Below are 144,179 nucleotides of genomic sequence, written 5' to 3' on the forward strand. Positions count from 1 at the left end.
TGTGAAAAGATTCAGAAAGAGCCCTGGCTGGTGTGCCTCAGTGGTTAAGTGCAGGCCTGCAAGCCAAAGGGTCACCAGTCCAATTCCCAGTCAGGGCACATGCCTGGGTTGTGGGCCAGGTCCCCAGTAGGGGGCGTGCAAGAGGCAACCACACATTGATGTTTCTCTCCCTCTCTTTCTCTTTCCCTTCTCCTCTCTAAAAATAAATAACTTCTAAAAAAATGAATAACACCACTGAGTTGTGGTACAGTTTCAAGCACTGTAATACATATGCAAGTGGAATCTCTGAACACAGAGGGGATGATGGTACAGGAAAATACTGAAAGAAATAACGGCAGACAAATTTCCAGATTTGATGAAAACTATAAAATCTATAGTACTGAAACTGGAGGGTAACTGAGTCTAGGGCTCGTGCTGCTTGTCACTGCTCAGCCAAAAAGCAGAGACAAGGGATTGGGTTATAACTGTGCTTTTATTCACATGAGAGGCCAGCAGTCTGAAAAGGTGGTGGGTTAAAACTTGAACATTCAGAAGCAAGTTTACATAGGGGAAATGCAGGAATCCGGGACAGAGAAATTCCGGGGGGAGCTCAGCTTTGCTGTTTCTCTTGGGAGGCAGAGCTGAATGGGAATGCACAGCTTCTTCCCAAGCGGGCTCCTGTGTCCCCACCACATTGGCTTTCCTCTCCCTCTCTCTCCCAAGGCCCCCGGTTTGTGGCCAGGGACACCGAGTGCTCTCTGTTAGGGAGGAGAGGGTAAGCCGTTTGCTCTCAAGTGTCCTTGGTTAGGGGAGATACGGTCTTGCAACTCCCTAGCTGGCTGTAAGTTGCTCAAACGGTTTGTCCTTGTTAAATTTTCCTGTCTGTTTCCCCATTTCATTTGCCCAAGAATTTTCCTAGCTTCTTATTATCCTGCCTCAGTACAGGTCCAAGAAGCTCAATGAATCCCAAACGTAATAGACAAGGAAAATGACACCAAAGCACATCATAATTAAATTACTAAGAAAAGAAAAAAAGAATAGCAATAAAGAGAAAATCTTAAAAGAACCAAAGAAAGCCCTGACTGTTGTGGCTCAGTGGATGGAGGGCCGGCCTGTGAACCAAAGGGTCTGTGGTTCCATTCTCAGTCTGGGCACACGCCTGGGTTGCAGGCCAGGTCCTTGATTAGCGGTGCGTGAGAGGCAACCACACACTGATGTTTCTCTCCCTCCCTTCCCCTCTCTCTATAAATAATAAATAAATAAATAAATAGAATCTTAAAAAAAAAAGAACCAAAGAAAATATGTTACAGAGGAACAAAAATAAGACTGCTAAGGATGATAATGGATTTTTCTTTCAAAACAAAACAAGTGACACAATGGGAACAAGTCTTTAAATCACTAAAAGAACAAACACCCAGAGTCAGTCCCCAGCATGGGGGCAGAGGGTGTTCAAACATCTGAAGCGTCTCCCGCATCCATGGAAAATGTTAAAGCAAGTCCTTCAGGCCCAAGGAAAAGCATCCCAGGTGCAAACACAGATCTGCCCTGACGAACGAACACCAGAAGCAGTAACTACACGGGTGAACTCTGATCTGGAATTGCAGAGCAGGCAAATAACTCCCAGAGGTCACACGATTTGAGATTCCTTTATGACAGTAAATGTCATGGCTGTTCTAGGCGTGGCCACAAGGCAGGAAAACCGCTTCTGTGCAGAGAATGAAAGGCAGGAGACCTTCAGCAATGCATCTGTGCGAGAAACTTTCTCAAACACCAAACTGGAGTTTTCTCAGGGGCGCATGCTATGGTGCCACCCACCTCGAAATTGCCTATGTCGTGGGACAGCCAGCCCTGTGTGCGGTAGCTGCCCCACACCGAACCCTGCACTTGGCTATGTGGAGAAAGTAAAGATGAGCCAGAAAACCACCCAGGCGTTAAGGATTTCACCATCTGGGGCAAATCGCTGTGATGGAAGGCAATGCATACAACTACCTTAAGGAAGGAAGACACTGACGGGGAGGAGATTTCTCTCAGCCAGAGGTCAGAGGGCCATTCTTTGGTCACCCTCCAAAGCATGAGAAGTTAGAAATATTCACTGAAGAAAGGCTCCATCTGGTTACTCACTGGCAACTTCCAATTAAAGGATTAAACTTCTGGTTATCATATTAAATATTCCGCTTCCCTCCCCGCCGTCTGTTACCAGGCTGTGAGTCTGAAATGAGAGAAGGGGAGAGGAAGAGGGAAGACACAGAACACAGGTAACAGGAAGCAAAGGGCAGGGCGGGGGAAGGCTGTTTTCGCCACTAAAATGTCTCAGATGAGCTGTCTCCAGGGCGGCTGGTGAGAGGTTGGGCTTGCATGCAGATTTCTCAGATGAGAACAGAAAGACAACAGTTTTGGTTTGGGAGGCTTGGGAACCTATAAAAAGCCTGATTCATTTTATGTCAAGTACTCTAGGAGTTTATTTCCTTCCTTTGTTTGCTCTTGGTTTAGTAAACCCTTTGTGAGAATTTTGGCCTGTCTTAACTTGGCTAAAGAAAGCCACAGAAAGGTGGTGTTTGGGGCCTGGGACGCATGGAGCTGTCCCACTCTGCCTCAGCCAGGCATGGGAAGTCCCTGGCCCGGTGGCCGTGAATTAGGGCTGGTTCATCTTTGGGTTCCTCTGTGCACAGGAAAAGTGCAGTGAAGAGTATTTCATAAAATACTGCCTGGAGAAGGAGAAAGAAATTTCTCTCCCTGTAAAAGCAAAAATGAAAGTCTTTTCGGGCATAGTTGGGCCTAAATGATGAATTTAGCCTTCAAGCCACATCATCTTGAGATGGGTTAGTAAGCCGTGGGTGAGGGGGCAGGGAAACTGAGGCAGAGGGCTACAGGGCTAAGCAGTTAACAGCCATGTAGTAAATCTCAAAATCCTATCATCCCTAACCAAGGACACCTGAGAGGAAATGGTAACGTTGTGCCCAACCTCAGGGTAGATTGTTTAAATCGCCACCCTCAGGAGAGGGCGGATTCCCCTAGCGCCATTTGGCCAACTGCACCCAAGGACAGGTGAAGTCAAAGGGAATAAACCTCATTTTGATGTATCAGCATAAAGCTGAAGGAATATTCTATTCAGATCCTCCCCTAAACTTCCCAGCTTTAGAAAATAGAAAGGATCCTCAAGACAAAGACCCAGTGCGGGCCCTCTCTGGAGCACTCCCACGCCTTCCTTCCCTCTCAGGCGTGCACCTCTACTTTTCTCTCCTAAACTCCAAGGATCTCCACAAGACTGGCAACCAGGGGAGCAATGGGCAGCTGGTCCCTGAACCCGCCTCCAAGGCCCCCTTTTCTCTCGCCCTCCAATGAGCTAACTGCTGCCCCGCCTTGGCTCACTCCTTTCCTGTAACGTTTCTATAGAGCCAAAGCAGATAACCGCCTAGGCTCTCCTGTGGCTTCACCGCCTGCCCACCCCCACCTCCTGCCCCACTTTAATAAACATGCTCTCAACATCACCTGGAGTCAGGTGGCGACATCTTTCCTGTATGAAGTCAAGAACCCACACACTTTCGGCCGGAAGCAGACTGTTCCTGGCCTGGTCCATTTCCGGTGACAATCCTATCCCCTATGGGTGCCCTCTAGTCAAACCAGATGTGTACTGTGGCCCAAATCGGCTGCGCCCTCCAGCTGGAGGCCCTTGCCCACTGCGCATGCTCATGCAGGCTACTCGCAGGCAAAGCTCAGTCTATGCCCAAGGCTTGGCCTGGAGGCCCGCCCCTCCCAGAGTCTCTTCTGATCCCCTCCCCCACTGCCACCTCGGAGCTCTCTCTTCCTTCTGGTCGGTCCCGTTTTCTTCTTATTGCCAAACTGACTTGTGTTTTCCTCTGCCCTAGGAGTTCAAGCACCAGCCCAGACCGGAGGGACAGGAGGCAGAAGAGGAAGTGGGAGAGACCATGGTGGAACTGAGAGAAACTGGCTCGAGGCCTTTAGAACAAAAGAGAGACGTTTGAGGTGAGGCTGGAGGGGCCATGAGGAGGCCATTCAAGGACTTGCCTGAGGTCGGGCTTAAACCCGTGGTGGGGTGGGCACGGGGCAAGGAATGTGTTTGAACAGGAGAGTGCTTGTGTGGCTTCTGCAGCGTTCTCTTGGGCTGCTGTGTAGGGAATACACCGGGGGGCGGGGCAGAGGTCAAGAGGCAGCTGCTCTGTGCTGGGAGGGGTGATAGGGGTCTGGTCCAGGAAAGGGCAGAAGGTGACACATTTGGGATGGTTTAGGAAGCAAAATCTACAGGACATGAAGTTATTGGGAGAGAGCCCTGTCCTGCCTCTCAAGGGTAATAGCCTGGAAGCTTCCTCTTTGTCCCAGTTTGCATCTTTCAGTTTTGATGCTGTGTAACTGCAGCCAGGGTCTCTGGTCCATGAGTCCACCTGTCCCTGGTCCTACAGGTAGGGGTGCAGATTCCTCCTCCACATGGGCCACTGTGTCCTGCACAGTGATGCAGCTAGGTCCTCGGAGGGTGATGGTGAGCGACTGTTGAGCCTGTGCCCCTGAGAGCAGGTGAAATGAAATTTTTGGTGGGGTATAAACTTATACTGTACACTTATATATATAACAGGTGAGTTATATCTCAGTAAAGCTGTTAAAAAACAATAGCTGTGAGACCGCATCCTGAGCTGCTGCAGTTTGAGTCCCGTGACCCCTAAGTATTGTAGTCATATGGAGGCCTGGGCTGAACGTCACCAACCCCACCAGGTGCCTTGCCTATGACTTGTTAGGTGTTGCCACTGTGTTCAGAGCCCTCATCTCCCTAGCACTGTGCTAGCAACATCACTGCGTCCCTCATTTAATTCTCGAAGCTGCTTTATGAGGTGCCTCTCATTTTCACTTAACGGGAGGAAACTGAGGCTTGGAGAGGTAACCCCCCCAACGGCACAGAGCAGAGAACAGTGAAGGCGGGAGGAGCAGATGGGTCTGCGGAGCTCTGTGAGGTGTCCCAGCCCTGCTTGTCTCCCTTGCTGCCCCTTGTCAGGCTCAGCTGGCTGCAGCCTCACACGCGTGGCCTGGGGACTGTGAAAAATGACCAGGGCACCTACACACCCACGGCCTCCATTGCCTCATGTACAGCTGTGTGGCCATGTGAAGAAAAGGAGTCTCTGGCCTCCCCTCTCTGCCAGCTGGCCTGGGAGGGCTGTTCTTCCATACCAGAAAAGTTTGTTCTGAGGCTGTCGTGGTGCCCAGCTGACCTCCTCAGGCCACGCCGACCAGCCAGGCCTTCCTGGCTGAGAGGCCGGGCCATGAAGAGCCTCAGGCCCTCTGTCCTGGCTCCTCATCCTCCCCGGCCTGGGGCTGAGGGAGAAATGAGAGGCTCCTGGAACTCTCAGGAGGGTCCAGCTGACTGTCTTTGGGCACATCCTGCACCAAGCGTATCCTGTGCTGTCTTCTCAGCAAAAGAGAGGAGGTAGTTTCAGGAGCTCCTCATAGCCCCTGGACCCATAAAGGTCCCAGGCTCCTGTGTACTTGCTGGGCAAGGACTGTGGAGGACTGGCTCAGGGACCTTGGGAGTATGACCATGCCCCACTAGCCTGCCCAAGCCCCAGGCGCCTGCCCACCCAGGCCTTCTCTTCTCCTCAAGCTCTGTGGGCCCAAGAGGCCAGCAGGCTGGAGCTAGGACAGCTGCATCTCCTCCCCGGGTCCTGGGGGCCACTGCTCCCAGGGGACACAGGCCCAGCAGGCCCAGACTAGCCTCCCTGCAGGCCCAGGCCTGTGGCTCAGGTGCCCTTGTCCCCCCACTTGCTTCTAGAAACTTCCCTATGAGGGCCTATAGATTCTGGGGACTCCAGGCAACTCTACTGACAGATGTACAGGGTCTGAGCTCCTTCCACACTCCCCATGGCCATTGTCCTGTAGGACCCAAGGCCCTTCTCCAGGGGGTCTGCTGCACAACCCTTCTAGTGGGCCCCAAGGGCAAGTGGGGCTGGGATCTCCGAGTAACAGAGTTTCAATCCGAGCTCTGCCCATGCTGGGGCAACTGGCATATCCTCTGGGCCTCAGTTCTACCTCACCTGTAAACTGGGAACAGTCCTGTTGTGAGGACTAAGAAGATGCATTCACAGAAAGCATTGGCTTGCAGGAGGTGTTCAGTCTTGTCACCTTCAACTCCCACTCCTGATGCTCACTCTTCCCTGCGGGCTGCAGCCATCAACACAGTAGCCCCTCCCCAACTGCTCCCGTAGCGCCACCTGGGGGCTGTTCCAGGCATTGCAGTACCAGGGAAGACCACCAGGTGGCACACCTGCCTGCGTCCCCTTCCAGGACTGTAGACTCCCAGGAAATGCAGAAGAGCATTTCCTTACTCTTCTATGGTTTACTGTTGTTTTTAACCCTCACCAAGGATGTTTTTATTGATTTTAGAGGAAGTGGGGAGAGAGGGAGAAACACTGATGTGAGAGAGAAACGCCAATCGGTTGCCTCCTGCACTCGTCCTGACCGAGGATCAAACCCGCAACCTAGTTATGTGCCCTGCTGGGAAAGAGAACCCACGACCTTTTTGATGTGTCCAATCAACTAAGCCCCGGGGTCAGGGCTACTACTGTTTTGATTATGGTAACATGCCAGTTAACAAAGCGGTGCCTTCTGAGAAATGCGTCCTTGGGTGCAAACATCAATGCGTACTTACAAAACCTAAATGGTATGACATACTACTGTAACTGTAGGTGCTAGACACTTCTATACTTCTGCATGTTTGCTCACACCAGTATCACCACATGTGTGTCGATAATTCCTGTGCTATGAATGTCACTAGGTGATATAAACTTTCCAGCTCCATTAACCTGAGGGGACCACTGATATGTGTGCATTCCATTGCCGGCCAGTGTTGTTTTACAGCATATGGCTGTGGAAGGGGGCATGATAGCTCTGGACACAGAGCTCCGGCTGAAAACTGTCCCCACCCCACCCCCATTGGCCCATGCGGGAGAGGGCTTGCCTACTCCCTTCCTCCTCCCCATGTGGGCTCCTACAAAGCTTGTGCCCACAGGTTCCCTGGAGCTTACTCAACCCCAAGCCTAGCCAAGTCGCTTTCAGCTAGTGCTTGTATGCCGAGAAGCCCCGACCCAGAGGTGGAGAACGGGCACACCAACTCAGGCCTCCTCTCCATCCCAGCTCTTCCTCTCCTTCTGGCATGGGTGAGTTGAGTGCAGACACGTAGCCCCTGGTACAGCCAAACCTGGACCAATAGCTAAGTGGGAGGCAGTTTGCTGTCTGGGGTTTGGGCTGGTTAGTTCTGTTCAGATTATCCATGGACAAGTGGTTGTATCTACAATGTGTCTCTTCTTCCCCACCAGCTCTGAGGATTTCCTGAGGAGCCCCACCCATGGCCAGGGGCATCCAGCCCTCTTTCCCTGGCATCAGTTTGTCCTAGGCTAGTGCAAAGATCTGTACAGTTGGCCACAAGCAGAGCTGACTCAGCCCAGGTAGCAGGGGGGTAAATAAGCTGTGGTCACAGGAGTGAGGGAACCAGTGGTGGGTAGGGTCCGGAGTGGAGACCTGCAGGACTCTAAGTGACATCAGATGCTCTTGGGCCAGCAGTCAAATGCAGAATCCCAGGGTCATTTTAACAAGTTGAGTGGAGGCAGTCCTGAAGACTTCCGGTCTGTGAATGTGACTCCGGGTGGGATTTGGACCTTCTTGTTACCTGCCATCTGCAGCTCCAATGCCAACCCGAGGGTCACCTCCTTCCCAGGACACTTCTCGGAGATTGCTGGTTAAGATATGGCAAGGAGTAGGGACAATACTGAGGGAGCTGAGGTGGCCCTAAGGTACCCCGGACAGCTCCTGGCCTGAGGCAGCTCCCACGCTCCCTGGGGCTGGCAGCTGGGGGTGAGGCGAGGGACTGGGGCTGCTGCGTCTGGGCCGGAAGGCGGACTGCAGTCCCCGGCCACCTGGCGGTGTCTGTGAGGCAGCAGCGGTTATGGCGGTGGAGGTGGAGGCCAGGGCAGGTGATTGCAGAAGGCCCTGGGACCCCGAGTTCTGGCCCAGAGCCAAGGTCGACACGGCCCCCTCGGTCCCCCTCCAGCTTTCTTCCTCAGAACCAGCACTGGCTGCGTCCACAAGGAAAAAACATTTCAGAGGCTGGTTTTTCTCAAAACATATATTGACCCCTCCTCTCAGCGTATCTTTGAGCACCTCTGCCAGAACCCCAGGAAAGTTGTGCTGCCCTCCCTAGGCCTTGGCGACCAGGCTCCTCACGGCTTGTGCGATGGCCTCCTTGTCGATGCCAAACATCTTCAGCAGTTCGGCCGGCTTCCCGCTTCTCGGGACCTGGCTGACAGCCAGGCGGGTGACCGTGACGCCAGGCTCGCCCACTACTGCCGAGGACACGGCCTCACCTATGCCACCTGGGCAAAGGAAAAGAGGTGATTCAGGTGATGTGGCCGCAAGCAGAACAGTGGGTGGGGCCCCTGGCCCCCTGCCTGTCCCCGAGTTTATTCCCCACCCCAAGGATGACAGCGGTGGCACGCACAACACCCCTTCCCCACAAGGGCCACCGGGGCAGACACAACTTCCTTCATCAGTCGCGGTACTGCTTTTCCTGTCAGCCCAGATGTGGCCTCTGAATTATTTTAACTACATCCTCTGGGCAGCTGTCATCAATAGACCAGCATTTGCACTTGACCCCAGAGTCTAGGCCATTTCCTCGCCTGTTGGGGAGAAGGTGGTGTGTGGTTATCAAGGACAGCTTTGAGGATTCACAAAACAAATCTGTGTGGCTTTCCCAGTTTCATTCGACGCAACAGCTACTTCTGGACTTGAGCTACCTTTTCCCTGCTCGTAGCAGTGAGAGCGGGATCCACACTGGCTTCCTCGGTGGCAGGGGCTCCATGGAGCAGTCCCCACAGCTGAGAGTTTGCTGGGTTCCCAGGCCCAGCCTGAGGCCAGAGAGGCCAAGTCCCAGCTGCTCTGAGGCCAGCTTTGGGGTGGTCCCTAGGAGGGCCGAAGTTTCCCTCCTAGGGCTAGGATACAGGAGGGTTGTCCAGCCCTGTGTCCCCGGGCCCTCCCGTGACCCAGGCTCTCTGGCCCAGGCCCTTTTACCTTCATAGTAGTGGTCCTCCACTGTGAGGATCCTGCCCTTGGTAGCACGGGCACTGTCAAGGATGAGTTTCCGGTCCAGGGGCTTGATGGTGAAAGGGTCCAACACACGAATGTTGATCTTTTCTGGGGGGGTGGAAGAGGAGGGGACGTGGCTGAGGGGAACTGGCCTGGATGCTGTGGGTCTGTCCTTGGATGAGCGCCCCTGGGAAGGGGACTGGCTGGGGTGTCCTGAGAGCTGTCACCTAGCTATATGCTCGGCCTGTGTCCTGCCCCTGTCCTGGGGAGGGCCAACTGCCCCCTGTTCCCACCATGGAGCTTGTGCTTGCCAGCCACTGGGGGCTGGCCCCTTCCCTCTGCCGCCATGTGGTGCCCACGTGCCCTGGCATTCTGCACCCGCCCACCTCCTGGGAGCCTTTCCCGGCCTGTTTTAGGAGCGTCTGGTCTGTTTTCCCTCGCGCCTCAGGCCAGGGGACCTTGGCCTTTGGACTGTCCAAGAATACCAAGTGGCACGGGTGGGGCCTGCAGAGCTTCCCTTCAACCTCGCAGATGCCTTTGGAGGTTGAGAGGAAGCCAGAGACGGGTCCAAGGGTCTAGGCTGAGATGAGTCAGGTGCTCACGGAATGATGGGGAGGGAAGCTACGGCCATGGGCAGGCGTGAGGGCATAAGTCAGGCGACAGCCAGCTGAACAACCTCCGAAGGACAAGTCTAGCTCTGCCAGTGCCTCCTTCACACTCTCCTCCGGATCCCATCCCCGCTGGGGCCAGGCCCCCCTTCCCCAGTCCATCTTGCTCCTGCCCCCATCTTCCTCCAGCTCCTCAGAGCTCTAGACATGCCGTTCCTTCTGCCTGGGCCTCTTCACTCCCCTCTTTGCTTATCAGTCCTACACACATCTGAGGTCACTGCCCCAAGAACACCCATGTCTACCCTCTCCTGTGTGCTCAGCGTGGCTGAGATGTGACATCTGTGATTCTATTGTTTGGAGGCTAATGCCTGTCTCCCCTACATTCCCAGCAGCCAACACTTTCAAGCTGGCAATGGTAATGATAATGCCAGGTTATTGTTTACTGAATCCTCAGGACAGCCCCATGGGGAAGGTGACAGTATCTCCATTTTATGGATGAGAAAAATAAGGTACAGTGATGCTCACTAACTTAACTCGTGCTCAGCTAAGTGGCAATTCACTCACACTGGCAGGCTCTGATCCGACTGCTGTGCTGGGCACCTCAACCCCCGGGTAGGGACTGTGGCCACTACGGCCCCGGAATTCAGCATCACACCAGGCACGCAGTAAGTGCTCAGAGGGAAGCTATTATGATCACGTAATTGGATGAAGTTACTTCCCGCCCCTGAGACCAGCATGCATCTAGGACCTTGTCAGCGTCTGACCTAAGACTGGGTCCTTCCCTCCTCACCTTTCTTCAGCAGGTCCGCAGCAGCCAGGGCCTCGTGCAGGGTCACCCCAGCTCCAACCACAGTCACCTGGTCATCCTTGCTCTTCAGGACCACCTGGGGGTGACACGGGGGAGGGGCGTCCAGTGAGACTCAGGGACAGGTGACCTGAGGAGGGCCCTGACTTCGGGCGCATTCTTTGGGTTCTCGCAAGGGCATCAGCCGCACTGACCTTGGCTTGTCCGATCTGGAAATCCTCGTTGTTGTTATAGATGATGGCGTTTTCCGGGCGGCTGGTCCGGATGAAACAGATGCCCTGGAAGGAAATGGAATAACTGAGGGTTGCAGGACATAGCACACCCAACCTGGACTAGCAAGGTCTCTCCAGAGAGGCCTCCCACTTGCAAACATCTTCCATGCTACTGTCCCTATGGAGGTGTCTGTCAGTCCCCTCAGGCTGGCTGCTCTGGGAGGAAAAAGGACCCTCTTGTCCTCTGCAGCGCGTACCTCTCCAAACATTCCTCCTGAGTGACACTGGCCCATTGGCTCTGCCAGCCCCCAGCCCCAGATGGAAAATGAGTTTTCCATCAGGTAGCGTGGCCTTCAAGCGGGGTCGCTGGGCCAGAATGCATCCAGCACGCCGACCTCAGGGCGCTCTGGTCGGGGGCAGCCCAGCTCGTGGTCAGGCCCGCGCTGCTCACTACGCCGCAATGAATCCAACTCGGAGCCCAGGGAGGCATCAACTGACCCAACTGGCGGGGCTGCCAGGACTCTCAGTGGAGAAAGAGCATGACCATCACCAAGTAATGCCGGCCCTGTGGCAGGAGGATGGCATGTGTCTTGTTTTTTCCTAGTCTAACTCCTGTAAGCTACAAATAGCAGGGGCAAGGCCAAGAGACGCCACCGTGGGGCAGCGAATGAGCAGCCCTATGCCTGCGTGCTGGCCTCCTTGCCTGCCCCTCTAAGGAAGAGCTGGCTGCCAGCTGAAGAAATTATAGCCGCGGTGTGACCAACCTTTGTATTGGCTGCTAATTCCACCGCCTTCTCTGTAGACACTCCATCACTTGGGTAGAAGACAGTTGACATGGGGACTGATCGAAACATGGCCAGATCTTCCAGGGCCATCTGAGAGGGCCCATCTTCCCCTGGGATTTGGGAAAGGATATGCTGAAGTAAGACCCCCATCCATGAGCCCACCGCCCCGCTTACTGCCTGGTGCAGAAGTCCAGGGAAGCTATAGGTGTAAGTGTCCCGGCCCCAGCGCAGCTCACCAATGGACACGCCGCAGTGCGAGCCGCAGAGGTTGATGTTGCTCTCGGAGATGGCTGCCATGCGAATCTGGTCGAAGGCCCGCGTGAAGAAGGCTGCGAACGTGCTGCAGAAGGGTATGGTCCTGTTGCGAGTGGCACAGCCCACGGCGATGCTCACCTGGGGGCAAAGGAGGGGGAGGGCGGTCGCGGGGCTGTCAGCCCAGGGACTGTGAATTCTCCTCCTTCCCGGATGCAGCCGACTTCTGCTCATCCGTGGACTCCCCAGTCTGTTTCCAAACACCAAACTCCTTCGACTTGAAATAACCATTTTAGAAGTACTCTGAGAATTAGTGCCCTGGGGAATACTTACCCCCCTAGCAACAAGCAAAGCCTTCCATAGGGCAGGCTGCTTAAGTCTGGGCACAGAACAGTCTATCCTTCCCAACCTGCACAAACCCCGACCCCTCCCTGCTAACCCCAAGGCCTCTGCAGAAACCAGTCCTCCCAGCCCCTCTGTGTGTCCGTGGAGGCTCTAGCCCAGCAGCACTGAGTATGGGCACTGGTTCCAGACCAGCTGCCCCCTCCACAGCTCTGAAGCCGACACGAGCCCTCCTTCTCTAGATCCAAGGCCTCCCTACCCTCCACACCCACCAGTCTAGTCTGGACCCTCCAGCTGCCAAGGCTTGAAGCCATGGAGTGAGAACCTCAGGTTCAGCTGGAAAAAGTTTGGATGTGGTAGAGCCATCCCAGGGAGGAAGCTCTTGGTCCCTAAAGGCCTGCAGTCCAACTGGGCTCCTCAGCCAGGAGAAGCAGATATTTTGAAAAACAGGACAAAACATCCTCTCTATTTCACCAGCTCATTTCCTGACAAGGGGCTGCTAGCCCAACTGTGTGCATGGCAGAGGCCCAGAGGCTTGTGCATAAAAGGGCTTAGCAGACTTGACTTGTGGCCCGTCATGTCTCAGCCCCGCCTTCTGCTGGAAAGGCCCTTCGGCTCCAGAGAGCCCATTCGCCACCACACCTGGCTTTCGTGCAGCTCCTCCAGTGTGCACCTGCAGCCCCACTCAGCTCCTCTGTTTGCACACTCACCCAGTGCATTTACACCTAGATGTGGCACCCTGCCCCACAAACAATGGCTACTGAGGTCATGCTGGTCCCAGCTGTTATGGGGTCTCCCTAGACACCTGGGAGCCACCTGGCATAACCAGTGTAGCTGCCCCAAACAGCAGAGAGGGGCTCTGGTCCTGCCCCCGCACACCTTGGACCTCTCCCTCGAGATATGGCTGGCCCTGTGCCACCTGCCTGCCCCTGGCACCTACCATGTTCTGCTCGGCAATGTAGCACTCAATGAAGCGATTTGGGTGCTCCTTCCTGAAGAGGTCTGAGAAGGTGGAATTCTTGGTGTCTCCGTCCAGAGCGATGACTCGGTCGTGGGCGTGGCCCAGCTTGGCCAGGGCCTGCCCATAGGCCTTGCGGGTAGCTATCTGTGGAGAGGACAGTGAGAAGGCTGAGTACCACTGTGGGCACGTGTGAGGTGCAGCCTACAGCCTACCGCCCTGCACAGCCTCTGGGGGGACTACACCTTTTAGGAAGGAAAAGAGCAAAAATTAGGGCAGAAAATCAGAGAGCAAAACACACAGCCCTGTGGAAAGTTAACTTTTGTAAGGTTCCCAACAAGCACTTCTCCCTGCAGTCCCTCGTCCCAGCCCAGCTGTGAGCTGTTCGAGCTGCAGAAGATGTCCTAACACCCTCACGCCCCCTTCCCAGGAGGGAGAGCTGTGAGCTAGCCCAGTCTGCACAGGAATATGCCGAGAGCCTGGCGGTCAAAAGGCCCAATGCCAGCTGCACGGAGGGATTCACATGGGGGCGTGGGGGCGTGGAGCAGGGCAGGCCTCCGGAGCCTTTGCAATGCCAGACAAGGGCGAGCCCTGAGCTCAGGCCAAGGCCCTGATGGGGGGGCGGGGGGAGATGACACAGGAGCAGTGTTGCTTTGATCCCAGTGCTGCCAGTAGCTTGCTGTGTGACTGTGGGCAAGTTCCTTGCCCTCTCTGAGCTTCTGCAGGTAAATGATTCTAGGGCTGGCTGTTTCCATGAAGGAACTGGCAGGAGCAGCTCCTCAGGGTTCCTTCTCACTCTGAAATGACCCCTCTCCTCGCGTTGCCAACCCTCTAGAGACATATCTTGGCCCCAACTGTGGGGGGTCAGAGACCATGGCCCCCTACCCAGCTAGACCAGAAGAGTGAGGCCCACTCTACCTTGTCCCCAACTTTGTAGCTGGGTGGAGTGGGCATGCGGATGTTGGCGATGTCCACTGAGGGGGCATCCTCCTGAGGGGGCGTGGCCAGGATCTTCTTTTTGCTCTGGATCTGGCTGTGGATCTCCTGGATGATCTGATCAGCCATGTTCTGGGGGAGCGGCTTCCCATGCCAAGAGTCCTTATCTTCTACCCCTGCAGGTCCAACGTAGGAGGGCAGAGGGCCAGGTGAGACAGCCACTCCCAGGGGGCCAGGAAGCTAGCTCCTCCACGGGGCCTCTGCCCGTCGAAGGAAGGTCGGGGTAGGGTGGGGGGAAGAGTGTCATCACAGCCAAGGGCAGCCCTGTGCTAGGCACCTTGGGGGTCAGAAAAGGGGAGTCATGGTGACCAGAACTCCCCACTGACTAGACACCTAGGCTTCCAGAGCTCCCCCTGTCCCAGGCCTTCCAGTGCCAAAGACTCCTTGTGTCCCTATTCAAGTTCCCGACCACCTCCAGCCCCTTCTCCCAGCTGGCTGCTGGGGAGCAGCCTGTGGGCATCGCTCTCCCGCCGGCCGCAGGGCCCACTTCCAGATCCCCTCTAAGCCCTGTTCTGCTGGGGGAGGGCTGTCCTGCCCACTAGCCTCCGGGAGGACCCAGGTCTTTCCAGGTTCTCCCAGGACTCTCTGTCCGCTCAGCTGGGGTGACAGCTGGGGCTGTCAAGGACACTGCAAATGTCAGCCAGGGAAGGGATGTGAGGCATATCTCATACCAGTGTCCCTTCTCCTTGCCCACAGGCCCCACCCAGGTCCCGCCTCTCCTCCTGCTTGCATGTGCTCCTCAGCCAAGGCCACCCTGCCCTGGGTTTGAGTCCTAGCTCAGCCACGCAGACCACTGAGTCACCAGCTGGGGTGCACTTGAGAGGGCAGCAAAGGGCTGGTGCCTCTGCAGACACATGATCTTCGAGACACTCCCCTTTTTGTCGAACCCCCAGCCCCTCAGCTAGCCACAGGGCCCAGTCCCAGGGGTGGGGAGGAGGCCTGTGCCTACGGACCCGTGATCCCTCGGCCCTTGAACGTCTTGGCGATGATGGCTGTCGGCTGGTGCTTGGCCTGGCCAAAGGCCTTGCAGAGCTCCTCCACGCTGTGTCCGTCCACAATGATGGTGTGCCAGCTGGGGACAGAGAGGGGGCAGTGAGGGGCAAGGCCTGCCCTCGCTCTACCACACGACTACAGTCTGGAGAAGAGCGGCGGGTCGGGGCGTGTAAAATATTCCTGTTTCCAGTCTGGGTTTTCTTTTCTCTTTTCACATTATTCACCTCCTGTTTGCTTTGAACAGATTTTCCTCCCTTCTCCAAGGTAATTCAAAGCTTAGTTCATTTATTGCCTCTTTCGTTCCTGATCTATTCATTTCCTACTGAAAGCTACTTTAGGGACAATGCACTGGTTTGGATTCTTGATGAATTTTTTGGCCCAATTTTTATTTATCTGATCACTCCACAGATGCTGGATGTGGTGGGACACACTTTTTTAATCGGGCCATGCTATCAAACATCTAGGGAAAAGCCGGGAGGGGCAACCTTTCCCTTTAGAGCAATGCCTTCTGGGATGCTTTATGGCAGGTTAGTAATAATGAGCCCTGGCCAGCTAGTTCATCGTGCCAGTGCAAGGTTGGGGGTTCAATCCCTGGTCAGGGTGCATACAAGAATCAATAGAAGCATAACTAAGTGGAACATAAAATCAATGTCTGTCTCTCTCTCTCCCCCCATTCCTCTCTATTGTTAAAATCAACAAACAAAATAATGATGAAAATAGTCGCTAACATGTACCAAGTGCACACTCTGTGAAGGCGGTGGCCAAGCACCACACACATTAACCCGTGCAAGTCTCCGCACAGCCTGGGGGGGGCGGGGCACCGCCGCCCCCATTCTACAGGCAAGTAAACCAAGACACTGAAGGTGGAGTAACTTGCTAGCAGTCGGAAAGTAGCTTAGTGATGGAGCCAGGACTTAAGGAGTCTGGCTTCAGAGCCACAGGTTAGACACAGGCCTGTGCTGGGGTTACTCCACGTCCCCAGCCCCAAGTGGCCTGACGGAGGCCCTTGAAGCGCCCTGCGCCTCAGTCTCCTTTTCTGTCCAGCAGAAAGAGTACTTGCTCTCTTCACTTTCTCTGTCAGAGCAGTCATCAGAGATGACAAACCACGTCTCCTGTGTAATCAGTACAACTCCACCTAGACCTTCCTCAGCCACTGACACATCCACAGGGGCCCTCAGGCCTCAGAGCCCTGCGCAGCCTGGCCCAGAGTCCTCCCCAGTCTCCTCGGCCGGGCCTGGGGCCCTCGGGGTCCTAACTGCAGAGCGGCTTGTCGTGGAGGGAAAGCCCTGCTGGCGGGCGCCCACCCAGAAGGACCTCCCTGCCTTATAACTCGGGACTCTGAATACACAACCTTTCAAGGCTCACGGGGGAATCTGCAAACGCTTTCTCCCATTCCACTAGAAGAGGGGGCCTGTTCTCCTCTGCAGGTTGGCGGAAGCCGGGCACATTGGCAGCCAGCTGACTCAGGTTCAAACCTCTACTTGTCCCTTAGCTTCACTGAGCAAGCACGTAGTTCACACCACGTGCCCCCACCTCACCCCCAAGAATAAAGTAAGGACGTTTGAGGGAACGTTATGGAGTCTCAGAACTTTCGTGTCATGCGACCACACGAAGGAACTCATTTAAAACTGGGCTTTGGCCCACAAACCCTTGACAAGGCCTGGGCTGCCACTTTAAGTCCAAATGCCCAAAGCTGAAATTGTGAGTCCAAACCTGAGGAAGGGAGACTCACTAGCCTATGGCCACGGCCCCGTACATACCCGAAGGCTTCACAGCGCTTCTGATAGACGTCCAGCTGGTGCTGCAGCGGAGTGGGCTCGCTCTGGCCCAGGCGGTTGATGTCCAGAATGGCAACGAGGTTGTCCAGCTTGTAGATGCCGGCAAAGGCCATGGCCTCCCACACGGAGCCCTCCGACAGCTCCCCGTCTCCCAGCAGGCAATAGACACGGTAGCTGCAGATGGGGAGGAGCATGGGACTGGCACTTCTCACCTGGGCCCCTGTGCTCTTGACCTGTCCCTGCCAAGGAGCCTGTGCGCTGGGTAGAGGGGCCACCACCCATGACGTGTAACAGTGCTGGGAGCTCCCTGATGCCCACCCCAAGGAAATGGCGGTGAAGGGGGCCGTCAGGAGCTCCAGAAAGTGCTCCAGCTCCAAGATGCAGCAGTCTGGTCGGTAAGATTCAGAGAATCGAGGGTTGCGCCCGGTTTCCTTCCACCTTCCCACGAACCAGGAGTGCTGGGCGAGCCCTGGGACTCAGGGTGAGTGGGCCACTCGAGCTGGGTGGGCCAGTGGGAAGGGGGCCTTTCTGCTCAAAGGAGCTGGTCTGGGGAGGCTGGGAGGTGTGCAAGCAGCACCTCGAGGGAGAGGCCTCAGGTGAGGAACGAGCGTCAGTGCAGGAGGGACTCATGATGGGATGGATGCCTCACAGGACGGACTCTCCCAAGGGTCCGAGGCTAGTTGATGCCCAAGACAAGAAGATCTAGGCCTGGGCTTTCTCCACCCGAAGGGCCTTTTCCTGCCCTCAACACAGGCAACCACAGTCTTTGCAAAGGCAGTGTGCTCAGTTAGAGGAGCACTGAACTTGGGATGCCACCCAGTGAACAGAAGCCCCCTTGGACCTGAGGAAGAGTGGAGCCAAGAGGGTGAGGTCAGAGGGCAGGGTGACCAGCAGGGACTCTCACCCTGGGACTCCCATTCCCAATATCCCCCAGACATGAGGCACGGCTGAGGGACAGCAGCCACAGACACAGAAACCAGAACCCCACTCACAGGCTGGCATGTGGCATTTGGGGTCGCGGGGGCCCCAGCAAGGTGCTGGGCCCTATGCTGAGGAACCCTCCGGGGAAGGTAAATGCAGGTGTTATTCTCAAACTATACAGATAAGGAAGTAGGCTCAAATGTTAAGGGACTTGTCTGAAGGTCACGCCGTTGGGAGGAGCTGAACAGGGATTCAAACGCAGGGCTGGCTGCCCGAACCAGACTCCCCGCTCTTTGCTGTCTAGGAAGGCACGCAGGGGGAGGAGCAGCAGAATGTGGGAGACCCCCCCCCATTCCCTCTCCCCAGGGCCCAGGTGCATGGCCCAGGGAGTGAGGCTGGTGCCTGGATGGGCGCAGAGGGGACAGGTTGCCTGCCCTGGCAGCAGGAGGCAGCCCTGGATGGGGAAAGGAGCGGGGATAACCGTGGCCCTGTCAGCATGACTCAGCACCACCACAGGCCAGCAGGTCAAGGAAGAGTGCCCCATTCTTCCCGTCTGTGGCCTCCAACAGACCAGGCCACCAGTTCCCTGGCCAGGAGCAGCAGGCCCACGGCCCCCACAGGCTTATCCAAAGCTGAGCTCTGCCGGGGGTCAGGTCTGGCACAGAAGCTCCTGGAAGTCACCGGCCAGATGGGGCTGAGCCAGAGGCCTAGAGATAACTCAGCTTCTCCAGAAAGGGATTCCCAGGAAGCAGATTGGCTGCCTTCCCAACCCCACACCCACTTCCAAGGAAGTGGGATCAGCCCTTTGTGGCCTCCAGCCTCAGGTCAGGAAGCCACCCTGGGGTCCCCACAGAAGCCAAACCTCACCCTGAGGCTCTGGGTTACCACCACAAAGGGAAGGGCTCCGAACAGAGGACCAGCGCCTGCTGCAGAGGTGTTTCAGAACTGCCTCACACGTCCGGAGAGGTCAGCCCCACAGGCCGCAGCAGGCCCGAGGCACAGAGCATCTCACAGCCATTAAGATGAGTCCCTGACAGCTACAATGTGAGAAAACGTTCACGGTGCTTAGATTTTTCTAGAAAGCGGAATGGCAAATTGTACAAATACTAGGATTACATATTTGTATGTTTCTTCTCATGACAATATGGGGGAACTATGATACATTAAGTGAGACTTAAGTGGGGGAGTGGTTAAGAATAAAGAAAGCATTAATTTTTTTTAATGCTTTTTTGTATTTTTCAAATGAGTAGGTATTTTATAATCCAAACACAAAAATTAGTTAAAAAAGAAAAAGAGTCAACTGGATGTATGCTAGCTGTTGGTGACTGGGTTACACACCCCGAGGCTAGGTCTGGTCTATCAGGACACTACCCCTGGGAGCCTGGCGTGGCCTGATTAATTCCTGACACCCTCACTGCCCCACCCCCCAAGTACAGGCCCAGGCCGGAGCCTCAGCCAGCCCTGCTGCTGGGAACCCAGCTCAACCTTCTCCCTACATTGGCTCCTTCCAGTGCACTAAGGTCAGGAAACGGCCCTTCCCAGAGAATCATTTCAAGCAGCGGTAGGGACTAATGAACTCACACCTCTGGTTCTGTGCCAAATAAAATGCTCCTGAACATACAGGCCATTCTTCGTGACTTCCTTCACTTCACAGTGAATCACTTCTGGGGACTGAAGTCGAATGAAGTGCTGCCAGGTGACAGTGGCCTGAGGGGGCCTGGGGCGCCTCACAGTCCCCCACACCCCCGAAGAGCTGTCTGGAGCCCCTTCCCCTGCACACAGTAGGTGCTCACTGTGGTATAGCATCCAATCAGGCTCCCTGCAGCCACATGTCCTTGGTGGGCCTGTAGTAACCACCACAACCCCATGACAAGCCACCTGACTGTGGCCCTCCTGCCGGGGGTGGACTGTAGACACGTGGGGAAGCCACTGCTGCACAGCTGCACCCCTCCTGCCACCCGTGGGCCAGGCTCCAGCAGGCCCTCTTCTCGGAAATTTCCTACCCACAGGGCTCCCTGAACCCCCTGTGGTTCCCTCGGGCCCCTCAGAACAGTCTGGGGACTCTGAATATGGACTCGGGATACACGCCCTGGGTTCAAATCCTGCCTCCATCACATCTTACCTCAGTTTCTTGATCAGTGTGTGGAGGGGTTAATTGTACACCTGTCACCACTCGGCCCATAGGGGGCTTATGAAGGTGAAAGCCTCTGAAGCTCTGAGCACTGAGTACAGGTAACGGCGTGAGAGACCATCTGACAAGTGATGTCCTTAAAGCCTACAGCCCACACTCCACCTCTCCCCCCGTGGAGACGGGTCTGCAGGTCAAAGGGGCTGCAGTAGGCAGCCCTGTGGCTGAAATGTGCCCCCGACCACCTGGTGCTGGAACAGCACATCTCTAAGATCACGTCACTCTCTCCAGTGTCTATTTCTCCCCCGGCTGATAGGTGGGGCTCAGAGGTGCCCAGAACCCTCCAGAATACACAATCTTCTCATTTCCCAAGACAAAGGCAAGCTCGGCCTGGGCTTGTGGCACTTAATCAGCCACTAGAGGGTGGGGCCTACTGAGACTTTCTGGGGTCCAAGAAACAGGGTTGGAGGTGGGGCACAGGAATTCATTGGCCAGAGCACTCTGGACAAAGAGCACGAGGTCAGGAGCATGTGCTCTGGGCCCAAACCTGGCCCCAGTGGTCACTGTCAGGGGCCCGTGGGCTGGTCCCTTCATTCCCCTGAGCCTGTTTCCTCGTCTGAAAAGGGAGCTGGTCATGGAACCAGCCTCAGGCCACATGTGCACCGTTGTTCCTTGGCTCCGACTCAGGCAAGAGGCGGTGCCTGGTGGCAGCAGTTAAATCCAAACCCCTCCCCCCAAGCTATTGAGGGACAGGGTGGGGAACAGGAGTGTTACCTGGCTTTGTCGAAGTACTTGCCCGTGTAGGCCATCCCGCAAGCGGCCCCAAGACCCTGGCCCAGGGAGCCAGTGGCCACATCAGTGAAAGCTTGTTTCTGTCGTAACAGAGGGCCACAGTTACTCACAGGGGAGAGAAGGAAGTAGCTCACCTTGCAGGGTCCTGGCCTCATCCCCGCCGCTCGGCTGTGCAGGCTGGGACTGCAGAAGGCTCGGCCCCAGGGCAGCCTCCACCCACGTGTGAGTTCTCAGTCACACACAGCAGTAACTGGGTGCAGTTCAGGTACCATCTCTGCCCACCATGCAGGAGTGTGACCTCAGGCCGGGAACTGAACCTCTGTGGGTGCCCTCATTTGTGAGGGGGGTCCACACCATTCACCCCACGCTGTGGCTGGGAGAATGAAAAACTGCCAAAACACATGGCCTCAGTGGGTGCCCAGATGGGGGGGGCGGGTGATATTTTCCATGGTAACCTTCAGGGATTAGCACCCTGAGGAGCACACTGGGTCCCTTCCCTGGGGCACCATCCTGCAAACCCCTATGAACTTCTCCCGAGCTCATCTACATGGCCGGGGAGGCCCGTGGGGGAGGAGAGCTGGGTGCTCAGTGCTTGCGGAGAAGTTGTCTCTACAGTCGACCCAGAGCCCCCTGGGTCAGGGCCTGGAAAGGCCTCACCCTTCAGCCCCGGCTTTTTCAAATGCAGCGAGCCCCGAAAACACTCAGTTCTTTCCTTCCTTATGTCAGTGTCCTTCTCCGCCTTTCAATACCCTGGCTCCTCATTGGGCGCCGCTGCCCCACTTCTGACATGACCTGGCAAACAGGAAGTGGAGACAGAGGCTTGTGCGGCTCCCGCACACTTACCGGGACCGGGTGCCCATCCAAGTCGGAGCTGATCTTCCTCAGGTGCAGCAACTCTGCCTCGGGTAGGAAGCCGGCTTCAGCCCAGACAGCGTACAGGATGGGAGCCGCGTGACCCTGCCAGGGACGGTGGAGGGCGTGGTCAGATGGCGAGCTAACGCTGCGGGGCTGTTGGCACCGCGCACTGACCCCCGGGGCCTGGCCAGGGTATCCATTTCAAGGGAGGAGCCCAGTGAAGGCTACTTCCCCTCCTTTTATCCTCTCCAGCCCAAAGTTCCACAGCCAAGGCCCAGCGAGCCCCGGGACAGGTGCAGAGGGAGCACAGCTGTGAGGCCGCGGGAGCCAAAACCCCAGCAGGCAGCCGGCTGCCCTAATCCCTGGTTTCTGGCATGTGAGCAGACTTGGACAGACTTCTAAGCTCTAATGCCCCGAGAGATGAGAGGCCACAGAACTAGGGCTGCATGCAGGTGAATTTCAGGGGTTTGTGCCGTGGCTGTGATTCTCCCGAGGGAGGGGCAGGTCAGGGTGCCCCATCCCAAACCCTGCTGCGGTTGAGGGGACAAGCCATGGCCCCTAGCACAGCACAGAAAAATTTGTGCAGAAAGCCATAAAGCTGTGCCCAGACCTGGACTCAAGTCCTGCATGTGCCAACAGGCACAACACCCGGCAGACCATTTCCGTTGTCCCGTTAATCTATTCCTTAACTTGGGTTAAGTTTATCAGCTGGCTCAGCATGGAGCAGGACACTGAGGGAGGGGCCTCGGGGAAGAAGCTTGGGCCAGGGCTGGGATTACACTGGGGACCAAGGGTCCCCTTGGAGATGGCCCATTGCCAGCATCTTCTCAGGGGTCCAGGGCCCACAACCCGCAGCCCCAGGTGAAGGGGAGCTCCTACCTTGGAGAGCACAAAGCGGTCGTTGTGGGGGTTCCGGGGGTCCTGGGACTTGTAGCGCATGGTGTGGAAAAAGAGGACAGCCATGATCTCCGCGGAGCTGCAGCATGATGTGGGGTGGCTGTGGCCCAGAAGAGACGGACAGGTGCATTATGGCCCTGGATCCCTGGCCTGCAGGGCTCACTCTAGCCCATGTACCTGGGCCTGGGGATGCACGTCCCAAGGAGTCCCAGAGTGCCATGTGCTCCTGCTCCCTGGGAAGGTCACGCAGGGTCTCAAGGAAGCCACTGCTGGCAGCATGGGGGTTGCGCCCTCCTAGGGGCCAACAGTTTACACCCTCAGAGTCACACAACTAAAAAATTCTGGGGCTGTACTGTAGTGAGAAAGGAGGGCCCAGGACACTGTGCAGGTTAGCACAGACCCAGTGCAAGGCAGTGCTGTGGCTGGGGTGTGGCTGGTGCCGGGCGGAGCCCAGTTCCCAGCAGGAGTTAGGACTTGGCAGCTGAGGACTTGTGGCCCCTCTGTGATGAACCAGCGAGCTACATCCCACTGGGACTGCCCACAACTCTGCCTACTTGTGAGGGTCACGCTGCCCTCCCAGGTCCCAGGGGTGCTGGTCCTGAGGCCACGGGCAAGGGGTAAGGAACTGAGGCTCATGGAATTACCACAAACCTCCCAGAAGCCTCATGGGGCTGGTAGTCTGAAAACTTGGGCTTTAGGCTCTCTAATAGCATCATTGGGCCACTTGGCACCTTTTAAAACGGGCCTTTTGAGGGCATCAGGAATCATGCTTTTGTGTAGAATTTAAAAGGTAAAACACACAACCTCATCTGGAAAGGCTGCCATCATGAAAAGATAAAAATCCCTTCTGCCTGTGACAAGAGCCGAGGTGGGGCTGACAAAAGCCAGAGCCTGACCCCCCAGCCCTAGAACGGGGTTGAGGTCAGGGTTCCTGCCAGGACACGCTAATTCCTGGCTAACTCTGCTGAAGCACGCTGGCCCACGGTTTCGTTGAGGGAACGGGCCTCCACGCCGCCCTGCCATGCAGCTCAACGCAGCCCTGACGACACTCTTTGAGGCCCTTCACACTAAGTCATGCCCAATGCCAAACCAAAGGGCACATGCACATCTGGGTTCACAAAGGCCCCCCTCCTCCCCTGCCAGGTGCCACCCCGCACGGGGTTAGGGGTGAGTCTCTCCCAGTGCAGACACATTAGTAGGAAATCCAGAACTGTCCATGCTGGTTTAGTGCACGCATTCCCAGCACACCACAGTCTTTCTTATACTTCACCATTTCTACGAGCTCCTTGGTCATGGGGAAAAGACACTAGACCTGAAAGAGGGAGGCGAGGAAATGTAAACGAGAGACTTTTCTCTGCCTACCGGGGACCCAGATTCCTTGTCCCCAGCGGCAAACGTCAGCGGGAGGACAGCAGAGTCAACGCCGACCTCCTATCCTTCCTGCCTCAACGAGCAGCCCCATCCCTGAGGAATCCTGTTTCAAGCGTCTTGACCCTGATATGAGAGGAGCAGGGGAAGGATGTGGGTGGAGAGTGGGCCGAACAGCTCCCTCGAGAAAGAAGAAAAGCAGGTGAGGGACTCTGCCCGCCCCTCCACAGGGTAATCCCAGGGTGATGTTCCTGCCTGACTGTCACAGAGGGTGCGAGACACGACCACGTTCTGCACGGGGCAGGGGCGCGCCCAGGCCTGGGCAGAGTGGACGTGGAGGAGCAGGAGAGACATCAGAAGACAGAAATTCGTTGATTTTTAACCCTTGCTAGGCAGACCCATGGCGGGTGAGCGGGCATTATTTTATCTCTTCTAAAGCCTGCCTCTGGCCACACTAGTGGTCCCAGACCACTAAGTAAAAACATACAGAATAAGGGTGCTTATTCTTTCAGATGTCTGCCCCACTCTTTCAGGGGTCTCCCTCTGCAGAGTCCCAGGTGGAGATACCAGCAAGCACTCCCCCTCCCTGAGACTCAGCTTCTTCACTTGTAAATGGGGCTGCTATGTGGGGGCCAGGGGTCCAGGAGTCCCAGTAGGTCATGCATTCAAAATGCCTCAGCCGCGCCCCTGCTGGAGGACCCTCCGCCTCTTCATCTGTGGGACTGTGAGCCCCGCCCCCAACCACTGACCACAGGGCAGTTGGGAGGGAAGAAATGAGCCAAGAATTGAGACAGGGCTCTGTAAGCTGTACAGTGCTGAGCCTACGGGAGACATGGTCACTTTTAAACTCAACCTATTGGAAGACCTTCAGGTCTGAAAATGTACCGAGTCCCTTGACTCAGGGCCTGACCTTTTCCTGTAACCCTGTCCCCCACGGTGGGGACAACCACAGGTGGAGGCCCCGTTCCACGGTATTGCGTCGGTCACACCCAGGGACACACACTGGCTGCATGTAGGTAGGGGTGGGGGCACTGCAGGGGGCTTTACCCACGCGCACAGGAGTCAATGAGTTAGCTCAAAACCCCTGCCGTGGCCTGAACAGTCCACTGACAGTGCCGGGTCGTGCAGTGTACGAAGGCGATGCTGAGAGCTCAGAGCTGGGCCGAAAGAGGTTCAGCCTCTCAGAGACGTCCCCACCTGGAGGAGGACAAACATTCTTCCTGATGTGCCCTGGCCTTTAGCATACACTCTGCCCGCTCACAGTTTCCGGAAGGAAGAGTGGAGAGAAAAACCCCTCACTCCTCTGGCTGGGCTCCCTCCATTATCAAGATACAAGGCCTGTCAGCTTCCATTAAGAAATGGCCTGTCTCCCACCGTACTGACGCCTCCCACCACACCAACGCCGCACACACGCTGGCCTGAGTCACAGGGTGCAGTCACATGGCCCCTCGGCGAATGAACAAACCGAGGAGGCTGAGCACCTCAAACAGCCCTGTCGGAGCAATCCTCCATGCTTAAAAATCAAGAAGGAAATAAAATCTGCTACAGAGAATAAGTAAGTACCCTACGAAGAAAGTAAATAAAAAATGGAAGAGTGCAAAACCATTACTTTTAAGATCCAACTCAAAAAGTTAGAATTAAAGCCGAGAGTTAAGTCTTAAAAAAAAAAAAGAAAAACTAAACTAAAACTTTAAAAATTTAAGCAAGCTTCTGATAAGGCAGGATTCAGGGAAAGTAAAGGGCAATATGAGAAGTGGAAGCAGGGGCACAAGAACAGATAAAATACTCTGAACAACCCGATACAAAACAATTTGAAAAAGGAAAATGTCTAGGAAAAAATAACTTACCAAAACTGATTCGAGAAACAGAAGACCCAAGTAATCCTTTAACCAGTAAATAGAAAGCAAATCAGGAGCCGCAGATGCACCCAAGGCCCAGCATCTCCGCTCGTAGGAACACGCCCAGAACAAAATGCACACACGTTGGTCACGCAGCTGCCGGAGACACACAGGGGGGGTCCCTGCACTGTGGGCGAGGGCCAGGCCTGGGGACCACCCATGTGTCCACCAGTGACAGGTTAGTCACAATATACGAGCGTTCCTCTAGAAAGCACTTTGCAGCAGTGCGAACAGGGGAACGACACAGACAACATCAACACTGCCACACAAATGCATGTGACTAGAGCGTAATGCAGGAGGGTCTGAACAGCAGAAAAGACCGCTGTTTATGAACGTATACCAATGCTATGAAACTGTAAGGAAAACAATGGAATGACAAGGAAAACTTCGGGGTGCAGTTCTTTCTGAGGGAGGAGGGTGTCCACCCAGGAGTTCCTTAAGTACTGTAACATGCCAGTGCTTAAGGCTGGTGGTGGGTACATAAAGGTTCATTATTTATAATATACATAGAGTATTTACATTATTATTATTTTAATCCTTATCTGAGGACATTTTCCCCCACTGCTTTTAAAGACAAATAAGGGAAAGAGAGAAACACCAATGCAGGAAAGAAGAATCAATTGTTTGCCTCCCGTTCACACCCAGACTGGGGATTGGCCCCCACACCAGGGATCAAACCCCCAGCCTAGGTATGTGCCCTAGCTGGGAATCCAACCTGCAACCTTTTGGTTATAGGACAATGCTATAACCAACTGAGCCACACTGGTCAGGGCTACAGCATTTATATTATAGTTGTTGTTTTTTTAAAGGATGTCTGTTGATTTTCTTGAGAGGAAGGGAGAGAGAGAGAAAGATTGATGTGAGACAGAAACATCAATTGGTTGCCTCCCGTACATGCCTGACTGGGGATTGGACCCTCAACCTAGCTATGTGCCCTGACCGGGGATCAAACCTGCAACCTTTTGGTGTATAGGATGATGCTCCAACCAGCTAAGCCACCTGGTCAGGGCTACATTACATTCTTTTTTAAAGAGTATATATTTATTTAAAAAAATACTCAGGTGGTCCCAGGATGCTGGGGCAGACGTGAACCTCAGAAGCTGTCCCTGTTCTCCAAAATGCCCTAGCTGACTCCTGCCTGGAGAGCTGCTGCCTCCGTACCTCCGGACGCTCCTTCACAGCTCTCCCCCGAGTCATCTGGTTACAGAAGCCCTCCTTGCCCACACTGCCTCTCCTTCCCCTCACTCGCGCTTGCCGCCACTGATATATGTCTATTCACTGGCTGTCAATCCTACTGCAACTCAGGTTCCAAGAGGGCAGGGACTGTGGACCTTTCCACTTGTATCCTTGGGCCATAACAGCACCTGGCACGAAGTGCACAAATGAATAAATGATACATCCTGGCTCCCAGGCCCTTGGGACATGACCTCTCTGAGCCTTGGTTTCCTCACTGTCCAATGGAGACGTTAATAGAATCTGAATGAACGAGGTTGTGTGTGGGTAGAGAGTCTGGCACAGCACACAGGCAAATGGCAATTGCTCAGTACCGGCTCTTAACATACCAAAGATTAAGTCCAACCTCTTCCTCATTCTGAGGGTGGGACCTCTAAGGTCCACGGAAGGGAACTAACTTGCCAAGGTCACACTGTCTGCCGGCAGAAGAGCCAGGACGAAAGCAAACGCTGTGAGAAACTGAGGGACGAATAAACTAAACGTGGTATTATCTGCAAGATGGAATATTCAGCAATTAAAGAAATGAAGTGCTGATTCATGCTGTGGCATGACTGAGCATTCAAACACTACACTAAACAAAACCGGGACCCCAAAGACTACATTCTGCCTGATCTCATTTATAGGAAATGTCCAGAAGAGTTAAACTACAGAGACAGAAAGGCGATCAGCGGTTGCCTGGCCGCTGGGCGTGGAGGTGGGACTGGGAGTGGCAGAAAGCACGAGGGTCTTTCAGGGAGGAGGCGTCCTAAAATTAGAGGAGGTAAGTTCATTAACACTCAGGGTAAATCACTGCTAATTTACTAAAGCCACTGAACGATAAACTTAAAATATTATGATCCGCAAATTAGACTTAACAGAGCTGTTAAAGATTTGTTTTTTAAAAAGAAAAAGGTGCTGAGAGCCCAGTAGAGGAAGTTCTCAAGTGTCCACGTCCTTCTCTCTGCCCAGTTGCACAGCCTTCAGAGGTCACATCCAGCCCATGAGTGCAACTGACTTCGGGGCAGGACACCCAAACAGCGTGCCACCCGGCTCCTGCAAGTCCACCCCTCTGAGGGGACTCCTCACCGTCAGGATAAGACCAGAGTTTGCCTAGACCTGGCTCTTGGCAGTCCTGCCCTCAGAGAACACTCCGGCATCCAGGACAAAAGCTCTGCCCTGTGGTGATGAGGGAGTTCCCGGTCCTGTGGGACCAGGCCTGGCTGAAGGGGCCAAGTCTCGGAGTCAGAGCTGCAACAGGGCCACCGTACGGTCAGCTCACGAGAACCTCTCAGCAAGGCCCTAACCAGGGGGCTGCACCTGGTTTCCAGCTTCAAGAAACACTGGCTATCAGCCTTGCTGAGTCAGAGTCTCTTGAGCAGACCAAGTCCTTATGGGGCAACCAGGTGTCTTCATAGCAGGTTGGGAAATGCTGCTGCTGGGGCAATCTCAGCGGGCTTTGCTCTTGCCTCAGGCGCGGTCGGGCAGGGGCAAGGCAGCCAGAATGGAGAAGCGGTATACACAGTTTTCTGCCCAGAGAAGCCAGAGACCTGAAGGGGCCTGAGCCATGAAGGGGGCCTCTGGGTATTCAGCCAAAGCATCCCTAAATGCCAGAGCTGGGAACAGGGATATACTCCCAGCCACTGAAAAGTCACATGGATCACCAGGACGTGAAACCCACAACAGCAGGGGGTGGGGTCCCAGAGCTTGCTCCCTCTGCCCCCTGCCACACTCCTGAGGGACCCAGTTTGAAAACCACCTATCTATGAACCTCTCCTGTAAAGACGGGGAAATCAAGGCCCTGGATGGAAGGGCCTTCCTGACAAGGGCACAGCCACTCTGAACGGAGCCAGAGCCAGGATTGGGTTCCCGTCTCCCAGTGCCCACTAGCCAGGTCCTGCCAGATAGTAGCTTCCACGTATCCTCCCCAACGCTGTGGGTCAGAGCCCTGGGGACACGTTAAAAGCACAGCCTATGCCTCCCCAATTCAGGGCTGCTTCTGTCCTCAGGTGACACTCAGCACTGTTTGGACAATGCCACAGTCTAGCCGTGGGTCAGTGAGGACCACAAAACCATAACTGCCAGTGTGGGCAGCCAGCCCCTTCTGATAAACCCAGTGGGTTTCGTTTTTTTAAAGCCTGGGTGAGCTGGACCCTTGCCACAGTTCCCTGAGCACGTGGAGGGACATGACCCCTGAGAAGCTCTGGCCACTGTGGGTGCTGCAACCACAAAGAGTCCTCTGTCCCTCAGCTCCCCTGACACAGAAGCCAGTGTCCTCACTTGCTGGGGCCTGGTGATGGCACAGGAACTGAAAAGCCACTGAGAAACCAAGACCTCACTGAACTCTGAACCCTCCAGCCAAGGTCCTCACGGACAGAATGTCCGAGTCCAGCCTGTGTGGGTGACTGTGAAAAGACCTAACCAAGATGCTGCTTCACCCCCAGAATGGATGTAAGCTCCCCCAGAAAGGGGGCATCCTGACAGGTGATCACTTCGGCTCTGCCTGCCTGCCTCACCAGGCCAAGTCTCAGGGCATCCATCCTTCACTTGATGGCGCTTGGTCACTGCACTGAGGAAACAGCAAGCCTCAAAACAAACATCTGGTGACCAGAACACCCCTCTGACCTCAAATCTTTCAAAACCGTTCTGTGCACACATAGAGGTCTTGTTAAACACCTTTCGAAATATCTCTGTGATAGGGATTGCATAGCAGTGTTACTTCCTTCTACAAAGTAAGTTTTCTCTATGTATTTCTTTCCTGCACCTTTTACACACTCACAGCCTTTTGCATGTTTTTTCTCTTTGCATACGGACACTTGCAGTTCAGTGAGTTCCTCCCTATGACTACAATGTAAACCCTGGCATAAAGCCTCAGCTGCCACACAGTATCTTTTCCTGCTCACAGAAATCAGTTTAACCACCTAACAACGATCCAGCAGACCTACTCTACAGCCCCTCCCTTTGGGAGTCCCCAACAACTGTAAATGTTTCATTTCCCTCAAGTGCCTTCAAACTGATTGATATCTGCCATTAACACACCTGACTGCCCCATTTCCAATTTCTTTCCATTCTCCCACCTGCCCAAGAAGTTAAGATGCATGTCCTTCACTGGACAGGATGGAACAGCCACCAATGACCAGCTAGGCAAGTCACGTAACACACTAGCCTCAGTTTCCTCATCTATAAAATCTGAATGTAGAATCATCTGTCTCCCAGGGTCATTCTCAGAATGCATGAGACAATATTAGCCATAAAGTTGCTCTGTGTCACATCAGACGCTGGCTGGCTTTAGTAGCCCTATAATTGTCTGCAGGTCTCATCTGACCCTGTAGGATGCTCAGATGTGTAACACTATTTAGTTGGGTAACTGCTATGTCTCTCCAGCTGGACCACCAAGGGTCCAGCACACAGTAAGGTTCAACAAGGCCTTACCCCCTGCAGGACAAACCACCCCCTGAAATGGCCAAGGGAAGGGACCCTTAGTACCCAGTAAGCAATACAGTGTGCAGACCTACTGTGTTCCAGGCTGGGGTAGGAGGCCTGGAGAGCAAGCTGGGCCCCTGTCTGGGCAGGGACTCCCACACCATGGGTAGGACTGATCTAAACCCAGTGGATATAACAGGTTCAAAGTATGCATGGGGGTGGGGTGGAAGGAAAAGGGCCTGCCAAGACAGGTCTAATCCCTTCTGAAAACTGGTTGTCTTAAAGGTACAAGGCATTGTGCATACCCAACCTTAAGGTCAAAAAGATGTACTTATTAATTAATAATATGGCTTGTATGAAATTGGCCAGACGCTAGAATCTTGTCCTTGTTCTAGACACACAGCTTGGTTGGGAAAGTTCTTGGAAATCATCCCCGCCCAGCCCCCAGATTTATTTCATGAACCCAGCACATTGCTTTCTCTGCAGCCTCTGCCCCAGACCCCAAGGGAGGGGCTTGAGTCCTCAAAACCACCCAGAGTGTAGGAGCTACTATTGTTCTCATTTCAGAGTAGGAGACATACCCTGAACTACCCCACCCAGTGCCTCTGCAGTGGCCCCTGTTGGAAGTACTGTCCCTGCTTCTAGCCACTTTCAGTAGAGGTTTCTTGGGACGAGCAACTGCCCTTGGTCACCTCCGGAAGGACTGGCCCTGAAAAAATACTGGGCGATAGGTACCCCCGCCTCTGCCCCGGAGAAAGTATACCTGGTTGCTGGCCCTGGGACTAGGTCCTCCGTTCTCTTGGCTTTGAAGTCTCCCCCCGCCCCCGCCCCGCCAAGCCCTACAGCTCCCCAGTCTACCAAGTCAGATCTAAGACTTCCCCTTCACAGCGGGTGCCAGGGTTCTGCATCCACGTGGCTGCCTTCCTCCCCACCCCATTCTACTTCCTAGTCTGGGGTCCCAGCAATCCCCTGCTGCAGAGCTGGACCCCAACCCAAGGTGGCAGTAATGTTAGGTGAGGGGCACTCTGAGGTGAAGTGGAGGCCAGGCCCGAGTGTCTCTGCAACACGAGGGTTAACACAGGCGTTCTCAAGTTCGGGAGCGTGGGTTCAAATTCCAGCTCTCGCCGTGTGTGACACTGAGCAACTGACTTAAACTCTGAGCCTCGGTTTCCCCACACAGGGTGTGGAAAGGGTCCAGAGATCCGCACGTGTATGGCGCACGGCGCAGGGCCTGGCTCTCCGCGACAGGGCAATAATGGTGGCCTTCCCGTCAGGGCCGCAGAGGGGCCGCAGAGGGGCCGCAGAGGGGCCGCGCGGTTCACAAGTCGCATTCCCCGCGCCACAGTGCAGACCGGTAGCCGGAGTCCTGCAAGGGCAGAGCCAGCCGGAGGCGCATAGGGAGTGGAGGCCCACCCGGCGGAAGCCCGGCGGAGAGACGCAGCGAAAGGGGCCTCCGGCCCAGGCTCAACGAGGCGAGGGTCTCCGCCACCTGACCTGGCCCTGGCCGCCTCCCTCGAGGTGGCTCCATGCAGCGCCACACTGAGCCGGGGTGCCTGCGGCCTCCGAAAACGGCTCCCCCACCCAGGCCTGAGCCCCGCCGCGCCCCAAGCGCTCACCCAGAGCCGGCCGCCGTGGTGGCCTGGATAGAACTGATGCGCAGACGATTGGCCGTGTCCTTCAGGGCCTGCAGCTTCTGCTGGTCAGGCTTATGGTAGCCCTCCATGGCGCGGCCGGGTGAGCAGAAGACGGCGTTATGACTCAGGGGGAGACAGGCAGCGGCAGAGACCCGGAGCCGCACGGGGGCGCGTTAAGACTCCCGGGCCCGCCCGTAGGGCGGAGCGCCGGCATCACCCGAGGTCGCCAGGCGGCCGACAGCCCCGCCCCTCGGTCTCCGCCCCCGGGAGCAACCGATGACCCAGCCCACCTGCACGGAGCGGGAAACTGAAGCTGCAGCTACCCCGGGCGCCTGGAGACCCGGCCCGATCCTCTCCATCCGCCTAATCTCCCCACACCTCCTACCCCGACATTTACTGGGCAGTTATGGGCTGCCAGACTCCTGCGAGTCAGAAGGCACAGCTCTGCGGTATTAACCAAACACAAGTAGAAGTAACCCCAGATTCTAGGCTTGACTCAGACTTTGTCTGCTGACTTGCATTTTCACTGCAGAGCGCTCGGTCTCTCCATCCTCCCCATGGCCTTGGCAGTAGACAGAGGGGAGGCTTTCTTGGACTTCCATTTTACAGATGAGCAAACTGAGACTGGAAAAGTCAACAAGGTCACAGGTCTGGTGAGTGTGGGACTCTGCCATAGCAGACCAGACCCATCCTCAAGCACTGGCCTGGAGAGAGTGAGCCCAGTGTTTTAAGGGCCTGTAAGGGGGGTGAGGGTTATGAAAATGAGAGTAATAATAGTTGTAATGATGATACCAGCTAATGTTAGCTGAGAAAGTACTAGAGGCAGGCCCTTCAAAATTGTTAGGGCCTAACAGCATTGCTGAGCCTTAGGGAGATTATTGGGTCTGGTCCCAAGCACCCACCTCTGCTGTTACCAGACTTCCTTGCCCCCAGGGGGATGGGAGTCCCCAGAGTGGGGAAAGGCCGGGGAACGTCATCACAAACACTGTCTGGGGAATCCACTCACCCCACATGCTCCATGAGGTTAATACTATTTACCTTGTCTTCCACAGGAGGGAGCTCCATTTTACAAAAGGGAGATTAAGGTGGGCTCCTCAAACCGGTGGCTGAGCAGGGCCTGCACCAGACCTGTTTTATGCTGATCCCCTGAGAGCCACGGGGGGCACCAGCGTCCAGGCCCTGTTGTGTCCCCTTTGTATCCTCTGCACAGTGCACATTCTGAGCTCTGTGTCATGTGGGACAACAGACTGGATGTCAGTGAGTCCCCTATCCACCCCTAGGCCCTCCTCAACTTCTCTGCTGGCTTGGCTCCCAGAGGCCCAGCCAGAGCCCAGGTGTGGCATCCCCTAGCATGGGGCTCCAGCTGGAGGCAGGCCCCCAGGCCAGCCAGTGCTTCAGACTGGGTCCGAGTGAGACAGCCTGGGGTACGCCACTGCTCCCCGCAAGCTGCTCACAGGCGAATAAGAGGACACACCTTCGAAACTATTTGGAAGCTCTGTGCCTCCCAACTCTACAGCCCTTAGAGCGGTGGTTTTCTATTTCGAGCCTCAATTTCCCCATCTGCCCCATGGGACTAATCCTTGCCACTTTGCACCCACCCCGGTCTCTGAGGGTGTCATGGGATTCACTGTGGCTCCGGGGATCCACTGTGACGAAAAGAAAATGCTCCTCCGTTTGCCATACCATGGAGGCCTCGGGCCCCCCGGGGTAGCTTGTTCTCATCTGAGGGCTCCAGGTGAGTGAGACGCACTTCACCCTGGGCTTCAGCCACATGTCAGGAGTTCCTGGTCTTCCTCAAGCTTAGCTTCAGAACCAGCATCCTGGACTCGGTGGAGGTCTCGCCACCACCGTGTGTGTCCAAGGAGGTACTGTCGTCCCCAGGTACTGGTCTTTTATTCAACGGCATGCATCTCATAAATCACATGGCACTTGGGAGGAAGACTTTGGGATCTGCTGGCCACAGCTTTCTGCCTAAATTCAAGCTGCCATCTGAGTCCTTTATTCCCCACCCCACTCCCTTTCTTCAGGCCTCTCCTTCACATTCCCCGTGGCTGCCAGAGAGAGTCCCTATTCCTTCCCAGCGAAATCCTCACTGATCTCCCTCCACCCTTAGAATATCAGTATCCTCCACGGCGGCATGCTCTGTCCCCCACACTCCACAGCCTCTTTCCTATTTCTCTCCACTCACGTTCCCTCCCCGCACCTTATTTCAGCCACCCTTGACTTGGTTTCCTTAAAAAAACGCTAAGTTCGCTCCACCAAGACACAGGGGTGTCCAACCTGCAGCCCAGGGTGGCTATGAATGCAGCCCAACACAAAATCTGAAATTTACTTAAAAACTTTTCTTGCTCGGCAGTTTTTGTTAGTGTTTGTGTGTTTGACATGTGGCCCAAGACAACTCTTCTTCCTCCCGCTGAGGCCCAGACATGCAAAGGTTGGACACCTCTACAGGCTTTGCACGAGCTGTTTCCTGCACCAGTAATGTCCTTCTTGAACTCCTCACGTTGCCTGGATCTTGTGAACGAGAAAGGGCTGCTGTAATAAATCATGAGTTTCTAATTGGGCAGGTCATGGTGAGTAGTCACCCCACAGGCGTGTAACTTCTTTATGAGAGGTATTTAAGCCGGCACTACCCATTGTTCGTGTGCATCCAGGTTAACACGCCTGTGAAATGCCAGAAGTAATGCCTCCTGAAGTCATTAGCACCCTTAAGAGAGCACATGATCTTAATTATCCTGTAATCCAATCCCTACCTTGCTTTCTCCCATCTTATGTAATATTCCTTTTTTAAAAAAAGATTTTATTTATTTTTAGAGAGAGGGGAAGGGAGGGAGAAAGAGATGGAGAGAAACATTGGGGTGATAGAGATACATCTATTGGTTGCCTCTTGTATGCTCCCAACCAGGGACCTGGTCTGCAACCCAGGCATGTGCCCTGGCTGGGAATCGAACTGGCAGCCTTTGGTTCACAGGCTGGCACTGAATCCACCGAAGCACACCAGCCAGGGCCCCTTCTTAGTTACAAATGGGTAGAGGAAATTGCATCTTGGCCAGGTAGCTCAGTTGGTTAGAGTGTCGCCCCAATACACCAAAGTGGTGGTTTGATCCCTGGTCAGGGAGCATGCAAGAATTAACCAATGAAAATGTATAAATAAGTGGAACAACAACAAATTAATGTTTCTCTCTGTATGTCTCTCCCTTCCCCTGACTCCAAAAATCAATAAATAAAAAATTAAAAAAGAAGAAAAAATAAATTGCAAACTGTTAGTCTCTGAAACACCTAAGATCCTGCTTCCTGTTGATTGTCATCAGTTTCGGCTCTAATAAAGTCTCATTAAAATTCTCTACAAGTTTGAACATCTCTTAAATCGACAATCTGGAGCAGCCCCTCCTTCCCATTGCACCTTCTTCCTGAGTTTCTGCAGCGTTCTCCAATCTGCACGTACCTTATGTCAGCTTCAGGAGAGGAATATGCTCTCTTGCTCCAGCTGGCTCTGCCCTTAGGGACTACAACTGTGTCTTATACGCAGCAGGCCTGTGGAATGATGTTACATAAGGTCACACAGTCCGCCACTGGCAGAGCTGTGTGGAAGAGGAAAGGGCATTGGGGGCCCCCCGGGGAGGACACCTGGCTGCTTAGGCCCATGTTCTCCACATCAGCTGGGCATGAAAACAGAAGGGGGAATCTATGGAAAATAACCTCACAGGGCGACCTGGTCATAAAAGTCCTAACTGGGCTGTCATGGTGGGTAGTCACACCCCAGGCATGCAACTTCTTTTAGTGAAAGGGTTTAAACAAGCCCTGTCCATTTAAGTTAACACACCTTTAGAATGTCAGAAGTAATAGCTCATCAAATGGGATATTACCCTTAGGAAAGCATACAATTTTTAATTAAGGTTTTATTTATATTTTAGACAGAGGATAAGGAAGGGAGAAAGAGAGGGAGAGAAATACTGATGTGTGAGGGAAATATCTGTCGGTTACCTCTCCCGTGCAGGTCCCACTGGGGACCTGTCCCACAACCCAGGCCTGTGCCCTGGCTAGGAATTGAACCTGCAACCTTTTGGGTTGCAGGCTGGTGCTCAATCTACTGAGCCACACCAGCCAGGGCAAGAAAGCACATAATTGTGTTCTATAACCTGTATCTCAACCCCTGCTTTGCTTTGTCTAGTCTTCCTTAATTTCGAATGCATAAAAGAAGCTACAAGACTGTTACTCTGTGGGATATTTGAAACCTTGCTCCCCAGCACATGCTGACAGTTTGGCTCAAATACTCTCATAAAAATTCTCCCCATGTTTGGATGTTTTTTACATTGACGCAGCCTTTCCAGGAGCTGGGACACAAAGGTGCTCTGTTGGGCGACAGGAGTGGCACACCTGTCGTGCTGCCAGCATCAGGTTCCATCCAGCAAAGGCCACAGAAATCTGAGAGCAGAGCCACATGCCAGGGCCCGAGTTGTCCCCCAAGACTCATGCTGCACCTGGGGAGAAGGACTCCTTGGAGAAACAGGACAGTGCAAGTCCCCATAGGACAGTCCTCAAAGCCAGCTCCCTAGGGACCTCCAGGATCACCTGGAGGGACTTGAGAGGGAAATGGGGTGACGTACAGCCTAGTTACTGGGATGCTTATCAGGGTTAGCTTCTGGTCACTCCGATGGTGCTGATGGATTGTAATGGCTGCCAGGGGCAGAATGCCTCCACAGAAACATTCTGAAGGCAGCAGAATTCTGAGTCGCATTTTGGAAGGAAACACTGGGACCAGTCAGCAACGCTGGCAGAGGTGATGGGTGTGGGAGACGGGCAGTGGGCCAAGCATCTTCTGGCTCGGACTCGGGATCCAGAGGTGGTTGCACTTGGGTCAGGCGTGAGGAAGCCTAGGTTGCTGGAAACATCGCACGCTCACACACACTCCCACACACAGGCCCCTCATGCTGCGTCCTATGAGTCTTGCTGTGCCCCGGAGAGTGCAGGGTGGCATGACCACAGCCCCTCCTGGGCCTCCAGGAAAGTCTGTGTGCCTTAGCCTCAGCACAGGGCAGCACCGAAGTCCCCTTCCTCCTGCGGCTCCGCCCTGGACACCCCCAGCCAGACCCTTGGACACATAGGCCCCCACAACACTCATGCCCCTAGACTGGGAACTCTGTGCCTGGGAGATGATCCCGAGGGCAGCTCCACCTGCAAACACGTCTACGATGGCTGAGGACAGGGGCTGGTGGAGTCCTAAGCAGTCATGTTATTTGAATAGTGTGAAAATCAAAACTCCTGAGAAACAGGCTTACTCTTGGGGACAGAAGTTGGACTGGCCTGTGAGGAAATGCAGTTCCTTAATGGTTCCAACGACCACAGAAGTACCTGAGCACTTGTTAAATACACATATCCTTGGCACCATATCCAACCTCTGAATCAGGATCTCTGGGGCAGAGCCTAGGACTCTGCATCTCTAAGAAGACACGCAGGGAATTCTGATCCAGGTCCCGAGAACTCCCCAGAGGAAACACCAGGGAGGCCCTGAGGACCCGAGTTCAGCACCTTGCTGGGTGCCGCCCAGGGCTGAGTGCAGCGTGGCAGGCAAAGCACTGGAAGTCCGGTGCGTGGTGGGAAGATGCGATCTGCTGTTAACAGAGTTTTAAAAACGAGGCATAAAACTTCGTTCAAACAAAATAAATAAAAGCAGGTGTGTGATGTGTGCATGCCTCTGTGTGTGCCTGTTTCTGGTTTGCATGGGCAAAGCAGAGAGGCTGCAAGGACAGGCTCTGAGCTGTGGGGGTCTTTGGAGGCTGAGTCCGAGGGCGACTTGCAGCTTCTGTTCTACACATTTCTCTTGCAGTTTAGTGCTAGTGAATATAATCTGAAAAAAAGTGAAGCCCAAATTGCATCTTGAAAATACACTGCTGAGACTCGGGAGAGGGGTTCATTTTTGTCAATGCACTTCCTCTCTCGACTTCTTGTGGTTATATAAAGCTGCCCTGTGTTTCATAAGCCAGGTTGCTGCCCTGGATATTTTTGGGGTGGGAGCAAAACCCCAGGTGGTGGGCGCTCATGGGTGGGGGCTCCTTTGTCCTTGTTTTGCCAACCGCATCAAACCTGGGGCAGAGCTATCCTGATGTGCTCCAGCACGTCCATGGAGTGGGCACCGATGAGGCGTGAACGGCCGGCGCAGCTGTGTTCTGAGTGACAGCGCTGGGCACCCCTTTGGCAGCGCCAGCCCCTGTGTATGCTCCTGGGGCACGCTCAGGCTAAGCCGGGGCGCCGCCAGCCAGCCTGGGGTTTGCAGTGGAGCCAGCACCCCAGCTGGGGTTCTCAGGGCGCTTCCCTTGACTCACATCCAGGGCTACAGCCTGTGGGCCGGGCGGCGGCTGTGCAAGGCTTCGTTCAGTCTTACTCGCACCAGTGAGCACAGGTGGCCACTCATGGCCACTCTTCATGGGCTTACAGGCCGAGTGCTGGAGCTGGAGCAGATCCATCCTTCCGCTCCATGCCGGAGACTTCCTTTAGGAGGCTTTCTCTGGAAATGCTTCTTTTGGTAATTTGCATGCAGGAAGATAGGATCACACACAGTTTAAGTCACAGAAACGGATTTTTCTTGAGTTGATTATTGTTGTTTAAAATACACTCTCTTTTTTTTGCCCTAAATATAAAAGTAAAATGTGCTCATTGCAAAAACCTGGAAGGTATAGAAAATTTTAAAGTAAATTAAAATCATGCAATAGTCCACCCAAAGAGGATCGCCATTTAAATTGTTTATTGGTTTGACACATATTGAGTCATTAGAATTGTTACGAAGAAAATGAAACAGGGTCAAGGGTCAGGGACCAGAGAGTGGGAGTGTGGATACATCTGGACGTCAGGTGGTCAGGCAAGACAGAAAAAAGGTAGAGACTTTGCTCAATATGTGTTTGAGTTCTTTTTCCTTTTTTCACACATTGTCAGGGTCATATAAAATTTGCCATTTTTCTGACATTTTCACATTAGCGTATCAAAACCCGTGACATCGTTTTCACTGGGTGTGCACTGTCCTGTCACAGAGCCATGTCCTCACTTACTCAGCATCTCTTAGTGATGGGTCCCGGGACTGTTTCCTGTTTTTCACCACTGTTACCTTACAGTTAACATTTTGGCCCCGAACCCTGGTCCTCATGGGGGCGTTATCTCCCAAACCTGAGATCTGAGTGGGAAACTACTGGGTTGGATGGTGGCTACCCTTCTAAAGCTCTTGAAACACACTTGGCAAAGAGCTCTTCCAAAAGTCTGGTTCTGCAGCTCGGCCACCTTGGCCCCTTGCTGGAGAGGCCCCAGTGTGTGCTCAGGGCAGAGAGTGGAGAAAGGGAATCTGAGATGCCCGCCCTTTTCTCGGCCTCAGTTTCCTCACCCCTGTAGAACGGGCTTGCTCTCACAACGCACAGATAGCTTTCTCCCTCTGTGCCAGGCCCTGTGTGCCAGGTCAGAACCCTGTGAGGCCACTCTCTGTCCGCAAGTCCTGGGTGGGCCTGATTCAGTGGCTTAAAAGGCTGAAGAAGAAAAGGGATTTGCAGGAGCAGCTGCTAGCCTGTGCGGAGCCCAGCCTGACCTTCCCGACGGGCTGCCCTGCTGGTGCGTGGCTCATGCAGCAGCCCCCACAGTGGAGCGAACCAATTCCTTGCACAGACCTCTTAACATAGAGGTCTATCCAGAAGGTCTCCAGACATGTAATACGAAAGAGAGACCTTTTTTTAAGAAGATACAAGATACAAGAAACATTGCACACAGGATAGTGATGCCTCAGTCCCTTCAAAGTAGGCACCTTGGGGCCCCACACAGTTCTCCCACTTGCCATCAGCTGCCCTGTTGTGTTTTCCTGAATCTCACTGATGGTCTGAAATCTCTTCCCTTTCAAAGGTGATTTTAGTTTTGGGAAAATCCAGAACTCGCAGGGCACCAAATCTGGGCTAAAGTGGGGCTGAGTCACCTCAGTGATTTGATGTTTCACCAAAAAACTCTGCATGACACGTGATGGGTGAGCAGGCGCATTGTCATGACGAAGCTGCCAATCACCAGTTGCCCGTAGCTGTGGCCTTCTGAATTTTCAGTATACTTTCCTCGGAGGACTGTTTAAGGTTAATGCAAAATTTGATGCAGATTCATTGCTCTACTTGCTAAGTCATTTTGAAGGCAATGCCCACACAGTACACATGCTCACTCAACAGTGTCTACAGCCCCACTGACTAGTACAGTGAAGTCGTCATTGTTCACGCATGCATGTTCCAGTCCACTCTCCTTGGCTGCCAGGTTACATCAATGTCACACAAACCATTATCGTTATGTTAACAATGGCCAGACTTTTTCTAGACAGCCCACAGTGTGTATCTGCGGGGTTCTGCTTGTCTGGTTGGGCCCTGGCTGATACACACACAAAAGAGAAAACTTCAATGCCTCAAAGCCCCACCATCCAGAGATCACCAGGAACAACTCTCTGGCATTTCCTTCCAGTCTTTTTCTTCCTTTCTTTCTATCCATGAACACAAATATCCTAAATAAAGTTATGAACTCTGCACATGTCTTGCTTTTGTTTACATTGCTATGCATCTTAAATCCTTTCTTGTAGAGTCTACGTGCTTTTTTCTCCCCCAGAACTACTATTGCCGCAGAGGGAGGTTGGTCACTGTCCCCGGACATTCGCATTGTTTCTGGGTTTACCCTGTAACAAATCATGCTTGTGCTTCCACTCCAGCCAGCCCATGTTTCTGGCAGGGAGGGCTTTCTTCCCCCTCAGCACTGTGTGTCCTTCGCCAGTTCCAGGACCAGCCTGGGTCGTTGACTCTCCGAATCAACCCGGAAGGCCTGGAGCTGGGTACATTGGTATTCCTGAAAGATGAGCACCAGCATTTAGCCCAGCCAAGCCCTGCTGGGCTTGCTTTCCTTGTGCATAAAGAAAAGGTGCTTAGTCACTGTAGCTTGCAACTTGAGCAATGGAGCCTGGGCACCTCCCTGGGCGGGGAGTGTGGAGCCGCCTTGACCGCCTCTGTCGGCTCCTCCCCGGGGCGCTGTGCCAGGCTGTGCGAGGGCAGTGCTGTTTACACTCAGGGCACTTTTACAGCAGTTAGGCCCCAGCTCGGATGGACTGCAGCATAGGGGTGGGGACAGATCATCACCCTTGTCCCCTTTTCTCCTAGTGCCTGGGTTTCCCTCAGCCAGCCAGGGTGGTGGAGGAGGCTACTTTATTCTCCTGGATAATAAAGAGGCATGTGCTTATTTTATTGTGGGGAGATGAAGTGGATTCTCTCCTGGGCAGACTAAAGCACTCTGGAGAAAGTCACTAGAGGGGCTGTTTCACTGTCCCCAGCCATAGCTCCTCTCGGGAAATCTGAAGCCATTGACGGGCTGGAGGACTGGGAGAAACAAAGTCCCAAACCCAGGCAGTTGCTTTCCAGACACAGTGGCTTTTACTGTCTCCCTCCCCACCTGCACTTCCCAGGATGAGCAAGGGCATGCAGCCAGCCTCCGGTTCTGGTGACTTAGATGAGTCAAGCCCCCAGTAAAGCACTGGTCTGCGCTACTGTGCACAGCAGAGGTGCTGCTGCTGCTGCTCGTCACCCAGTCAGGACAGGAAGATGGTTTTGCCAGCACTGACCCTTTGATCCACTCGTCCACTCATTCTTTCGCTCCATTTACCCAGGCTCCTGAACCAGCACTATGCTTAGAGGCTCAGGAAGGAGAACACTTCTGTTACAGTTGCTTCTGAGGAGGTCACAGGTCACAGGCTGGCAAGGGCTGTGTGTACAGAAGACTTGCCTGCTGTGATCTGGGCAAAAAAAAAAATACTGTTTGCTGAGGCTACTGTAGATCAGGGAAGTCTTTAAGGAGGAGGTGACCACTGACAGCAAGTTTTGAAATAACAGTATTTCCTGCAACAAAACCATACCGGTGTAAGGCTGGCATGAGTGTGGGAGACTAAGACAATAAACTCATTTCAAATTTTACAACACTGAATTGGAGAGCAGCAGCAGCTAGAGAGGGGAAAAGCTCGACACTCACCTTCTGCCCAGGGCCTCAGTTTCTCTGCTTGGCCAGTGTCCTGGCAGTGTGCCTCTGAGCCTCTGTTTCCTCCCTCTTCTGGCCTAGGGCTGAGGAAGCACTCTGAGAGCCATGCTTGCCAGGGGTAACGGAGAATAATCACAATGGGCAAAGCAATCCCTCACCAGTCATTTGCCCCATCCTAGGGAGCAATGCTGCTGTCATTCCAAAAAACTCTTCAGAATTCTCCAGGGACCTAGAGGCTTTCTCCATGCTCCACAGCCCCAGAGGGAGGTGGAGGTTCAGTTCAACTCTTGCCTCTGCTGTGCTCTTGCTGTGAACTTTGACAGGCTGCCTTTGGCAAATTACTCAATCACCAGCTCCCTCATGTGAAGGAGGTAACAGCCTATGCCTCTCAGCTGGTTGTGGTGGTGAAATTCACTCTGTTCCACAAGTAGTGACACACACCTCTCTGTTCCACTCTGGATACAAAGGGCTCAAACAGTCCCAGTTCTTCACGGAGTCACCGAGTGACAGAGGCGGCCTGTGTGCGGAGGGGGGGTTGTGCATGTGTGCACGGCCATGCAGGTATGGTGTTAAGCACAATGTCTGGGACAGCACAGCTGGCACCTCCAGCCCCAAGGGTCAGATGGGGACAGACAAGTAGCACCTGCATGTGTCTCCTCCCACCTGCCAGCGAGCCCTGTTCGGCCTCTCCCCAGGATACAGCACAGGGAGATGCTGGGAGGTCACAGGGGCTGACTCCCAGTCACTGAGCTGCACCATCGTTTGAGGTCTCCAAAGTCCTCGGGAGCATTCATTAATAACCCCGCTGTCTTGGGCCGGGGTGCAAACAGCTCTTCAGTCTCCTTTTGGGTGGGAGCCCAGGAGAGTCAGGGCAGTGAGCGCTGAGCTGGGGCTGTGGCCGTGGAGGGATGGGGGAGCTGACTCCCAGGGGCCCTGGGCTCTGGACAGGCCCTTTGAGGGACTGCAGCCGTCTCCTGGGTGTGGTGGGAACAAGTGTCAGAAGGAAGACCGGGGCTTTTCTACTGGGGCATGTGGTGAATTTCTGTAGCTGTGCCAAGCTTTTGTATAGTTAGTATGGAGCATTTTATTATAAATTCCTTTTCGATGTCTTTTTATTACATTTAGGGTATTCTTTTAGAAGTGTTCATGTAGGTATAGGTTGCTATGAATTTCAGGTCAGGTTGATAAAGGTGGAATTACAAAATATTTTTTAAAAGGGGGTGAGGTGCCTGCTGGAGTGGAGGCCCCTGGTGCAGACCACATGGTAAATTGTGGGGGCAGCTTTGCCCCCAAGTCCCTCGTCCACCATGGATGAAAGTAACACTACCAAGACATGATCTGCTAGGGGAGGAGAGGTGGCCAGTTTCTCAGAGGAAAAAGGCCAGGAGCCCCTTCTTCTAGGGGCTTTTATTGGGTTGTAATACACAGGAGTACAGGCGGCAAGGATCAAACAGTAGATAACATTTCAAAGAAATCTGAGGGCTCTAGTGTCTGTCAGGAAAGGGATTTCAGAAACTTTGGGAGACATATTTTCTGCTTGGACCCTTTATCATATGAATAAAAGCACTCTTAGCAAAGCAGGTTTCACGGGACTTTTAGGAATTCTTTCTTATGCCTGATCACCCCAGATCCTGCTCTAGGCGGGCAAGGGGCTGCACCGCCTCCCCCACCACAGGTTTTCAGGCTTAAGTGGATTAGAGCCAGGAAGCACTTCTCCCAGAGGACTTGGGGACTCAGGCTATGTCAGAATAGCTGGGGGGGTGGGGGGGGCAGTGAGGGTCCATCACTGCCTCTTTGTTGCAGCCCCCCTGAGTCCTACCATGATGCCCTCCCAGGTTTTCCCGTCTGGCTTAGGTTGCCCCTCCTCTGAGGGGTCTTACCTGTCTCTGACCCGTCTCTGACTGGTCTCTGACTATTCGACCATGCATTGGGGCAGGGGAGGAAGCAGAAGCAGCGTTTGCTACCAGAGACAAGCTTTGTCTCCTTAGTGGCTCGCATTCCGGAGGTTGCTCCTTCATCCTTAGCCGGGGGGCGGGGGGGGGCAGTTACAACTCCTGAAACCAGGCAGGTTGGTTCCCAACAGCAAATGGGGCCACCGCTTGCATCCCATTGCTAGAGTCCACTTCCCTGTCTGGAGGGCCTGGTGGGAGAGGGCGGAGGTCAAACAGAACAGGGAGTCTCCCAGTGCCAGCAGGACGGGAGAGGACTTTGGCCAGCTCTGTTAGTTGGGGGAAGAACCCTGCCTGGGAGAGGCCTAGGGGCTATCTCTATCTCTATCCCTGGGGGCTACATCAGGGATAGAAACAATGAAATCGGGCTTGGGCAGCAAATGTGTTTTGTGCTTGCTTCAGAAGCCAGGCCACCACTGCCAACACTCTGAAGACTCCATAGAGATGAGGGGTTGGTTTGCTGAGGGTGCTGCCTAGAGCCTTGCAGGGACTCAGGTCCACCCAACCCGTCTTTCTGGAGTGGCAGGGACCTGGCAAGAAGGCAGTCCCTGTGGGCCGCGGCTGCCTTCCCGGCCCCATACACTGGGGCCTGTTCTGGCTGAGGCGCTGACAGCAGCCTAAGCACAGCCAGTGCCCCTGCGCATGGAGGGGTAACAGGAAGTTGGTGTTGGGTGTTGGGGTCCCCCAGGGTCCTCGCTCTCCACCTCTCAGGGGTGTGGAGAGGGTCAAATAAGAATCCATACAAAGCATGCAGCACATGACACGTGTCAGTTCTGATTCCCTGTGGAATTACACTTCCAGTTTATTTAAACTCACCTGAAAGAAATGTTTGTCAAACATGGTATGACTACCACATTCACTTTGTATGCTCTCCTTTCAAGCTATTCTGCTTCTGTTGGTGGAATCTCTTACCAGTCACCTTCACTTTTAGTGAAGTTACCTGGAGAAGCCGAAGAGGGGTAAGGCGCCCGTGGGGCTCGGAGCCCTCTCCTCCCGCCAGTGTGGGGACAGCACGGGTTCACTGCGGGTTCTGTGTGTGGCAGCTGCTGTCTGCTGGCCTAACTCCACTCAGCAGACTCAAAGAAGTTTAGAATCTTGACTTGGTCTCAGCTCTCGAGAGGCCTGTTAGGCCCCTTCACACCGCACATACGAGGTCACCCAACAGACGCCGTCTGAGACGCAGATGTAGACTGAGTCTCAGGCTTTGTGTCAGTGACAGTTTCTGCGCTCTTCCCTTCAGCCTCCCAAGGACCTGGCTTTGTCTGAAGGTGGGCTTCCCTCAGGGACCACCTGGCGGTCCAATTTCTAGCTTCTCATTTACAACGGTAGGCGAGACAGGCTGTTCCTGGGATAAACATTTGTTTCCCAGAAGCCTCAATAATCTCTTACTGTTTCCTTACTTAAACATCAGGTTGTTAGCAAGACTTAATCTACGAATCAGGATCCACTGATGGAGTGAAAACATCAGTGGAAACAACCCAGAAACCTACAACCCCATCCTCTACAGCTTATTCAGTACCCACTGCCTTGAGTTTTTTCACAAAATTCCAATGGATTAGTTACCTGGTTTCCCAGGTCACGACAGATAAAAAGCAGCAGGTGAGTAAATCATTCTAGATTTTTTTTTTTTTTTAGAGAGAGGGGAAGGGAAGGAGAAAGAGTGGGAGACAAACATCAATGTGTGGCTGCCTCACATATGTCCCCTACTGGGGACCTGGCCTGCAACCCAGGCATGTGCCCTGACTGGGAATCGAACCAGAGACCCTTTGCTTCACAGGCCCATGCTCAATCCACTGAGCTACACCAGCCAGGGCTCATTCTAGCTTTTGATAAGTTGTGGTAATGAGTGACCTAAGAAACTATACACAGCAACCCAGAACACTCAATCATGGAGGCCACGGAGTCAAGCAAGGACTTCTAGCAGCTCTTTGGTTGGTGTGGCTTCAGGTCCTCGGGCCACCATGGGCTTAATAAGTAGCCTTTGGCACATAACCTCAATCATTCTCAGCTTCAGCTTCCTTCTCCCTAAAATGGGTTATTGTGCAGATGGAGAAGATAACGAGACAGCAATCCGTAAGGGTTGAATGAGCACACAACATGAACGATGGCTGCTGTGTGTGTGTGAATAAAAACGGTCATCAAGCAAGAGTTAGCATACGCTCTGCTCTAAGAAAGCAGGCAGGTATGGCGAACATTTGGGGGAGAATCCTGTTTGGAAACATTAAAAAGTTAACAATTATTAGGGAGATACATGATTAACCCATTTTTCTTTAAACTTTTCTCTATTTCCCATAATAACCACATTCCACTTCCCTCACCTCTTTCCTTATTGTCCTAGATGCCTGGCACACAACGGAAAGTCAATACAAACTGCGTGAATTTGGGAAATGACCCAAACTGTAAAGTCTCCTGTAAAACGGTGGTTTTGGCCGTGACTAGAACTGTATGTACCCTCCACCTGGGGAAACCTCTGGGGAAGAGATTCTTCAGATGTCCACTCATCTAAGGCTTCCGCGTGCCGTGACCGGCAGGCCGGGACAGCTTGGACACAGGCAGGCAAAGGTTTTGCCTCAGTTCTCTCACCCGACCCCACCTCCCCAGTATTAGGCTCTGGCAAAGGAGAACAAGTCATTCGGAAGATTCCACTCTTATAAATTAAATAAAAACACAACTAAAATTTATTAGGTGCTAAAACTTGGTTTTGAACTTTTATTAAAAAAATATATTTGCAAACATATAAAATTTAGGATGAAAAATGCTCATTTGAAAACATGTAATAACTTAATATTTGCAAACATACACAGATGGTACAAAATTCATACCATTAAAAATGTTGATGATGCAGTTCTGAGCTCATGGAACAAAAACCTTGCTGCAAGTCCAGAGCTTCTGGCCCCCGCCTCCCCGGGGAGCTGAGACTGATACACTGAAAGTCATGAGAGCCACGTGGCCAAAGCAGTAATACAGAATAAAAAACCATTTAGAACACGTACTTTAAAAACACATTTAAGGAATCGCAGATAAAAGGAACACAACTTTGCATTTTCCTCACTCTAAGTGAAGGACATTGCATCTTAGCATTTAATGAAAGTATCAGATCAAATACAAAACCAAGTGAAACATTGCACACATTTTCTTGCTGAAAAACAGGCTCCTCAAGGCCCCAGTGAACTCAGGGAAACGTTCTCAAGGACAGCCTTTCAAAAGCCCAGTGTTGGTTGTTTTAACTTGGTGCAGATCTTAACATTTTAGACACCTGAACTCAGGGCACAAGCTACTCTGAATACAAGCGAAGAAAACCAAAGATGGTTAAGAAACACATGCTCAGCAGCAAATGTGCAACAAGAACGCAGGACACATGTCCCTTTGATTCCTTGTCTTTACTCACAGGGACTGGGTCCACTCATGCCTGTGCCACCTCCTATTCCTCTGTGTTTCTACATTTTGCCCAGAGTTACAGTATGATGGCTGATTTCATTTTTTGTAAGCAGTTAGGCACCTTCAATTTCATGTTGCATTATTAGTAATACAGTGGCAGTTATGGCCTCTATTACCAAAATGAGAAAATTTCAAACTACATTCTTTGGGGAGGAGAGTGATAAAGCTGCATTGTTTAAAAATACCTAGTACAGGATTTGATGGGGGTTATAGTTTTTACAAGAAAACATAGGCAGAAAAAGAACAAATGTCTGACATGCAAAATTGGGTCCGACACACCCTAAACTAAGCCTGTGGCATCCTCGGGCAGAGAAGGACCCAGGTCAACTTAGGCTCTTAACAAAACAGCTCTCTGTGATGGTGACCCAAAAGCCTCAGAAGGAAAGCTGTGGACATTCACATGCAGGCAGAACGAAATGCTTCTCCTGACACTGACAGTCATCTGAAAACTCAGGGTTCAAACTCACACCTTACAAATCTCAGGAGTTCCTGCCTTAAAGGAACAACAAGGTCATTTGGGAGGTGCAGGAGTCCATTCAAAGACATCACAGGAACTGCAACAGAAGAGCAGTAACACCCCCGCCCCCGGGGTGGAGGTGGGCACACAGATACACAGGGTGGCCTAAATGCGCGTCACCTGGAGTTCTGCAAAGCCTAGCAATAAGCATCTCTGTTTTGGTGTCCCTTATGATTCAACTAGGGTCCCAGTAAAGACACTGTAGCAATGTAAACATGCAACCCAAGCTAGCACGAGGTTCTGGAGAGTGCGCCTGAAAGAGGAATAAGGCAACTGAACTGGGACTTTTGAGCCAGAGGTATCCAAGTGCAATTATCCAGGCTTGGCCTGACTTTTCTAGGAACTCATTCTGGCCTTAACTTCCTGGTAATCATGATGGTGAACTTCTGGCTTCTGAACTTTATATACATGCTTTGAATATATAAATTTGGAAGTTGAAACAGGCATACCCTTTTCAAGTCTCCATGACTTGGGCACTTAAAAGTTTACTTTCACATTATGAAAACCTTATCACAAATTCTCTTGATCATCTACCATATTTATTCCCTTAAAGGATGAAAATTAAGATTTGATTACAAACCCTCCTTAGGATAGTCTCTCTTAACTCCCCTAATGTTCTACCTACTTGAGTCATCATTTCAATTCAAATGTCTATTATAACAAGAATCCCTTGATGCGTCTGTACACCAGAGCCCACTACGACTAAACTTGGGGTGTGATCAAACCTACGGTGCAGCTGTTACTGGAGAACAATCACGTGGCTCCGTCTCCTGGTGTGACTCTCCGTACCTTACTCTTCTCTTTCCCTGTGATACACGAGCAATTCATTTTTGGTTGCTGAATTTACACACTACCTTTGTAAACAAGCTATTCCTAACTGAGTATGAGAACTTACAAGGCTTCCCGACCTCTGCACAATCCACACACAACTAGGCGGATGCACTAAATCGAGAAGAAAAGCTGCCCAGGAAGCATGTGCAGACTAACAAGAGCCAATCACACGAAGCACTCTTGCTACAAAACTAAGACTGAACTAAAACAAGTGTGTAATTCACAAGTAATTTTCTAAAATCTCAGCTAGGAAAAAAAATCTATGGACTTAATGATTGAGTTACCATTAAAGCTTAAACGGTTGTTCCCGAGGAACCGCCCCACCCGTCCGCGTCATTCACAGCCAGTGCTCACGCCAGCTGGTGGAGCCACTGGGTTTCACCCAATCACTAAATGGTGCTCAGAAAAGTAAGCAGTGCATCTTAATTGGTTAAATACTACAAAATGACCTGTATCATAGAAACGAAGACACTTTCATTCAAAGAATATCTTAAAATTACGATTGCTGAAATAAACCAAAGTCTACATTAAAATATTACTAATCACCATTACATGCCATAAAAGAATAAATATAAATCATGGCAGATTAATAGCAGCATAACAAAGCATCTTTACATATTTTCACACTTTGGGCTGCAAAAGTAGTCACAGCCTAGGAATACATTGGTAAAGTTCTAAATTCCACTTTGTTTTAACTCCACATACTACAGTAAAGTAAGGGCAGTGTGAGTAACAGCTCCCTTTTCTGCATAGCTTCAAAATTATTCTCAGTAGACTCGAGGAATGGAACCAGAAATGGCTTTGTCAGATTGGTCCACTGGTCCTTTGTCAAAGTGTTAAGGAAAACAATCAACAATGACTTCTGTGTTTACACAGAAAAGGAAAATAAGGCTATGCTTCACACACAAATGTAACATTTTCGAAACCACTGGAGAGTTTAACTTAAAGTGAAGATTTCTGATAGAAATTTGAGCTTTACTAGCCCCAGCCTTTGCTTCGAAGGTGCAGCATGCCTGCTCTATGCCACCGCAGGGCCGACAGGACCCTGGGAGCCTGCTGCATGTCAGCACCAAGGACACCTAAAAACAAAACACAACTTTCAGAACTTCAAAGGCCCAACTGAGGCATTCATAGGAAATATACACTTCATTTGAACAAATCAGTCTTCACCTGTCAATTTCAACACTGATCTTTTACGACTAGAAGCTACACTGCACAGAGCTGCCTTCTGCTCTGTTCAGAACCTGATTATCGGCCTAATGCTCAAGTTTCCAGGGGGACAGAAGAGGAAAGGGATGCGGCATGGGCTGAACTCTGCTGCAAGGCTGGTGATACTTCCTTCCTAAGACCTTGAAAGTGAAAGCAGCTGAAAATCAGATTCCTTATTTCACATACTTGCTTACAGCTGATGAAAACACCCACACAACTTAACACAATGGTCATTTCTTTTCTTTTTTTCTTTGTCAAAACAAAGGTCTGCTGGTGATGCTTCACAGTGAAACCTCCACTACCACTGAGCACGTGACTTGGAAAACATTCTTAAGAAAGGAGTCTCTTTCTCATAGGCTCAGTCTCAGGATTCTCAAAACTCAACGTTTTGTTTAGAAGTTTCCACGACGAGGCCCATTAGTTTCTGAGGTTGAGATTCTGTCTTCAGACTGATCTCTGCTCCAGTCATAGGTTGTGGTTATCTTTGTTCTTGGTCAGAACCTGCAGGTAGACCTCATGCAGTGTACTGAGGAAGCTGGAGTCATTCTGCAAGAGAAGGTAATGTCCCAGTGACCTCATCAGAACTGCACCCTTGATAACAGCTTAGAAAAATAAGCTGTATAAATGATATGTATAACCAGTCACCCAAAGAGTCACCCAAAGGATCACCCCACCGCCCAGGAAAAACCATGATTAATATTTTGGAATTTGCTCAGATATTCTTCCACCAGGAATATAGGCTCAGAAAGAGAGAAATATTACTCCCAGCTAGACCTTAATGTACTTTATGACCTAATTTCTAAGAACTTATGTTTTTAAATTAAAAAAAAAAGAAAATTCAAAGACTAAATTAATATCCTACATACCTTGATTAGATGTATTAATGTATCCTGAAGCTGAGACTTGCTGAGAATAATGGAAGGCTTTCTCTGATTTTCTGATGTTGCAACAGTTAGAGGAGAAGGGGAGCTTGCTTTCCTCTCTAGGTCTGTGGCCCTTGCAGCTGTCTGCTGGAAAACACTTGGGGACAGCAGGACTGAAGACACTGCAGTGGTCGTTGCAGTAACCAGTGGAGGGCCTGCAACCTGTAGGGAAACAGTGGTCGTTTTGTACCAAACTGCAGAAGCCAGCAGCCAGGCCCAGAGTAGGAAATCCCTGATAACCTGATAAGCAGTGGAGACTGGAGCAGAGTCCAATGTGACTATGTAGAGTTCAGATGAGCATTCAGCAGAAGCATCTGAGCATTTTCTATCTGGTCGGGAAGCCCATTTATGTGATAAGAATGCTGTAGAGCTATTATGGGAAGCCAAGTCCGATCACCACAGAAGGGAAATATGATAGTCAGCATGGTACGCACAACATGAACAATGCTATTATAAATTAAAATGTAAAGTTTTTACATGGGGGGCAGGGAAATGACTGGAAGAGGGCACAGAACTTTCTGGGGTGATGGAAATGTTACTCCAGGGGTATACGTTTGTCAAAATTCATAAAAATCTGCATTTTATTACATGTAAATTTTACTTCAATTAGAAGATTATTAAAAAATCCAGTTACATAAATATTAGTTTCTTTGAAGTGTTTGATTAATTTACTATACCATTGCAGATATCAAAGATACAATTTCTTTAAAATTAACATCCACCTCCTTCCCCACATCTGGATGTGCTAATCATCAAAACACACCAATAATTTTTTTTAAGTTCTTTTTTTTTTTTAGATTTTATTTATTTATGTATCTTTAGAGGGGAAGGAGAGAGGGAGAGAAACATCAATGTATGGTTGCTTTTCGTGCATCCCCTGCTGGGAGTTGGCCTGCAGGGAAATGGCCTGCAACCCAGGAATGTGCCCTGACTGGGAATCGAACTGCGATCCTCTGGTTCGCAGGCCTGTGCTCAATCCACTGAGTTACACCAGCCAGGGCTCAATAATTTTTAGTAATTCTCACATCTGATAAAACAAACAAGAGATCTACATTTCCCTTTCCCCTGTCACCTTTCTTATGTATGAACAGCACAGAGCCTGCCACAGTTTTAAGGGTTATAGTTTCGGTGTCTGAGCCATTTAGCCTGTTTTTGGTGCAGCACTGGGCTGAGAGCTCCTGCTGATCACCATGCAGCAGGACAGGATACAGAAATGACCAGTTGGCAAGCCCAGCCAGAAGCCGTCTTTAGTTTAAAATCTGAGGCTTGAGGAGAGGTATGAGGGTTCAAAGGCAAATGGGAATGCAAAATTTTAGGAACGGAAAGAAATAAGTGTGCATTTCAAGGCTGGTAGGTGATGGAGGGTGGGAACAAATTTCAAAACATGGGGCCAGGAGGACAAGAGAGGGACAGAACACACAGACCTGGGAGGCTCTGTCATCAGAGCAGTGGGAGGCCAGTGACAGCAGTGCAGCAGGTAGTGACACTGCCCTCTGTTACCTGGGAGGGACATCACGGCTCTTCCAGGGAAAGGACTGTCCCACTCAGAGAACCTGACTGACGTGCTCTCAGCAGTCACCCATTCAAAAACACTGAGTGACTGTCCACCCCTGGCTGACACCACTCTTGCACCCACAGGGAAGACATCCATTCAGAGAGATGGCATGAGGTCTTACACATAGGTCATGGCAGTGAACTCTAGGGAGCTGGGGGAGCCTGGCCTAGGAGGGCTATCTACAATGGGCCTAGGCTTGAAAGCTAAAACATTTCACTCAAGTACTTCATATTCTGCAGAACTTAAACATAATGTGTTCTTTGGAAAATGGGAGTCCTTACCGGGATGGCACTGGATAACAACTTTGGCTGGGAAAAAACTTCAGGATCCTGGTTTTGCTGCATAGACTGCAATGTTTAAAAAAGAAAGATGAACAGACGCAGTACATTTCAACGAAGACCTCCTGGTTCCTGGGGAAAAAGGCAGGTGAGCAACAGGAAACACTAGCAGGAGTTCACACTAACTAGTTCCTAGATTCCTGAGGGAGGAGGCTGACAGGAACTCGCAGCAACACAACTGATGAACTGACCGCAGGATGAGAGTGGCAGGACAGGTCCTCACCTCTTTAGTTCTCCAGGGAGGTGTGTGCAAAGCCTGTAAAATATCACTAAGGAGAAAGCTGGAACCTGTGTCTCTTCCTAAGAGCTGGAGACAGACCAAGCATATCTTTGCTGTTGAGCCTTCGGAGATGCAAGATCCTGGCAGCATACCTCTTGATCTGGTAATTTAAACTCTGGGCAGGTAGCATTAAACGGGCTTCATCTGCGTCTCAACAGAAATGGCCCAAAATGACAACTGAATAATGAAACCAAGATACTAAATTTCCTCTTTCAAAAGTACAAAACAAAATATCCCATTAACTGAGAAATAACATACCATTAGTATGATGGGCTCTTCTAAACATTATTCAGTAATATGTTAAGATTGGGGGTTATTACTATTAAAGGCATGAGGAGGCTAAGATCTTGAAAAGTAAGCAATACAATTACAGTAGAGGGCGCTACCTCCCTTCAGTTCTGTGATCTCAAAACTCATCAACCTTAAAATCATTCAGTGCCCAGCTCCCTCAGGACTCTGAGCAGCTGCCTCTTGCCTGGCACGGCAAGGTGCTGTGAGAGCATCCCAGGTTTGGAGACATGTGGTCAAATAAAGCTTCCTGGTGAAACTGATCTTCAGCTGAGATCGGGAACATCACCCCCTTGCTCCTAATCTGCCACAAAGCCTCACTAATCACATTTTTAAACAAATCTGCTTGTCCACGTTCCCCCATTCAGGCCTCCACCAACTCAAGTCCGGGTGACTGCTATAGTCTCCTCCCTGATGGGTCACCTTACTTGTCTTCTCCTTTCCCATCATACCATCCTTTCCTCAAAGCCCTGGAAAGATTCCCCAGGGCTCTGAGGACAAACCTCTGACTCTGTAACACAATTTACAATGTCTTGCTCATCAACAAACACCATCTCCCCCAAGTTTTTTTCCTACAGGAGACCCAGTCACACTATGACTGAGTTTAGCAAATGCCTTCTCACCCCCAGGGCTGCACATGCTACTCCCCTTGCCTCAAACACTTCTCACATCTCTGGGAAAAGTCTGGCTAATTTTTACTGAGCTTTCACATCTCAGCTGAACATCAGTTCACCAAGAAGCTTTATCATACCTCCAAACCTGGGGTGCTCTTACAGCACCCGAGTGTGCCTGGCACAAGGCAGGACTGAACGCGCACTGAGGGAGTTGGGAACTGATCAACGACTGGGATAATTTGGATCTGGGCGGTCCTGAGTCAAATGTGGACTTCAGGAATTATCAGGCAAACACAACCAAAAAAAAAAAAAAAAAAAAAAACCTAAGTGCACATCCTGATAGGAAAATAGTTTCTCAGCTTTTATCAAGGAATAATTTGGGGAAGTAGAATTATATTATAACATTTGTCAATTTGGCTGTTCACTACAGGACTTCTGACCTCTCCTTTCTTCTAGACCCTGACACGCTCAATAGTTGTCTCTCTTTTTTTAAAAAAGATTTTATTTACTTATTTTTAGAGGGGAAGGAGGGAGACAGAGAGGGAGAGAAACATCAGTGTGTGGCTGCCTCTCACAACCCCCCTGCCAGGGACCTGGCCAGCAACCCAGCCATATGCCCTGACTGGGAATTGAACTGGCAACTCTTTGATTCACAGGCTGGCACTCAATCTACTGAATCATACCAGCCAGGGCTCAATAGCTGTCTCGTTAAAATGACTTCAGCCATGACTGGTGTGGCTTAGTGAAATGGCTGTCATCCTGCAAACAGAAAGGTTGCCGGTCAGGGCACAGGCCTGGGTTGCAGACCGGTCCCCAGTTGCGGGGCATGAGAGGCAGCTGATTGATGTTTCCTCCCACACATCAATGTTTCTCTTCCTCCCTTTCCCCTAAAAAAAAAAAAAAAACACATAAAATAATAAAATAAAATGACTGTCTCATGCCAATCAAAACTGGTCTTTCCAGTTTCACCCCACTCAGTTACAGCGCCCACCCTGCTGCCAGTACCTGAAGGGGAGCAAGCACCATGTTGTTCAGGGCGGTGGACGCTCTCGCTGCTGCCGTCTTAGGGGGAGGCTCTATGAAGCTCTCCGGCGTGGCCAGCTGGCTGGCTGCTGGAGAAAAGCTGGGTGCCACTGCACCCTTCCCAAGTGACTGTGTCTGTATTTGGTCATGCTGTGGAGTCAACCTGAGTTTCTGGAGAAGATCAACACTTGGGAGGGATGCTCCAGCGGTATTTGTCACGCTCAGTGGGGCCCTGAAGGGGCTCTGGCTGGCAGTCAGGCTGGCATGGCTCAGCTCAGGGACTGGCTGACTCAGGAGTGGAGACCTCTGTCTAGGTATGGTCTTCACTGCCTGCATCATGGTGGTGTTTCGGGGTAAGCTGGCGGGAACCTGCACAGTAGGCGCTTCTGCTGGTAGAGTGGGACTGAGCCCAGGGCGCAAAGGGATCGCATAGCTTGGGGCCTGCTTTTCACTGGGCTGTGAGATGGAGGCAGGAGTGATCAGCACCGGGGAGGTGACTTCAGGCTGGACTGAATGGTGGGCAACAGGACGGACACCCAGGTGTTCTGACTGAAGGGACCCTCCTGATTGCTCAAAGGAAAACGGTAGGAATGAGCTGGGCTCTTTCTGAGAGGCGTCTCCTGGCAGCCTTTCCACTTCTTCTGAATCCAGACCCACAACCGTTGGCTGTTCCTTTGGCAAAGAAGTTCCAAATAACTCTTCCACTGTCAGATGTTTGTGTCCAGATGGAGCAGACTGAAAAACAAAGCAAACCACCTAATGAAAGAAATCTCTTGCAAACCAGTGTTAACTAACCTTTTTTCCATCAACCAAAAACAGTTTGCAGAAGCAATGATGATGGACTCTGAAAATAAGAAAATGGAACTAAAGATGTACTAGCAATAAAGGCCAAGGTACAGCTGGCCTCTCCCAGCTGGTGGGTAGAAATCTTCATCAGTAGTAAAATTAAAGTTTTAGGGTCTCCAGATGATAATGTTAGAATTCTTTTTTTTCTAGGCATGTGATTGAGATCAGGTGACGGGACAATTACCTTACTACAAAGTTAATTATGCCTACTGCCCCATGTTAACAACACACACCGGGAAATCACACTCAGGAAGAGAGAAGGACCAAGTGCTGATCAAGTAATCCTACCTTTATTCTCACTGTTTTTGATAAAAAACTAGGCACTGGCACCTCGAGAACTGGGTCTCAGATACCAGAAAATAAATGTAACCATTTAAAACAAATAGGCCATTCCTCATCCTACTGCCAAATCACAGAATTCTTAAGAAAAGCCAAAGCATTTAAGGCTGAAAATGTTAAATTTACATATATTCTTCTGATCTGGCTTACTGACACCACAGCCATGATTTAAAGAAGTATTCGCGCTTTCCATTCATGAGCTTTCCTGCACCTCCACACAGTTCTGCCTGTTCACGTAGCCTCTACCGAGAACCCACAGGGTGCCGGTCCTGCTCCGACCTAGGCCCAGGGACAGTGAAGGGAGTAACCAAAGTCCCACTAGTGCTTCTGTTCTAGTGGGGGGCAAACCTAAGTACTTAGACAACACAGTACTGTTTGAGTACTCAACAGTACTTCTGAGGTCATTATAAGTGGCCTTCATTTACGATTTTATTTCTAAAGTGTGTAGACTACTTAGCTGTTCAGATATTTTTATGAAAAAAAAAACAATTTGTTGAAATGCATGATTTCTAGGGCCTCAAAGTCTATAAAAGCTAAAGCAACTGCAAGTGAAGTATAATCATGGTAGTTCTATGGTATGACCACATTTCTACAGAAAAATGAGCCCCGTTTTTCCTAGGCAAATGTTTGTTTCATCCATTTGACAAACAATTACTGATTTTGCCCTGACTGGTGTGACTCAGTGGTTGAGTGTTGGCCTGTGAACCAAAAGGTCGCTGGTTCGATTCTCAGTCAGGGGACACGCCTGGGTTGCAGGCCAGGTCCCCAGTGGAGGGCATGCAAGGGGCAACCACACGTTGATGTTTCTCTCCTCTTCTTTCTCCTTTCCTTCCCCCCTCTCTAAAAACTAAATAATTAAAATCTTTAAAAAACGCTGACTTTGCCAGGTGCCAAGGGCATTGTGCTATGGTGGCGGTTGTTGGGAAGAGAAGAGGGAGGGAGCCTACTGGCCACCGGCTCTTAAGAGGAGAGGGCTGGGATGCCCTTTGTCAAGGAGAAACAACAGAGGAAGGCCAGTGCCGAGGCGAGAGGATGCAGGGCAGTTTACATGAGGGACAGGAAATGAAGCGCATGCCGCTGGGTGAGAGGTGGCAGAGCAGGTCTGAGGAGAAGGAAGGCGGTGCCATGTCACTGCGGTTGAAGAAGAGGCAGGTGCCTCCTCCAGCCATGAAGAACTGTAACTTCATACCAGTTTTACCCTAGAAAATATTCAGTAAAGGGAATTCTACTAATACTCAAAATCTAACGAATCTCGGAAGTGCATGTGACAAGAGTTTTTTAAGTGAGGGAAGCCCTGAGTCGCAAGTCCCGCCCCCAGCAGCAACGCTGTAGTGCGATCAGAAGGACCTGTAGTGCGATCAGAAGGACCTGTAGTGCGATCAGAAGGACCGTCTCATCACAGCCTTTCCTAGCGCTTTCTGGGATCTCCCAGACTCAGAATCCCACTTCAAGTGCAAGGCAGCACTGACGTCTCACACAATGCAGATTTTGCATGCTTTCATTTCCTCACATTGTTGCTTCTGAAAAAACTGTAGAGCTTATGGTCTGAAATCAAAGGTACTTGGGTTTAATCCCCAGATTTTAAATAGAAAAATTATATTATCTTTGTATTTAGTTCCCTCACTTGAAAAATGGGGGCAACTGTGGTAATCACCTCACCACCTGTTATGAAAATTAAGTTCCCAATATAACATCTGGTGCCCAACAAGCAGTCGGTACATGGAAGTGAACACAGCAGTCTTCACCACCAGTCAGAATAAACCTGTGTTGGGAGATGTTTTAAGGAACATCAAAAAATATGTTGGGATGTTAAAAGTTCATCAAATCCTCTGGAATATCATGCCCCCACAATGCAAAGAGGAGCAGAGCCCCCTGACGGGATACCAGGGCTGTGCTGTTATAACCCACCCTGTTGTTCCCCGACGCAAGGAGGCATTAAAGACATAGCTGTTTGTCTAAAACTCACTGGTCACATCTCAAATTCATTCAATGTAATTAAAAATAGACAATGAATTCTTTTTTAAAAAGATTTTATTTATTTTTATACAGAGGGGAAGGGAAGGAGAAAGAGAAAGAAACATCAATGTGTGGTTGCCTCTCATGCACCCCCCCCACCAGGGACCTGGCCTGGAACCCAGGCATGTGCCCTGACTGGGAGTCGAACCGGCAACCCCTTGGTTTGCAGGCTGGTGCTCAACCCACTAAGCCACACCAGCCAGGGCTAGACAATGAATTCTCACATGGGACAGACTTTCCTTTCTCTCTAGGCCACCTAACTGAACTAGAATGTATAGGTGCCACTGCCCACGCCGACCACTGTGATTTATTCACTACTGGATCCCTGGCATCACAAATGTCTATTGATGAGTGTAGATATACCGCCCCCCCATTTCTAAAAATTATGATAAAATATACATGACAAAAGTTACCACTACAACCATATTTAAGATTCAGTGACATTCAGTACATTCATAATGTTGTGTAACTACCACCATCTGCTTCCAGGCTTTTTCATTAAGCCAAATAGAAACTCTGTACCTATTAAACAATTCCATTTTTCTCCTTCTCCCACTGCCCCACCCACAGCACCTGATAATATCAATCTACTGTTCCTATGAATTTGTCTATTCTAGGTACCTCATATAAACACAATCATACAGTGTTTGTCCTTTGATGACTGGCTCATTTCACTTAGCATGTTTTCAAGGTTCATCCATGTGGTAGCCATGTGTCAGAATGTCATTTCTTTTTAAGGCTGAATGACATTCCACTGAATGCATACACCACATCTTGTTTACCCATTTTTTTGATGACTGACAGTTGGGTTGTTTCTATCCTTTGGCTATAGTGAATAATGCTGTTATGAATATCAGTGTAGAAGCATCAGTTTTAATCCTTTTGGGTATATGTCCAGGAATAGAATCGCTAGATCATATGGTGATTCTAACATTTAACTTTTTGAGGAATTGCTACTGTACCATTTACATTACTACCAGCAAAGCAAGAGAGTTCCACTTTTTCCATATTCTAAGCCAATACTTGCTGGCAATTTGTATATCTTATTAGGAGAAATGTCTAGTCAAGTCCTTTGCCTATTTTTGAGTTGGGTTAATTCCTTTTTATAATCAGTATGTTTAGAACAAAATGATCAAGACGTCTGGCAAAAAAAGTGCTAAAAAACTACACTGATTTTCATTCATTAATGTAAATTATGTAGATCTTAACCACCACATTCTGTTACAGACGTATACAAATATACTCTCGTATGTATGGACAGAAACCAACATTTAGATATGACTGCTTTGTAAAACACAGACCATACTGAGACTATCTGGCAGAAACTTAAGTCTTTTCAAGGTAAGAATAGTATTTTTATGTTATAAGAAAAGGAGCAATCCAACAATAAAACATGCAGAAACCTTACCATGAAATACACCTTAAGCTTCAAGAATGGCAAGATCCAAGCCCTGGCTGGGTAGCTGTTGGTTAGAGCACTGTCCTGATACACCGAGGTTGAGGGTTTGATCTCCATTCAGAACACATACAAGAATCAACCAATGAATGCATAAATAAGCGGAACAACAAATCAATGTTTCTCTCTCTCCCTCCCCATTCCTTGTATCAGTTAAAAAAAAAAGAAACAAGAAAAAAAGATAAAAAAGAACGGCATCATCTGGGGTAGCAATTTTTACCTGTCTAGTGGAACATGAGTCAACTTTTGAACAATAAAAATGTCCTGCATCTACATGCGGAATATTTCTACACTTACACTTAAAAATATGTATTTCTAATGATTTTAAATGTACTTCATATTAAAAAAAGGAAACTATATGGTGGAACCCTGAACCTGGACTGCAAAAGCAGACAGTTCCCAGATTTCTCAATGCTGCCTCCTACAACTTCTGCCAGGCCAGAATCTGATTCCACCGCTTTTTCTAGAGTAGGGTGTGTGGTAAAGCATTAGGGTTTCAGAGGTTATCTCCCATAAGAAGGAATAAATAAGGGTGTGATGGTAATAAGTTATCACAGACAATGCTCACTGTATGTTAAGACCCTGTGCTATGCACACTAAGTGCATTACTCTATTAATCAATGAGGGCAAGTACTATTATTACTGCCAGTTTAGATGCCGCCCAAATACAATAACACAACCAGATTCTACTCTAGTTCTAACAACGCAGTCCACATTCTCACCATTATAGCACCATACTAAGATATCAATTAAGCAGACTATAGGTTACCAAATCAACTGAATGGTGATATTAATCCCTGGAAAACAGAGGTGCAGCTTAAGCTTGATTAGAGGTAGCTACAGGTCAAAATGTAACACCTTTTGAAAATACGGAACTGGCTGAATCAGTCACAAGAGGCTGAGTAAGCAGAGTGCGCTTTGCCGCACAAGCTCCCAACACCTTTACAGTCTCTGCACCGGGGAGGACCTGATGACAAGCAAGACAGGTTCTATTCCTCCAGCAGTCGGGCATTTTTATTCATGGATTCATCTTCCATCATCCAGAGAAGCGGTGAAATTTTAGTTTTCCCTCATGTCTGAATATGCTTAAAAGCTTGGGTTCTCAGAGAAGTTCTACACTGTCTCACTGACACTGATGTTAGCCTGACTGTTTACTGCCCTTGGAAGATGGAATTCAGTGAGCAACAGCAGGCACAAAAGAATTCTCATCTACTACGTCGGGTTTTACGCGTGTTCCTTCCCTACCCCACCCCACAAATATGAAATTCAGTTTAGAATTTCTTATTTGTTTGACTCTACTGTGACCACAACAGATCTACCTGGTAAGTAAACTGAATACACAAAAATACAAAACCAACTAGGGAAATAGTCCCAAGAAAATTTTAATAAACAAATTATGAAACTGAAATGGAATTTAATACTATTAAGGCTTGAGGGCCTTGTTTCTCAGCACTATATGGCAGTGTTACAAAACCAAATGTGCTGTCTCTGAGTAGGGACTGATTGTGGATTTAAGCTAATTTTAGTTAATCACATGGCTTCTCACAATATGCATATAACTCGGTATTTTAGAAAATGTTGCCACTTTGTTCTAGAAAATGGAATTTTAAATGTAAATGTATGTAAGAAATGAAAAAAACAACTGCATCAGCATTATTCGCATTAGAGGGTACAATTCTTTGAGTACCCACCACTTGAATTCTGTACGTCTACAGATCCATCACTGCACTTTTGTTACGAGGTTGAGCACCCATGGCTTGCCACACTCATCTCTCATCTTTTCATGGACAATGCTTTGTGGTTCTTCAGACACTTTTTGAGGGGTTTGATTCTTCATTTGGGTCTCACAATAACTGTTAGACAATGCAAGACTCAGGGCCCCAAGATTAAAGAAAAGAGAGGCGGCAGCTCACTGACCACCCAGGGCTGATAAACCAGAGGAATCTAGGAACCCTGCTCCTTCTTTTCCTTCCTCTCAAAATATATAGTTCAAAAAACTAAATTTTACACAGCACCTNCACTCATCTCTCATCTTTTCATGGACAATGCTTTGTGGTTCTTCAGACACTTTTTGAGGGGTTTGATTCTTCGTTTGGGTCTCACAATAACTGTTAGACAATGCAAGACTCAGGGCCCCAAGATTAAAGAAAAGAGAGGCGGCGGCTCACTGACCACCCAGGGCTGATAAACTAGAGGAATCTAGGAACCCTGCTCCTTCTTTTCCTTCCTCTCAAAATATATAGTTCAAAAAACTAAATTTTACACAGCACCTCTTTTAATACACACTTTTGAGCTTCAGGATCCTAAAGACAAATTCAGTACAAATGGAGAATAGGAATGTAGTCGACAAACTCCAGTTTAAAGTGATTATCACGTGACACCGAAACACAGTGCAGACAAGCTGCTGATGGGACTGTAACAGGTGCAGCCTCTCTGGCAGACAGTTACAGCTGTTTCTCATTAAACTCAAACACGCAATTACCAAATAACCTAAAAGTTTGCACTCCTGGGCATTTCCTCTGAAGAAATAAAAGTTTATGTATCAAATGTGCACATAAATACTCCTAGAAACTTTTTTGTGTTAGCCCAAAACCATTGATTGGGTTGGCCAAAAAAGTCCATTTAGTTTTTTCCATAAAATAAAAGACACATTTTTCATTTTCACCAGTAACTTTATTGATTTAAATACTCTGAATATGTTGGCTATCTCCAGCTATCGGCTTCTGGTGGGTAGAAGCCAGGGCGCTGCTAAACGCCTTCCAGTACATAACACAGCCCCACAGACAGAATTACCTGGCCAAAATGTCACTTGTACCAAGAAACTTCACAAACCACTTTTGACATGTTCCATCAGTCACAGCACCTTCTCCATACACTGCATAAATCTTTTTTTTGCATTTCAGTTGTGTTTTTACCTGTCTTAAAATAATGAAGCATAATATCCTGAAAATGTTGTGTATTTTCTTCCATCTTCAATATTAAAATGGCTACATAAAAATTCACCAATTTTGATAAGTTTTTTAAGAATGCATTATGATATGACAGCTGTCACAATACAATCTAACAACATTGTTTCAAATGAAGTTAAAGACAGCTAAGCACACTACCAGACACATTCCAGAAAAAAATTAACAAACTTTTTGGCCAACCCAATAAAAACCCACATGTCCTTCAATGGGTGAATTGTATATACCATTTATATAACATTCTTGAAATGACGATTTATAGAACTGGAGGACAGATTAGTGGCTATTAGGGGTTAAGGATAAGAGGAGAGGGGAAGATAAGAAGGGTGTAACAGGAAAGGCAGTGCCACTATAAAAGGGCAGTCCTGACTAGTACGGCTCAGTGGGGTGGGCATCACCCTGTGAACCAGTAAGTTGCCAGTTCAATTCCTGGTCAGGGCACATGCCTGTGTTACAGGCCAGGTCCCCAGCTAGGGGGGCAAGAGATCAATGTTTCTCTCCCACAGTGATGTTTTTCTCCCTCTCTTTCTCCTTCCCTTCCCCTCCTTCTATATATAAAAACAAATACAGAATCTTAAAAAAAAACAATAAAAGGGCAACACAAAGGATCCTTATGGTGACGGAAGTCTTCAGTATCTTGACTCTGGTGGTGGATACACAAAGCTACAATATATGTATGTAAATTTATATATAAAATTGTACAGAACTAAATATATACATGCATACACACAGAAATACAGATAAAGTCGAGACAATGTTAACTCAATGGGTAGAGTGTGTCAATACCCTGGTTGTGATATTGTGCTGTATTTTGCAAGCTGTTATCAATGGGGGAAATGGGAAAAGGCTACATGGATATCGACACAATGTACCTATTTCTTAACTGCATGTGAACTTATAATTACCTCAAAATAAAAAGTTTAATTAAAAAACTAGGTTTTATTTAGTATCTGTTCATTTATCAAGCCATCAGTTACCTGGCAGACAAATTTGCCTGCCCCCAGGGAATTTACATTCTGGTGGGGAGGAGACACAATGAATATATATGAAGACCACAAAGTATGTTAGTAGGGTAGAAGTCTTAGGAAGAATATAAAGCACAGCAGGGTAGGGAAGAATTACTATTCAAAACAGAGAGGTCAAAGAAGGCCTCACCTATATAGAGGACAACTGACCTGAAGGAAGAAAGGGAGCAAGCCATGAACAGGAGAGAAGTACTCCAGGCTAAGGAAACAACAAACCCAAAGGCCTGTCCTATGGCAGGAGCTAGTTGGGCACATGAGGGGAAAGGAAAAAGAGCCAGCGAAGCTGGGGCCAAACCAAGTGGGGCCTCACGGGCCACTGCCATGACCTTGGCTGTTGCATAAGATGGGACACCACTGGAGAGTTTTAAGCAGAAAAATGCCACAATCTAACTGATGTTTTGCCAGGATTACGCTGGCAGCTGGGTTAAGCATAGGCAAGGAAGTGACAAGGACAAAAAAGCTGCAGACCAGCAGAGGCTACTACTGCAAAATCCAGATGAGAGACAGTTACATGGACCAGGGGGAATCATGTGTGTAGAGGTCATTATTCTGCTGCCCATATAAACCTTGAAAGATAAATGACAAACCAAATCTGCACCGCATTAAAATCCTCACAAAATGTTACTCTGTATTTTGTTGTCTTGGACAAAGCTAGGACTTTAGCTGTACAAACCTTATCTTGTGACCCTGGTGGCGTCTCTTCTAGAGTCTCGGTGCTTCCCAGATTGGAGAGCTGAGTACTTGGCTGTAACCCAGGGCTGGAGATATTTGAGTCGCCCATTTGATTCTTAAATTAAAAGGAAAAAGTTTATCATGTGAAAAAGTGTGCTATTATTTATCTCACAAAACAGCAACTGAGGTTATCAGAAGTGCTTTTTGAAAAACAAGCAAAAAAATCCAAATGTTTTGTGGGCAGCTCTGGACCCTCATGTAACTTATACAATAAAATTTCTAGCAAGTTGAGTACTTCATTTTAGACAATAATAGTAGCAACAACTGTTATTTTCTAACTCTTTTGAGGAAAAGCCAATGGTATTACTTTATTACATATACTTTTCCATTAAAAAACCTTCCTACCAATTTTGTTGAGAAATAACTGACACATATCACTGTATAAGTTTCAGACATACACACGATGGACTGATTTACATACACTGTGAAATGGTTATCACACTAGGTTTAGCTAACATCCATCTTTTCATATAGGTACAACAAAACTAAAGAAAAAAGGGTCTTTTTGTTTTAACATATGGTAAAATTGACCTTTTTGGGGGTGAATAGTTCTGTGTACCTATCACTAATATTATTAGATGCAAAATGGCTCTATCATCCCCCAAACTCCTTTATGCTGTCTCATCGTAGTTACATACAGCTTCTTGCATTCTTAGAAACAAGTGATCTGTTCTCTGTCACTACAGGTTTGTCCTTTTGAGAATGGCGTAAAAAATGGAACGCTGACTTCTCTAAGTATAATGCCTTTGAGAGTCATCTGAACTGTTGTACAGTATCAGTGTTCATCCCTTTTTATTGCTGAGTAGTATTCCACGATACAACTACAGTTCAGTGTATTTAACTATTCACCCACAGGAGGACATGTGTGTTATTTAGTTTTTGGGGATACAACTGTAAGGTTTTTTAGCATGAACAAAAGCTTCATTTCTCTAGAGTAAATACCATATTTTGTTGTGTATAATGTGCAACCACATTTTTGTGCACATTATACACGGGATTATTATAAGCATAGCACATAATTATTATGTCCATATATAATGCATACTGTTATTTTCCCCTAAAAAATTTGGGCAAAAAATGCACATTATTCACAGCAAAATATGATACCTAGGAGTAGTACCTGGGTCATACAGTAAAAATATCTTTCTTCTAAATCTTTATAGTTTTGCTTTACATTTTAGATCTATGACCCATTTTGAGTTGATTTATATTATAGGTATTACATTTAGGTTGGGGTTCTTTTTTTTTGCATATGGATGACCAATTGTTCCCAATTATTTGTTGAAATTATCATATAGTCTTATATATTAAACTAAATTTTAGGTCTCTAAACATCATAATTATAGGTGACAAAACAGTCATAAAATGTTATTCCTGTTAATTTGTATATAACACTGAAAGTGAAAATATTTTTGTTCTTAAAGAGAATCCTAGAAAAAGAGATGAAGGTAGAAATATGAATTTTTATTTTTATTATTTTTTTATCCTTACCCAAGGACATGCTTACTGACTCTAGAGAGAGGGACAGGATGGGAAAGAGAAAGGGAGAGAAAAAACACTCATGTTAGAGAGAAACAGTAATTGATTGCTTCTTGTGTGCGCCCTCACAGGGGGCCAGTCCTGCAACCTAGGCATGTGCCCTGACTACGAATCAAACTCATGACCTTAGGGTTTGTGGTATGACTCTCCAACTAACTGAGCCACACTGGCCAGGATGAATTATGAATTTTTACTTAAGTTCTATTTGGGTTATCTGATCCTGTATCTGGTGAGCATGATCTACGTCAAAACGAACACCACAAACAGTTTAGATTATTCAAGATAAAGAAAAAAAAAGCCTTAAACTTCACAGTCCACAGACATTTTTTTTGATAAATGGACATGCTTAGTGTAGGAGTAGATACTTGAATGTTAAATTAATGATATATTTTTTCTATTTAAATCCCTTACCCTTATATTATTTCAAAAAGCCATTTATGCCACATGACCCACTTAAATAGAGGTGAAGTAGTCTGTGAAAACCTACAAAATATCTTCTAATGTATTTCTTTGTACAACACCACCAACCAGCCTCAACACATTATGGGAAATGCATGGGACTGAACTGTATTGGGCTATTCCCGAATACTGGATGCTGGCCTCCTTCACCCTCTCCTCTCACCTCGAGGCTCTGGGGTGCCCCCTAGTGCCTCTCAGGGGGGCTGGAAGAAGAGCACTGCTAGGCTCAGTGATCAGAGCCTAGATGCCCAGAAATCACTACCTCACTGTTAAGACTACACTTGTACCTTTTTCTTTCTTTTTGAAAACGGAACTAGTTTCACTTTACTATAATGCTATTATCTTGATAAAAATAAATTATATTAGAGAAAACATAAACTCAAAATACTGTTCCTAACAAGTTCTTAAAACAGTGGCAATGGTATAAAATATTCTGGAGCATTTTAAAAATTAGGAGTTTTTCACACAAAAATCCCAGCCCGTCGTTTTCAGAGAGAAGCTAGATAATTGGCAACAGCCTGGGGCTGAGCTGAGAATGACTCTTTCTGACGTAGTGACAGGCTCTCTGCCTGCCAGACCCTCTCTGGCCTGTTGTATGCACTATCCGAGCCCATGTGGTCTTGGGGACATCTGAGCCTGCAATTCTCAACTCAACATGAGCTACAAGATGGGATGTATCTTTAAGATGTTACTTATTTATTTTTAGAGAGAGGGGAGGGAGGGACAAAGAGAAGGAGAGAAACATCCAATGTGTGAGAGAGATGTCAATCGGTTACCTCTCACACGCCTCCAACTGGGGACCTGGCCTGCAACCCAGGCCGGCCCTCAATCCACTGAGCCACACCAGCAAGGGTAATACAGGATGTATTTTAAAAGGTCTCCAGAACTTCACATACTTTTTCTTATATATGCAGTGCCATTCCTAGAAGATGTATTCTGAGTTTTTTGTTAATGACACATAGTTCCCATTATTTGTGAGGCTTGAAAATAATAAGAGACAAGCTTTCTGGAAGGAAATTTTACAATATTGAGTAAAAATCTTAAAAATATCAAAATTGACCCTGGCCAGGTGGTTGTTGGTGGGAGTGTCGTCCTATACACCAAAAGGTTGTGGGTTTCATCCCTGGTTGGGGAGAACAAGGAAGACAACCAGTTTATGTTTCTCACATTGATGTTTTTTTTTCCTCTCTCTCTCTCTCCCTCTTCCTCTCTCTCTCTCTCAAATCAGTGACTATATCTTTGGGTGAGGACTAAAATGTAAATAAAAGTCAAAATCGTTTGAACTACCAATTCTATTTCAAGTGCTTATCTTGAAAGAAAGTGCGGTACCTGATGACTTAGGTACCCACAAGGGTATATCCCTACAAGGGGTATACTCTGAATTCTTAGTGGAAAGAAAGAATCAGAAAAATCTTGGGTATTGTTTACATAAGGTACAGATGAAAAAATACACAGCTATTATCATATTTTGCCATGTATAATGCGCACCTTTGGCCCAAAATTTTGAGGGAAAAGAAAGGATGAGCATTATACATAGGCAGTACTAATTCTGTATTTATAGAAATGTTTTTAATTCTTTTATTTATGCTTATGTGTTAGAAGTGTAACTCTAGAAAGCAGTAACAATAGCTGTATGCAAAATAATACTCTGGAATATAATAATTGGTTTTATACATAAATAAAATTTAATTAAAAATTAAAAGGAAAGATTTTTCCCTCTGAAAGTTTGGGCCAAAAACGTGGGTGCACATTATACAAACACACTGTACAGAGCAAAATATGGCAACGACACAATTCTTTTTAAAAAGAAAATTTTTTATTCTACTAAATGAATTCTCACAGGGACTCCCTATGTAGTTACTGTCAAAAGATAGTGTTCTTTGGGGGAAAAACAGGCTACAAAACAGTTAATAAAAACTATTTTGGCCCTGGCTGGTGTGGCTCAGTGGATTGAGCACAGGCCTGTGAAGCAAAGGGTCGCTGGTTCGATTCCCGGTCGGGGCGCATGCCTGGGTTGCAGGCCAGGTCCCCAGTAGGGGACACATGAGATGCAACTACATATTGATGTTTCTCTCCCACGCTTACTCCTTCCCTTCCCCTCTCTGAAAGTAAATAAATAAGTATTTAAAAAAAAAACCAAAAAAAAAAACCCACAAAAAACTATTTTGAAAACTAGTTAACAAAACTAGTGTATACAAATACACCACACACACTGGGGTGTATTTATATATATATTTCTGAAGGATACATAATAAAGCATTAAAACCAATTATTTCTAGGTGGTGGAATTATGGCTTTTTTCTTTTATTGTAACTTTTAAATATAAAGGTTTTTGTAATTTATAGGCACTACTTACATAATAAGAAAAAATTAATGGTGCTCCTATTTTTTTTAAGAACAAAGAAGTCTAGGTTTAAATTTTTTCAGTTAAATTAAAAAAAAACAACAACAATAACAACAACCCAAATAAACAACCTCCGCCAAAACCCAGGATCTCAAATCCAGGCTGGGAGCAACTCAGGATGGGCCAACTGTAAAGGACTGTGGTGTCAGTGACTTTTCTTTACATTAAAAATAGGAAAGCTGGTTGGACTTGAAACCATAGAAATCCTAGAGGAAAACACAAGCAGCAATATCTTACACACTTTTGGCAGAACATTTTTTCTGCTATACCTCCTCGGGCAAGGGAAACAAAACAATCCAATGAAAAAATGGGCAAGGGACCTAAACAGACACTTCTCCAAAGAGGCCGTACGGATGGCCAATAGACATATGAAAAGATGCTCAACATCACTAATCAGCGAGATGCAAATTAAAACCTCGAGTACCTCACACCTGTCAGAATGGCTATTATCAATAAATCAACAAACAACAAGTGCTGGCAAGGATGTGGAAAGAGGGGAACCCTTTTGCACTGTTGGTGGGAATGCAGACTGGTGCAGCTACTATGGAAAGCAGTATAGAGTTACCTCAAAAAATTACAAGTGAAACTGCTTTATGTCCTAGTGATTCCAATTCTTAGAATTTATCCAAAATGACCTGAAACACTAATTCAAAAAGAATATATGCACTCCTATGTTCACTGCAGTATTATTTACAATAGCTAAGATTTGGAAACAACCCAAGTGCCCATCAACAGATGAGTGGATAAAACAGCTATGGTACATCTACACAATGGAATACCATATGGCTGTAAAAAAGAACATTTACTCTTTGCGACAGCATGCATGGACCTAGCCTGGAGAACATTATGCCAAGTAAGATAACCAGTCAAACACAAGTACCATACTATTTCACTCGTATGTGGGATCTAGTGAACAAACTGAACTAACAAGCAAAATAGAGACTCACAGAGAATAGGCTGACGGCTCTGCGTGGGGCAAGGTGGAGGGTGGCAGGATGGTGCCAAAAAGAAAAAAAAATAGAACTCATGGTACAGACAACAGTGTAGTGAATGCAGAGGGGGGTGGGTAAGGGTGATGGCTGGAAGTGGAAGAGGGTATGAGGTGATAAATGGTAATAGAATAAAACAGGAAAGCTGTTAAAACTATAGAACTTGGGGATAAAATTTTTATTATAAAGAGTTTTTAGCCCTGGCTGGTGTAGCTCAGCGGATTGAGCGCGGGCCTGCAAACCACAGGATCAAGGTTCAATTCCCAGTCAGGGCACATGCCTGGGTTGCAGGCCAGTTCCCGGTTCCCGGCAGGGGACGCACAGAGGCAACCATACATTGATGTTTCTCTCTTTCTCTATCTCCTTCCCTTCCCCTCTAAGATAAATAAATAAATAAATAAATAAATAAATAAATAAAGTAATTTAAAAAAAGAGTTTTTATGTCCAAACTGTATGTATTATAAATCCCTAACTCAAAAGCCTTGAATTTCATTCATTTTATTATATACACTGGACAGGGGAGATTCAGAATCGGGATTAAATCCTATCATTGAGGCCTGCCTTGTACCCCCGCCCTTAACTCTGTCAATCTCCCAAATGTCTCCCTACAGATAAACAATGGAGCCATCTGGAACCGTGTGGCAGCTGAGTAGAACCCATCCAAACACTAAGATAATGAATTCAGGGGTCACTGCTAATACCAACTCCATTCGGTCAGACATTAGGCCAAGTGCAGACAAGAAACAAAACTGCCGTTTATGGAAGCTCTATTTGTGGACAGTTTTCAAGAGCAGAAAAGACTATAGTTCTCCAAAGACTTTCTTTGATCTTTGAATGTGGAAAGTTAATTGTATAGTTTATGGTGGAAACTACCTTCCAGAGCACTTTCAAAAGTTTGTTCCCTGAACTTTAGATTCTTAAAGGGCAGTATGCGAAAAATAGTTCTACAGTCAAATCAATCTGGGAACTGATGTTTATTGTTTTATTTATTGTGGGGGCCTCTCAGAGTCTTGAGTACTTAAGAGTCCTAAGAGGGTGGGGCAAGAAGAACCAAGCTAACAATGCCTCACCTGTTAACAACGTAGAGGCCAGTGTTAGAGTGAAACTGTGTGGGAAATATGGTTTTAGAGAGCTTTTTATACCTTGTTCTCTGAACTTTTGGTGAGGGTTAAACAAGAAATGAAAGTACTTAACTCAGTGTTGAGTAAAAAGTAAGAAGACAATTATAATTCTGCTGAAACAAAGTGGAAACCTTTAGTCTCATTCCAATGAAGTGTGGGGTTTTTAAGTGCTGATGTCAAGTGAAAAGCCAGGACAGCTCCAGAGCCACAAGGTTTGAGGACCACTGAGGAAATGTCTACTACTTTGCCCACCATGGATAGTTCATAATTATGTAATGAATAAATTAATGAATGTCCACAGCTTCTACTTCATCCAACTCTGGAGAGAAAATGTTATCAGTTAACCTTCTTTTTTTTAAAGATCTTATTTATTTATTTTTAGAGAGGGGAAGGGAGAGAGAAAGAAAGGGAGAGAAACATCAATGTGTGGTTGCCTCTCATGCTCCCCCTACTGGAGACCTGGCTCACAAGCCAGGCATGTGCCCTGACTGAGAACTGAACTGCCAACCCTTTGGTTCGCAGGCTGGTGCTCAATCCACTGAGCCATACCAGCCAGGGCATCTTTAAACGAAAATACAAAACAGAAAGAAAAAAAAAAGAGTTCTAGAAAAGTCTATCATTTGGGTCAAACTCCAAATGACGCTTAAGGAAGGCTGTGCAAATTAAAAGGTGCAGTTATCAGATACTAATCAAAAACTATATAAATTCTTAAGACCCAGCAGACTGCAAGGAAGAACAAGAGGCATGAAGCTTTTTCAGAACTGCCTGTTACAGGTTAACTTCTGCACGCCAAAACCACTTTCTCCCATTGTAATTTTACAGAAATAGAAAAAAAAGTTCTCAATTTTCATGCTAAGTCAAAGACTTGAAGGTAAACAAATTTCTTATCTCTTAGGCTTAAAATGAAAAGACATGCTTTTTTGAAGTAATTATTTCTGCTGGCCCTGGAGGTGACTTCCCCAGTCCACGAGCCCCCCTGCAGGTCTCCTCCCCGGCTTTCATTTTCCCAGCGGGCATGCAGAATCTCACCCTCTCGTACTCATCCTTGGCTCGGCTTAGCATCTCCAGGATGTCGATGGGCCTGTGGTCACTGCAGCCATTGGCCTGGCTGGGACTCTGCTTATCCAGAGCAGCTTGCTGAGAGCGCCGTGTCTCTTCTTCTACCACCCTACACAAGGAGAACCGGGTTTTAGAAAGACCTATTTAGACGCAACCTGACCCAAGACCTCTTCTGGGGTTCCTTTCCAAACATACAGGAAAAATGTCACCATAACACTGTCCTCACAATAGAAATCACAGAGCCTTGGTTATCTCGGCCTGGAATATATGACTGACCAATTCACCACTTTATTCACAGCACTGCCAATCAATACACTTCACTGTGAGAAAGACAACAATACTGAATTCCACTCTAGAGTTGTTAGAAATAAGTACATTAAAAACTCCACTAAATTATCTCTCTTTTCTGAATTATCTCAAAGTCATTCAAACTAACTGATAAGTAAACTCATAAAGGGGCAATACCACCAAGACAAAAGAGGTCTGCCCAGCCGAACAACTCACTGTGGAAGTCTGGAATGAAAAAAAAAGATTCATTTCTTGAAAATACAGATCTTGGAGAATCTTCAAAAGTATGAAAGTACTACAGGCAAACAAAAGGTTTCCCTTGTTCTCTCCTTAACAATCACTCAGCGGGTAACTGAGGTCAGGGTGACTGTGCCAATGCTCTTTATTCTGACTGGTGCTGCTTAGGCTACTTCTGTACTTGAAAATACATAAAGCAAGAAAAGGTGAAGGTTAAGAATGTTACTTACAGGGCTAGGGTCTCTAAATCTATCTGTGGGGTTTCATTTCTTGAGAATATCACCCCCATAAAGGTCTGAAGCAATTACAGCAAAACATCAGCAACGTCAGCAACTGAAGGCTAGGTGGTGAGCACACAATTGTTTCTTGTATTTTTCAAGCTTAGAATAGTAGTAAGTTTGAATAAGGCAACTAGTCTTTTTTTTTTTTAAAGATTTATTCAAGTTTCAGTTCCAACTGCAATGAACAGGCCTACCTGCCCCAGAACATCATCGGCACAGTCATAATCTGATCACTGTACGAACTGAGAAATTTCCAGACAGTGATGATGATGGGCAATACAACAATTCAGTAGTAAACGTTTGTGTTGTTTTGTTTTTATGGAACAAGAGGAATGGGACAATAATAGGCTGTTCAGTGTCACTCAATTCGCTGCTTTAAAATAGTCCACCCAGGAACTCCCTAGTGTATGCAGTTTCTTCTATTTGAAAACACTGGGTTACACAATATTAAAGACTTTTTTAAACAGCAAAATCACTCTGAGTTTTTTAATATACTAAAATCTATTATGATTCTCTAAGAGGGGTGGGCTTAGAGAATTATGTATTTCCCCAAATTTATCTGACTATGGAATCTGCTCCTGAGGCAGAATTCCTATTTGGAAAATGCTGCTTTAAGGCAATGATGTCATTTTTTCTACCTAGATTCTTATAGCTCTTAATAGGATTATTATTTCTTTTAAAAAAAGATTTTATTTATTTATTTTTAGAGAAAGGGGAAGGGAGGGAGGAAGAGAGGGAGAGAACATCATCAATTAGCTGCCTCTTGCAAGTCCTCAACTGGGGACCTGGCCCACACAACCCAGGCATGTTCCCCAATAGGGAACTGAACCAGCAACCTTCCCATTCACAGGCTGGTGCTCAATCTACTAAGCTACACTAGCCAGGGCAGGATTATCATTTCTAAAGCAAAGGTAGAACCATGAACCTTATGGTAGACTGAAAGAAGACTGGCATGTGATATGAGGATCAGACCAGTTAGAGTATTGATTCTTTTATGGCCACACTGGTAATCATCTCTTGGGAAATACTGCAACTGTGAGGTCTGTAGCAAAGGCTAAAAAGACTGGATAGACATTGGTTATTTTTTTATGGTGAATTATAAGCAGTTTCACATTGTTTGGTACTTTTCTTCATTTTCCATAGTTAATAGGCACTCCTTCAATATGAAGAAAAAAGACTATTTAAAATAACTTATTTAATATATTCAGTTATAGATCACACCAGCCTGAAATCTGTTTCATCAAGGACTCTGGTCACAGAGGCTGCTCCACCTACCTCCTATCATGCTGCCTGGCTTGCGTATGCTTGTATTCAGCTCTGGGCCGATCTGGACTGGATCTGCACTTTTGATTCAGAAGAAGACATTTCTAACAACCCTCTGCTCACCTGTGGAACAGGCCACCTTACAAAGCTCACCACTGCTGAAAGCAGAAGCTGTTGGGTGGTGTGGAAGGGCCCCTCCCCTGAGTAAGGCTTGGGCTCTCAGACCTCCTCCAATTCAGACTCTGAAGATGGACCTTGCTTTTCTCCCTTCTTCTCAAAATCATCAAATATGCCCCTAAAACTATCTGCAAGATCAGGAACAAGGCTCACTTCCATGAATTCTCTTAATTTTATAGTCTATGCAGGCAAACACCAAAACATGTTTTACTGTTAAACAGTTGCTAGTGGAAGGGATCTCCTCTTTAGGAGTCAACATCTTTGATCAAGTTTAATGGATCTTTGACTTTGCAATCACCAAAAAGAATTTCCAAATTTATATACAGTATAGGTTCAGAAATTTGCTTGCTCTCTTAAACAGCTTCTCAGTTTTTATAGACCACTTTTGGAGTAAATAAACATCTTACTTGAAGAATTTTTATTACATATACTGCAGCTTTCAAAACAGTGACAAAAAGATCTAAATTTAACAGAATGGGCATTGACAGAGACATTTATTTAGACGCATAATATGCCAAAAAGAATTTTACCCATGTTTCTTCTGGTTAGCAGGCATTACATTTTGAAATATGTAGCAAACAGAAGCTGTACACAGGCAAAGTCAGAGCAAAGCAAGATAAAGGAGCCTTTTTTATCTTTGGTGCCGAGAATGCCATTTATCACAAAGTTAATGTTAACATATAAGGTATTCTCTTCAGTCATAAATAGGCCTGACACTTGAAAACTCACTATCAACAGTTTTACGAGGGTATTTTCTAATCACTTTCAATACTTCCCCACTTCAAGTAAAATAAGCTGAAAGCTTAACTGAATGTCTCTTTTGGGCCTTTCTAGTGAAAGAACCCTGAATGCTCTTCTTTTTCCTCTCTGCTTCCTGCTTCTACTTCCTCATCCTATTTTGTGGCTCAGTACAATATTTTCAGACAGGCCTTTTAAGTCTTCAGTTTCATTTATCATCTTGCATTACATTAGGGGTACCACTTGCTCTGACAAAGAAAAAAAAGCTCAAAATGGTTTCTTGTGAATAGCTGTCAGTTAAAGAAGCTGGATTCTCTTACTCAGGTTGCAAAAGCTCTCAACCTGCAGGAGAAAATGTATACACAGCTGACCCTTGAACAATGTGGATATAAGGGGGCACCAATTCCTTGCACAGCTGAAAATTTGAGTACAGCTTTTAACTCTCCCCCAAACTTAACTACTAATAACCTACTGTTGACTGGACGTCCTATTGATAACACAAATAGTTGATTAACATATATTTTCTGTTGTAAGTTAGAGTAAACAAATGTTATTAAGAAAATCACAAGGAAGGGAAAATAAACTTATACTACTGTATGTATGTATTGGTAAAAAAAAGTCCATGTGTAAGTGGACCAATGAAGTACAAACCTGTGCTGCTTGACAGTCAACTGTATTACTATATTCCAAAGTTTAGATGTTAAAAAAATATTCTGGATAACCAAGAATCAACAAATCCGTGTCTTCTAGGTAAATAGAAGTAAGCTGCCTTTCCTGTTACTTTCAAAACTACAAAATAGTAGTCCTCATATAAATGACTTCGTAAAATAGTTTTTACCCTTTTTCTGAGAAAAGATACTCTAAAGAGAAAGTGTGGTTCTAGACAGCCAACACATTTTCAAATATGAACGACACAAGTTCACATGGAGCAATCCTCAGGGGGTGCACACAGCAGTAAACACAGCCTGCTCTGTGCGCTACAGTCAGGGCGGGCAAAGCAGGTGGCTGATTAACATCCAATCAGGACATGTTAGCAGTCCTGGATTAAAACCTTAGCTACAAGTGCTTCTTTAGAAGTGAAACATACCTGGAATTGAAGTTTTGGGGTTATTTATTTACAAAAATTAGTTTTTTTCCCACTATTCCCCCCCCAATTTTTTATTTAATTATTTTTCAAGTACAGTTTTCTATTACTCCCATCCCATCCCACCCCCTGTGCTCCCCCCTCCCTCCCATTTCGAGCCTTCTCAGTTGTTGTCCATGTATCCTTTATATACGTTCCTTTAAATCCCTCCACTATTTCCTCTGAAATTCCCTTCCCTCTCCCCTCTGGTCACTGTCAGCCTGTTCTCTTATAAAAATTAGTTTTAAAATAAGATTGTTTCAAATAACTAAAACTGCTTTCTTTCAAACACACAGCTAAAAATCCTGCAGGAGAGAAAAGGGAATCTTGATTTGACAGAGGGAAAGAGTTGTCAACATTTCTGAGAAGATTCAGGCAAAAACTGAAAAGGGAACATAAGTGCACCAGAATAAGTGTGCCCACTGTAGCATTTTGCCCAGAGCTCTGGGGCTCCCCAGGCCCCTCAGGCCCCTCCAGAACCACAGTGTCGTGGGCACCTAGAATCCAGACTGGCAATGCCAGCAACACAGATGAGCCATGATGAGGCGTGGCTTCTGCAGGCGGTCCTGAGAAAGGACAACGAACCACCCTCTGAAACATTAATTCAATGAAACTTGACTTCCAAATTCCAAGATGCTGACTTACAAAAAAATCTCTTGGAACATAATCTATTAATGGATAGGCAACTATTAAACCTAGAATCTGTGTCAAAGATAAGTTCACTTAAAGGGGTAAATACGCATGTGTACAGTTTTCCACCAGCTACTGAACACAGTACCACTTGTTACAGAAAATCTGGAGAGAACCTACGTCGGATGTGGTAGTTAGGCTGGGAACTGCATGTAGACGACAGCATCTGAGGCCGAGCAGTATGATGGCACTAACCACACGTTCAACAGTAAGATTCTGGTTAAACTAGTCTATCACAGGACTGGATACAATGCACTCATAAGAACACTAGAGAGGCCTTTTTAATGCTCTGGAAAAATGCTGTTGACATGAAAAGTAGGATGTACATACAGTACGCTATTTTTGCAAGAAACAATCAACTATACAACGTAAAGTACACAAAAGGAAAAAAAACAGAAGGAAACATGCTAACACACACTGGGTGTGTGTTAGAGACATTCAGTTAAGCTTTCAGCTTATTTTACGATTATAAATAATTTCAGATTTCTTTAGGCTTTTCTGTCTTTTCCAAATTTTTGACAATAAACAGGAAATTAGGAGGAAAATACACAAGTTAGTATACTCCCAAAACAAAGTAAAGTAGGGAAAAAAGTAATTTTTCATTTCTCATATACCATTAATTAAATAAATCTATGGACTGATAGAAATACTTACTCAGCCATGAGTCTGGCTATGCGATGACAGTCATTCTTGTCATAAAACCAGATACTGTATATTGACACTTGAAAAACAAAGAGAAAAAAATGGTAAGGGGAAATGAGGTTTCTACATACATGTTACAGTATTACCATGGAATGCCACAGAATTTACCACCAGACTCTCAAATTGTTCAAGGTTACTCAAAAGGAAAAAATGCCTTTCCCCCCAAATGTTGAAAAAGGTCTTAATTATTGAAAATGAGTTTACCAGCTATCAAACACTAGAAGCTTTGTGAGTCTTGAAACTTAAAATACAAAATATTATGTCACAGTAAAAACAAAGCTTTAAAAACTAATACCAGCTCCAGATCCATCCTATGATCAACTCTGCCCATCACACTTATTTTCCCGTCTTTTTTTTTATCCCCAGTATGGTGATCAGCACAGTAAGCCCACAAAATCAATTTGGTGAATAGATAAATGAACTCTATTAAAGATAACAATACATAAATATACCATATATACTTTTTGGATAACGCAGACTAGAAATGCTGAATATATGTCAAAATAAGCATGTGGGTAGGTGTGGCGGATGCTACCACGTTCACCCACCATGACACAGCTTGCCCCGGTTGTACTTCCTTTCTTATTTCCAACTGCTCCTTGGCATAGGAAGGGCAAGCATCATTACACTTTCTAAAAACTGAACTTTAAATTTTTTTTAGAATTTATTTATTTTTAGAGAGAGGGGAAGGGAAGGAGAAAGACAGAAAGAGAGAAACATCAATGTGTGGTTGCCTCTCAGAGGCCCCCTACTGGGGACCAGGCCCGCAACCCAGGCATGTGCCCTTACTGGGAATCGAACCAGCAACCCTTTGCTTTGCAGGCTTGTGCTCATTCCACTGAGCTACACCAGCCAAGTGAACTTTTAATTTTGATGTAATTTTAGCTTCAAATGTATTGTAAAAAAATAAGTAGAGATCCTGTGTGCTTTTTGTTTACTCCAACTGCAACATTTTGTAAAACTATAATACATACCACAGCCAGGCTATTGATACTTATACAGTCCAAATACAGGACATTTCTATGGCCACGAGGATCCCTCGTGCCCTTTTATGGCTACACCCACCTCCCATGGCCCCCCCCATTCCATCTGACCACTGGTACACTACTGTGTTTCCATAATGCCGTCATTTCAAGAATGCTATATAAATGGAACCATACAGTATACAACTTTTTGATACTGACTTACCTCACTCAAAATAATTCCCTTGCTTACGTCAATAGTTCATTCCCCCCACACTCCCTGTTTTTGCTGAGTAGTATTTCATGGTACAAATGTACGAGTTTGTTTAGCCATTTATCTATCGAAGGACATCTGGAGTGTTTCCAATTTTTGGATATTATGCATTAACCTGCTATGAAATGTCTGTGTACAGGTTTTTGTGCGAAAGTTAACTTTTTGTTTCTTTGGGTTAAATGCCCTAAAGTGCAGTTGCTGAGCCACAGCAGTTGCATGTTTATTTAATCAGAAACTGTTAAACTGTTTTCCAGAGTGGTGCTATTTTACACTTCCACCTGCAATGCGTACGCAATTTGGTTTGCATTCTTACTAGCTCTTATTTTCAATAGTTTAACTTTATATGCATTCTGATAGGTGTAGAATATAGCATCACATTTTTTGGCAGTGTGATAACTATTTGACAATCAGGAGTTAGTTCTCAGTCACATTAAATGTTCATAGATTTTTGAAAGTGGTGACAGGTAACCAACATATAGAGCTTGTCTGGTCAGTCTTCCTCATGGTTTCTGGACAACCGCACCTGAATACAGCACGGGACAGTCCTATTCTTTTAGCCTAGACAGCTTTGTTGAGCCTGGTAGCAACGCGCACATCTGGAGTTCTCATTTCCTTCATGGCAAATTTCTGGATCTGAGTGCCCAAGAGGCAGGCTTCTTGAAATCCACTGGATGGGTGCGCCTGTAAATGCTGATGGTGTATTCTCTGGTCACTACCTCACTGACGGTAGTTCAGCACTTGCTCCTTTTGCTACCCTTCTTCGCAGGAGCCATTCTGCAGGGCCAAGGTTGGAAAGGAAGTCATTGTTGTTTTTTCTCTCTTAAATTTTTTAAATTGATTTTAGGAAGAGGGGGAGATCAAGGGTGACATCAATTTGTTTTTCCACTTACTTATGTATTCACTGGTTGTGTCTTACACGTGCCCTGAGACTAGGAATAGAACCCGCAACCCTGCATATTGGGATGACGCTCTAACTGAGCTACCCAGCCAGGGCCAAGTCACTGTGGTTTTAATTTACATTTCCCTAATAGCTAGTGACATTTATTGACTTCTTTTCTCTTTTCATGTGCTTCTTTGTCACCTACATACCCTTTTTAGTCATATATTTGTTCATGTCTTTTGCCCCTTCTAATTGTATTTTTTTTTTTTACTGCTGAATTTTGAGAGTTCTTTATACAGGGTCTGGCACAAATAATACCCCTCCTTTATTACAAAATCTTTTATTACAAAGTCATAAGCATGTAATTCTGCAAGAGAACAATATCACACTCAAGCATACCATATGACATTTTAGCCAAAATGTTCAAATTGCTGTCCCTCTCATGTGAGACATTCATGTACCCCACCAACCACACTTAAGCCTTACTTCTACCGGACCCTGTACATTCAAGACACTAGTCCTTTATCAGGTATGTGATTTGAAAGCATTTTCTTCATGTCTGCAGCTTACTTTTTCATCCTCTTAATAAGGTTCCTCCAAAGTAAAAGTTTTTAATGTTGACAAGGTCCAATTTATCAGCTTTTCTTTTTATGAATCAAGCTTTAGGTGTCAAGTCTAAGAACTCTGAGCTGAGTCCTAGTTCCAGAATCTTCTGTTTTTTTCTTAAAAGTTTGATATAGTCCATCTTGAGTTAATTTTTACACGGAAAGGTTCTTGTTTTTTCTTCTTTTTGGTCTAATTATTCCAGTATTATTTGTTGAAAATACTCTCCTTTACTGAATAACCTTTTATACTCCTGTTAAAATATCAGTTGGGCATATCTGTGTGGGTCTATTTCTAAGATTATTTATTCTGTCCTGTTTGTTTACCTCTCTACCAATACCCCACTGTGTTGATTATCATAGCTACACAATAGGCCTTCATATTGGTTTTAATAATTCCTTCCTCTTTATGCTTGTTTTCCAAGATTACTTTAGCTTATAGGGCCTGTGCCTTTCTATTTCAATTTTAGTGTAAGTTTGTCTATGCCTATAAAAAGCCTAGCTGGGATTTTGATAGAAAGTGCTTTAAAACTATAGGTCAATTTGGGAAGAGTTGAAATTTTTACTCTGCTGAGCCCTTTAATACACAAGTAATATGGTACACACGTCCATTTATTGAGGTCTTTCATCAGTCTTTCATCATTTTACTTTTTTAATTCTCACCCGAGGATATGGTTTAGAGAAAGAGGAAGGGAGAGAGAGAAACACTGATGTAAGAGAAAAACATCAATTGGTTGCCCACCCATATGAGTTCCAACCAGGGATCAAACCTGTAACCTTCCGGTGTACATGACGCTCTAACCAACTGAGCCACCTGGCTAGGACTCATCAGTATTTTATGATTTTTTCACCCAACTATTTAATTTTCTTTGTAGGGATTATCAGTGGTATTGTTTTTAACTTGGTTTTCCACGAGTTCATTGTTATATGCAGAAATGTGACACATTCTGTCCTCAGACCTTACTAAACTCACTTATTGGTTCTAGGAAATTGTACATAGACAATCAGGTCGTCTGTGAATAGGAACACTTTTATATCTTCTTTCCCAATCTGCAGACCTTCTAGTTTTCTTTCTTTCCTTACTGCAGTGGCTAGAACTCCCAGTGCTGTGGAAAATAGCAGTGATGACACTGACATCTTTGCCTTGTTCTCAATTTTAGAGGGGAAAACTGTGAGCCTTTCAAATGGCCTATAGACATGTTTGTTGTGGATGCTCTTCAAGATTAGACAGTTCACTTCTATTAGTAACTTGAAGGCTTTATTCATGAACATTGGATTTTGTCAGATTATTTTTTTGTGTGTCAAAAAATACAGTATGGCCCTGGCTGGTGTAGCTGAGTAGCTTAAAGCATTGTCCCATACACTAAAAGTTCGCGGGTTTGACTCCTGGTCAGGATACATGTCTAGATTGCGGGTTCAGTCCCTGGTCAGGGCATGTAAGAGAAGGCAATCAATTGATGTTTTTCTCTCACATTGATGTTTCTCCCTCTGTCTGCAATAGCAATGCAAAAAAAGTCACTAGGTAAGGATTAAAAAAAAAACCCCGAATATGATCACATGATATTTTTTCTATCTCCCCTTTGCCTGTTGATACAGATTACATGGATTGATTTTTCAGTACTTAACAAGATTTGCATATCTGGAGAAAAGCCCATCTAGGCATTTTTTATATTTCTTTTCTACTTACTGTTGGATTTGCTAATATTTGAAGATTTTAAAAATCTAATTTCATGAGAGATAATGATATGTAGCTTTTCTTTTAGTACTGCCTTTGTCTTGTTTGGCTATCATGGTAATACTGGTCTTATAAAAATATCAGTTTGGAAATGTTCCCTCCTTTTGTTTCCTGGAAGAAACTGTAAAATTAGTGTTAATTTTCCTTTGAATTCTCCATTAAAATCTTCTGGGCCTGGAGATTTCTGTTTCATAAGCTTTTAAATTATGAATTCATCTCTGACTGGTGTGGCTCAGTGGGCTGGGTGTCATCACGCAAACCAAAAATACGCTGGTTTGATTCCCAGTCAGGGCACATGCTTGAGTTGTGAGCCAGGTCTCTGGTTTAGGGCATGTGAGAGGCAGCTGATTGATGTTTCTCTCCATCTTTCTCCCTCCCTTCTCCTCTCTCTAAAAAAAATAAATTATGAATTCATTTTCTTTAATGGCAATAGGACTATTCATGTTACCTATTTTATGTTGGTTGAGTTTTGTAGTTTGTGGTTTCCAAGGAATTGGTCCATTTCTTCTAAGTTGTCAAGTTTATGAGTATAAAGTTGCTTACAGCACCCTCATTACTTTTAAAGTCTGGTGACTTTTTCCAAAGAACCAGCTTTTTGTTTCATTGATTTGATTTTTCTCTATTTTTAATTTCATTGATTTCTGCTGTTATCTTCATTCTACCTCATTTCTTTATGCTTTCAGTTGATTTTGCTCTTCTGTTTCTGATTTCTTGAGGTAGGGATTTAGTAGGCTTTCAGCCAGTGTTGCCTGAAGCAGTGGAGAGAGTTTCCCAAGGTTAGGCCACCTGGTGTGCCTCTGGGGGCAAAGGAAGCCTTGGACCTTCACAAATGAAGACTGCTTCCCAGGACAGGCTGGTAGTGCGTGACTCTTGCCCTGCACCCACCTTCCCTTCATGGAAGGCAGAAAAAGTACTCTCTTGGTGGCCACTTATTGTTAGTAGGGCTTCCAATCTTTTCTGCCATTTTTGCTGTGCTCACCTGGCATTGTTGGCAGGACTCCCATTGGATTTAGGGGAAGAATGTGCCTACCTGGGCCACATTCTGTTGCCAGGTTGGAGGTCGAGAAACACCAGGCCTGAGACCCCTTATTCTGTTGGGTGGGAAGGTTGTTAAGACACCCTGCTGTGTGTTGTCAGTTCTGGGTCCTACACCTGATCATCTTCCTCTTCCACCTTTCAGAGGCCTCCTGACTGTCTTTTGTGTTGTTTCTGAATTTTATACTGACAGGAAGAAGCAGAGAGAAACAAGTCTATGCCATATTGTTTGTATCGGAAGTTTCATTATGTTCTTTTATGGATGGAAAACTGAGGCTCACAGAAAGATTAAGCGACTTACTAATAAACCAGAGGAAAATAGTCTCAGAACTAGAACTCAGGTTTTCTCATGCCTAGGCCAGTAGTCTTGCCACTTCGTATCTACTGCATAGCACTGCGTATCTACTACTGTTACTTAAAGTGCGCCTTGCTACTTTAAATAACAAAGTTGTGTTTAAAGAAATAAAAAGTTAATGAACCTCATTATGCTTGAAGATTAAAGCAGATAAAAGAAGTATAAATAATTAAGTTAAAAATTACACATGAAAAGGATGATAGAATACAGGAACTATAAATGCACTACAAGAAACTTTAAATTAAAATTCCTTTTTAAACAGCTATTATTTCTATTCTATAAAGATACTATCGAGATACTGTAATTTAGCCCTGTCTAGTGCAGCTAACTGGATGGAGCACGGGCCTGCAAACCAAAGGGTCACAGTTCAATTCCCAGTCAGGGCACAGGCCTGCAGTTCCCAGCTTGGGGTATGTGGGAGGCAGCCACACACTGATGTTTCTCTCCTTCTCTCCTACCCTTTCCCTCTAAAAATAAATAAATAAATAAAATCTTTAAAAAATACTATAATTTAGAAAGCCACTGTTAATAAAAGCTAAAAAGCTATTTTCATTGTGAATTTTTTGTTTTACCTTAAATTAAGGTAATTATATTAGGTGGCCAAAAAGTCTGTTACATTTTTTCTGCATGGTGGTTGCAGTAGTGCTTAGTTGTCTTTAACTTCACTTGGAACAGCTGTCATATAACCATGCAATTAAAAAAAAACCAACACCAAAATTGGTGAATGTTTGTGCAGCCATTTTAATATTGGAGATGAAAAGAAATATGCAACATTTTTGGTATATTATGCTTTATTATTTCAGGAAAGGTAAAAACATGACTGAAACACAAAAAATGACTTGCGCAGTGCGTGGAGAAGATGCTGTGACTGAGAAGATGCTGGACATGTCATAAGTTGTTTGCAAAGGATCTTGGTACTAGTGCTATTCTAGCCAAATAATTCTTTGCTGTGGGGCTGTCTTATGCATTGGAAGATGTCTAGTGCTAGAAGCCAAAGTGGGAGACAGCTGACATATACACTCAAAATATCTAAATCAATAGTTATTGGAGAAAATGAAAAATGTGTCTTTTATTTGACAGGAAGAACTAAACAGATGTTTTAGTCAACACAATATTTCTTGGCCAACCCAGAGGGACTTTTTGGCCAACCCAGTAAGACGTCATGGCCAAGCACACCACAACTTTAAAAGTTCCCCTTTCAATGAAAATAAAAATTAATTAGATTTTTTAACTGTCACTGTACAGTGAATGAAAACATCATTGATATACAGAGTGAGTAAATGGCTTCTTTGCCATGTGTCCTACAGGTGACTATAGGCACTAGCATGAAGCAGCTGAGGTTTGCTTTTGCTTTCCAAGTCTTTGAATTTGAATGGCTGTGACTACTTTTTCATGTTCAGAACCCATTTTCATAGTACTTCTGTTCACACAATTTCAAAACACTACCAATGCTTCAAACAGAATTTAACATCCAACGAATAACAAGTAATCTTGAAATATGTAAATCAACAGATTAAATTTAATTTGACAGCTCAAAGGAATAGCACATAAGCAGCCTTTTTACAGAGGAGATAAATTAAGTATTATCTACTGCAGGGTCTTAGCTTTCTTCTTAGCAGCTAACAACTGCTCCAACACAGAATAAATCAGATTGGGCTTTGAAAAGACTCCATATATGGCAACTACACACACCTACCTTTCTTTAAATATGCCTCTTCCAACATTGGCTAAACAACCACCAAAACACAAAAATCCAAATACAAATGATTCCAGTTTCCCTCTAATGTATGCACCCATACAACTTAGAGTGATGAGAAAATATTTATGACATGCAATATGTCAGGCTGAGAGAGGCACACTTTTTTCCCCCCTAAACAGAGGCATTCAACTATGTATTCATAGGGGATTGTAAAACAAAATCTTAGGAAAGAATTCCAAATTGATAATCAAAATAAATCCATCAGAGCTATCAACTTATTATGACAAATCTTCACTTAGGTTCACTCTTTTATTTTGAAAAAACACTCTAATTTAGAAATAAGACACACGCCTTCCGCTCTTGTACATTATCAAGTAAACTGCCAAAAAGAGCCAAATGCTTTCGAAGGCATGTTTGCAGAAGAAACAAAGATAAGGAAGCCATAATGATAGCTTAATGGGTAAAGGATAAGAGTCACACTCGATTCTGCCAAAAGCAGACCTGTAGAGGTTCAGATACGCATCCAAGAATGAGCTGTCTGCTGACATATCAAATGCTCAGTGCATGCGACTGGCAAGAAGGCCCAAAGACCTGCCACTAAGCCTGTCACCGTCACCACTGAGAAAAGACAGACAAGTTTGCCAGATAGCTAAAACCGCAGAGAACATTGTCTCCAAACCAAAGCTAAGTATTCTTTCCTCAAAAGAACTTAACTACATGGACTAATACATCCTTATCAACAATTCACTTGCTAAAACAACCTGAAATAATTTTCTTGATTAATTATACCACAGAGGATTTAGGGATTTGGCAATACAGTATTACTATGCTATGGCAAATAATGACGGCAGCCTGAATGATAAATGGCTTTTCTCAGGATGAAAGCAAACTATTGGACACCCACCACATACTGAGGCTGTTAACAACTGTCCCCAGTAAGTCATGCTGTAGAGGCAAGTCACTGAAGAGTTAGGAAGTATGACAGGATATTTAATTACCTCTAGTTTGAACTTCCATGAAAAATATGAAGATGCAGGAAAAGAATAAACAAAATCAAATGTTTCTTTTTCTTTTCAAATGATAGCCCTTCTCTTTTGAAAGTATGAAAAAATAAGACTGACGAAGACTAAAGGTATTTGGATTATTCAATATTGAGAAATTTTAGAAAGCTGAGGGGCAAGAGTTTTCCATTTCCCTAGAGAGTCTGTCTGAAGATCCAAAAGTCTATTATGCTTTGATGTAATACTTCACTCTGCTTCTCATCTGGTCTGGTATGTGGCACACATAAAGTCAAAAAATCCAAATTAATATGATATGGAGGCTTTACAAAATCCCTTGAGACTTGTAGAGGTCTTGTGAAATGTCACAAAAACAGAGCTGGAAATCATTCTCACGAACATGGTGTCTTTTGGACTCATTTATTATTTAGATTTGACCTACTTGCTAAAAGGATTTGAGGAAGCTGGCGATTTTCTCAGCATGGTACAAAGCAGAAAAGGGGGTTTGATAAAAGCTGTTTGGCACTGGTGTTCAGAGTAACAAAATTTCTAAAGATGGTACTGACAAAGATCCCCTACACCAGAAAACAAAAACAAGGAAATCAGCCAAAAACATACTCTAGACATAAGGAAGACCCATCTGATTATAAAATAATATAAGACTGGAACAGATTACATAAACATAGTCTGCCCTGGCAAGTATAAAAGCAAAGGCTTCTGCCTTGACAAATCATTTAAGACAAGAATAAGCCTGGTGGCTCCACATGAACATCAAACAGCTGAGAAAGACAGAAGAGAAAGGCTCTGAGGTGGGAACAAGAACACACACACACAGACAGGTGAGGAAATGTCATGTACTCATAAGATAGGACGGTAGATATGCTTCAATTACCTCAACAGCTTACTCCTTTTGGCTAAAACAACACACATCTTAAAACACCATAGAAACTAACATGGTAGAGATGGAGCCTACTTTAAAATTTTTAAATCTTGTGTTTATTGACCATTAACTAAAAGAACTGGGCCAGGTTGAAAGGGGAAGGGGGAAGGAGAAAGAGGGAGAATAACACTGATCAGCTGCCTCCCGCACACCCCCAACTGGGGATCTGGCCGGCAACCCAGGCATGTGCCCTGATGGGAATCCAACAAGCAACCTTTTAGTTTGCAGGATGATGCCCAGCCCACAGAGCCACATCAGTTAGGGCTGGGCCAGGTGATTGAAAAATGCTATTTTGCAAACTCTCAGTATTTTAAAATTTGATACCCCTCTCTAAATTAAATCAAGCCTGAAAATATTTATCAGCAATGTGCTTATACAGTCCCTGTTAATACAATAAATACAGGATTCAGACGCATAAAATGACCCTTGAATTTGTTTTAGGGACTAAGAAAACAACCTTAAGAATGTCACAACCAATCATTTTTATTTATAAACTTTTATTCTTAAATGATAGGCAAGCCCAAATAAAACAGCCAACCACATGAGGGGTTTATCTCTGCTGTCAGGATTGACGGCCATTACTTCCACACAGTACTCACCACTCCCTAAGTTCAGAGAGTGTCCCAGTGTACGCTGCAAGTGACGTCCAACCCCCACTGGCAGTAGTCTATTCACCCTGGTTTCCCACACAAATATAATCTTTATGATTGTGTCTGTCATAAGGGATGACAAAGGATGAGAAGTATGGCTCCTGGCCTCCATGGAGTTGAGTTCCTATTTCCTGGGCTTCCAAAAATCTACACCTAGGGCTTCGGAAAATAGGTCAGGCAGGCAGTGGTGTAAGAAAAGGTGGAACTTCTGTTTGCTCCTTTCCCTAACTTCTCTCCTACATATTTTTCTGTCAATTTACTAAGAGATTACCCAAACCATGGTTGTAAAGCAAATGCCCACAGGATTTTAAGAAACCTCAGGAGGTGGGATCCACGAGGATGTGGTGGGCAGCCCTCCCAGGGATCCGGCTTTTAGTGTTTGCAGGAATGTGGGTGCTGTGTGACCACGCATGCCATTTTGTCACTAAAAGAAAAGGTAGAAATCTAGGTGTACAGGGGTGTACGTGTGTGTAAAATATCCTGACTTTTAAATACTGGTGGCAAATGCTTATCCTATGCCTTCCTTTCAGCAAAAAGAAAAAGCCGAGCATTCCTGGAAACAGTGGCTCGGTAAGGAACTCAGATCTGCCTGGATCCTCCAGGGTACTGACCTCAAGTGCTCGGCCTGGAGGCTTATTCTGCCAACTCCAGAGTGGCTTCCAATCATCTTGGACTAGCGGTTACTCTGTGTTTCAATATTTACCTCCACAATGGACTCTACCATGTAAACACAGGTGGAAACCTATACACATTCATATTAAGAATACATTTCTGCCATTTAATAAGTAATTGTTGCTTTCCTTTATGAGTTCTAATAAGAGACAATATTAGAGATAAATGGTGCAGCATGGTTAACTTCTAAAATTTTTACAATTTAGATAACATCACAATTTAAAAAGAAGATAAAATTGCTTTTTACATGTCAACACTACCTTAGGGGAGGGAAAGCCAGTAATTACCAAGACACACTGAAAAGAATCTGCTTTGGAAATTCTAAAATGTTCAGGGACTCACAAAGTTAACAAAAGGCACCTACCTGGTGGAGGCTCTACTAAGCAGCAGCCTATAGCAGATATCAAGCAATACAGGTTTCTGAAATGCCTGACCTAACAGTGTCACCAGGTCAGCCTTGGAGTCTAAGTCACTCCATGTTTTCATGGTGCTTTTACCTCTTCAATCTGCAAATGTGGCAACAGCAAGGCTCTTTCCTTATCTTGGTTCAGAAAGCCAGACTAATGTAGTTGCCACAGATCCTTTCTCCTTCTCTGATTACAGAATCATACCCACCACTGCAGTGCTGCAGCTGATGGGGGAAAACTGACTGCCTTTTCTCAGGCTAAGTGAGAAGCACTGTGCTGAATTCAAAGATCACAAAGAATGAACTGTGGAACTTTTAAAATTGTTTATAAATTCCTCTTTTGGTTTGGAGGTAGAACTCACATTTTTTGACTTGACAAATTATAAACTTCTCTTGCACTGTGCTTTAAGTCTGAAGATTTGCGCCAAGTGTCAACAGCCACCTACCATCTCTACTGTTCTGAGTTTGCCCTTGAACTGAGAAAGGACAAACAGAGAAAAAAAAAAGGGTACACACTACAGTATTTCTTTTACTGAAACTTTCCATTTGGCAGCTGCATTTTCAACACCATGGAAATGAATCTCCCTGCTTTTTCTAGTGATCTAATTTTAATTAAAAACGCTCTGTATCAGGAGACTGATGCCCGATACAAAGGAAAAGTTGTAAGTGAAGTGGAAACGAAGGGGAACTTCTCACAGGCTTTTGGAGGTAAGTTCTTAAAAATACTAAAAAGCAGTAATATCTTTAATTGTTCTCATTACGGCGGTTGTTTTGTTGTTGTTAAGCAGGCTATGGAGCTACATACTTTGTTAAGTTTCCCACAGTACTACGGGGCTACAGAAAACACTTAAAACATGAAAAGCTGCCTTCGGTGGGCAGTCTGTGCCATCAGGGGTTGGGTGGAGAAAAGGAAGAGCTGTCCCCGTCTCTCTGGAGGGTCAGGCTTTGGCTATCACTAGCCTAAATCATTCAAATTTACGACTGAAAATTCTCAAATCACAGGTCTTAATAATTTTTAACCATTAATTAACAAAATTGTTTTAGCAATAAGCATAGCATTTGGATTAATACAGAAGCATATTTCATTAAGAATCCTGACCCTTACCAGAAAGGCATAGTTCTGACACTAAAAGTTCTAACTAATTTTATGACTCCTGCTTATAATTTTCTAAAAAAATACAGCAGAACCAAAGGACAAATAAAATTCTTTGAAAGTAAACTATAGTTTTAATTAAAATGGTATATAGCACTTGATAAAGTGTTTGGCAAATGACAGATATATAATAATTATCGCTGAATTTGGGTTTCTGAGTTAAATAATCACCTTGTTTGTTTAAAAGCAAAATAAAAGACAATATTGAAATAGTTTTGCAAAAGAAAATCATTAAGTGCCAGAATTGATTTTGCAGAGCTTAATGGTACCACAAACCTCTACCATAATATTTTAAATTAACCAGGTCACACTGTAAACTGTTTAGCTGTATCAGAAAAAAGTTTTGCTTGCTTTTATGTTTTTGTTAATTCAAACACCAAATTTTGGATTAAAAAAAACAAAACTGCTCGGAACCCACCTTACAAATTATTCTTGGGGCATTTCATAATTAAGCCATAGTATATACGATACGCACACAGATTCCAGGTTACCACTTTCATTCTGAGAGGTGCCTACAGAAGTGGGAAGCAAATGACCTCTCAGCACTGGTCTTAGGGAAACACACCTTCTGGGAGAGGAATACCTAGTGAGGTGCGCTGCTTCGGCAGGTGGGTGCCAAATGCCAGCTGAAGGACAGTGAGTATGAGAAGAATGGCTTCTTCACTGCAGAAAGTGGTTTGTGGGGATAAGCACCCTATGATAAGGTCAGAAATGTACAGTAATGTGTACACACACACATATATATTTCCTAATACTGCTTAGTATACCTCCTCTCTTTTTACTGTTGTTGGATCAATCATATAAGGGAGAGTGTTTTTTGAAAACTACATAGATTTGCTCTATTGTTCTATTGCAATTTCTACTTTTCCCAATTAATTTCTACTCATCTATATTTTCCCTCAAATTAACTCAGATTTCTAACTTCTTGGGCTGGGTGACCTACATGTGGTAATTATTATAAAATTTGAATATGTACTTGAAAAAAAATACAAATTCTTGAATTTCTGGAAGCAAGTTTCTTCACATGTCCATTAGATCAAGGTTAACTGTACTGTTTAAATATACCAGAATCTTATTGAGTTGTCTACTTTACCTGCCAATTACTAAGGTTGCCCTTAAATCTATAATTATAGATTTTTAACATTCCATACACATTTCTGACATATACTATACACTAGTTTGGAATTGTTTTATCTTCTAGGTAAGTTGTTCCTTTATCATTATGTGGTAAGCTTTATCCCAGATGTTTTTACCTTAGAATCTATCATGTCTGATTAACATAGCTACAACACCCTTGTTTATTGGTTATTGGTTAATAGTTGCCTGAAATACCTCATTTTATCCCTTAACTTTCAACCTTCCCAGGTTTTTGAGATTTTTTTAAAAAGGATATGTTTATTGATTTTAGAGAGAAAGACACTGATGTGAGGGAAAAACATCCATAAGTTGCCTCCTGTACACACCTGACTAGGGATCGAACCCACAACCTAGGCATATGCCCTGACTGGGAATAGAACCACGATCCTTTGGTGTATATGAATGGCACTCCAACCAACTTAGCCATCCAACCAGGGCAAGTTTTAAGATTTTTGAAAGCAATATAATGGCAAAATTCTGTATTTTTATCCAACCTCATAATGTGTCTTAATTGGGAGGTTTAGTTCACTTAATATTTGTTGTAATTACTGACTTATTTATTTCTGCCATTTTGTTTTGGGCTATTTCCTATGGTTTCTACTTACTTTGTTCTAATTCTGGTTTCTACCGGTTTAAAAGACATCTTATTTTTATTACGCAGTGGTTACCCAGAATCTTTTGAACACACATAGGCTGATTTATTTATTTTTTTTAAAGATTTTATTTATTTATCTTTGGAGGGGATGGGAAGGAGAGAGGGAGAGAAATATCAATGTATGTTTGCCTCTCAGGCGTCCTCTTCTGGGAACTGGCCTAGAACAGGCCACATGGGCTGATTTAAAAGCCTATGATTAATCAGTTTATCTTATCTCAGTCTTAAGATATGTAGGTTTGAACAGCTTTTGTTATTGCTGTCTAGTATTTCTGCTTCACCTTTCTCTACTCAAACTAGGCATTTTATTGTTTTACAGTCACTGCTTATTTTGATTTCTCTCATTTTCTTTGCTCATTGTTTCTTAAATTTCATTTCCTATTTTTGTGCTCAATTTTCTTACTTTTCAACTACAGCCTTTTGAACTGCACCATTAAATTTAAATTAAATACAATTAAGAATTCAGTTTCACTAGGCACATTTCAAATGCTCAATAGCAATGTGTGGCTACTACATCAGACAGTGCTACTAGAGAGAGTTCTGTTATTGTTGAAAGAAGTCTCTATTTTGTTCTCTCAAATTACTAAATCGTTGGTTGTTTTTTCCCTCTTAGAAAATTTCTAAGTGGGAAATATTTTCCCACTTAGAAAATATTATCTCTTTGCCTTTGATGATTTATCATGTGTTCAGGTTTGTATTTATTTTTGTTCATTATGTTTGGGGACTTATTCTACTGACAACGCCTGAAATTTACATTTTTCACAGATTGTGGAAAATTCTCAAACTCTTCAAATACTACCTCTCTCTAAATTTTATCACTGCCCTGGCTGATGTGGTTCAGCGGACTGAGCCCCAGCCCGCGAACCTAAGCCTGCCAGTCTGCTCCCTGGTCAGGGCACAGGCCGGGCTGTGGGCCAGGTCCCCGGTTGGGGCACGTGAGAGGCAACTGATGGCACATCGACGTTTCTCACCCTTTCTCCCTCCCTTCACCTCTCTCTAAAAATAAATAAAAATCTTTAAATTTTATTCTGAAATCCTTCTGTCATCTGGGGGACTTTCCAATTCTATTCTCTCTGTCACGTTTTCCATTCCTTTCTCATTCTGAGATGCACTCTGGATACTTTTCTGAGGTGTCTCCTCCAGTTTCTCAAAATCTTTTCCAATCGTTGAGTCCAGGTAAAGAATTTATTTCAATAATTAAAAACTTAATTTCTGTAAGTTCTACTTGGTTGTTTTTTATATGTCTGTCATTTTATAATCTACACTTGACATTTACATCCATTAAAGCAGGGGTGTCAAACTCATTTTCACCAGGGGCCACATCAACCTCAGGGTTAACTTCGAAGGGTGGAAATAATTTGAGGACTGTATAAATGTAAGCACTCCTTAACTGTTAGAGAGTTGAAATTACATTTGGCCCTTTGAGGTCAACTGTGAGGCTGATGTGGCCCCCAGTAAAAATGATTCTGACACCCCCACATTAAAATTTTTATCTGATCATCTCACTAACTAAAGTTCTCGGGAAGGGCTGGCTAATCCTGCTGTTTGTTGTATCCTACATCTTTCACCGACTGTGAATTACTTCCTTGCATATTTAGTCATTTTGGACCAGGAGCCTATCAATGAGATCCCTGGGCAACTGGGGTTAAGGATGTGTCCCTCCGGGAGAGTCCTGCAGTTCTGTTAGCCAGGTGTCCTAGAGTGCTCACCAGCTGAAGATTAACTTTATGTTAATTTTTTGGCCTGGGTAAGAAAGTATGCCAAATGAATGGTATAACTTAAACTCTGAATCTGAATGAGAGAAGGCTCATGGTTAACATTTTTTAGGGGAAACATTTGCCCTCCAACCCAGCCCAGACCAAGAGAGATAAGCTTGTCTTATCTTCCTGGGTTGGGGGGACCAATATCTTTCTAATTTATTATTATATAGCTTATGGGGAACCTGGATGTATGCTGGTATGTGTGTCTCAGCTCCAACTCTGCACCTCATTAGGACTCAAGACCTTGTCTCCTGATCCCATGCAATCATAATGGGGCCCTCATACAAAGGGGAACTTCCCATTCCCAAGAACCCTTAAGAGCTAGCAGCCAGTGTCAGCTCACAGGCTTCCTGGTTTTGCTTTCAGACTTCAGTTCAATACTGGCCCACGGCAATGTCCACTGTTTCCTTTTTGCTTAAGCTATGCATTTAATATTTTACATAGCATTTCTAAATATTGGTAGGAAGATTTTTCTGTTATACTATCGTTGGACAGAAGTTGAAAGATATTTTCCTTGATGTGCCTTTGCCACAGAATACCTAGAAGTTCAGTCTACAAAGAATGATTTTATAATCCTGTTAGTGAAATGAATTGTTTACAAATAAAAATGGAATATCAGCAGGTTGGCAGTAATGCATATGTTTATACAGCAAAGGATCTGTTTTTCCCCCCAACTAATTACAGATAAAATTAAAACTCTCATCAATATTTTTAAGGGAGATTACATTATTACTGTATCTTATTAATAATATAAAGTTTCAGTTTATTAACATAAACACGTAGCCAGGAGGATGCTACGTGTTTCAGTATTACAACAAAAATGAGTACCATGCACATGGATACTAGTCTTACTGGGGGTGATTACTTTGTAAGTTTTATGAATGTCCAATCAGTATGTTGTACACCTGAAATTAACACTGTATTTAGCTATAATTGAAAAAAATTACTAAAACAAAGAAACGAACACCATAACCTACTGATCAAAATTGCTTTTGTTGAGAGTTTAAAAAATCTGTACCCACCAAAATTTCCCATTTTAACATATATATTTTCAGCTTGTCACAGCTCAGGCTGTCTAGCAATGACCCCTACAACATCTGAAAATAATACCTGAAAAGATCATCAGAGTCGCCAGCTTGTCATGGTGCTAGTCAGAATGGGAAGAAGCACACTATGGGCATGGGTTATAAAAGAACCTGGATAATATCAAAGTCCTTATGACTCTTTGGCTTGAGTCCAAGATGGAGACACAGTCTATAATATTTTATATGTTTAATTGCCTGACAAAATACCTTACATATATGATGCCCTTTGAAGACGAGCAGGACACAGTGGTTTAAGTGATTTAGCTAAGGTTACAGTTGGTAAAATGGCAAAGCCTAGAATAGAATTCTTGTCTGCAAACTAAATTCCATGCCAACAGTGTTACCATGGCAAAGCCACTCTTAGGGATATCTCCTGCAGCCTTTATATCTAGAAATGATTTGTAAATTTTAAAAAGAAATGACTAAAAGGCACAAAAATTGAATCCGAAGTATCTCAAGTGCTTGTTCAATTTAATATGGCACGACAAAAGGGTGTGTTTGAACATGAACTCATCCTTTAGATTTCTGTTGTCATTAGCTTATTATGACTATTTAAAGGCAAATTAATTAAAATAAATAAACTGAAAGAAAAACAATTTTCTTGGTTGCCCTAGCTACATTTCATATGCTCATAGACACATGTGGCTGATAGCTGCTACATGGGGCAGTACAGATACAAAACATCTCCATCATCACAGAGATCTATTGGACAACTATGCTCTGGAACGTGGACTGATGAAGCAATTCCATTGGTGCAGTGTGATAGAAAGAAGTTTGGCTTTGAAGCTTGATAGACCTAGATTGAACTCTGCCTCTGTCACTTAAAACTTTGTGACTCAAGCAAGTTTAACCTCTATTGGACTCCAGTTTCCTCATCTGTAAGTTGGGAACCAGAAATAAGGTGCTTGGAAAATCATTTTTGCTTAGTTAACTACAGAATCTGCAGTCTCCCCAACCCTTACTGCAGCCCCGCTGGGGTCCTGTGGTCACCAAAAGGCCCTTGCAAAACATGTAACTGTTTCTGAAAGATTCAAGAGAATCACCAAACCTAAGCCCTTAACTAGGATAAGTACTTTTTCTGTAAAATTTCACCTTTTCTTAGGGAAAGGTGGGGTGGGGTTAGGTCAGCATTTTGTATAAAGAAAAATAAACAAAATAAAAACAATTTAGAACTGGAATAAAGTTACAGTTCAATCTTCTATTATTTTAACTCTACAAACTGATTTGAGTGAAAGAAGCTGGATCTGAAGGTGTACGAGTAAAATGGGTCAGGTGTCTCAGTGCCATTTCCCACAAGAAAATGACAGAAGAACAGCTATGGAATCAGGTATAATTACCTGCATACACAATCAGGCACTAATTAACTTTTTATTTAAAGAACGAATCCCTGAACAGCTCAATGGCTTGCTGACCCGGCAAGACTGCTTTCTACTCTTAAGATGAGGTAGGCAAGACATACACTACTCAAGAGAGGCCTGAATGCTCCCAGATCACCCCATGCTGTCTTGTCACTTCTCTCCGATACAGCTACTTCTTTAAGTACTTCCCCAAGCTCCTCTGCTAGACTGTTTCTAATATACCCACAATGCTGTACTTGACCTTTCCCAGCCTTTCTCTAGACTGAAAACAAACTGACATGTTCTTGCATTTCTAATTAGCAATATCAGAAACTGTAAGACTCTTGGGGGATGATCCAGAGCCTCTATTAACCTGGAAATGAAATAACCTGGTTAAGTGAGTTTTCTGTTTAACTAAGGGAACTTTTGTTTCAATCTCTTGTTGAATATCTCTCTACAATAAAATGCATTAGTGCACTTTTCTGCTCAAGAATACTCTAAGATAATAAACACTCCTGATAATTTGAAATCTTAATGTTATAATAAATCACCTATAATACTGATACTATACTGGGGTTAAAGTTATAAAATATTGACATTTTTATGCTGACCCCAGATTATACTTGAGTCATTTGCTAAATTTCCGCAAAATAAAATCTAACATTAGCTTGCTTTCTTATAATGTGTCTTCATTTCTTCCACACACAGACTACAGAAATATTTCCAGATAACTGAAGCTCTGATTAGTTAATGTGGTTAATCATGGTTTCATTATATTTGTGTTACATTGCACTTTCAACTTTAAAGGAAACTTTACTTGTGAATGAAATACAATACGATTCACTTCACGCTTATACTAAATGGTAATTAAGTCCAAGGGCCTCTGATAATCTTACCTACTATTTTAATGATCAGAATTTCCTAAGAAACAATTGCTAGATTAAGTTTCCAGGTAGTGAAGAGCAAAATTGAGCCAATTTCTCTTTTCAAAAAATTGGATCTGTGTTTCTTTGGAGTATTTCTCCTTTAACAGAATGTTCAGTGCAAAGAAAACAGCTACCTGGAATAATTCTACTGTTAATATTAGTTTCAATCCATCTGAACTTACAGGTATTAAAAGGCATTTCCATATGTCCACAGAAATTAAAATCTCCGAGGTAATTCAATTAGCTGGTAAGTAGTTTAATGAAAAGAGATTCCGCTTCACTTAGATACTTAAAAGAGAGTTAGGGAAAAGAATTTGGGGGTTTCTAGCTTCAAAATAGACCTTGCCACTTCTCATTCAGGGAATTAAAAGATACATGATTTCTAGTAGCTTTTTATATTTTATACTGAATACATTCCACCAATACCAGTTACCTCCCATTTGAGTGAAATTCAAACACAGTAACTTCTCTTTTGAGTCAGAAGCAGTATCTCTCTCCAGTAATTCCCTTAGATGATAGTTACACCATACCTTCTGTCCTCACCCATGCGTTCATGACCCATACTGAAATGTAGGCACTAAGTCCTGCATATTTTTTAGTACATTACATCTGGAAAAAACCACTCTAGCTTTGCTGACTATATCCAGCTATTTTTAATGGTCTGTAAAATGCCTGAAAAAACCCTGGACTATGAGAAACAAAAAAGGGTTATCCTCACTTTCCAACCAAGTCGGTGCCACTCACCTGAGTCTCAGTCCACTTAAATGCCTGTCTTCCCCATTATAAGTTACTGTATCATTAACATTAAAGTACAGTACCTCTTAGCCCAACACACACTCAACTAAATAAACAGACTGAAAGATAACACAATCAGGGCAAATACCGTATTTTTCAGAATATAAGATGCACCTTTAAACCACATTTTTTTTGCTTCAAAATTTCCCCCATTTTCTCCTCTAAAACCTAGGTGCATCTGGGGTCCACACCATAAGATGCACCTAGGTCTTAGAGAAGGAAAATAGGAAAAAAATTTTTGAAGCAAAAAATGTGGTGAAAAAGTGCATCTTATCATCTGAAAAAATATGGTACTTTCTTTGTGGACAGAACTATCAGTGTCTGTCCCATTCTATGTCTCTCAAACTAAGTCCTATTGCTCAGGGTCATGGGCAGCCAACAATTCAGTCTCACAAGAAAGAGGGTGAAACTTACCTTCATAAAGCAAACAACATAATGTATTGCTAGTATATGAAGTAGTATAGTTAACTAAAATAACATACTAAGTCATTGTACACAAAAATGTTTTAATTTTAGAAGCCCAATTTAAAAGATTTGCTTTTACTGAGACTAATCTATAACTATAAAAGAGTATAGACTAAATGTTTTTTGTAACTTAAAACTCCAAAAAATGTGTTGGTAGAAACTATAGTCACTCAATTTTAATTATAAACACAAGAACTGTAATAAAACAGATATACTCACAGCTTGCATTTCTATATAGAAGAAACGGTTCATGGAGCTGAAATTCCAAATCTTTATTCACTGGTTCAACAAGATTGTGCATATTCAATCGATTCACAATGGTAAAACCATGGTAAGGCGAAGCTGACCTTAGATTTAATGGAAGAAAAATAATCTGCTGTCACTGTTAGTTTGCAGAAATGCTACTTACTTCTTTATTTCAATTTCTAAGAATGAATACATGATTGCATTACACAGTATTATTAGCACTTAAAATTTTAAACCAAAAAAAAAAAAAAGGTAACATCATAATCCTCTTCCTCTCAGAAGCTTCCAAGGACTCAGTGCCTCAGAGTAAAGGCCGAAGTCCTTATTAATAAGGCCACAAGGTCTTAACTGATATATATGCACCCCTCCAGCCCTGACCTTGATTTTATCTATGTCTCTTCTCTTGCTTTTCCTGTTCCAGCCACACTGAGCATCTTGCCACTCTCTAAATACTTCTACCTGGACCACTCGCTCAGAATCTACAGTTATGTCATTCCCCACAAGCCTTTGCTCAAATGTCACTTTCTCAATGAGGCATACCTGACAACTATCCTTTTCAGGGCTCCCAAGCTCAATACCTCTAAATCTCCTTTCTCTTTTCCCATACTTACTGTCTTTCTCCATTAGAATGTAAGCTCCATGCAAATAGGGATTTTGTCTTATTTTTTTCCTCAGCTATATATCCCAAGACAGTAGATGTTTAATAAATATGTGCTCAATAAAAGTCTCATTTATTTTAAATGTGGTACAGGACTGGTTATAATGATGACTGTCTGATGTTATTATAATGATTTTTTGTAGCAAATAGGTCTTTCCATAGTTCTCCCAAGTAAGAGAAAATGCCTCAACTCCTACAGTAAGAGATGTCCTTAGTACCTATACCGAGTGTGATTCAGTACATGATCCTTTAGACACCTCACATGTATACAACACTTTACGGTTTCTCATTCATTTCTCTGTGCACTTGGAAGAGATTTTAGAATCTGTTTACAAATTAGGAAACAAGCTCAAAATGATTAAGGCCCAAAGCCATACAAGTAACAACCAGAATTCATCTTTAGGTTTTGACTCCAAATCTAGGCTTCTTTAATGCAAAGTTCTCTGCAAAGTAATATTCTGACATCCTAGTATAACTTTATCCAAGATATATGTAGTGTTCTCCTTTTGGTCTCCTGTTATTATAATCAATACCGTGTAAGCCTCCATGTATTATTATACTTGATTAAGTCAAGACACTCACTTACTATACTAAATTTCACATTTTATACAATTAGTGTATGTGTGCTATATTGTAACAAAAAAGCTGGGAGAGTACTTTCAAAGTATTATAGACACCAAAGTTCTCCCTACAGTTGAAAGATTTTTAGAGATTTATAGGAGGTGAATGTCAAAGACCTCCCCCTGACCCCCTCTAAAGTTAGAGAATATCTGATCCAATTCTTCTTAATTACAATCAAAGGATAAAAGCAATCCTTTAAAGATAACTCATAGTATTGAAAAAAAGAAAAAAACAGAACCAGATACTCCTGCTGAGTTCCTAAGCTTTAGAAACCAAAGGAAGGAACCACAGCAAGGGCTAACAGGGATCCAGGAAAAGAAGGGGCTCCATGACTATCATGCCCCGTTAGTTACTTTTAGGCTAGGAAACTTGCAATTTACAACCCAATCACATTTTATACTCCTAGGAAGCTGAAAGTAAAAAAATGTGCAATTCTGAATGACCTCTAAAGGACTCTCATATTAAAAATACACACTATTAAATTCATTGTATACAACCCAGAACTTTTAGGAAGTAGATAGGAAAGGGGACAGAACTCGAGTTACAGAAAATAACCTTCCATTTAGTAACCACAGAACAGGAGGACTGGCCCTTCAATTACATTATTTTATAGAGCTAGTTCATCTATTATATTTTTCTCAACTATGTATCTTTTTAAATATGGGTGGGGGTGTGGGGAGGAGGAAGACATCTGTTTTAGACTCAGTTATTACTACAAAATATTTTCTATTTTGAGATGGTTTGGCTAGGTTCCTAAAGAAGTTCTAGTTCTGTTTACTCCGAATCACAGGAAGGCTCAAAGAGGAGACGTAACTTGGTTAGGTAGAGATGAATGAATACTTGAAGGGTCAAGCAGGGAGGTTCCGAAGATAAATGTACAACGGGGCTGAACCACTTCATATGACACTGTTCACCATGAGATTTAAAAATACATATATATATATATTTTTAAAAGCTTACCTTCGATATACAAATAAGGTCCCTTCTATGTCAGTCTTCTCCTATAACAGACAATGAATCAATTAGATTTCTACCCATAATACAACCCCAAGTATTCTAAAGGAAAATAAATACTTCATGTTTAAGACCAACTTACTTATATTAAAATTAATCACTTTGAAACAGGCCAACGAAGTCCTCACTCCACACCCTACTATGAACAGTTTCTTCTGTTTCCCTTCTACGCTCCTGATGCACATTAATGCACATGTGATGTTCAATCCAGCAACAGGCCTGTATCTGCAGCAGTTTTTTTCTTTCTTTTTTAATTTTAAACAAGAAAATCCTGAAATTAGCTTTCACTTTTTAAGTTAAAATGTTTTAGCCAGACTTCTTAATTTTAAAGGCAAGGTAGTGTGTATAACAATCTCTTCATTTTAAAAGTTTATCAAAGTTAGTAGGGAAAAAAAGAGGAAATTTTATCTTATAGCATTCTTTGTTTCACCATTGGGAGATTTTGGTATATTTCATGAGTAGCAAATGCGGTTAGTTAAAAATTACTGTAAAACGAAAGGTATTTGAAATATTGTTTCCTGGCATATGTTGTCAGTTTGACTCAGTAAAACATTTTAAGATTTTATTTATTTACTTTTAAAGAGAGGGGAAGAGAGGGAGAGAAACATCGATTGGTTGCCTCTCACTCTTGCGTGCCCTCAACTAAGGACCCTGCCCTCAACCCAGGCATGTGCCCTGATGGAAAATCCAAACAGTGACCTTTCGGTTAGCAGCCTGGTGGTGCTCAATCCACTGAGCCACACCAACCAGGGCTAAATCTTATAAAAGTTAAAAAAAATTACCATCAAACACAATTAGTTTGTTATTTTTAGAACTTTCTTTTGAATAATGAAACTATACTCTGCCTTAACATAATTATTGTAGGCCAATAAATAATTTTTAAGAAATTGTTAGCTTAGAGTGAAATGTTTTGATTTAGTAAAGTACAACTCACACCATCTCTCATTTGCTGTGCCAAGAGTGTACTTAGGTCTTAAACACAGTTACAATGTTAAAACAAAAAACATATATATATATACACACACACACATGTATAAAAGTTGGAAGTTCATAGGCTATACAGGACCTAAATATTTTACTTTATTATTTATTTATCAAAAAACATACATAGTGGCTTTACTTATTTATGTGTGAGAGGAACATCAATTGGTTGCCTCTCCAATGTCCCCAGCCAGGGGACCTGGCCCACAACCCAGGCATGTGCCCTGACTGGGAATCAAACCAGCGACATTTTGGTTTATGGGATGACCCCCAAACCCGAGTCACAACAGACAGGGCAAGACCTAAATATTTTAATGTCATCAAGAAACTCTTAGAAAATGTTAAATGTTAGTCAAATCAAATTTAGTTTGTTGGGATAAAATATATTTATTATCTCAGTTTGTTCCAGGAGTATTGCCCTAGTTTAAATATCATGGAACTTTTCCATCTTAGGGATTCAGAGGCTTTTTCTTGACTTTCAAATGCTAAGTTATTAGTATAAAAAATTGGTAATCAACTGTTTCACAGAGGAAACTTGCCCAAACCCCACACTGTGCAAAGTCACAACTCACTGTTAAGTAACGAAGACAAAAAGACTTTGGTTATGTGCTATGGTCCATTATTCAAATGAGCAAACAATGGCAGCCTATTTCTCAACTCGGATTATTATGACTTGTATTTCACGTATAAAGCAGACCTTCACAATTAAAATTCCAAAATATTTAAAGTCTGTGAAAAATTAGAAATAAAAGTTTATTAGTAAGTCCCTGTCCCAAGTCTTTAACATTTGTCTGCAATTCATGTTTCACAAATGTATATGTAGGACCAAAAAAAATTATTCAGAACAATTCAAAGTAAGCCAATATCTAAAAGTTTCACTTAAAAAAAATCTATAATTTTGTTCTTTGTGGCTTCCCATCTTCCTCCTCTTCCAAGAGGCGAAGGAAAGATCTAAAGCAAAGTAATTTTGACAACTGTCTTCATCTGAATTAACTTTATAAATAGAAAATGATTTTCATAAAATTATTGGTTAAATATAACATACCTAAAGAATGTGCTATGATGATAACCTTTCATACTGTTGTTAGTACAAGGTCATTTCTTACTGAAACGTGAACATCAGTAATTCACAAATTCAATTCATCAAACATTTACGGATTCTTTTTTTTAAATTGATGTATTCGTTTTGCTAGTATTTTGTGTAGTACAGAATATTTTCTGGATGTAAATAGAGCCTAGGGTTGAATGAGTTAATTAAGGATCAATGACTAGAAAACAGGAAATTATGTTATTAAAGCAACGAAGGAAGTTTCAAACGGGGGCTAACAAGTCACTGAATGTAACTTTTTGGACCCAGTCCCATGCCAAAAAGTCAAAAAGTATTTAATGTGATGGGAGCACGCAGGGGTGACATCACCAGCAGCAAAGCTGGAATCACGTACATTTTACAGGGTCTCTTTCTCAAAGGTTTCAAGGGAATCCAATTAACATGGAAGCTCTCTTAAGTGCTTTAAAATCTTTCCCCAAACTCTGGAAATACAGTGTGGTTCGATAAAAGCGGTACTTATCCCCACCTCCTCTCTTCCAAGAATCTAAACTAACTTGAGTTCAAGCTTTAAATCCAAATGACCTCTGCGAAAGGGGGTCTTATTTATGTATATGTTGGGGGGGAGGGGGGCGTTTACTTTGATTATATACATGTAATTTACCCAATAACCCTTAATCTTTCAAGCATCTTTCTGACCTCACCGGTCTCATATCCTCTAACACATCGGCAAAGAAGGCAAATCACCCACGCCCCCGGTCCGGACCCCAAGAGTCTGATCCTCCTCCACTCCTCCCCCCGGCGGCTTTTCCCCCGGATGTCTTGGGCCTGTTTCTCCAGCTTCTCTTTCCCAATCTGTGTACCTCCGACCCCCCTCAGAGGCCAGCCAGCTCCTCCCGTCTCCGACCTCATCTCCGCTGATCTGGCCTCCGGCTTCACCCCCTACCCTGGGCGGTCCGCACGTCCCCTTTAAGAGGTGGCGGCCGGGCAAAGGACCTCAGTGGCTGGGCGGCACTCACCCACTGGTTCGCCTTGGGGCAGAAGGTGTACAGAGCAACTTGACCCGTGAGGTCTGCGATGCTGGTGATGTAGGGGTCGTGCTGCTTCAGGGCCGCTAAGCTCATCTCCTGCCCAGCTCGACTCAGCGACTCCATCTTGAATTCTCGAGCCGAGCCCCTCCAGTGGGGGTGGAGTCGCGAACAGGAAAGTGCCATCGAGGCAAAGTTCCCCTAGCTGCGTCAGCGCACTTGACTTCCGCCTCTCTGCAGGGCTTCACTGTAGGACCGTACGGTAGCTATTGTGCTCCGCTGCGCCCCCGTCCCTGGCATCGGGTTCCGGCGTCGTTAAGTCCTAGGTCCCCAAAGGGACGCCGACCTGCGTTCAGGTCCGCGGACGCGGCCACTCCGCGGAGCTGGCAGGTTGGATCCCAGCCACTTCCTTTCCTCAGACTAAGCTGCTGCGACGCCGCAATCAAGGCTGCTCGCTAGCTCCAGCCAGACAAGGTTGGGGACTGACGTGGAGCCTGCTTGGGCTCGCTCTCTGGGAAGGGCCTGGGGCACTAGAACTAAAACCTTCTGTATCAATCTCCCCGGGCCGTTTAGAAAGCACAGTTAGCAATTTGTTACTTTTCTGAAAGAAAGTTTTGGAAAAGGCACAGTAATCCATATGTAGCTAGCTACACAGGAGTGCCCTTTGCTGTGCACTTTTAATCCTTATTTTTCTCGTCTGAGTCCCAGGTAAATCTTTACATCCAATCTTGGAAAGAGCCCGTGAAGGCTTGAGCTTGTCTTGCATCATTTAAGCTTTAAAAAGATTGTTCATTCTTTTAACAAACACCTGTTGAGCGTTTTAAGGCATTTTAAAGAGCCAGGAATAAGCTAGAGGAAAACAAGGTGTGGACAGGATAGGGAGCCCTGTGCACCTCTCCATCCCCGTTAAAGAACAGTTTCTTATATCGACAAGATACCCCAATAGAATTAAGATTTTTGAAAGGAATAAAACCCCACACTATTTGTATTGTTTAGGATTTTATTACACCGCAGGATGATTTTTTTTAGTGGAAAGAGATTTCGTGTCTTACATTCTTTGCAGAATCACCTAAGAAGCGTTTGCAAATGCAAACAAGGACCCAGATATCATTTATTACGCAGGTATTTATTGAGCTCCTAATTGTAAACTGGTAGCTCCTTGGAAGCTTCAAAGACTATTTAAGACAGCTACTTGGTTCTGGGAGAAACCGAAAGCGGGAGGACAACGCAAAGAAACTGGGACAATGCTAGACCTGGTTCTCTGGAAACCCTGAGGATGGAAGCACTAACAACTCCTGGTCAGGAAACACTAGGAAGGCTTCATGGAGGAGGTGATATTTGAATTAGTGCTTCAGGGTTGAGTAGTTGAGAGAAGAAAAGCAAGGGCTTCTTTTATTTCTCAGTCTAATGGTGAGGTACAGAAGATGAAGTCATCCTCGTTTCATTGATGAGTTAATGAAGTTCGGTGGAGAAATCACTGGTTTAAAATTCCACACGAGCCAACGGGGATCTGGTATTTAATGCAGGGACTCCTGCCTTCTACCCTTTACCTCCACAGTATGGCTTCTTTTCTTCCTCCTAAACACAGCAGTGTACTCTGCTCCACCTACTATGCGTTGAACATTTAATCTGTACTCTAATTTAAGAATAATACAGTGTATGTATTTTTTGAATACATATACATTCCCTTCATACAAAATTCAAAGGCACACTTGAAACTCAGTTTGGTCTTTTTCTTTTAAAAAATTATTTCTTTTTCATTGAGGCATAACAGATATACATTAACTTCAATGTAATGATGTGATATTTGTACATATTGCAAAATGATCACCATAATAGGCCAGTTAACATCTGTCACCATAATAAATACATTTTTTTTCTTGTGATGAGAACATTCAAGATTCACTCTGCTAGCTACATACAAATATTGGATACAGTATTTAACTATAGTCATCATGCTGTACAACCACATCCTCATGACTTATTCATTAGTTTTTTTAAACAGACTTCCTAAAGTGATCTAAGAAATTTTATTTTATTATCTTTTTTTAAAAGATTTTACTTATTTATTTTCAGAGAGAGGGGAAGGGAGGAAGAAAGAGAGGGAGAGAAACATCAATGTGTGGTTGCCTCTCACGTGACACCCACTGGGGACCTGGCCTGCAACCCAGGCATGTGCTCTGACTGGGAATTGAACCAGTGACCATTTGGTTAGAAGGCCAGTGTTCAATCCACTGAGCCACACCAGCCAGGGCTTACTTATTATGTTTGATTGAACAGGGCTAGATTAGAAAAGAACATCAAGCTATTTTAGGGGAGTTTTCATATTCAGAATAGAAAATCTCTTCAAAATACATGTTTGCATGACCCCAAACATGTTAATGTTGGCTTTAATGCCCTTTACAGCTCTTAAGATATATTAAAGAGAGTATGACTGTTTTGTAATTTAAAGCTTTCTCATTTCATTGAGACCTCATTTTGCCTTGTATTTGTCAATCAAACGTTAAGACCTTCCTCGTGCCTTTTAGACAATAGTTCCTGAGAAGGCAGAGATTGCCTCTTAGTCTGTTGGGTCCCCAGCACCTAGCAGAGTGCTACCCCAGGCAGGATAGGCTTTCGATCAATATTGGTGAATGAATGTCATCTTAAAACCCAACTCGTTTAAGGCCATGGAAGAGAGAGGCAGGTGGTTGGGGTCAGAGATGGGAGGGAGTCTTAACTTGACACTGGAAAACCTTTGGTCACTTTTAAGTTGTGTTCCATGAATGTCAATTATTTCTTTAAAAAATACAAATAATTTAAAATATGATAACCTATGGTTCAGTCACCTAACCTCACCTCTGTCCTATTTTTAGTGGCTTTGTGGTAGAAAATAAAACTTGCCATTTAAAATTGTGGGGTCTAAAGTAAAGGACGCTAGAATGCAAGTCAAAGGATCAGTGTTTCAGTGCCATACCTACTTGCTATGTAACTTTATTAGTCACAGACATCTCATTTCTCCTGTGCAAAATCCAGTCCTTACCATGGTTCAGGAGACCTTGCTCTGTCTGGCCTCCTACTGTGTTTCCATCTCCATTTTCAGTGAATCATTCTTCCAATTATTCCACCCTAGTGCTACCCTAGAACCTCCTTGCTATTCCTGTGCATGTGCCAAATGAGTCTTATCTTGGGGTCTTTGCACTCGTTCCCCCTTTCTGGAACATTTTTCTCTCTGCTATATCCCTGTGGCATCCTATGAATCATTTTCTTGTCCAAGTAAGATCGTCCAAACCTATAGATAATTTTTATAAGAATTTATTTGAGCCAAACTGAGAACATGTGCTGGGCAGCAAGATCTTACACGCTCCAGAGAATAACAATTTTGCAGTTTTCTTTTCTCTCTGTATGCTTGGAATTAAGGGAGGAAAGTAAGGAAGATTACAGGAAGATGGGAAAAAGCAAGTTACATGGTAGTTAACTAGATTCTGTGCTCCTTTTGAGGGGTCTGGAAAAGAGGATTACCTCTGACATTTCAAAGGTGTGTTAACTTAGATGCACAAGAATGTGGGGGCAACTTTGCCTGCAGAGTACCACCCCCCTCCACCACAGGTGAAAGTGAAACTACCAAGACATGATCTGCCTGGGGAGGAAAGGTGGCCAGTCCCTCAAAGGAGAAGGGCCAAGGGCCCCTTCCTCAAGGAGCTTTTATTGGGTTTATTTGCACAAGAATACAGGTAAGGATCAAACAGTAGAGAGCATTTAAAGAACTATGAGGGCTTATTCTTAGTCAGAGTCAGATAGCTAAAGAGCCATAAAACTTTGAGAAACAAACTTCTTGCTTGGACCCTTATCACTTAAATGAGAGCATTCTAAACAAAGCAGGTATCTCAGGATTTTACATATTCTTTCTTAGGCCTAATCACCCAGAGAACCTGCCCTTTCCAGCACAGGGCTGCACCACCTTCCCCATCCTAGGTTTTCAGGCTTAAGTGGATTAGAGCCAGGAAGCGCTTCTCCCAGAGGACAGGGGAACTTGGGCTATGTCAGAATAGCTGGGGGGGGAGGTGGTGGGCACAGTGAGGGTCCGCCACTCCTTCTTTGTTGCAGCTCCCCCACCCAGTCCTTCCATTATGGCCTCCCAAGTGATCATGTCTGGCTTAGGTTGCCCCTCTTCTGAGGGGTCTTACCTGTCTCTGACCTGTCTCTGACTGGTCTCTGACTATTCGACCATGCGTTGGGGGCAGGGGAGGAAGCGGAGGAAGCAGAGGCAGCGTTTACTACCAGAGACAAGCGTCGTCTCCTTGTGGCTCACATTCTTGGGGTCGCTCACTCATCCTTAGTAACGGGAGGCAGTTACAATGTCTGAAACCAGGCAGAGTGGTTTCCAACACAAGAGCAGTGGACAGGACTGGCTTTAAAACCTTTAAAAATAAACGAACAAACATAACCTCTCAAAAAAACTTTTACTAAAGAAGTTATGAGTCTGGGGCATAACTCCTCACCCTGACCTGCCCAATAGTAATTAATGGTAAGATCACTCTGCAGTCAATTTTTGTTAGGTTTATTACAGCACGCCTCTTTCATCCACATTCCTTGTAGCGCTTACATGCAAGCTGTAATTGTTTTATTCCTTTATGTTTTGTCTATCTGTCAGCTCAGTGGAGCAGGAACCATATCTGTCTTTTTTACCACCACATTCTCAGTGCCTGGCACAGCCCAATACATGTGTGTTGGATTAATGGGAATGTTAGGATGTCCTCTATTGTATAAACCTGTGGGAAGGAATGGTTGTTTCAGCTCCACATCGAACAGCATTTGTTTGTCATAAGTGCTAAACAAATAATCATACCTGATTTGCTTGTATTAATATATTTTGATTCTTAGGCTCTGTGCATCCTGAAGGAAATGTACTGTTTTTAGTAGAATCCAGGACACTCATTCAGCCCCTTTTCGATTTTGCAACTTTCCCTGTGTATGTTTTCTTTCCATCTCTCCATCTCCCTTCTCTTTCTTCTCTCGGGTTTTAAAGATGTTTTCTAGAAGTATCTGCTTATCACTGTTGGTCTTTTTAGCCAGAGAACCCAGACTAATTATTTTTCCCAAGGTCATATAATGATTCACTTTTTGGGTTGGGCTTAGCACTTTCTAGCTCTGGTTTCCAGGTGGGTCATACGCCTTGCTACCGTTCCACTCGGCACACTCTTAAATTACACTGTCTACACGTGAGTGAAACTTGCCATCCTGTGCTACTGTTTCACTACTGGTATTTATCTTACAGGGTTGCTATCCAAAAGGTTGTAGACTTATCATAAACTGGATTAGCTGGTCCTTACACGGTGCTTGGGATGGTAGTTCTTTTCTTTAGTGTCTCCAGAAAGGTCTCAGACCTTTATATTTAAAATGTTACTTTGTGACAGTATTTTAAAGCTGCTAGTGTTTTCTAGAGTTGCACTTCTGATATGTGAACTAGTTTAGCCTGTCAGTTCTGGTTCAGAACTCGAATGCTTTCACTTAGGAAGAAAGAAAATCGCTGTTCCTTATGGAGTATGTAACTAGAATAAAAGAACATGGGATTAGAATACCATTTAGTTCATCCTTTTATTGCCAGACAAGATTGCATTTAACCAGGGTTCTTGAAGAGCATTAGTTGTTTTTACTGTTACTTAACCCAATGTAATGTTTCAAATTAACAATAGCATAGCAATGGCCTAAGCAATAGCAGTATATTTAACTGACACACTGCTTATTCGTGGAACGTAAAGAACTTCATGTTGTACATATTCACAATCTCTCAAGATTGGTAGGTGGGTTCTGGCAGGTGTGCCTCAGTTGGTTGGGCATCATCCTGCAAAGTGAAAGGTTCCTGGTTCTGTTCCCCATTAGGGCACATGCCTGGGCTGTGGCCCTGGTCCCCGACAACAGCTTGATGTTTTCTCTTCCTCTCTTTTTCCCTCTCTCTAAGAATGAATGAACAAATGAATGAATGAATGAATAAATAAATAAATCTTAAAAAATTGGTATGGGGGTGTAGGTGATTGTCATTCATTTGTAAATGAAGGAGCAAGGAGGCACAAATTAGTTGACTTGCCTGTGGCAGAGTTGCTTGCTTTTCACCAACAGTCCTTTTATGTTTTCCAACTGCTTTAGGCAAGCAGCTAGGCTTCAAATCCTAAACTCCTTTAGGTTATTTCACCGAACTAAATAAAAGTTCTTCCCCCTGCATGCACAAGGCAAAGCAATGGAAGAGCAGGAGTTTACAGTGGAGAAAAATAATTAGTTTATTAGGATTGACACCAATCTGGAGAACAGGTGAGCTTATGCTCCAAAATACCTGACTCCCTGATGGCGTAGACAAGAGGTTGTATAGAGCAAACGTCGTAAGTCATCATGAGTAAGAGGTTTTGGGCAGTAAATCATGATTTCAGGTCTTTTTAAAATCATTTATTGATTTTAGAGAAAGAGAGGAAGGGATAGAGAATGAGAAACATTGATTTGTTTTTCTACTTATTTATGCATTCATTGGTTGCTTCTTGTATGTGCCTGACTGGGGATTGAACCCTCCATCTTGGTGTATCAGGACAATGCTCTAACTAGCTGTACTACCCACCCAATGCCGTGCTTTGAGGTCTTTAGGTCAGCGTTAGAGTAGTCCTTTAGTCTGGTTTTATTGCAATGTGGCTCAAGGATTGTTCTGCTTCAGGGCTCAGGAGCTGAAATACAATCTAGGATGTGATACTATCTTTAGTTTAAGAAGACCCATAGCTTGTGACCCATACCTTGGTTGGGGCTTGCCCATGTTTTTTTTGCTTCCTCAGGGAGTTAAAACACCCAGGGGAAAGGACTGGGGCGTGTTGTGAAGAAATGGAATTGAGTGCTAGGGCTATGTGTTAAATCAAAATCATACATTAAATCAGAACCCTCGGTTTTTGTTAGGTGTGGCACTATAATCCATTTCTGGCCAGTGGAATGTTATCAGAAATGCTACGTGCCTTCTTCAGGCAGAGGTTTAAAGGAGCCCTTTGCCCCTCCATACTTTCTTTTCCCTTTCTGCGCCTGGGGCCATGCCACTGTGAGGCCATGAGGGCTAGCAGAGTCACAGGATGGAAGTGCTGGGACCCTGCCGACCAGGACATCCTTCTCGGCTGTTATGGGAATGAGAGATGGACTCTGTGGGTTTGGGTTTGAAGGGTACTTTGCAGTCTTTCTGTTAACTCAGTTCAGCTTATCCCAGCCAATTACACTGCTCCAGATTGTTTAGAGAGTCAGCAATAAAACTCCAGTCTTCTGCAGTAGAATTGAAATTAGGCATATGATTTACCAGAACACTGCTCAGTGTTTTGACAATAAGTCAAGATTTTAGAACTCCAGCCAGAGCTCTGCATTTACAATCAGTTACAGACACAAATTTGCAGAGTCACAAAATGGCTAAGGACCAAAAATATTTTTGCCTATGCCATTAGGCGATTGATTTTGTAATTGCATCATGAAGCAACCTGCCGGGCCAAAGAGGGAGGCTCTCATTTAAAATGTACCTCACCAAGAGCTCCTCCACAGAGACTCTCAGACCTCTTTGAATCTGCCCTGCTCGAACCCTCCGGCATGTAGTGATACAAGTATTTCTTAAGTCAACACGGTAACGAGAGTTTGAGTAGAGGCATTTCCGTGCTGTGTCAACTCTCCGAAACCTGAGCGCTTCTTTGCAGACTCTCCAGATTAACAGGAAAACATGAGAAGTACTGATAACCCACAGATCCTTTCTGTTCCTGGGTTCTTTTCTGTATCTTTCCCGTTTCAGTTCTGGGGTGCTTCTAGTCTCATATGATCATTATTCATTTATTAATTAATAATCTGGCAAAATTAACAGTCACTTTCACATCATAATGCATTTGATTCATTTAATGAGTTTTAACTTTCTTGAGTATGATATTTGATTGCTCACTGGCTAGGGCGTATTTAGGAGTCGCTGGCTGGGGCTATGTGACTGTGAGGCCGGGCAGAGTGGCAGAGGCACAGGATGGAAAGTGCTGGATTTGCACAGAAATGCCCTTAAGAATGATTTGTTGTCATTGTACCCTTCCACGTTGAGGTAAAACCAATGTTACATACTTACGGGGTTTAATATTTTTTGTTTACAAATCGTCTTAATTTGGGTCTTCAACAACATGAGGTCAACTTGAGTCAAAGCTGACGTAAAATTCATAGGGGGTCTTTCTGTATGAACTACTTATTATATAATTTGTGGAATAACAAACGTGGTCCAGATGCAGTTTATGCTATTTTGGTAAACTTGAATTCATTTACCTTGAAGGCTCACACATTAGGAAATTCTATTTGCCCCCACTCAATTGTACATTTAACATAGAAATTGATATAAAACAGGATACGGTAAAAATCACTCTGAATTACTGAAATGCTGTGGTTTAACGGAGACCAACTGTCACAATATGAAAACCTATTCACACATCTATCTGTTTCCTACTGCCTTGAATTTTAGAAATATTACCCATTCTAGTCCTTGAAGGAGAAGCTAAACACATTATCTAAAGAGAGGAATATAACTTACACTTTGCAAAACCCAAAAACCATTAACCCAAACGATGATAGAGTGAGTTTCACAATAAAATTATTGCCAGAACTGTGATAAAAGAGGTTGAACTAGTCAGGAGTGGTTCTTTTTTTCACATTGCTCAAGAACACTAGGAGGATTAAAAATGTATGGGTTACCTCCTAGAAACAGTGATCTGGTTCGGTGATGTAATAAAACACCTGCTCTCCTGCGCCTCCCTGAGCCGCTGGGTGCCCTTGCGTTTTGTGATGGTCCCAGTGTGACAACTTTCCAAACCCCTAGAAACTGCCTTGGCAAAGATGAAGATTTTCAAACTTGAAGACTTTCTATCGGAAATCCAGAGGCAGATGGTGTAGAAAGGTAATGTTAAACTGTGAACCAAATATAATCTTGTTTTGTGCATTTTGTATATTCGTAATTTTATTTTACTTATATTGCTGATAAGTTCAAGAAGAAAAGTAAAATGAAAAGATAGGGTATTAAAATGTCATACAGTATAAATGTCTTTATGGGTAAAATGATATGACAAATACTCTATAGTTATATTTATGTGAAATCTTCCCACAGCAAAAGGCAGTAAAGTTACTTCTTTAAAAAAGCTGTATATAATTTTGAAAGGTTATTTGTTTTTTTAACCTTTCAGACACTTCTAAGCTGTTGTTGCTATTTATACGGAGTATTTTAAAGCACAGTGTGTTTGTATAACGATTAATGCCGGAAAATAATCTGAGGGGTCCCTTGGTGACAGATGTAATTTATAAGGACTGTTGGGGGAAATGGGGCTTTCTGTTTGTAAATGTCTAAATATCGTGTATTTCCGGAGTACTAATGGATACTTTCATATAGAAAGTTTTCATTTTTTAGAGACCCCTTTCCTACCTTTGTTTTCCACTGATGGCCTTTTATTCTTCAATAATGAAACACCCGAGAATATACACAGTTTCAAACTTTCCATTTATCTGTTTTTGAGCTAAATTGCCTTGTGGTTTAGTAAAGGTAATGGAAATATGATTACCCGGGTGAAACATTACCGTACTGACATTTTCTGCTTTCTACGGTTTCCTGCACTTAAAGTAATGTACTGAAAACTGAGGCTTGGGAGGAAAAAAATGCCTATCCACAGTCTATATAATAGAATATGTGCAAATAAAAATCTCGGATTCTTTAGTCAGTGAATTCCTGAGGATTTCAGTACATCACCCATAGGAAGGAGCCAGGAGGTCTGCTGAAAGGCATATCACATCAAAGAAACAAGCCACACAGTTTGCAATTGTTAGAAATACACCAGCTGCATCAAACTGCCAGGTAATCTTAAGGTCATACTTTGGTGTGTCTTCATGTAATAAGCAAGGGGTCTCCCCCCCTCAAAGAAGTTGACTGATTGTTAAAGTTTTGAATAGCATAGATCTTTCCTGCTGTGACACACTGGAACTCTGTTGTGACAAAGCACCACACTTCTGGCACTTTGAGTTTTTAATATGCTCTTTGCTGTAGGGAAGAAAAAAGTTTTCCTGAACCTTCTTAGATTTTGTGGCTGGTCTGAAAATTGAACTGACAAAGCTTAACAGAAGAAAAGCATACACATTTATTTAATATAAGTTTTGTGTGACACAAGAGCCTCATAAGGAAATGAATGCTCAAAGAAACTGTTATACTTGAGTGTATTTGTGCCAGGTTTGGTGAAGGGCGGGAAGTCGTGGGCAGATAGGACGGACGAAGAGTACAAGGTGAGTGTAGTCAACGAGGGGAAACTTAGCAAGGCCTGTTTGTTCAGACTCCTCTCTGTGTCCCTTTATCTTCTGAGCTGAGACTGCTGCTCCTTTCCTCTGGGCATAGGAAGGGCCCTCATATGAGGGTCTGTTGGTCTGCTTTGGGGGAAGGTCCTTTCTGCACATGACATATTGAATGACATGACATATTTCCACTTGAAATATTCAGTGTGCCAAGGTACCATAATCTGGGGTAGCGTGTCCTGAATTGCTGCCATAGAAATATTTATCGCTTACACTGAATATTTATACATATTATCTCCTTTAGTAGTCAGCCCAGGACAGGGCAAGAATGTTGATCCTTGTTTCATTTGGGAGAAAAATGGGGGCTCCCATAAATAAAGTGGTGGAGCCTGCCTCTACATAGGTACAGCCAGTACCCACCACCTCAGCGTTCATCCACAAGACTGCCCTATCTCACTGTCCTGTGCCTCATCTGTGATCTCAGCCCTTTCGCATGCAAGGAATCACACAGCAAGTTGATAAACAAATGCTAATGTACAATACCAGTGGCAGTCCCAGATACATGTTTTACCTGAGTTACATCACCAGCAGCTTTCATGGTGGATGTTTCCGGAAGGTATGAAAGATTGTTTTATGTTCAGCTAATGGAACTGGGTGGTAAAGAGAGGAAGGAAAACCAAAAACTTTGATGTCGATAAAATTTTGTTAGATAGCAGAGAAATTTTGGGAACTATATTTGGAAGTCACTCATGATGGATATAACTCTTAATTTTGTGACTGAGCTTTCTCTGCCTAGAGCTGGCCAGAGGCTTCCTTGTCTCTTGCTTCTTCGCTGCTGAACAACTCAGTGCATTCACTCCCACAGGACTGGACTTTGGAAGACCTCTGGCTTCCCCACCTCGAAAGGTGGGACAAACAAGGCCAAGGTGCTCTGATGCTGTGATTCTTCCTCGGTAACAGAGTCAACTCTGGGTATCGGGCTGGTGATACAGTCTGTGTGGAATGTCCAGGATCGTTCCTTTTTTCAAATGAGATATAATTGACGTATTACATAATTTTAGTTTCAGGTGTGCAATGTAATGATTTCACATTTGTATATATGGTGAAAAATCACCACAATAGGTCAAATTAACATCTGTCACACATAGTTACAATTTTTTCTAGAGGTGAGAACTTTTAAAATATCTTCTCTTAGCAACTTTCAAATAGTATTAACTGTAGTCAAATATTATTAACTATAGTCAAGTATTATATTTCAGGTATTGTTAACTACAGTCACCATGCTGCGCATTACATCTCCGGGATTTGTTTACTTTCTAACTGGAAGTTTGTGCTCTTTGACCACCGTCACCCACCTCCCACCCCTACCTGTGGCAACCGCCAATCCGTTCTCTGTGTGGATATATATACATATTAGTTCATTTTTAAACTTACAAGTGATATCATAAGGGATTTGTCTTTCTCTGTCTTAATTTCACTCAGCATAAGGCCCTCGAGGTCCATCTATGTTGTTGCAAATGGCCAGATTTCCTTCTTTTTATGGCTGAATAGTATTTATAAACCACATTTTATTTATGCATTCATTCCTGATGTTTAGGTTGCTTCCTTTACTTTTTTTCTTAGTGTTTCTCTGCTTTATTAGAATTTCCATCAAGTAATTAGGAGTTGGGAATGGAGATGAGAAGAAGGGAAACTAGCAACATGAAGCAGTACCTGGTACTGTTAGCCAGGGCCGGTGTCCTCTGAGGGCATGCAGAGAAGCCATTATGAGAAGACAGGACTGGATTGATCCTTGGGAGGGATAACATTAGGATAGGCGAAGAGGGTAGGAGACGATGCCAACTCCTTTCTTTTCCTACATGTTTGATTACAGAGAAAATCATGGACTTCCTTTGCAGTTACATTCATGAGTAGTTTCTTGAAGCATCCTTGGAAAGCAAGCTCTCCTTTCCTCCCATTTGGTGTATAATGCCGAAGCTGTATCTTTAGGATGCTCACCATCTGAGGGTGCTGAATCAGAAAGCCAGACAATAACGTCAGTCTCGGCTCTCCCACCTGATGGCTGGTACTTTGGGAGAAGTCGTTTCACTCCTCTGGACCTATTTTCTTGCTGGAAAAAAAAAAAAACCAGGGTGAACAACACCTACTGTGAGGAAATGTGGGCAAGTGAACTCACAGGACCTTACACACTAACAATCAATAACAAGGTTCTGTTCTCTCCTCATGGGCCGTCAGTGATAGATTTATGTGATCAGCTTGGTTCCTGGCAGCATGTGAGGAACGTGGTACCTCTGCTGAAACGCTTGAATCTGGAATTTGGGTCAGCCTTCTTGGAAACCCCCAAAGACCCTCATTCCTGTTTTGGAAATGGATGCTGGTGCCACAGTTCATAATTCCTGGTACATCAACACCCATAACCCTCAAAAGCCCTGGGACATGTGCTGTCAAGAGGATTAGAGGACAGCAGAGTTTAGGACTGAAAAGTGCTGAGGCCAGGCATATATGTTAAAGAGTGAAGACATTTGTTAGCCAAGGACAAGTGCATACTGCCAGGTAATCAAAGTTTCCAGGTGAGCTAATCTGGCACAGAGCTACAGTAATTTTTCTTGCATGTATTCCCCTGGGTGGCCTTCTATGTAATCTTATAGTAGTGCAGTCAGATGGGGCAAATACTCTGGTTAAACCTGCTCTCTGCTAGAAGACAGAGAGAGACCTCTGTGCTCTCTTAATTAGGACATTGTACTGGGAAAGTGGTCAGTATTGGGGGGGGCTGGTGGTTTTGGAGATTGTTCTAAGCCTAGAAATTGAAGAAAAGGGGGGGTTTGCATGGCCACAGCCCCCCTCCCAGCAATATAAATAACATCCCTTTAGAAGCTAAATGAAATTTCAGAGTGACTCAGGCACACACCTATAAGTCCTTATGCTCCAGGGTCTGTATTGAATTAATATTAACAATGTCACCAAAAAATTTAATTAAAAAATTTAAAATAAGAATGATAATAACAAATAATAAAATGTTTCCAGGCAGAGAAACAGATCCAAAGCAAAAAATTCCCCCAACCCCCGCAAAAGGTAAAACCATCTGTTTTAACACTTGCTGCTAACCCCCAAAGGGAAGGGCTTGGTGGCTCCGAGGAACTGCTTCTCCTGGGCAACCGGGGGCGGCAGGGGGGCGCCACCTGGGCAGCAGGGGGCGCCACCGTCTCTCCAGCCCGCAGCGGACTATTTCTGGTTCTCGCTCCCGCACTTAGTGAGTCAGTAGACAGGGACTGAACTCACGTTGAAGAAAGTGTTGATCCTTTAGGAGATGAGGTTAGGATTGCTGTTGGGTGCAGAGCCTTAGCTTAGAGGAGCTCTTAGAGGTGAGAAAATGTTACTATTGTTACTACCCTCTTCCCATCTTTTTCTCACCTTATCATTAAATAGTGATAAAAGGGTCACTCTTTTGCAATGTTTGAAAATAAGCTTTTAATGTTTTATGCAGCCGATTAAACTCTTGTTCAGAGTGGCTTTGAACTAGAAAGTTGGATGGCAGAAAGGGAAATTAAAAGTAGTTTTAACTGTGTGAGGAAAAAATAGACCCAGTTCTTTCCTGTCGCTTAATGGTCGTGTTATGTGCAGACTCCATTTTAATTGGGTCCTGAGCCTGTGTAAGGTGATGTCCGAAGGCAGCTCAGAAAAGGATCCCCTAATTAGGGTGGAGGATTGTGAGGGTGGAAGAAGGAAGGATTTTCTTTAAGGAGTGATTTTGCCCACCCAAAAGCCAAAGTTTAAACTTCCTGTGCCCCTGAGGCTTGACATATTTCTGGAGTTAATGATTAATTGATGTAGTGACGAAGCGTCTGTCCCGTTGACGTCTCCCTTCATATCCAAAGTCAGGATTTTTGTTTTGTTTGGTTTTGTTTTCAGTGTAAGTAAAGATCACACATCAAGTTATCACTGTATAATCCTAGGTCAAAACTTTATTTCACTATCTTTTTTTTTGTTGAAAACTTGTTTTCAATGGGAGCTTAAATTTAGTTCTGTTGTTTTAAAAACATTTGAAACAAAATATATCGGGGTTTTCAGAATACCTGCTGGGCTTATATTGTGTTATCCCTAAATAACCAGTCTGGCTGAGAAGATTTGGCATATGTATGTTAAAAGCTGGAGTGAATGAAGAGCGTGTTGTGGCACTGATTGAAATGTTGCAGGGTGTCTGGGTGAGCGAAACCGGGCGGTGAGCCCATGACAGCAGTGGTTTCTAACCTGGGGCCTGGGGATGGGCCCTGGGGATGGGCCCTGGAAGGTCTGTGAGGGCCCTGCGAGGAAAGGGAGGAAAGTCGTGATTTCCCAGGTCCCTGCTTCTACCTCAGGGGAGCATCTGTGGCTGTCACCTGATTCTCAAAAGGGGTCGTGTGCCCCCAAAAGATTAAGAGCCACAAACATTAGAAAATGCTCAGTACCTGGGACTATGTTTTGAAAAATTGATAATAAGAAACTTCTCAGAGTACCTATACCTTCTCTTTCCATATGAAAAGTTTAGAATGTTATAAATATTATAGGATGTACAACTTAACATGCTATTAAGAATTTTAAGCCCCAATTCAATGGTTATAAAAAGTATTTCACAAGTAGAGAAGTTATTTAAAAAGAGACTTCATGGTTTAGGATGTTGGTTGGTCTTAATAATTTAAATGGAAATTTTCCTGAGAACTAGAGGATGGGAGCCGTGGTGCTGTGGGTGGAAAATGTTACTTGAGTGCCACCGGGAGGCGCTGTGGCACAGGGAGTGAAGGGGACCCAGCACCTACCATCCCTCAGGTTTCCATTTTATGAGACCTTGGGCAGGTCATTTAATCCTACTCCGGTCAGTTTTGTTATCTGCAAAATGAGATCTGTTCTCAATGTGCTTCGATGAGATGAAGGTATGACACATAGCAAAGAGTTTTTTATTTAAAAAGTGCACTGTGGCTATTAAAATAAATGTGTTGGTAAAGATTGCCAAGATATATTAAGTATAAAAAGTAAGGTACAGAATAGTAATTATAATATGGTGCTTTTTGTGTATGAATTTTTATTTAAAACGTATATGCTGGTAATATAGAATAATAATTAATATTATTAATAATTAATGTAATAATAATAATTATTAACTAGAAAAATAAAACACTGGTTAGTGAATTCAGAATGGGAAGGCAGGCTTCTACTTCATTAAATATATTCACAGGCTATCTGGGCAGTGGGATTATGGGCTGTTTTTGTTTTTCTTATTTTCTCATTAAAAACTAAAATTAATTGTTTAAGTGAAAATCAAAGACCCTTGGGAAAATGGGCGCTGTGTAGATGCTAGGGAGGATTATTATGAATGAAGAATAACTGTGGCTGGTTTCAGGCCTGGTCATGGAAAGGAGGGGATTTTCAGCAAGATGCTTCCCCAGGAGGAGGACACCCCACGTTCACTTATGCAGGTCCCTTAAGTAGAACCAACTCAGGGGCAGTTTTTCTCTCTAAAAAGACCCTCGCCCTTGGCTGTGAGAATTGTGCTGGACTTCTCTGCAGGCAACTGCCAATGCCCAAGCTAGAGCATTTGTCCTCTCTCCCAAATGTTTTCCCTTTCTCGTTGATCATGCTCTCGTCAGAATACAAAGCTTTGCTAATGCCTGCCATTTTCAGAAAGCCCTCCCGTGGCCCATGTTCTTTCTTCTTGCTGCCCCATGTCTCTGCTTCCCGTCACTGGCTCCTCTGAAGAGTAGTCTGCACTTGCTCTCCTCGGTCTTCTCCTCCCATTTGCTCTTTCAGCCTTTTTGTTTGTTCGTGTTTTTTTTGGTGCTGTGTTTTAAACTGATGTAACAGCCCAGAGAGAAGAGTAGAATGAACCCCCAGATACTTCTCCCCCGGCTTTAACAATGAACGATCATGGCTAATTTTGTTTCACCTGCATCCTTATCCACGCCTCCTTCTTCATACTCTGAAGTGAATTCCATATACCATCACTTTATCTATAAAATTTTCAGTGTGTATTCTAAAAGACAAGGACTCTTATGCCATGACCAATACCTTAAAAAATAATGATTTTTAAATGTCATTAAATGTTCAGTTTTCAAATTTCCACTTGTTTCAATTATGTTATAACCTTTTAACACTGAAATAATTAAAATAATGTGTTTGTTGTATTTGTCCTCTCTCTCTCTCTCTGTCTCTCAATCTCTCTCCATCTTCCCCTCACTTGTAATTTGTTTATTGAAGAAACAATGATGCTTGTTCTTAAGTTTTTCATAGTTTGGATTTTGCCAGTTACATCCCTGTGATGTAGTGTAACATGTTTCTCTACCCTCTGTATTTCCTCAAAATTGGCAGCTGGATCTAGAGGGTTGATTAGACACAGGTTTGGTTTGGGGGATGTGGGGCCAGGACTACTTCAAAGGTGGTGGTAGGGTCTTCTCTGAGGACCCTTACAAAGTCTGCTTCTTCATCTTTTTGAGATGCCAGTAGCTGTTGATGATCAATGCTTGTATCTATTAATTCATTAGGGGTTTCAAAATGGCGATACTTGAATTTTATCGTTCCTTTTTCACTTATTAGCTGGAATGCCCTTTAAAAGTGAAATTTATCTGTGTCTACTATTTGAATACCCAATAGTACAATTTATACAGGAAAAGCAGAATAAATTCTTTTTAAAAAAAAAAGATTTTATTCGCTTGTTTTCAGAGAGAAGGGAAAGTAGGGAGAAGGAGAAAGAGAGAGACATCGACGTGTGAGAGAAACTTAGGATCGGTTGCTTTTTCACACGTCCCCCAACTGGAGGTCTGCTGGGCAACCCAGGCATGTGCCGTGATCGGGAATTAAAGCTGCAACCTCTCAGTTTGCAGGACGAAGCCCAACCCACTGAGCCTCACCAGTCAGGTGGCAGGATAAATTCTTGATCCTTTTATTTACTACTCTCAAAATAATAATTTGGTTCCCTAGCATCTCCTAATCTGATCTTGAGTTACGACTTTTCCCCCAAATAAGTATCATTATGGACTAATGCATATAAACATACTGGGTGTGTTTCAATCCCCTGTAGTCGTTACCCACACTGATGCCCAGGTTTCCCCATTCCCGCTGCCTCTGAACTTACTCCAGTGGTCCCCGCACTCGTGTCAGTGTTGCCACTGGCCTCCAGCTCCCAAGATCCCACAGTGAATTCTGAGTGCAGATTTAAAATGTTAAAGTAATTAGTTCATATACCATAATATTAACTCTTTTAAATTATACAATTCAGTGAGGTTTTTTTAGTTTATTCACAAAGTTGTGCTGTCATCACCACCCTCTCATCCCAGAACATTTTCATCACCTCACCCCCAAAACCTCAGACCCCTTAGCGTTACTCCTCATTTTCCCCTCCCTCAGCTTCTCCTCACCATTCACCCACTTTCTGTCTCTAAGGATTTGTGTGTTCTGGACATTTTATACAAATGGAGTTATATAAAATGTGGCCTTTTGGCAGTTGGCAGACTAGGCAACACCACATTTCTGTGCAGATAAACCGGGAGGAACAACTGGGGAGCAACCTAGGGTTCCAGTGCGGGGATGTAAAGCCTCAAAACCTCTGGCTGTAAATACCTGTGAAAGTTTCAGTAGCAGGAGGCACTCCCAGCTTTGCAGTAGAGTTCATTGGAGACACTCATAGGATCCTAGGATATACACAAATCCACCCACCTAGAATCAGCACCAGAAGGGCCCAATTTGCTAGTGGGTATTAGGGGAAGTGACTGAAAGCTGACCCAGAGCTGAATGAGCGACACTGTTCCCTCTCCAACCCCTCCCCCACAGACAGCACCATAATGCAGCAATGTGGGTTGCTACACCCTGGAAATACCTAAGGCTCCGCCCTTTACAATGTAACTGTCTCGCTGAGATCAAGAAATATGGCCCAAGTGCAAGAAATAATCAAAGCTCCAAAAATAGGACTTAGCAATGAAGAGATAGCCAACCATCAGGTGCAGAGTTCAAAACACTGGTAATCAGGTTGCTCACAGAATTGGTCCAGTATATTCAAAAAAATGGAGGAAAAAGTGAAAGTTATGCAAAGTGAAATAAAGAAAAATATACAGAGAACCAACGATGAAAGAAAGGAAACCAGGACTCAAATCAACAGTTTGGACCAGAAGGAAGAAATAAACATTCATCCAGAACAGAAGGAGGAAACAAGAATTCAAAAAAAATGAGGAGAGGCTTAGGAACCTCTGGGACAAATTTAAGTGTTCCAACATCCAAATCATAGGGGTGCCAGAAGGAGAAGAACAACAGCAAGAAACTGAAAAATTATTTGAAAACAAAATGAAGGAGAACTTCCCCAATCTGGCATAGGAAATAGACTTCCAGGAAGTCCAGGAAGCTCAGAGAGTCTCAAAGAGTGGGACCCAAGGAAGCAGACACCAAGGCACATCATAATTCCATTAGGCAAGATAAAAAGTAAGAAGATAGCCCTGGCTGGTGTAGCTCAGTGGATTGAGCACAGGCCTGGGAACCAAACAGCCATGGTTTGATTCCCAGTCAGGGCACATACCTGGGTTGCAGGCCAGTTCCCAGCAGGGGAAACACAAGAGGCAACCATACATTGATATTTCTCTCCCCTTCTCCTTCCCTTCTCTTCTAAAGATAAATTAATAAAATCCTTTTTAAAAAAGTAAGAAGATAACCTTAAAAGCAGCAAGAGAAAAGGAGACAGTTACCTACAAAGGAGTTCCCATCAGACTGTCAGCTGATTTTTCAAAAGAAAACTTACAGGCAAGAAGGAGCTGGAAAGAAGTATTCCAAGTCATGAAAGGCAAGGGCCTACATCCAAGATTACTCTATCCAGCAAAGCTATCATTAAGAATTGAAGGGCAGATAAAGTGCTTCCCAGATAAGGTCAAGTTAAAGGAGTTCATCATCACCAAGCCCTTATTATATGAGATGTTAAAGGGATTTATCTAAGGAAAAGAAGATCAAAACTTTGAACAGTAAAATGACAACAAACTCACATCTATCAACAACTGAACCTAAAAAAAAATAAAAACAAAAACAAAGCAAACAATTAGAGCAGGAACAGAATAACAAAAATAGAAATTACATGGAGGGTTATCAGTGGGGAGGGAAAGGGAGGAGAATGGGGAAAAAGAGACAGAGAATAAGAAGCATGAATGGTAGGTACAAAATAGACAAGAGGAGGTTAAGAATAGTATAGAAAATGGAGGAGCCAAAGAACTTATATGTACGACCCATGAACGTGAACTAAGGTGGGGGAATGCTGGTGGGAAGGGGGTTGCAGGGCAGAGGGGAATAAAGGGGAGGAAAAAATGGGACAACTGTAATAGCATAATCAATAAAATATATTGAAAAAAAGATGTGGCCTTTTGCTATTAGCTTGTTCTACTTACCATAATGTTTTCATGGTTTATCAACATTGTGGCATGAATCATGAATCCTCATCCTGACTATGAGGAACATTTGATGTGATTGACTTCTTTGTTCTTTTGACTTCTGCAGCTCTTCCTCCCTCTCTCCCTCCCTCCCTCCCTACCTTCCTTCCTTCCTGTTAATAAATTTTTGTTGCACAAATTTTACCTGTTCTAATTCCTTCCACTGCCTAAATTCCTCCCAAGTTGGAGTCTTAATCCTTTTTAAAATAATTTTTGTTCAATCCAGTTTTTATGTCAGTCAGTCCACAACTCTTTTAGTTGAGCTCCTTTGACCTCCACTTGAATATGGTCATACTTCAGAAATTCCCACCTGTGATTGTTGGGACCCAATTTCTTCAAGCAATTTACTTTAGGGCCCTAGAATTTAAATAGTAAGAAGTACATTGCTATTTTGGCAGATGATGTAAGATATATTATTCCTTAATTGTTTCTAAAATTGAAAAGTCTTTTCGAATCCAGTTTTTACTCATTGAGATGAGCAAAAATGTTACAGGTCTGACTGTCACCACTGCAATAAAATTACCGTGATGGAAGCACAACCTGTGTCTCATTGTAGCACTGGAGCACCCTTTTAATTATGTTCCTCCTGCTTCTCCGGCTCCCTCTCTCATTCTTCTCCAGTGCTCTCTCCTTCTCTTTCAGCTCTCCTAATAATACTGGTGAGCCCCGGGGCTCAGGCATCAGTCCTTTTCCCTTCTTTACCCTGGTTCCAGAGGGGCCTTCATCCGGTCTCATGGGTTTTCATCCCAGACATATGCCATCAACTCCTAAGTTTGTATCCCCAGCCCAGATCTTTATTTTTCATCTCTTCTTGGACATCAATATGTGTTACAAAAACAACCTGTCCAAAGTGGACTCCTGAGTCACCACAACCCCCTGCTTTCCAATTCATTTCTCCTACAACCACCCTTCAATCTAGATGACCAAAAACTTTGTCATCATGCTTGACTTGACTTTTCTTATCTCTCACTGCATCTATCAGCAAATTCTGCTGGACTTTACTTCAAAAATATGTTCAGAATCTAGTGTTTTCTCATTGTCTTCATAGCTACACCTGCTTGACTAAGCTCCTGTTCCACTTGTTGGATAATTGCAATAAGCTCCTGATTGGTGTTCCTGCTACCACCCCTCTGCAGAATATTCTAAGCAGCTTGTGAGCTCACTTTAAAATATAAGTCAGATCATATGTCTCTTCTGCCCAAAATTGTTGTGGATTCCTGTGTTGGTCAGAGTAAGAGCCAAAGTTCTTACAGTGTCCTATCATTTCTTATAAGCCCCGTGGGATGTGCCCTCCCCCTTCACCCCATCACACTTACCTCCTGCTACTCTCTACCTTGATTTCCACACTGGTTTGCTTGCTATTCCTCTTACACAACACATATTGTTCTCACCTCGGGCCTTTTTTACTCTGTTCTTTCTGCCTAGAATGCTCTTTCCCAATCCTTCATCTTTCAGTTCTGTTTGTATGTCATCTAATCAAGGAGCTTACTCGGACCACAGTATTTGCAAAGCAACTTGTACCCAACCCTTTCCTCGCATTTTCTATGCCACTTTCTCTGCTTTTCTTTTTTCCAAAGTACTAACCTACTGATACACACACGCAAGTATATGCCTCCACATGTGTGTACATTTGCACCTATACATACCATATGTGCACACTTTCCACCTATGCATATATATGCACACATTTTCACCTGTGAATACACACATACACACCTATGTGCACATTTTCCACCTACATGTGCATGTATACCTACTTGTTTACTAGTTTATTTTCCTATTACATTATAGTCTTCCCCATTAGAGTGTAAGCTTTGTGGATGCCGGAACTTACTTTTGTTCCTTGCTGTGTTCCAGTGCATAGAATCATGCCTGGCATGTCGTAGGCTCTCAATATGTGTTCATTGAATGAGTGAATGCATTGTCTACATACTTCTCTCTCCCATAACCCCTCCTTTGGAGACAAGTGACAAGAACAGAAATTTTAAAGCATTATTTTGTTTGCCTTCTGACTGATGTGAAAGGGTAGGGGCTTCTGTTTTCTTTCTAAAACTTTGGCTGGTCAGAGATGACAGTCCCTCTGAGCTGTGGGCTCACAGCGATTCCAACTGGATAGTGAGCACATCTCCCCCCCCCCCCCCCAACCCTCGGTCTCCCACAGTGTCCTTGGGGCATCAGCATTTATACTCATCTGTGAGCCTGGCACAGGGCCTTTCTTCCCTCCAGATGTATGGATGCTTGGCTTTTGTGGAGATGCCAAACAAACAAAGGAAGATTATTTTGGGGGCTGGGAGTTACTTTCAAAAGCCAATTATGATAGAAGTGTTATCACAAAGGTTAGCACACCCAAATAGCTTGAAAACTGGCTCAAATAATTCTGCTTGCTACCAATAGAGATGAAAAGAAATTCTAAATGTAGTCCCAAATATCAGACTTTCAGAATCAGAAGGGCATTTCCCTCCTTCCCGCCCCTCCCTTTCTCTCTCCTTCCTTCCTTCCTTCTTTCCTCAAATAGAATGTATTTCTCTGCCCCCCTCGGGCCAGAGAAATGAGGCAAATCTACAGGATTACACAGATAATTGCAGAATCAGAGCTCAAACTCAGGTTTCCTAATTCTCACTCTTTTGAATACATTTTGCTGCCTTCCCAGTAAACAAGAAAATAATCAGAGAAATGCTCAGTTGAATATTTTGGAGAAGTTGACTGCTTGGCTCTCAAAAAGCTCAGTGCCAGTGGCAAAGTAGCTAGAATATCACCTAAGAGATGGAAAAAATAGACATTTCTTGGTCTTCACCCACTCCAAAGTTTCTTGTTGATCTCTCTAATCCTGTAGATTTCTCCCAAGGCTATTATTTATCTTCAGCTCAAACCATTATTTGCTCATTTGCTTGCATAGAGCTTATATCCTTCTATGGCAAGAGGGGACAGAGAGGGTCAAAAGGAAAAAATGTTATTTTAAAAATTACTACAAACAATTTTAATGTGTATTGAACATGATAAAATAATAACAGCTAACATTCATTGAGCTTATAATGTGTGACACATATAATTATTACACTTTATACATTGTCATATTTAATCTTCATTACCTGTAAGGTAAATACTGTTATCATCTCCATATTACAAAGGCGAGACTGAAGCTTAGAAAGATTAGATAACTGGGATTAGTTTATGTTCAGTCTTAAAATATATTATTAATATATCAATAGACAGCTCTTCTGCCACTGACATACCCTTTGTCTCTCTATGCTTAGTGAGTATCAATTGTATCAATCTATACAAAGTTTTCTGTTTTTTTCACATTAATGGTTTCTAGTGGTAGGACAAAATATTTATATAGATTTGGATAAACAAATAATTATAGATAAATATATAGAACACATGCATAATTTGGGACACTGTTTTTCAACCAGGACACCCAGGTTTTCCAAAGGTGCTCCTTAGACATGTCTAAGGATTTGACTCCAGTAGGAATGATTTACAGCATAAACTATTACGCTATGGAGGATAAAACTAAAAATATATCTTGTGTTTTCTTTATATTTTTGTGATCCTTACAATATGGAAGGTTTGGCATCGTAGTTGTCTTACATAAATAAAAACATGATTTAATAAAATGGTATTTTACAAAGCTACAAAACTCTTAACAGGAAAAACAAGTGTGAATCTTCATGATGGTGGGGCAGACATAGATTTACAGTTGTGAATACATGAAACAATGTTTATTCTTGTATTATTTATTAATTATTTGTATCATTTTCCACACAAAAAACTGTAACCCATCCTGTGTGACATCCAAAGCATAAGCAACAAAAGGAAAAACAGATAAATTGAACTTTTTTGAAATTATAAACTTCTCTATATCAAATGACACTATCAAGAAACTAAGAAGGCAACCCACAGGATGGGAGAAAACACTTGAAAATCTTATTTGTATAAAGAACTCTTGATGCAACAATGGAAAGGCAAACAATCCAACTCAAAAATAAGCAGAGGACATTTCCTTAAAATAGATATACAAATGGTCAATAGGAACATTAACAGGTGCTCAACATCATTAGTCATTAGGAAAATAAGTCAAAACCACAATGAAATACTACTTCATACCCACTAGGATGGCTATAATAACAATAATAATGAAAATAAGTGTTGGTGAGGATGTGGAGAAATTGGAACCATCATACATTGCTGGTAGGGACATAGAATGCCGCTGTGACTTTGGAAAAAAGACTGGCATTTTCTCAAAATGTTTGAGTTACTGTGTGACCCAGCAATTCCATTTCCAGGTATATGCCCAACAGAATTGAAAGCATATGTTTTCATATGAAAACAAGTCTATGAGACCTTGTACATGAATGCTCATAGCAGCATTATTAATAACCCAAAAGAGGAAACAACCTAAATGTCCACCAACTGATCAGTGGATAAACAAAACGTGTTGTATGCATGCAATGCAAAGTTATTTAGCCATAACAAGGAATAAAATAGTGGTGAATACTGCAATGTGGATGAATCTTGAAAATATTGTGCTAAGTGAGAGAACCAGGCAGGTAAGGCCACATATTGTACAGTTTCATTTAGGTGGGTTGTCCAGAACAGGCAAGTTTACAGAGACTGAAAGTAGGTTGGTGGTTACCAGGGAGTGTCAGGGACAGAGGAATTAGGAGTAACTGCTAACAGATAATGGGGTTTCTCTTTTTTGTGATGGAAATGTTCTGCAATTAGATAATAGTGAAAATTGTACAAGTCTGTGAACGTACTGCTGAATTATACATTTACAAATGGATAAAATGGTGAATTTTATGGTATATAAATTTAATCTCAGTTAAAAATGGCATTTTACAAGATTTCAATGATATCTATATTTCAATCTTCTGATATAAATTTAGTTTCTTTGCTTTTTATTGCAAGCAAACTTTACTTATTTTTTTAAAATATTTTATTTATTTATCTTTAGAGGGGAAGGGAAGGAGAGAAGGAGAGAAATATCAATGTATGGTTGCCTCTAGTGTGTCCCCTGCCGGGAACTGCCCTGCAACCCAGGCATGTACCCTTACTGGGAATCGAACTGCGATACTCTGGTTCGCAGCCCGTGCTCAATCCACTGAGCTACACCAGCCAGGGCAAACTTTACTTATTTTTATATTCTCTTCTGGTTTGATTTTGAGGCAACACAAATGTGGTGGGGCATCTGCTTTCGGAGCTGTATTAGGACCTGTGCTCTGGTTGTTTTGCCTCAACTTCTTTTTTTTAATTTATTGAATTTATTGGGGTGACATTGGTTAATAAAATGGTAGGTTTCAGGTGCACAATTAATTCTATAATACATCATCTTGTGTTGTATAGTGTGTTCACCACCCCTGCTTAACTTCCAACCAGCTAGTTTTATTGCTCCACCTTCAGAAGGTAAGGAAACACCTGGTCATTACCAAAACTGGGTCTATCTAATGGCAAAACATTTGATGAGTTTAACCTAAAAATTGCGCTGGGAAATGGACTTTTAGGAGTTAGGATTATGGTTGGTTTTGGTGGGGAGAGGACATGATAATGACTTGGAAGGAAACACAGGGTAGTTCCTGCGTGCTAGACACTGGTTACATGGGTGTGTTCAATTTGTGAAAATGCACCTGTGTCTAGGCACCGTCCTGAGTGTTGATTGTTCTTCAATAACAAGTAAACAAGTCAGTTTAGCCTTCGATATTTAGTCCCAATCACTTAAGTGGGGACCAGAATTCACTGAACTGACCTGCTGACTTGGAGGTGACACCGAGCCATGGCCATTCTGAAAGTTTCTTGTTTCCATGAACAGTACTCTGAGTTCATTAAAATCAGACTGCATTAAACTATTATACTATTGGTTTCAAAAGCAAGGTCATGGCTTCCCTGTGGCTCCTGAGCACTGGAACTACTAGAATGTAATCCCCAGGTTGAGGTGATGCTTGAAGTCAGGGATAGTGCTGTCAGGCAGGTGTGCCCTACACCCTGCTCTGTCATCTGTGTTACACACCCAGAAGCTTCCCACCATGGTGTGCTCGGCCCGCAGAGCGCCCCCCCGCCCTCCGCCATGAGAATAAGTCTTCCAAGACATGATCTGCTTGGGGAAGAAAGGTAGCCAGAAGAAAAGGGCCTTGAGTCTAGTCCTCAATGGGCTTTTATTGAGCTTAATTTGCATAGGAATACAGGACATATACATAAAGGTCATCAGTCATTGTCAGGCAGTAATGATCCAACAACAGGTAACATTCAAAGAACTATGAGGGCTTATTCTGAGTCAGGGTCAGATAGCTGAGGGGCCATAAAATTCTGGGAAACAAACTCATTTTATGCTTGGACCCTTATCATTTAAATTGATTGTATTCATCGCGAACTGGGTTTCACAGGGTTTTATGCATTCTTTCTTAGGCCTGATAGCAACCCCTATCCTGCTGCCCAGCCCTCCCACCCCCCAACTGCCCATTCCAGCACAGGGCCACACCTGCCTCCCTCATTGTTTCAGGCTTAAGTCAGGTGGAGGAAGTAAGGCAGCCAAGAGATTAGGAGACTTCTTACAGACAGGAGAAAGATTCAGGCCATGTCAAAGCCAAGGGGTGAGGATCCGTCACCCCTTTTCTATCTTCCCCCAAGTCCTTCCCTGATTTCCCCTTCAAAGCCATGCCTGTCTTAGGTCATCCCTCACTTGAGGAATCTTACCTGTCATTGGCTAACGAATCATCTGCCCAGAGGTGAGCAGGGTGAATGAAGTAAAGGGGAGAAGCTGCACCCCTACTGGGAGGATGAGCTTTGTCTCCTTAGTGCTTTATGGTCCCAAGATCTTTTTACTCAGCCTTAGCCACGGTGGGGTTACAGCTTCTGAAACCGGGCAGGGCGGTTCCCAACACTATGGTGCTCATTTTTTCCATCTGGACCCAGAAATGTCCTTGTGGGTGCCCACTACAAAGAGATCCAACTGGCCTTCCAGTGGGTGAGGCCCACAATTTCATGTCGAAAGTACTGGATGTACTTTGGTATCTAGAGGTTTTTGGATTTTAAAAAGGTGGTACATTGCATATACTATAGAGTGTATGCTACAGCTAACATGGTTTGGGGCAGCTCTTATAATCAGAAAATGATGATAAAGACTATGTACAAACAGTCTCCTGTCAGTTCAGGCCAGGGTGTGCTGTCAAAGGAATTCCCATCAAATTTTAAAAAATGTTTTGGTTTTCAGAGTTTTGGGGTTTGGAATTGCTCACGAGAGAACATGGATCTGTATCAGCCAGTGTTATCATTGAATGAATGAGTCTCAGGCCTTTTCTTTTTTCTAATCCTCACCTGAGTACATGCTTATTGATTTTAGAAAGAAGGAAAGGGAAGAAGAGAGAAAGGAGAGAAACATCTATGTTAGAGAGAAACATCGACCAGTTACTTCTTGTACGTCCTTGATCAGTGACTGAGCCCACAAACTAGACATGTGCCCTGACTGGAAATTGAATCTACAACCTTTCAGTTTACAGCATGGTGCCCAACCAGTTGAGTCACCCGGCCATGACTCAGGCCTTTCTTGACAGAGGTTTTAATGGATGGAGGTGCTAAGTGGGAAACAGAGTCGGAGAAGGAATCAGGGAGGAACGTCACATCCTGCCTAGGCTAGCGCTGTGCCTAGCTGCATGTAGGTGGGGGAGTGGCAAGAAGACAGCCTTGCTGAGGTGGGACAGGTGTGCCTGGTGCAGCACCATCCTTTTTGGGATTCTGCGCTCTGCTGTGGCACCTGTGAAGCTGTCGGAGCTTGTTAACATTTCATCGATTCCTGCAGCACATTTGGGCCTTTCTGATGCACTCAGTCGCAGCCAAGTTTATAATGTAAAATTTCTGGAGATTAATGTTTATCTAAATTAAGTTAATTATAAGGATGATGATGTTAAGGCTCACTTAGACGTGTGTTTTTGAAGAGATTAGAGTTCAATTCCCTAAACAAGAAGCGAGGGAAGCCTTTTCTGGATAATCGATTTCCTATCATTCCGCTGATCATTCAACAGGACATAAGTTCAATGTGGAGATGACTTGTAAATGTCTTTCTTCAGGATCATCTATAAGGGTTGGAGGTAAATAAACAGACAAATGTCACATCATATTGGGAAGGTGTCCCCTGGGGCCACAAACACATTAATTTTGGTATAAACTATTTAAGAGGGAGAGTAAAGAAAGTGATGATGTAGGATTGTTTAAGTGTGTCTGCAAGAAGGAAGATGGCAGCCAATGGTGGGGGTGGTTTGTAGGCTGATTCTAATTGTACTTGGTGAAGTTCAAGAGTCTTTGTAGAGTGTTATGGGGCACAGAGGAGGGGTATCTGAATCAGCCTGTGTTAGAAGTGTGGCTCAGGGAAATGGTGCTTTGAATTGACCTTTTTCCTTGTTGTTGACCATTATTACAAATTTAAATGTCCAGCATGCAATTTAGTTCAATGAACTTTGGCAAATGCGTACATCCATGTAACTACCACCCCAGTCAAGATATAAATAATTTTCCTCACCACAGAAAGTTCCTTTGTGATTCTTTCCAGCCAGTACCCTACCCCCACCCATCACCTCAAAGGCACCCAGATAAACTGCCTTTGGTCTAGGCATTAACAATAGGAAGGGGGGGGGAGGCAATTCCATGGAGAGAACAGTGTGCAAAGGCATGAACATCTGAGAAACTGTGACACATGTAAGGGATCTCCAGTTCCCTGGTAGCCTGTTTCTGGGGCTGAGGGTGTGTCCTCTCCATTGGACGGAAGTTTCACATTGGCGAGGCTAGGAACCGGGTCATCAAGAGATGTGAATTCAAGCACCTTGACTTTCATTTTATAAGACAAAAAGGCCATGGAAGGGTTTCAGGCAGGCTATTGGTACTGGTATTAAGACCAGTGTGCTTAAGTTTTTTTTCTTTCTTTTTTTTTTCTGATTTAAAACTTCAAAACAAAATTTAAGTCTTTTTATTGTAGTAAAATATACACAAATAAAATTTACCATCTTAACCATTTTTAGGTGTACAGTTTAGTGGTATTAAATACATTGATACCATTGTACAACTATCACTATGCCCACCTCCAGAACTCTTTTCACCTTGCAAAACAATCCTTTCGCGTTCCTCCCTCCCCCATCCTCTGGCAACACCATTCTACTTTCTGTCTATGATTTTGACTACTTTAGGTATCAGAGTGGAATCATACAGTATTTGCCTTTTTGTGGCTGGCTTATTTCACTCAGCACAGTGTCCTCAAGGCTCATCCATGTTGTAGCATATGTCAGCATTTCTTTCCTTTTTAACGCTGAATCCTTTGTATGGGTGCACACGCATTTTGCCGATCCATTCGTCTCTCAATGGATGCTTGGATTGCTTCCATGCTACTGTGAATAAGGCTGCTATGAACTTGGGTATCTGTTTGAGACTCTGCTTTTACTTCTTGGGGTGTATGCCTAGAAGTGAAATGGCTAGGTTATATGGTAATTCTATGTTTAATTTTTTGAAGAATGACCATACTATTTTCCACAGCAGCTATACCATTTTACATTTCTACCAAGAGTTCACAAGGGTTCTAATTTCTCCACATTAGTGGAGAAATTGTCAACACTTTGTGTTTTCTTTTCATAGTACTCTTCCTAATGTGTGTAAAGTGGTATTCCATTGTGGTTTTGATTTTCTTTTCCCCAATGATTAAGACTTAATTTTAAAGAGATTACTCTGGCAGTAGTGTGCTTGGGAGAATGGAAAGGGCATTGAGTAAAGGCAGAGGGACCCTGCTGGGAGTGATTACAGTAATCTGCAACTATGGGAGGACTAAGGTCAGACAGTGGGTGGTGAAAATGGAGAAGAGGAAATGGATGGGAGAAGTGTTAAGGAGATAAACTTTCTCATACTTGGTGATTTGTTGGAGGTAGAAGGAAAGGAAGAAATTTACAAACTGTAAGCATATGTATTTTCTTCACTAACACCAGATTCTGTGTCTCTTCATATTTCAAGATTTTACTTTCTCAAAATTAGCATCTAGTTAGAGGAGAACATTGGTATTTGGGTCCCCAGCTCCCATGTAGTTGCAGAGCCCCTTACGTGTCTCAGAAATGGGCTAGTTCTTATGCTGAAACAAATCAATATTGGGTTCCTTTCCTCAAGGAGTGACTGGCATAGTCAATTCCTGATTTTAAAATAATAGCTTTATTAAGATATGATTCACATACTGTGTAATTCACCCATTTAAAGTGTATATGTCAATGGTTTTACTATATGTGAAGATTGAGCAACCATCACTGTCATGATTAAGTGAAGACATTTTCATCACCCAAAAAAGAAACCCTATACCCATTAGCAGTCACTCCCCAGTTCTCTCTCCATCCCTCCCCCTAGGCAACCACTAATCTACTTTCTGTTTCCATATTCTGGAATGTTCACATAAATGTGGTCATTTGTGACTGGCTTCTTTCACGCAGCATCATGTTTTCAAGGTTCAACCATGCTATATCATGTATTAGTACTTTCTTTTTATTGCTGAATAATATTCCATTGTACGGATATGCCAAATTTTATTTCATCAGTTAATGGACATTTGGGCTGATGAAGATTCATGCTGTTTTCACCTTTTGGCTAGTATGAATAATGCTGCCATAGATATTCATGCACAAATCAATCTGTGATTTTAAATGTGAAAGTCTACCATACGAGGTTTGTTGCAAGAATAAATTGAAAGGATGCATGTAAGACATCAAATACTTGGTATATCATCAAAGCTTGGTATGCAGCAGGTGCAAAATAAATGGTAATTCCATGTGATGGGGTTGGTGATGATGATAGGAGTCTCTTTTAGGGGCTGGTGGTGCCCGTCCATGGCTCCCCAAAAGTGCTGTCTTTCCTTTTGTCTTATTCTACTGCTCCCTTTTCATCTTTCCCTCTTTAGTTTCTCCTTCTTTTCTACTGTATTTCTTTTTCCTTCCGAACTTATATCTTAATTAACATTATTGGTGACTCCCTGGTATGTTGCTTAGCACCTGGTAGCCCGAGGACAGGGCCACAGCCTTTGTTACTCTTTGGGAACTAACACAACTAAGCCTGAGGAGCAAGTAGGGCAATGTACGGGAAATTATTGCTGGGAGAGCCTGTAAGGGTTTTTGTGAACTTTCGAGGCTCCATTTAGGTGGTAAGGCCCAATATAAGGTTTTCAGCCATAATTATCCAAGTTTTACAGTTTCTTTTTTTATATGGAAATACTCAGAGATTTTTATCCTCTAATCAAAGGAGTACTTCTGTGTTTTTTATACTGCTATGCAAGATAGTTATTTTTTATACACATTCATCTTAATATTAAATAAATTATTTTTGTCAGTCCAAGGAAAATAGAAAGTAGCTGTGGAGACAGCTTGCATTTTAAAGTTCAAGTGTTTAAATCATTTTAAGGGCAAAGTTTTATTTTATTGGTAGGAAATTGTCAAATTTATTCCTCTGTAAAATACAGTAATCTGTCCTTTTATGTGAAGAGAGACAAATATCTAACTCAATAATGTTGCTTGACATCAAACAATTGATCAAATATTTTAGTGAAGACAGTTTTATTCTTGGTGCTGGCGTTGGATGGTGTCTGCGCTTGAAAATTCCTTTCATATTAATTCAGTATGTCATTGATGTCTCTCTTTGATTCCCACAAAGGAAGAGATGAAGTTTTTACTGTAGAGAGGGCCTCAAAAGCAGAAGCAGAACTGATATAGTAGAGGAAATGAAATAAAATTCATTAGCCCCTTTGAACGCCTGGTATGTGGGTGCACTTTCTTCTGACTACATTAATAGTTTATTTGCTCTCGAAGTGTGAAAAGGAAAGACGGTTACTTGAAGGAAACTTCAGCCCCTGGAGTAAGGATGGCCTGTCTTTGGGAATCTCCTCTGTGCGTAACCACGAAAGTGGCATCATCCGCATTGACAGCGCACACCCTGAAGACATGGTAATTAGGGAACACACATGAACGGGTGGCACAGGGAAATGTGTGCACAGAAAAAGGATGCCTGTAATTCTTTAAAGATAGCAGGCATTCTTCCTCACCGAAATGGGTACATTGTACTCAGTTATCAAGTTTGAAAATCTCCAAGCATCGAAGAGACTGTGTCACTGGGGTCCTAGGATAGTTTGTGGTGTCATAGCAGTATGGTATGCGCTGGCCATGACTGACTCTGTGCTGTGGTACCAGCCCTTCCTTACGTGCAACTGGAGGAAGCATGGATTTCATCATGTTGACAAATTGGACTGGCATGACTCTTTATAATTACTTCAAAACTATGTTTGTTAGTCCTGCCTTTGTCCCTCTGGGGTGGGAACTGGAAAATTCTCAGGGCAGCATGTACCTCCAATATCATCAAGTCTCCAAGCACACAAGGCACCGCAGTCCCATCACTTCCAGCTGTGTAACAGGTGTGTGATGAAGATGGTCCTTCATCACATACATGTGATGATCCATCATGGTCCTTGGACCAACAACTGTTGTGGGTACCAAAATCATGCTTTGTTCATTCTGTTTCTGCTTCTAATACCATTGGGTTGTATTCAGGCTGCCTTCATTTCTGTTATGATTATATACATAGCTTTATAACGGGCTCTCCTTTGGGTGGAACATGGTAAAGATTGATATGAGTGCAGATGGGAGAGATCCTCTTCGAATTGTTCCATTTGGATTAGCTGCATTTACTGCCATCTTGTTTGCCTTGGGATGAGCCTTAGGAATGACCATAGCCATTGGGATATTGTTTTTTATCTAAATGAAAGTAATTCTCAGAAACAAAACTCCTGTTGAATCATGGATTGAAGAAAAGGCTACAGATCAAATTCAACAAGATGAAGTTTTTGTTTCCCCTGATGATATGGGAAGTTGATGGAAGAACTTTAAACAGCTATTCACCTGGTCAGGAGTCCCAGAAGGAGAGGGACTGGAGTAACTAATAAGTGAAGGCTGTCACCAGTACAGTTTAACAACAGAATAGTTGGAACAAAAAGCAGATAAAAGAGTAAGAAGCATTTAGTATGAAGTAAAAAAAATACAGTGGTGCCTGCGGACCTTTAAATAAAGGAATTAAAACATTCTTCTTGAGCCCTTGCACTGAAGAGCCTCATCGCTGTAGAGGGGGAGTTTGTTTTAGTCATCAGAGGGTTACAATACTGGTTGTAGAGAGACAAAATTCTTGATGATCTCTTTGTAGAAGATGTCACAAGAACAAGAGGATGTTCCCTAGAAACTGTGTGGAGAAAGTGGCCCTGTGATGCTACAACAAGCCCCAGAGAGTGAGAGGAAAAATAGATAGCCTCTATTAACATACAATTATTCTTAAGTCTGCCCCATTACCTGGAAATGGTACATGTTACCAAACTATTATGCAATGAGCCTAAATGTGGTTAAGGTGTTCTTTCCCTCAAAGGTGCCCTACTGCCACAATGTAAATACTTTTATGAGCATTTTGAAGGGTGAAGCCAATCTGTGTATGCCTTTGAATTCCTGCCCCTCTTTGCCACCTTTTTCTTTCCCCCCAAAAGAAAAACACTGCACCCAAAGAAGTCAATTGTGTTTTCTCTAGGGTTTCTTATGAACTGTACCCTATGGACCTCACCTGCAGGTGTTGTTCCCTCTTTGCCTGGAACATCTGCATGTGATGCTTTACCCTGTTTCCCCCTCAGTTGATATTTCTTATGTAATATTCTAGGTACTATAGAATGTCATTTGTCAGATTCAATATATGCTCAAGTTTTGCTATCTGTCTTTTAACAATGCTGATCTTGTCAAACCAAGTAAGATTGATGGGTGTTCTCTATAAATTAAAAAAAGAAACAGCGGCCAAGATGGAGGCGTAGGTAGACATGGTGTGCCTCCTGACACAACCAAAAAAAGGACACCAATTTAGAAACAAAAAACAACCAGTACTGACAGGAAATTGAACTGTATGGAAGTCTGACAACCAAGGAGTTAAAGTAGACATATTCAGCCAGACCAGCAGGAGGGGTGGAGTCAGGTGGCTGGGCAGAGAGGAGTCATGGCAAAGCAGTGGCTGGTGGACCCTGGTGCCCACAGCAGCAGATGGCAGAGACCCAGTAAGGTGGCAGATTGTGGAGGCGTGCAGTGCACAAGGCAGCTGGTGGACCACATGGTCTCACATTCACGTGCAGATAAACCAGGTGAAACTGGGGAGTGAGACAGACCACACAACCAGGGGCCCAGCACATGGAAATAAAGCCTCAAAATGCTGATTGAAAAACACCTGTGGGGGTTGAGGTTCTGGGAAACACTCCCAGCCTCACAGGAAAGTTTGTTGGAGACACCCACAGGGTCCTAGAATGTACACAAAACCACCCACATGGGAATCAGCACCAGAAGGTCCCAGTTTGCTTGGGGGAAGTGGCAGAAGGAACTGAAGTCCGAGAGAGAGCAGAGCAAGTGCCATTGTTCCCTCTCTGACCCTGCCCTCATATACAGCATCACAACCTAGCCACGTGGGTTGCCCCACCCTGGTGAACACATAAGGCTCTGCCCCTCACTACTTAACAGGGGAACTCACACACACGCACACACACACACAGACAAAATGGCCCAAATGAAAAAAACAGATCAAAGCTCCAGAACAAATAAAACTAAGTGACGAAGAGTTACCCAACCTATCAGATGCACGGTTCAAAACACTAGTGATCAGGATGCTCACAGAATTGGTTGAATTTGGTCACAAATTAGATGAAAAAATGAAGGTTATGCTAAGTGAAATAAAAGAAAATGTACAGGGAACCAATAGTGATGGGAAGGAAACTGGAACTCAAATCAATGGAGTGGACCAGAAGGAAGAAAGAAACATCCAAACAAAAAAGAATGAAGAAACAAGAATTTTAAGAAATGAGGAGAGGCTTGGGAACCTCCAGGACATCTTTAAATGTTCCAACATCCAAATTATAGGGGTACCAGAAGGGGAAGATGAAAAGTTATTTGAAAAATTATAAAGGAGAACTTCCCCAGTCTGGCAAAGGAAATAGTCTCCCAGGAAGTCCAGGAAGCTCAGAGAGTCCCAAAGAAGTTGGACCCAAGGAGGAATACACCAAGGCACATCATAATTACATTAGTCAAGATAAAAATGAAGGAGAAAATCTTAGAAGCAGCGAGAGATAAGGAGACAGTTACCTACAAAGGAGTTCCCATCAGACTGTCTGCTGATTTCTCAAAAGAGACCTTACAGGCAAGAAGGGGCTGGAAAGAAGTATTCCAAGTCATGAAAGGCAAGGACCTACAGCCAAGATTGCTCTATCCAGCAAAGCTTTCATTTAGAATGGAAGGGCTTATAAAGTGCTTTTCAGACAAGGTAAAGAGCTAAAGGAGTTTGTCATCACCAAGACCTTATTATTTGAAATGTTAAAGGGACTTATTTAAGAAAAAGAAGATAAAAATCATGTACAGTAAAATTACAGTAAACTCAAAATTACTAACAACTACACCTAAAACAAAAACAGAAACAAACTGAGCAAACAACTAGAACAGGAACAGAACCACAGAAATGGAGATCACATGGAGGGTTAGCAACAGGGGAGTGGGAGGAGGAGAAAGGGGGAAAAGGTGCAGAGAATAAGTAGCAGAGATGGTAGGTAGAAAATAGACAGGGGGAGGGTAAGAATAGTATGGGAAATGGAGAAGCTAAAGAACTTTAAAGTATGACACATGGACATGAACTAAAGGGGGGGAATGTTGGTTGGGGGGTGGAGGGTGGAGGGGACTAAGGGGGGAAATGGGACAATTATAATAACAATTAATAAAATATATATTTTAAAAATAGAAAAGAAAATGGAATAATATACTTAAGATACACAAGGAAAGAAAACGTGAGCAAAAGTTTCTATGTCAAGTAAGATTGACATGAACTGTGATCAACATGCAGGCACTTGGGGAATATTGTTCTTATGAGCTCTTATTGAAGTGTCTACTAGAGACCAAGTCCACCACAAAGATTAGAGAGACATTGACACAGGATCTGGTTGGTGAGCGTGAAGTATATGGTGCTTGCGGAACTAAGACTTAATGAAGGTTGAAAGAGGGAGAATATGTAAAGGTTATATGATTTGTCAACACGGATCTAGTAAAACCATTTAAAAAGAGGGGAGAATAGATTAGCCTAAAAATTTTAACTGCTTTCTCTGAACGTGATTTGTGGTGGTAGTATTATGGTTATTCTGAAACTGTTGTATAATTATTATAGGTCAGAGCAAATTATGGGATATTCTAATTCTGTCATTCCCCTGGGTGCTTGAGAGCTAGGATTCTTAGTATGGAAGAAAAGGAATGCAATTCCCTAGTAACAGTCTTCTAATGTCCAGATTATGGTCTTGAAATGCTATGTTCCATTGAAGGAAACTAGGGTTTCTGGAAGAAAATAAATAGCTGATTCCAGTTCTGGAGTAGGAAGTGTACAGGATAAACTGAAACATTTTGACTCACCAAAGACTATTAGAGTTGGAGACAAAAGGCTCAGGAGTTATCTTGAAGAGGCTCAGGAGTTAGACTTGAAGAGGCTTTGATAACAAGTGAAACAATTTGAGCCTTAATGAGGATAATGTTTAAATATATTTAAATCCATGATTTCATAATATCTAAAAAGAAAGCTAATTTATCAGCTTCTGAGGATGACAGATAACCAATTTATTATTGTGAAAATTGTGTGAATAAAAACAGAATCAACTGTTTGTTTATATTGCCTGTCTCTTTTGAGCTGTGCAACTGAGTAACCAAATGGTAGCTGAAGGGAAACATCTCTTTTATAAAATCGCTCCAGCCAATAAATGGAAATAATGTGGTAAAAATATCACCATCCTAATGATCTCAAGTGAATTAATGAACCTAGGCATTGAGTACAAATAACTATCAACATTAAAAAAACAAGCAAAGCAGACATTTTGTATCTCCTGGTGAAAGAACACACCACCACTCGATCTTGCCAGAGGGATAGAATCGGTCTCATCCATCCTCTGTACTCAGTGGCCAGTTTGCGAGAAACGCAGTGCAGAGGATAGAGGAACAGGCTGACCTGTACCATGAGTATGCAGTCATCGAAGTTCAGATGGGAGGAAACTTCACGGGTGAAACAGTCTAAGTCCTTCAACAGACTCATTGTCAGGGAAAGAAAGGGTCAGAGAAAGATATGCAAAATTAGAAAGGGGAACCAACTAAACTGTGCACAAGGGTGATAGAACATAAAGTAACACAAGAAAGTGATAATACTTTTAGAGGGAGAGATGGAGACAGTGATTAGTATGGGGCACATGGAGGATAGTTCAGCAAGTGCTCTATTGTTAACACATTGCTATACCTGTTTATTATTTTTTGTTAAATCTTAAATCATTTATTTATTTATTTATCTTATTTATCTTATTTATTATTGTTGTTGTTCAAGAACAGTTGTCTCAATTTTCACCCCACCCCTCTCCCCAGCCCCACCCATCCCCACCTCCCTTCCTCACTCCTACCCTCCTGTGGTTTTCTCCATGTGTCCTTTATACATGTTCCTGATGACCCTTCCACTTGCCTGCCCCTGTTACCCACTCCCCTCTGGTCACTGCCAGTTTGTTTTTTATTTTAATGTCTCTGGTTATATTTTGCTTGCTTGTTTGTTTTGTTGATTAGGTTATAGGTGCAATCATATGGTATTTGTCTTTCACTGCCTGGCTTATTTCACTTAGCATAATGCTCTCCAGAACCATCCATGCTGTTGTGAAGGGCAAGAGCTCCTTCTTTCTTTCTGCTGCATAGAATTTCATTGTGTAAGTGTACCATAGTTTTTTGATCCATTCATTTACTGATGGGCACCTAGGTTGCTTCCAACGCTTGGCTATTATAAATTGTGCTGCTATGAACATTGGGGTGCATAGGTTCTTTTGGATTGGTGTTTCAGTGTTCTTAGGATATAATCCCAGCAGTGGAATTGCTGGGTCAAAAGGCAGTTCCATTTTTAGGTTTCTGAGAAAATTCCATACTGATCTCCACAGTGGGTGCACCAGTCTGCATTCCCATCCACAGTGCACTAGGGTTCCCTTTTCTCCACAACCTCACCAGCACTTATTGTTTGTTGACTTGTTTATGATGGCCATTCTGACCAGTGTGAAGTGGTATCTCACTGTGGTTTTAATTTGCATCTTTCTGCGAGTTGGTGATGTTTGAGCATCTTTTCATATTTCTCTGGGCCCTTTGTATGTCCTCCATGGAGAAGTATCTGTTCAGGTCCTTTGCCCATTTTTTGATTGGATTGTTTGTCTTCCTGGAGTGGAGTCTTGTAAGTTCTTTATATATTTTAGATATATAAAGAACTATCTATAGTAGATCAAGCCCTTGTCCGAGGTGTCATTTGAAAATATGTTTTACTATACTTGTCTTATCACATATGCAGCCATCTATCCATCCCTCCATCCACCCATCATTCTGTTTTATTTTTGGGTGCATTTCAAAATAAATTACAGACATTTGTATACTTCCCCTCAGTATTTCAGTACTCTAATACAACTAACTAGAGTTCGATATTTACTTACAGTGTTTTCTTTTGACGTACAATTTATATAAAATAAAACATAAAATAGAAGTGTACACTCACTGAGATTTGACAAATGTAACACATGTAACTCAAATTCCGATAAAAATATATATTATTATCACCTCAAAAAGTCCCTCATGTTCCTTCCAGTTCTCTAAAATCCAAATGTATTTTCTCAAATAATCATATTCAAGAGTAAAATTGATTTCCTTTTGAGTAAAATGAAAAAAAATTGCATGCTTTATTTTCTTTCTCAGTCCCCTGGCATTTCCAGTTTTTGTAGATATCCTCCAGGAATCTCACTTTCAAGTTATTGTGAGTAGTGGTACTGAGAGGCAGGATAGAGTGGTGGTAAAGATTCTGGAGCCAGACTGCTGAAGTTTGAATCCCAGCTCTATCCCTTACCAACAATGTGATGTTGCTTAGTTAATTCATCTGCCTCAGCTTTTATTCTATGAAAGATGGAGGTAGTACCTTCATCAAAGGATGGTTATGAGGGTTAGTGAGGTAATACCTGCAAAGTGCTCACAGTAGTACCTAACACACAGTAAGATATAAGTGATTGCTTTAATTGTTATTAAGTTACCATTTTACAGTATGCATTATTCCTTTCACACCAATTCAAAAGAATGTATGCACACCTATGTTCATAGCAGCGTTATTTACAATAACCAAGATTTGGAAACAGCCTAAGTGCCCATCAGTAGATGATTGGATAAAAAAGCTGTAGTATATTTATACAATGGAATATTATGCAGCAGTAAAAAAGAAGGAATTCTTACCTTTTGTGACAGTGTGGTTGGAGCTGGGGACTATTATGCTAAATGAAATAAGCCAGTTGGTGAATGACAAATACCATGTGCTCTCACCTATAAGTGGAATCTAATGAACAAAATAAACTAATCAGCAAAATAGAACCAGAGGCATAGAAAGGGGAGGGGGCAGGAGGGGAAGTGACTGGTTGAAAGAAAGTGAAAGGATTAGTCAAAGAACATGAATGGACATGGACAATGGTGTGGGGATTGACTGTGGGAGTGTGGAGTGAGCTAGGTGGAGGGGGAACAGAGGGGGAAAATGGAAACAACTGTGATAGCACAAACAATAAAATATTTAAATTAAAAAAAGAACTATTTTGACACTCACCTTCAAATTAAAAATTACGTTAATGTTAACAATAATTATTCAGACATATATAGATCTGAGGGCTGCTTGGAAGCATACAATGACTTGGCTAAGGGTCATCCATGTGATCTGGAACCATTTGTTCTCATATCCTCCAGAAAGCATCCATCTGGAAAAGACCCCATGTGGCCTGGAAGCAGCCGTGTGCCTTCCTTCTCCCTTCAGTTCCCTCTTCTGTGATATGTGAGGAAGACCACAGACTCATGCAGGAGATTCATCAGGCTCCTCACTGGAACTGCTTGGTTATAAATCAGATTATGCATGTGAAAACAGTGGAGGCCTCTGGAAATCAATACTTTATAAGTGCCTGCGATTGTTGCTATTTATCATTCTCCAAATGAGTCAGTTCTTTTCATCAACCGGGCATCCAAACTTTAGCAGCTGGGGGCAGCCTGTAGATCATCCATTACTGGTGTCTCCTTTTCTCTTCTTCCACGAGTCATCCTCCCCAAGGACACCCCCATCTCCACCCCCATCTCCCAGCCATTTCTCCTGTACAGCATGGTCAGCAGCCATTACCTCAGCTCTAGCCCACCTGGGACTTTTACAGGGGCTGGGGCTACCTTTACCCTGTGAAACAGTAGGAAGACTTGGACCATTTCTTTGAAACAGTTAGCTTTGCAGCTATGGGATTTAGTGCAGTCATTTGGAATTCTATTTGATTTTTACCTTCTGTGTGTTTACTCCTATGTGAGCAAACCTCTGAGGTTTACCGCCTGGGTGTGCAGCAGATACCTTATTCCTTCAAGATGGATTTTTTGATAATGTTAAAATAACTTGTTTTTTCTCTTTTGAGGTGCCTTAAAATCTCCTTATTCTCAGACAAGAGAATCAATCTTTAACGTTAAAAACATCAAAGCTGTCAATATATATTGTCTGATTAATAAGTCAGATCAAATTTTAACTTTTATTTTATATTTCCTGTGTTCTCTGCACATATGATAAAGACCTATAAAATCATGTTAAAATTTTCAAGGATTCAGCAGAATCTTATACATACTTTACATTAAATATTAAAAATGTCTGTTACATGAAAATATGAATACATAGTAATTCTAGCAAACTGAAGGAAATAAGCCTAAAGTAGGGGCTCAAATACACATTTATAATGTTCCTCAATCTACAGAAGCTCCAGAATGTCGTCTCTGCAGAAAGATTATACTTATCCCTCTCTTTCTGTTGTTTCACTCCCAATAGTCTTCCCTTTGTCTCTACTGTGTTCCTTATTACTGTACCCATAAGATGCTACAGGTTATATTCCCATGGATGGCCGCTGTGTATAAGAGAAAAGCAGCTAGATCGT

General features: G+C 44.4%; 2 protein-coding genes, 1 non-coding gene and 1 pseudogene across 4 annotated transcripts; 1 reads left to right on the top strand and 3 right to left on the bottom strand.

Moving 5' to 3' along the window:
• Window positions 1-8,086: 8,086 nt before the first annotated feature.
• On the bottom strand, window positions 8,087-32,083 carry TKT (transketolase). The gene is made up of 14 exons (XM_037040676.1): window positions 31,894-32,083; window positions 22,362-22,479; window positions 21,471-21,584; window positions 20,610-20,707; window positions 16,769-16,960; window positions 14,969-15,087; window positions 13,938-14,131; window positions 13,002-13,166; window positions 11,704-11,860; window positions 11,447-11,577; window positions 10,665-10,748; window positions 10,456-10,549; window positions 9,043-9,165; window positions 8,087-8,348 (listed from the first exon to the last, which is right to left on the bottom strand). Exons 1-14 carry the CDS (start codon window positions 31,998-32,000, stop codon window positions 8,173-8,175), a joined length of 1,872 nt encoding a protein of 623 aa, XP_036896571.1. The 5' UTR covers window positions 32,001-32,083; the 3' UTR covers window positions 8,087-8,172.
• Window positions 32,084-48,673: 16,590 nt separating this feature from the next.
• On the bottom strand, window positions 48,674-103,625 carry DCP1A (decapping mRNA 1A). Of its 2 annotated transcripts, XM_037040677.1 has the most exons (10): window positions 103,446-103,624; window positions 100,347-100,387; window positions 98,081-98,208; window positions 77,296-77,362; window positions 71,815-71,953; window positions 64,215-64,328; window positions 54,876-55,628; window positions 52,632-52,697; window positions 50,739-50,957; window positions 48,674-50,418 (listed from the first exon to the last, which is right to left on the bottom strand). In XM_037040677.1, exons 1-10 carry the CDS (start codon window positions 103,578-103,580, stop codon window positions 50,338-50,340), a joined length of 1,743 nt encoding a protein of 580 aa, XP_036896572.1. In that variant the 5' UTR covers window positions 103,581-103,624; the 3' UTR covers window positions 48,674-50,337. The 2 variants fall into 2 exon arrangements, with proteins under 2 accessions (XP_036896572.1, XP_036896573.1); XM_037040678.1 differs by lacking the exon at window positions 64,215-64,328 and having other exon boundaries at window positions 103,446-103,625.
• A 20,017-nt stretch (window positions 103,626-123,642) lies between these two features.
• On the bottom strand, window positions 123,643-123,785 carry LOC118983695 (small nucleolar RNA SNORA1). Its single transcript, XR_005065764.1, has one exon. It is a non-coding gene; the product is annotated as a small nucleolar RNA SNORA1 (small nucleolar RNA).
• An 11,422-nt stretch (window positions 123,786-135,207) lies between these two features.
• LOC118983620 (palmitoyltransferase ZDHHC6-like) lies at window positions 135,208-136,437 on the top strand (annotated as a pseudogene).
• Window positions 136,438-144,179: the final 7,742 nt, after the last annotated feature.

Source organism: Sturnira hondurensis, unplaced genomic scaffold (genome assembly GCF_014824575.4).
Source record: "Sturnira hondurensis isolate 20B ecotype Veracruz unplaced genomic scaffold, ASM1482457v3 Scaffold0002840, whole genome shotgun sequence".
Lineage (NCBI taxonomy): Eukaryota > Metazoa > Chordata > Mammalia > Chiroptera > Phyllostomidae > Sturnira > Sturnira hondurensis.

What these genes read in the sequence shown, in the direction of transcription:
- DCP1A (XM_037040677.1), bottom strand. Translation starts at nt 103,580, where the DNA reads ATGGAGTCGCTGAGTCGAGCTGGGCAGGAGATGAGCTTAGCGGCCCTG. An exon ending in CCAAGGATGAGTACGAGAGG is followed by an intron (nt 64,329 to 71,814) that starts GTGAGATTCTGC and finishes TTTTAATTTAAG; the next exon opens with AATCAAATGGGCGACTCAAA. An exon ending in TGTTATCCAGTGCCATCCCG is followed by an intron (nt 50,958 to 52,631) that starts GTAAGGACTCCC and finishes GTTTCCCTACAG; the next exon opens with GTTGCAGGCCCTCCACTGGT.
- TKT (XM_037040676.1), bottom strand. Translation starts at nt 32,000, where the DNA reads ATGGAGGGCTACCATAAGCCTGACCAGCAGAAGCTGCAGGCCCTGAAG. An exon ending in AATTAGCAGCCAATACAAAG is followed by an intron (nt 10,749 to 11,446) that starts GTTGGTCACACC and finishes ATTTCCTTCCAG; the next exon opens with GGCATCTGTTTCATCCGGAC. An exon ending in GGAGGACCACTACTATGAAG is followed by an intron (nt 8,349 to 9,042) that starts GTAAAAGGGCCT and finishes TCCTTTGCCCAG; the next exon opens with GTGGCATAGGTGAGGCCGTG.